At 41.9% G+C, this 128884-nt stretch overlaps 5 protein-coding genes, 2 long non-coding RNA genes and 2 other non-coding genes across 14 annotated transcripts; 5 read left to right on the forward strand and 4 right to left on the reverse strand.

The window, feature by feature from the left end:
• Positions 1-9881: 9881 nt before the first annotated feature.
• On the reverse strand, positions 9882-22494 carry LOC143475626 (uncharacterized). Of its 4 annotated transcripts, XR_013121069.1 has the most exons (8): positions 22281-22494; positions 15021-15262; positions 14698-14868; positions 14347-14436; positions 14112-14250; positions 13863-13934; positions 10733-10778; positions 9882-10615 (listed from the first exon to the last, which is right to left on the reverse strand). It is a non-coding gene; the product is annotated as an uncharacterized LOC143475626 (long non-coding RNA). The 4 variants fall into 4 exon arrangements; XR_013121066.1 differs by lacking the exon at positions 13863-13934; XR_013121068.1 differs by lacking the exons at positions 13863-13934; positions 15021-15262 and having other exon boundaries at positions 14698-14816.
• gal3st4 (galactose-3-O-sulfotransferase 4) lies at positions 20886-33214 on the forward strand. 2 transcript variants are annotated; one of them, XM_076973503.1, is made up of 4 exons: positions 20886-21211; positions 27129-27239; positions 28235-28544; positions 29186-33214. In XM_076973503.1, exons 1-4 carry the CDS (start codon positions 21180-21182, stop codon positions 30164-30166), a joined length of 1434 nt encoding a protein of 477 aa, XP_076829618.1. In that variant the 5' UTR covers positions 20886-21179; the 3' UTR covers positions 30167-33214. The 2 variants fall into 2 exon arrangements, with proteins under 2 accessions (XP_076829618.1, XP_076829619.1); XM_076973504.1 differs by lacking the exon at positions 20886-21211 and adding an exon at positions 25834-26189.
• Positions 33215-34325: 1111 nt separating this feature from the next.
• Positions 34326-43535, forward strand: trappc14 (trafficking protein particle complex subunit 14). Its single transcript, XM_076973502.1, has 10 exons — positions 34326-35091; positions 35937-36032; positions 36826-36955; positions 37317-37403; positions 38178-38298; positions 39184-39331; positions 39498-39732; positions 39808-39944; positions 40169-40368; positions 40529-43535. Exons 1-10 carry the CDS (start codon positions 34606-34608, stop codon positions 40680-40682), a joined length of 1794 nt encoding a protein of 597 aa, XP_076829617.1. The 5' UTR covers positions 34326-34605; the 3' UTR covers positions 40683-43535.
• Positions 42695-86319, reverse strand: LOC143475622 (IgGFc-binding protein-like). The gene is made up of 99 exons (XM_076973501.1): positions 86186-86319; positions 85847-85944; positions 85593-85671; positions 85351-85482; positions 85074-85267; positions 84838-84979; positions 84423-84667; positions 84180-84328; positions 83969-84097; positions 83715-83853; positions 83483-83624; positions 83170-83366; positions 82919-83057; positions 82717-82833; positions 81911-82035; positions 81477-81622; positions 80715-80858; positions 80435-80542; positions 79959-80128; positions 79561-79763; positions 79294-79435; positions 78422-78490; positions 78145-78338; positions 77909-78050; positions 77494-77738; positions 77251-77399; positions 77040-77168; positions 76786-76924; positions 76549-76690; positions 76236-76432; positions 75985-76123; positions 75783-75899; positions 75341-75465; positions 72424-72569; positions 71882-72025; positions 71602-71709; positions 71211-71380; positions 70808-71010; positions 70541-70682; positions 69668-69736; positions 69391-69584; positions 69155-69296; positions 68736-68980; positions 68493-68641; positions 68282-68410; positions 68028-68166; positions 67791-67932; positions 67478-67674; positions 67227-67365; positions 67025-67141; positions 66583-66707; positions 63666-63811; positions 63124-63267; positions 62844-62951; positions 62453-62622; positions 62050-62252; positions 61783-61924; positions 60910-60978; positions 60633-60826; positions 60397-60538; positions 59978-60222; positions 59735-59883; positions 59524-59652; positions 59270-59408; positions 59033-59174; positions 58720-58916; positions 58469-58607; positions 58267-58383; positions 57825-57949; positions 55031-55176; positions 54489-54632; positions 54209-54316; positions 53818-53987; positions 53415-53617; positions 53148-53289; positions 52722-52978; positions 52425-52602; positions 52164-52272; positions 51892-51986; positions 51610-51786; positions 51278-51480; positions 50917-51061; positions 50582-50823; positions 50266-50430; positions 49763-49890; positions 48036-48307; positions 47706-47914; positions 47299-47443; positions 46776-47023; positions 46494-46623; positions 46206-46407; positions 45753-45914; positions 45286-45416; positions 44711-44913; positions 44419-44554; positions 44157-44297; positions 43978-44068; positions 43541-43599; positions 42695-43457 (listed from the first exon to the last, which is right to left on the reverse strand). The coding sequence occupies exons 1-99, from the start codon at positions 86235-86237 to the stop codon at positions 43384-43386; spliced, it is 14994 nt and encodes a 4997-aa protein (XP_076829616.1). The 5' UTR covers positions 86238-86319; the 3' UTR covers positions 42695-43383.
• LOC143475625 (uncharacterized) lies at positions 47732-48688 on the forward strand. Its single transcript, XR_013121065.1, has 2 exons — positions 47732-47926; positions 48016-48688. It is a non-coding gene; the product is annotated as an uncharacterized LOC143475625 (long non-coding RNA).
• Positions 86320-86795: 476 nt separating the features above from the next.
• LOC143475491 (MAM domain-containing protein 2-like) lies at positions 86796-87890 on the reverse strand. The gene is made up of 3 exons (XM_076973341.1): positions 87675-87890; positions 87057-87141; positions 86796-86953 (listed from the first exon to the last, which is right to left on the reverse strand). Exons 1-3 carry the CDS (start codon positions 87822-87824, stop codon positions 86796-86798), a joined length of 393 nt encoding a protein of 130 aa, XP_076829456.1. The 5' UTR covers positions 87825-87890.
• Positions 87891-95669: 7779 nt separating this feature from the next.
• On the forward strand, positions 95670-95751 carry trnas-uga (transfer RNA serine (anticodon UGA)). Its single transcript has one exon. It is a non-coding gene; the product is annotated as a tRNA-Ser (tRNA).
• Positions 95752-109547: 13796 nt separating this feature from the next.
• LOC143475377 (uncharacterized) lies at positions 109548-114666 on the forward strand. 2 transcript variants are annotated; one of them, XM_076973225.1, is made up of 9 exons: positions 109548-109852; positions 110191-110242; positions 110365-110580; positions 110863-111001; positions 111218-111369; positions 112439-112491; positions 113115-113239; positions 113413-113727; positions 114017-114666. In XM_076973225.1, the coding sequence occupies exons 3-9, from the start codon at positions 110366-110368 to the stop codon at positions 114368-114370; spliced, it is 1353 nt and encodes a 450-aa protein (XP_076829340.1). In that variant the 5' UTR covers positions 109548-109852; positions 110191-110242; position 110365; the 3' UTR covers positions 114371-114666. The 2 variants fall into 2 exon arrangements, with proteins under 2 accessions (XP_076829340.1, XP_076829339.1); XM_076973224.1 differs by lacking the exon at positions 110191-110242 and having other exon boundaries at positions 109549-109852.
• Positions 114667-114795: 129 nt separating this feature from the next.
• trnat-agu (transfer RNA threonine (anticodon AGU)) lies at positions 114796-114869 on the reverse strand. Its single transcript has one exon. It is a non-coding gene; the product is annotated as a tRNA-Thr (tRNA).
• Between the last annotated feature and the right edge of the window lie 14015 nt (positions 114870-128884).

Here is a 128884-nt window from a genome sequence, read left to right on the forward strand (position 1 = left end):
GGGGAAAACTCAAACAGTCAGAAAAACAAGGGTCAAATAGCCAGGGTCAAAAGTCAAAGGGAAAATGCCAAAGCCAGAAAGAATATAGCCAGTTCAAAAATTCCACAATCGGAAAGGCAAAACAGGTAAACGAATGCAAAGGGCAACAATCCAAAAAGAACACCAGGATCAGTACAAACAGCAAGCCCTGATCAGTACACAATCAGAGACATAATGGCAGAACTTCATAAAGAGTAGTGCAAACAGAGAGGTATACCTTATATAGGCAGGGAACAGGGGAAACCGGTGAGATGAGTAGTCTGGTGAGGAGGATTGTGCAAATGAATAGTGATTGATCATTCTGAGCTATAAATGGCACTCTAGAAGTTCTAGTAATGTTGGTTGTCATTTGAGATGTGAGAAATGGGCCACATGACAAACACAGCAGAAAGAATATGCTTATTGTATCTAATTGTAACCACATGTAACCACTAGATAAGGATATTTAAACTAGTAGCACGTCATAACATTTGACCGATTTTCCCTTTCAAACACACATATAATTATTGGTGTGTAAATTCATATATCCTATACCATTTGGTAAAGTATAAGACAACTAATATCTATATCTATACTGAAATCTATACAGAAATATGTTTGTTGTTTGAAATGTGAAATGTGCCATATTTGTCAATGTGTTTGTGATTCTTTTCTTTAATCACATATATTTTTGGTTGTAGGGACAATAGAAATATAAACAACAGAAATACTGGGTACAGTAACAACTCGGCTGGTACCCAGCCAGCCTTCCCAAACCATACCCACCAATCACAACACACCGTTAACTGAATCATCACCACCACGTGTCCCTAATTTATCGCCTCTCTCTTTAATACCCACAGGGTCTTGAGTTTAGTATCTATACCGATGGTATCTAGCTTCTCTGCTTATTTGATAAAGCATTTAGAAAGAAAGTTACCCATGTCAAACTATAGTATACAGTTGTACAGCTGAAAACTTTTTATTACATACAACACGTTTTCAAGAAAAAGCTAGGATACAACTGACAGTAGTCATGAAATAGAGACAAATTGGTTATTTTACATTGGGCTTAGAGCTTAGTCTCTTATACCTGGTTTAATCTTCTTTTAATCCCATAAACACTACAAAGGCCATGACCCATGCAACAGTTGTCTCTGTTAACCAAAATCTGTACTCAAATAAAAGTATTGTTACTTTAAAATAAAACTTACTGAAGTAGTAGTATTTTACTTCCATACTGAAGTACAAGTTAGAAAGTATCTAGAAAAAAAATACACCATCAGAAAGCTGAAAGCGCTTGGAGGCAAGCAGCATCTGTGCTACGTCAGCTAACAGATGTCTGTGCTGGCTAGCATCATGCTGAGTGATAGGGTGGAGAAGGAGATCGGGGAGGCCTTTTAGAACAGAAACTGAATAGACCAAACCTTGGCTGCACTAAAACAGAACAAGATGCTCGCTTATGATGCAAAGCTAGCAAAACCAACCGCTGCTAGTGACATGTGAAAACTTCCAGTGGAAAGATAACTGTATCCAAAGTGATTGTTGACTGACTAGGAGAGCTTCTGTCTGCACCAAAGATCAGAGTCACTGATATCGTGACTGGCTTCAGGCAGAGACTCTGAGAACCTTGGCAGCTAAAGATAGTGGGTTAGAACACTCTGGGTTTCCCAACCCTGGTTCTGGCAGAACTTGATGACTGCTGACTGTAATGGGTGTTGGAGCAGCAGGGTTGCCAACTTTTGACGTTCGCTTGGAGTGAGATTTTAACCTGGAGCCGGTGGCGAGTGTATTTTGTTGAGCGGGGGAGGAAAGGGGGCGAACGAAAGTTGTTGAGCGGGGGTGGCGAACGTAAAATGGACACAGATTCAGTGTTATATCGCCGGTGGATGGCGTCAGAGCTAGCGAACTAGTAACGTATTGAATCATATATGTGGATCTGAGGTAAATAAACTGGATATTTTTTTTCGGCGTGAGATATCAGAAGTGTGGCGTGAGAGCGTGTGAAAACGGTCAAATGCGTGTGTCTCACGCTCAATGCGTGAGAGTTGGCAACCCTGGAGCAGTGAAAGCACTAAAATGTGCAGGACCATGATCTTCGACTGACAGTGACACTAGTAATGGTGTTTGTGTAGACACAGGAAGTTAGTCAGCTACAAGTCATTTCCACAAAAACAACAGATCGTTAATAGTCGCTGACTATCCGTAACTGATGCATTTAAGCAAACAATGCAGGCCCCTGGCTTCTTGTTTCAAAATCAAATTCGAAGCTTAATTTAGCCTTGTAGATTCACAATGTAGGCCTTGTGGGTCACAATGACACTAACATAGCTGCCTGTGCCAGTCAAAAATTGCTTTCACATGTGGCCTGGTGTTTTTTTCAAATGTTATTAGCAGTGGTTGCTGTTTCTGCATTGTAGATTAGCATCTAGCTCTGCTCTAGTATCAGCTAGTGTTGCCACCTGTCCCGGTTTTCACGTGCCTGTCCCGGTTTTCCCGGCAAAAAAAAACTAGTTTAGTTCAAACCACGATTCAGACTGTCCACTTTAAACCCCTCCGGTAACATTTTACGTTCGCCAACTCGACAACTTACGTTCGCGCCGCCCCCCCCCCCCACTCGACAACTTACGTTCGCCACCCTGTGTCAGTATGACAGTTTCCTTGTTTTTTGTCAGACCTAGGTGGCAACCCTAAGTATCACCAAAGCGTATTCTCACCTTTCCTGTTTACTTAAACCTCATGCTAAAAGTGCCTCATGTCCTTCCTAAGGTTTGTTTGACAAGAAGCCTCACTGACAATAAAAATACAATCGCAAACAAAATTGTAATTGAATTTCCATTTTGGGAGAGCTGAAATCCCAGCATAAAAATACACAACAGAATTAGCATTTTTTTTTTTTTTGCATTTGAATTTGAATAAGGTCTGGATTATGTTGCCATGGAACACAGAAGTGACATGGACATTGGACGATTTAAAATATACCACTATTATCATTATTCTGATGTTTTATGTTTTCAGGGTGAGGCAAAGCATTGTGCAGGTCTTTTTGCATAAAAATAAACCCAAATCCATGCTTTCTGACAGCATCTTACAGGCAATCATCAAGAACACGAGACCTCTTGCTGTTGTGGAGGTCCAAGGCTTCTGTGAAAATCGCCAGGCTCCTCCCAGTAGATATACCCCAAGGCAGCACACAACATTGGGCCGGGGACTTCCAGGGAGCAGTCTCCAATGGTGAGGTCTCCAGCTTCTTCAACCCTTTTCCACCTCAGGAGAAGCCGTGCTGGGGTGTAGATGGAGACAGTGGACAGTGGAGCTCTGGGGAGAGTCAGTGGTGGGCAGAGGTAGAGTCCTCCTTGTGATCAGAGATGCTTACCAGATCATAGAGGTCCCGTTGGAGGTAAGCAAGCCAATTGTCCCCCTCACTTCTGGAGTCCCTTCCCAGATGTTTCATGATTACAGCAACGATCAAGTTACCCATATGCTTCTTCTGTGCGCAGGTCTGCTCATCAAGTTCAGGGAAGAACCTCCAATTCTCAATACCAGAGGCGATTGCTGACATTAACAGGCATCCTGCTCAGCCGGTGTGTCTGTCACATTTGGAAGCCTGATAGATGTGTGTGGTTGCCGAGGTGCAAGCTTTAATTAGATGTAATATTTAGACAAAGTAAAATGCACCACAAGATTGGGAAGGTTCACAATGACTTAGAAGAATGACATGCACACAAGCACACAAACACAAGAGACGAGTCATGGAAGCTAACACCACAGGGGGAACAGGCAGGGGTGGGCTGGGGTGGCTATGACCCCCACCCCCAGTCCACAAGCACAATGCAAGCAATCACTATTTTTCTTTAACATGTGTCATTCTCTTTGAACCAATCACAAAAATTTATTTTAGCTGTTCAGTGTAAAGCTATTTCTTTACTTATTTCCGATTGGCTCAGTGCAGTGCAGACTGTGTTGGGCAGCTCAATAGATTAGACAGCATCAGAGGTGGGCATTCCTGGTTCAGAAAGGTAAAGTTCTCACCAAGATTTTGTTCAAGCTTCTTGGATTGTGTTGATTCCACTCATTTTAACTGGCTTGCACTAATTAGAAAATCCATCAAGCTGGAGTAAAATCCTGGGAAGGAGTTTAACTTTTTGAACCTGGAATACCCACCTCTGTACAGCATCTAATCTTTTCTGTGAACTTTTACAAGTTTAAACTCACATCTTGAAAAAGAGTAACTGGCTCTAGTGTGTGCTGATCTGGTGAACTTTGGAGGTTGGAAGCTCCGGTCAGAGAGCTGGACTCAGAGAGATTTTGGTTATCCACCTTTTATTTATTGAACATGGAATATTACAAGGATTGAATGAGAGATGGATTATACAGACATGAATTGGGATAGATGCCCGTGACAATATGTGTAGAGCAGGGGTCGCCAACCTGCGGCTCTTTGCCTGGTTTCGTGCGGCTCCCCAGCCGGTCCGCGGGCTCACCTGCACTAACGGGGCGACACACTGCTACATTTTCGTGGTGCGCGGTTTGTTGCAAAAAAGCCTAGCGAGCCGCTAATACTTTTAAAATCGCCGTAGTGGAAAACACGCATTTGACTGTCTTCACAGCTAATAATTTAACACCCCCCCCGCTCAACAACTTACACTCGCCGCCCCCCCCGCTCGACAACTTACACTCGCCACCCCCCCCCCCCCCCCCCGCTCAATAACTTACACTCGCCAATGCATGATGTGGCTCTGGTGTAGAGGGTTGTATGTGTGTGGCTGTAATTACCGAAAAAAAAAAAACAGATGAATTACTTTAATAGTACATTCAATCAATTACTACAAGGCTAAGCAAACAAACACATCCTCGAAATTAGTAGTGACAAACGGAAATTAATCCAATGAATGAAAATGTTACATCTAACAGATCACCGATCATGTGTAGATAAACTGAATGATATAACAGAACACCTGTAAATTACTCAATCACTCATAACAATAACACAGGTCGAAATAATAACGGCTCACATCGACCTAGTACATATATCACACTCGTTGTAGCATGTACTACATTAGTACTAACAATATTGAACTCACTTTTTAATGTATTGACGCACACAACCTTTAGATGAAGATGAGACACACCGCTGCACAAAGTTATCTCTCCTATCCTTTCGGTAAGGACCAACGGACGCTGCGCATGCGCATTCTACAAGCCCGGACTAATGTACAGCAACGCAATGAGAACAAACTACTTATATAAAACAACAAGATAGAACGACAGTCTTTCGTACACATCTGCATGCTAAAATGGGTGATGTTTTGCTTGATATTTCTTACTTTTAATAATTTTGTTGTTTACCAATAGGAACTAGTCGTTAGCTAATGACTGCTAATCTCTGTTTGTTGGTCTCTATTTAACTATAATATATTTTTGCATACTTTTATTTTGTGCATTTTACATTGAAGAACTTGCAAACGTCCCATCTGCTAGATCTTCCATGTCATTTCAGAGCCCAGTTTCTGCTAGCTTTGCTCTTTCGCAGTCACGTGCCGAAGCAGCTCATGGCATGAACATCCCTAGACCTACATAAATATGTCTTTCTTCTATATTACTGATTTAGGATGTTATTAGGCAGCCTGTTTTACAAGGATTGAAGCAACCTTTTTTAAATTTTAAGTTATACGAAAGTATTCACAAAACAGTTATTCTATCAGTGTACTACTGAACATGGCCAGATTTAATTAAAAGGGATTGATGAGAATCTTTCCAATCTCTCATACAGCATACTCATTATGTGTATGCATTTGAAGACACATGTACATTTGTTATTTTTATTACTTTACCTCATATTTATGTTTAAGCTAGAAAAATGTTAGCTCTGCAGTTCTTGTCTTGATGATGCAGCTGACAGTATATTTTTTATATTTATATACACAAGCACAATGCAAGCAAACACTATTTTTCTTTTAACTTGTGCCATTCTCATTGAACCAATCACAAAAATGTATTTTAGCTGTTCAGTGTAAAGCTATTTCTTTACTTATTTCTGATTGGCTTAGTGCAATGCAGACTGTGTTGGGCAGCTCAATAGATTAGACAGCATCAGAGGTGGGCATTCACTCACCAAGATTTTGCTCAGGCTTCTTGGATTGTGTTGATTCCACTCATTTTACTTGGCTTGCACTAATTAGAAAATCCATCAAGCTGGAGTAAAATCCTGGGAAGGAGTTTAACTTTTTGAACCTGGAATACCCTCCTCTGTATGCATCTAATCTTTTCTGTGAACTTTTACAAGTTTAAACTCACATCTGCATGCTAAAATGGGTGATGTTTTGCTTGATATTTCTTACTTTTAATAATTTTGTTGTTTACCAATAGGAACTAATCATTAGCTAATGACTGCTAATCTCTGTTTGTTGGTCTCTAGTTAACTAATATATAATATATGACAGTTTTTTATATTATACTATTTTTACATTTTATTTAAATAAATTATTAAGGCAACCCTCTAATTGTTATAGGAATAGACTTTCAGTTTGACTGTATTAACTCCACTGTTTAATGATGGGTGGATTGCTTTTCTTTTTGATAATAGTCCGCAGATCTTGCTGTATTTCTAGCAGATGCAAAATGGACCAAATTCTCTACTGAGTAATGAAGAGAAAGCCCCGTGCAGACCCACCTCCCCTGTACTTCCCCTATGGTTGTCTGACATGAAGAATTCCAGATATGCTCCAGGCAACTGAGTGTATAAATTGCACCTATGGTTAGAGTGAACAACAGCACATAAACAATGTGACATTAATCCATAGGGGGTGTAAAGAGAGGGTTATGACATGAGATTTTCTTTTTAACTGGGAGATTAGCATATCCTGGCATCCCTCCTCAAATCAAGCCCTGAATATTGTTCTGGCTTTCAAAATATGACTAAAGACATGCCCATGCATTGTTTTTATTGTTGTACCAAATATATACACACATTTTTCTGTGATTTCAGACTTTACCTGAGTATTCCTCAGCACCGTTCCATCTTTGACAATCTTTGACAATACTTCATTGGCATCTCAGTACTGCCTGTGTTACGTCAGAGAAAAGTGTAATAATCACTTCATCTGGCCGTAATGTCCTATGAAGGCTTCCAGGAGAGAATAATAGAACAGTGCTACCTGACTGGTAATCTCCTCTTGCATCAGTAGCAGAGCTTGAACTGCCATTCAAACTGCTAGCTGTCTGGTTTTCTGTCTGAGCAGTGATTGTAAGGATGAATGATGGAACTATTTGAACTCTGACTGTCCCTAAGCTGGCTGGTAGAATGGAGTGTGAAGTAATTACCAAAGTCATCAACCAAGTAATGCAGGGTATAATCCTCAGTGTGTCTCATGGTCTCACAGTGTCATGGGACTGCTCCACAGTGCTGGGTATGCCTGATGAAAGTGCAAGATTCTCACTCCGGTGATCTACACTTTCAAGGCAACTGAACTTATCTGGACAAAAAACAAAAATTAAAACGGGAATGAAAGCACTTTGTCAGTGAATTGGTTGAAGTTTGACAAGGAATTGAATCCATTTTCCATTTAAATATTAATATGTTTTACAGTGGTGGTGATAAAAAAGAGTTTAATGTCTCAAACAGCTGTTAGATTAACTTGTTATGAAGACACTACCTGACGTTTGTGGCATTTTATAACAATAGGTCTGAGATTTGTTTTTAGTGTAAGAATACTTTTTTTCCCTATTTATTTTCCAGATTTTTCAAGTATTTTATTGGTGGTATTCCCCTTTAAGTGGTATTTCCAGTTTAATAAGTGGTATTCCCCTTTTAAATCTTACACTGGCAAATAATGTGATGTTTCAATGTCACCATGTGTTTGCCTTCCACAAAATATGCTGTCAAGGGATGTGTGTCAGCAAGTTCACCAAGCTGTAGCAGTACCATTTTCCCAGTGTGGTCCAACATAAATGCCCTAAAGTGTTCATTATACCAGCCATTTCACAGTGAAACTGAAATGAGTTTCTACAATAACAAGCTGTGTGAAATCTTAACAAAATCATGTAAACCATCAGATGACTCAAAGGGCAAAACCAGCAGCATATTTAGTTCCATGGTGTATCGCTACACTGGTCAACTTCACAGAGGTTTGTGTTGGATAAACTTCTTTGACAAACTGCTGTACTTCCAGGCTGTGTTCTAAGGGAATACATGATTTTTACTGACACATATTTCAGGTTTTAAACCATTTGACCTAAAAAAAAATGTTAGATATGTTATTCATACAGACCAAAAAAATTATGCACACTGCATGATTAATCACATTTGCAATGTCAGCCTGTGAGACTATTTAACTGCATAAGTGTCACGTTGAGGACCCCGGCCCCTCCCTTTTGGGCGTGTGTAAACGTTGTCCACATGCTCTGTCTGTGTTTTCGGAACTCCGTGGTGATAGCTTTGTTGTGTGAATAATGTGTCTCACCTGTGAATCGTCTCGTAATCACATGGGGCTAATGTGGTCTGTCTATTTAATGTGCGCTTGCGCAGTGTCCTGTGCTCGTCGTTGTCTAAAGTCTGCACGTTGTGTGCTTGTTTATGTTTTCTGTGCGCATCATAGCGCTATATTACGTGTGAAAATAAAAGTGACGTCAGTTGAAGAGGGATTCCGTGTCTCGTTCCTCACCACGACCCGCGCGTCACAGAACGACGAGCCGTTGGAGACACCAGGACTATGCCAGGCTACAAGGCAAAGCCCAAGAAGGGCAAAAAGCCAAGCAAGCGACACCACCGCTCTTCCTCCTCTCCCCCGCGCCGCGTAACCTCGCCAACGCCAGAACAATTGGAGAGGGACCCGGTGTGCGCCCTCCAGCTGGCCTCAGCCCGGAGGGTAGAGGAGAGTAACCCCGAGCTGGCGGAGATTTTCCGACAGGGCGCGATGAGAATTTGGAGGGAGCTACACTCCCCTCCATCTCGCGCTCGCTCACCGCCGAGGGTGGACTCCGGTGTTTACGGAGCTGTTGAGTCCACCCCGGAGAACGAGTTTGGGGAGGAGGACTCCGACGAGGAGGAGGAGGCATTGATAGGCCGTCGATAGGCGAAGCCTCCACCGTTGACTACGGTGGGGAAGGGGAGGAGGCCTACCCCCCGTCGCTGGACGACGTGTCCACTATTGACTACGGGGGAGAGGAGGAGGAGTCCGAGGAAGAGGACTACCTCCCTCCGCCTGTAGGTCCTGCTTCCATCGTTGAGGAGGGGGAGGAGGACGACGACGAGGACTACCCGCCGTCGGAGCGCTCCGCATACCCCTCTGACTACGGTGAGGAGGAAGAGGAGCTTGAAGAGGAAGATCGTCCTCTGTCCGTGCACTCAGGCATTTCTGAGTGCACGGACAGCGAACTGTACTCAGGGGAGGATGGTAGTCCGCCCCCCTCGGAGTGTTCTGCGGGGACCGTGAAGGGGAGTTGGAGACCAGAGGCGAGTCCATCCTCCGAACGCTCCGGAGAGGTGAAGATGGAGTGCTCCCGGGGTGGCAGCCCGGAGCAGTTCATGGAGAGAACCCGGAGTGAGGACAAGGAGAGCATGGAGACCGAAGGGGTCTCTCCAAGCGGCCCGTATGGGGAGTACGCCGACCGCGCTGCTCCGGGCGCCTACGCCGACCGCGCTGCTCCGGGCGCCTACGCCGACCGCGCTGCTCCGGGCGCCTACGCCGACCGCGCTGCTCCAGGCGCCTACGCCGACCGCGCTGCACCTGGCAGGTCCGCCGGGCGCGCGGCACCTGGCACGTCCGCCGGGCGCGCGGCACCTGGCACGTCCGCCGGGCGCGCGGCACCTGGCACGTCCGCCGGGCGCGCGGCACCTGGCACGTCCGCCAGGCGTGCTGCACCTGACACGTCCGCCGCAGCCCCGGCAGCCCCCGGTCTTCCTCCACTCCTAGCTCTCCTCTTGGCGCGTAGTCTGGCGCCTGTTACGTGTTTGTGTGTCCCAGTGTTTGTGAGTCTTTCCGTGTGTATTCCTAACCCATTTTTCCCATTCGTTCCTCTATGTGTCAATGTGCCTGTGTGCGTGTTTGTGAACGTCCCGTGTAACGTGTCTAACGTCTTTTCCCCTATGTTCCCAGGGAGGGTGTTCTAGGCGGTCCGTGGCGGACGCTTCCCCGAGGGCAGTCACCTCCCAGACGCAGGACTGAGCGCGTCGGATCCGCCCATCGTCGTGGGTTCGGGGCACTCGGTCCTGTTGGCACCCCGGGACGGGTAGTGCCCTTGGAGGGGGCGTCTGTCACGTTGAGGACCCCGGCCCCTCCCTTTTGGGCGTGTGTAAACGTTGTCCACGTGCTCTGTCTGCGTTTTCGGAACTCCGTGGTGATAGCTTTGTTGTGTGAATAATGTGTCTCACCTGTGAATCGTCTCGTAATCACATGGGGCTAATGTGGTCTGTCTATTTAATGTGCGCTCGCGCAGTGTCCTGTGCTCGTCGTTGTCTAAAGTCTGCACGTTGTGTGCTTGTTTATGTTTTCTGTGCGCATCATAGCGCTATATTACGTGTGAAAATAAAAGTGACGTCAGTTGAAGAGGGATTCCGTGTCTCGTTCCTCACCACGACCCGCGCGTCACAATAAGGCTGCAATTTAAAGAAGAAATAATAATAATAATAAATATTAAATATGTAGATAATATATGGATAAAAAAATATGGACGTAAATATCCTGGAACATTGGAACAAATGAATGACATTCACCTCCTCTGTTTTGTTATTTTTGTTCAAATTCTCACCCTCCGCAGTACTGTAAAACAGATATAGAGCATATTTAACATGGTTAAAAATGCATCATTTAGCTATCATCAAATGTCTCGATCCAAAATATGAAAATGTAAGTTTGGAAGATAGGGAATTTCTTAAGAAAATATGTGAATATGAGTATCTGAAATATATTAGTATCTGAAATCACACAATGGAAAACAGTCTGGGTGCCTCGGGTGCCAAAATATAGCTGCATCCCTATGTAATTCAAACAAGAAAATGCTGTTTTGTTCAGCTGACCAGCATGAACACAGCTAGGAAGCAAAAAAGCTTCTAGATCATGAAACTTTAAATTATTTATTTAAGGCTATTAAATTAAATATGCTTAATGTAGAATGACTGAGAATGAACATTACACCAACGACAGTCCACACAAACATCACACATACTTAAGAGTGGATCGCCACTCTTAAGTTCACTTCGTTATATAATACACATCCCACATTCAGGAACATATTCTTGTAATAGTGTAATTTTGGACAATAATCATTTCTTAAACTACCCCTCTGTAATGGTACTGCATTCAAACAGCGATGTTGACATACCTGGCTGAACCCAACATGGTACTTATATATCTATGAACAGGACAATTCAACAAAGGAGTGGACAAATGAGAACCTGACTTCAATTTGTATGAACTATGGCCAAAATATAATATAATTTTGTTTTGTTTTTTTCCCTGCAGTTTTCCCACTTTCACAGGAATGTCCTGGAGGTGTTTTACTTGCCCATTGGTAAGGCCTACATCCCTCTGTCCCTGCTCACATGCACTCAAACATGCAACACATGGTATGGTCAAACCACGTTTGTGTTCCTAACTGTTCATTAGTCCCTAAACCTGATGGCCCATTCAATTCCTATATTAACTATGGGTGAGTCAAGTGCCACATTTATTCTTTCCTTTGTCTAGGATGCGTGATTGTTTTGAATACATTGCCTCTGTGTTGTATGTGGACAAACTTGGTTTCCTAGAGAGATTTGGTGCATGTCTCTTACGCTACCAACTTCAGAAATTGAAACTTTTGTTAGATTATTGCCACAGAATTTGGTAACCTTTTGGGCTCAGAGCAGTTCATTTACATGGAAGTGTTATTGTTATGGTTTTATTTGTTGACACAGTCTGGTCAGTCACCATCATTTCAAGCTGTTATAAATCTATTGAGGAAGCTTCCTTGACTTGTAACCTTGCTAAATATTTATTTGTCAAGGCACTGTTTGTTTTTTGATAAAGGTGAAGGTCAGTTTTGTCCAGTGGAGGAGAATTTTTTTTTTTTTTTATGTAAAAGTTAAAGTTTTTCTTCAGTAGCTTCACCTTTAACCTCTTTGCTGAGCCTGACCATGTTTTTGTATTCTTTTTTTTATTTTAACAGCTGCTTGTAAGCTTGCTTTAGATGGTATTAAAGCACTCTTATGTGAGAATCCAGTACTTCCTGCTCCTGACAACTCCAAGCCATTTAAATCAGAGGTTGAAGGTTGATGCTACAGTAGTTGCAAGAAGATGACCATGGTACTGAGCATCCAGTTACTTTTTGTATACTGGACCATAGAAATTGACTTATCATCTTTTTAAAATAGTCTGTTTCATATGAAGAACATTTACAAACAAGTGAATAATGGGAAAATAATTAGGGACAGTTAGTATGGTTTCAAAGACTCATTTCAACTCCAATTGACTATACAACAATGCAGGACATTTGTTTCTGTAAAACATTTCTGAAATTATCTTGCATGATTGAGGTGATTTAACTGGATGTGTAAATTATTTATAAGGGTAACAATCATATATGCAATTTATTTATAATAACTCCTTTAAAAGTATATTTTGTTTGTATACTTTGCTTGTCAAAGGACCCAAACACATGTTTTGATGGCAGTTCTAGTCTTTGGTTCACACCATTGTTAGAACCATAAATTTTTCATGATGGGGTGGATAGGAAGTTCCTGGTTAACTATTTATATTGTGTGTTCTAGCATGAGTATTTTAAATGGTAATGATTTACATGATTATGGAAGATGTATTAAATCATGCAAATAATTTTCATTGTCCAAGGTTGGAGAATATTTAAAGAGCAGATTGCAGGTATTTTGGGGTTGGCTGGCAAGGGTTTCAGACTCTAGTAGATCCAGTACAGCACAATGGTTGAGAACCACTTTAGGTTTAGGTTAACTTAGCTTTAACTTTAGTTTGATTTGATCTTTTTTCCCTTTTTTCCACTTTTGCATTTGTGATTTGAGTTTTATTTTGTGTGTGTGTGTGTGTGTGTGTGTGTGTGTGTGTGTGTGTGTGTATGACACTGTGCACCTGCACTGGAGAATAAATCATCATTGTTGCAATGCAGCTTCCTGATTCTTAGTCAGTTTTTCCATTACCACTCAACTATCTTGCAACATCAAGGTTTCAGACCATGTTGGCAGAAGATGGCCCCTGATTCTAAAAATGCTTACCTCACTAGTTCATTATTATGATAACATAAGAGCGTTATGAGTTGTTTCATGAGCCACCCCTATTCCCTGTCTGAAGCCATGAATCAAACATCAAGCAAAAACCAATTTAGGTTATCTACCTGACTGGTGTTTTTAATTATCTAATTACATATTATTTGTATTGCAGATACCTATAGATATTTTAGGTAGCTCACATATCTTGAAACTAGAGGAAGGTAGTGTATTAATATCAGCTGCACCTGTTTTGTGCTCATTAATGTGGTGAAGTATAAAAATAAAGTTGGCTTGCCTTGCCAAGTGGTTGTTACCAGATATGCAAGATAATTCCACCTATTCAGCTAATATAAAACATCTGAATACAATTAAAGTTCTACAGTTTTTCTTGAGTAGAACTTTCAGAATTTATTTATTCATAACACCTAGTCAGTTGCCTTTACATGCAAATAAATTTGTATGTAATTTTTTTTTATATTTGACCCGAACGTAGTCCTGTCCGGACCCAATCTCATTCCTGATTAACTGGATACGGACCAAAATAAAAAACGGGAGCATTTATTTCAGGGCTATTGAAAAAACACTCCGTCACGAGTGTTACGTTTGCCACCCCCGCTCAACAACTTACGTTCGTCACCCCAACAACTTGGCCAGATTACGTTCGCCACCCCCGCCGCACTGGACCTCAGGTCACAGGTATCTGCCAAAATTGGACCGCGGACAAATTTAGTTGAGTACCCCTGGTATTTGATCATTACTGACTCAGGTGATGGAAAAATGGGCCTGAATAGATGTGAATGGTGAAAGAGGCTGGTGAGATTGGGGTCAAGGATCTGGCTAGCCGGCCCAGCTTCCTTCTTCCGGGTTATATACTTACCAATCCATTAAATAAGGAATCATCCTGCAATGATGTCCGGAGTTGAGGAGACTGTATAGGTGGGAATTCCATCAGTGTCACATGGACGTGAAGGATCAGTAGACAGACCAGCTACCACCAAAGGAACCGTGATGAAGTACTTGAGGGAGGACATGTGAAATGCAGAGGATACTCAGTTACCCACAAGTAGGTGGACTCATTGATCTTCTCCCTAATGGTGTAGGAGCCAATGTACCAGGGATGGAGTTGTTTGCATCTGGTTCAGTCCTCTCATCTTTCAATCAATTTCCTGTCTTGTAGATGGCAGTAGCTCCTTGTCATTGATCTGCAGAATTGTTTTTGTTTTGGTTTGTTTTAGTAAATGGGAATAATGAATATAATTATTTCTCAGTCTATTAGAAAACAATCAAAGCCTGGAGAAGGCTTGTTAAAGCTTGTTAAACTTTGTGTACATATTTCATGTACTTTCTACTTTTCATGTACTTTTCCTTAATAAAGAGATTGCAAAAATAACAATGTGGTCATTGTACCACCACAGCTGACAACAAATCTAATGGTGGCCTAAGATTTTTGCACAATACTGTACCTTTCTTTTGAAAGCCATGATGTCATGATTTCTGCAGTTAACAGTACATTTCATCCCAGATCATCTGGCTTTATTGCATCCAAGACTGGATTTCCAGGAGGCTGGAACTTCTGGGAGCTCTGGAGAACAGTGACAGCTGGAATCTTGGAACACACTCAAATGGGTTGAGCTCTGGGAACATCAGCACATAGACTGGTTGTAAAGACACATGAACTTCCATAGCTCTTCATTCATGTACTCCAATTGGCCAATATCCACTAGTTAGGCCTACACTCAACACTGAGCTTGTTGAGTTCCCACCAGATATATGACGTGAACTGTACCCCTCAGTCCGAGGTGATGTCCTCCATCAATCCAAACTGGTGGAAAAACAGCAAGTAGGTGTCTGGATAGGTAGAAAGAGCAGCTTGCCAGCAGGTGGAGTGTGGGCTTTAGCTCCTGGTGCACAATTTCATATGATTCAGGACATTGCACAGAGAACCACCAGTACCAAGATGCGAGTAGTGCCCCTTGCCCCATGCAAGTTTATCCTGGATCGCCTTTCCCTAGAGAAGCGTTGCCCCCCCTGCAGTGAAACATACAGACACCAGCTCAGTGTTCGTGTGGGTTGGCCTGAGCAATGACACGGTCCCATTTAATGGCCCCCAGGAAGCAAGGTGGGGGCGGGGGCAAGATGGGTTCGTGGCTGTTCTTTGATCCAGGTCAATAGGACAAATTGAACCACGAGAAGAAGCTGGACCATCTGGGCTATCATGACTTCAGGCATTTGACTGGAGTCTGGAGGTACTGGAGGTTATTGTGGTCTGTTACGACCACAAACAGATGTTGGGTGCCTCCTAACCAGTGCCTCCATTCCTCAAACTGCAGCATAATTACCAGTAGTTCCTGGTTCTCTACACTCTAATTCCTCTTCACAAGGACAAGTAAGAGAAGTAAGCCACCTGCTTGAATTTGAAACTGGGTCCTGAATGGTGGCACAACAAATACCCTATTCCCATATCCAGTGCATTCACCTCCATGATGAAGGGACTGGAAGGGTCAAGATGTTACTGAACCGGTGCAGCAGTGTATCTGGGAGAAGGGTACGGCTTGAGAAGCCTTGCTATGTACTTGCTGGGGCATGACACTGTTTTAGTTACAATTACCTTCTCCATGACTCTTTGAAGTCACTGAGTTACTGCTTCTCTTTTGTCTTGAAACAGATCTCTTTTACCTGCTTCTTTTTTCCCTTTTAAGACTAAAGCATTACCATCTGAGAATATAAATGTCCCCAGCATTTAGCCTTCATGGCAGCTCTACAGACAGGAAGCCACATTCAACTTCCCACTTTCTGCATCCAAGATGACAAAACAAATAGTTTTTACTTTGTCTTTGTATGCATTTTTGGTTGGGCACCTTTTGTGCTCATGCGTCAAATTTCAGTCATAATGAAGTTCCTCTCGGTTATCATAGATGTCGAATGTGATAAGATTAAAAATAAAACTTACCAAGCAAGCTTTTCTTTAAGCAAACCCTTCCTTGTAACAATCTATACAGCAGAGAATCCTAATGAAAGCTGCATGAGGACTCTTCCAATCCATGGAGAGGAAGAAAGCAATCTATATGTTTAACACAGTGTAAGGTAATGCGGAGAACAAAATCTCAGTTTTGGGAAGTCTTTTAATGCATAACCATGTTTCAGAAAGAACATGTCTGGGTAATAGAAGACATCTAATAGAGGACCACAGTCGCACACGTACACTTCCCTGCATTGCTGCTGCATGGTCTTTTCCACATCTCCTGTTTTTTCCTAGCCCTTTAACCTCTATGCATTAACAGCAGAGTGGTAAATGGAAATTGAAAAATGGAACTGAAAGGCATTTTTATGAATTACGTCTTTTTTTTTTTTGCATTGATGGATCAAAAAAATGTACAATAAATGTCATATATATGTGAAAATCAATGTAAATATCACAGCACACTGGCCACCCAGATTGAGGGACATGCCCTCTCTCTCTCTCTCTCTCTCTCATACACGCACACACACACACACAAAGACATGGCACCTGTACTGCCACACTCAGGTTATTCTATTTTCACATTTTTTTCTTTTTTATGATGTGTAAGGAGGCATTTTTGTGTTGTGTTGATAAAGTTTCCAAAGTAATAACTCACTGTACAGTTCAGTGGATGAAGAGTACATGCCTCCTATAATTAAAATACATACACTATAACATTTCTAGACAGCTGATCAAATACATGTAGAACATTTTAATGAAAAATATAGTTTTCTTTCAAGAAAAATGATAACTGTAGTTGTTCTTTACAAATATTCCAGCTGTTGTGCAGGACAAGGAAATGTTAGAGAATGCCTGAATATGCAAGGATGTGTTAAATGTGACTGCATACAGCAAGGTTTAGGAGGGATGACAAGATACACAAGTGCATTCAGTATAAGAAACTCGTACATGAGTTCACCTGTTCAGCACTAATGTAGAATCACAATTTGTTAAAACATGGCTCTACTTGATCAATCAAGAGACATACACACCCTGCATAAAATCTGAAATTATGTATGCTTTGCGTGGAAATGTATTGCCATTATTATTGAGTACCAATTCTTATACGTATAACAGCAATATACTACTTCTTCTTCTTCTAGTTCTTCTAGTCTTTTAATGAAGAGTGTTCCCTGTTACTGGACAAGGTGGCTCCTCTAAAGACTAGGTCTAGGCCTATCATTAACAAAACTCCATGGATGACTGATGAAGTTCGTTCTTTAAGACAGAAGTGTCGTAGATCTGAGAGACTTTGGAAAGCTACGGGTTTGGAAGTACATCGTCTGTACCTAAAGGAGCTTCGCATCTCTTTTAATGATCTAGTAAAGGATGCTAGGTCCTCCTTTTTTGCGAATCAAATTTTACTCTCCAAAAGAAACCCAAAGATTTTATTTAATACCATAAACAATATTGTAGCTCCTCCTCCTGTAGCGCTGCCATGTCTTTCAGTCAATGACTGTAATAGGTTTCATGTGTTTTTTGTGGAGAAGGTCATGGACATTAGGTCCAGCATTAAGCCAGTGGCAGGTGTTTCCTCTTCTAGCCGCCCACCTTCTCTTACTGTTTTGGATTCCTTTCAGCCTATCAGCTTAGATGATCTGCTGGATGTAATTGTGAGGCTAAAGCCATCAAGTAGCTCCGTGGATGTGATACCCTCTTCATTATTGTTGAAGGTCTTACCTACCGTTGGCCCTGCTATATTGGCCATTGTAAATTCCTCACTGTTAACAGGTTGCTTTCCATCTTATTTTAAACACGCCACTGTTCAGCCTCTTTTAAAGAAATCAAATTTAGACCCGGCTGTGCTTAAGAACTATAGGCCTATATCTAAGCTTCCTTTCTTATCCAAAATTTTAGAGAAGGTGGTGGCAAACCAATTGATTACAGTTTTAGAAAATCACAATTGCTACGACTCTTTACAATCTGGGTTTCGGAAGAGGCATTCTACAGAGACTGCTCTCCTGAGGGTCTCAAATGATCTTTTAATGTCTGCTGATGTTGGTGACTGCTCTGTGTTGGTGCTGCTGGATCTCAGTTCTGCGTTTGATACCATTGATCATGAAATACTGATAAATAGGTTACGTGACTGGGTGGGCATATCTGGAACAGCACTTGATTGGTTTATTTCTTATCTCACTGGGAGAAGTTTCTCAGTTACGATGGGAAATTGCACGTCTGAGGCAACCCCATTAACCTGTGGGGTTCCACAGGGTTCAGTTTTAGGGCCTTTGTTGTTTTCTTTGTATATGTTACCTTTGGGGCAGATTTTAAATAGTTTTAATATTTCCTATCATTTATTTGCTGATGATATTCAGCTTTATTTCTCTTTTAAACCAAGTGAGGTTCATAGTTTGTCTAGGCTATTAGATTGTCTTCAATCAATCAGAGAATGGACCTCAAATAACTTCCTACAGCTAAATGATAACAAGACTGAGGTATTGATCATTGCTCCTGATAGGCTTAGTCAAACGATTAAGCAAAATCTTGGACTTCTTTCCTCTGCTGTCCACACTAGCCTCCGAAATCTGGGAGTTATCTTCGATCAGTCTTTAGCATTTGATTCTCATGTTAAACAGCTGTCAAGATCCTGTTTCTTCCACTTGAGAAATATCAGTAAACTGAGATCTATGGTTTCAACAGCAGATCTAGAGATGCTGATCCATGCGTTTATTTCATCTCGCATAGACTACTGTAATGCCTTGTTTTCATCTCTCAGTGTATCAGCTCGTGGTCGTTTACAGATAATTCAAAACGCTGCAGCGAGGTTACTGACCAAGTCAAGCAGACGGTCTCACATAACACCCATTTTAAAATCCTTACACTGGCTTCCTGTAGAATTCAGGATCCAGTTCAAGATTTTAACTTTAACATACAGAGCACTACACAACACAGCTCCTGTGTATGTCGCTGACCTGCTCCACCCCTACACTTCATCACGATTACTCAGGTCAAACAACCTGAGTTTACTGTCTGTGCCACGCTCATGTCTAAAGACTCGTGGAGACCGAGCATTTAAGGTGGTTGCTCCAAAACTGTGGAACACACTTTCTCCACATTTAAGATCAGCTGACACTGTAGATACTTTTAAAAAACAGCTAAATACTTTCCTTTTTACGCAGGCATTTAGTTAGTGGTGGAGGTTGCAGCCGTTGACCTTGTACACTGTATTTTATTTCTGTTTTATAGTGTGTGTTTTTGTGTCTTTGATTTATTTTATTTTATTTTCCGTTGTAAAGCACTTTGTGGCTTGTGCCTGTGAAAAGTGCTATATAAATGTATTTTACTTACTTTTTTACTTACTTACTTCTGATATAGACTAACACACTAGCTACTTAGCATGTAACTGTATTTTAGCTATTTTAAATAACAACATTGTGGCCTTTCAATTCAGAAGTATTATAATGGCTGGTTACAGTAAGTCTGTTGTTTTGTCAAAGCACAAGGAACATTGAAGGCTATATCCACACCATTTGGATTATTTTTAAGGTTATATTTTACTCCAAAACATAAACATTAAATTGTGACCTTGGTCAGAGGTACTCTGTGAGTATAATAATTGTCTGTATAAAGTTTGATAGCACCATATAATAAAGTACTAGGTCAAATGTATATAAACCAGATTTACTCAGACTAACTAATAAACCATTACATGAAAACTTTTCAGCTTTAGTTCCTGAATGTTTTTTTTGTGCAGGGTAAATACAAAACTTTCAGATATGTAGACATATGTAGAATCTATAGTATATTTTAAAAACTTACTTAGCTTATGCATGTAGGCTTTTCTTAAATAAAACTTTTAAAAGATCACAAATTGCAATGTTTAGTAGATTTTCCCAGACTTGAAGGTGAACAAACCCACATAACCTCCTTTTGGTAATCTTACTCCACACTTTTTTGAAGACTCAAATGGGCCTTGTGATCCCTCGATGCCCCTCAAGTTACAGTGTTTGGAGTTAGCAGGCAGAGGAGAGCTCTGTGATGAATGGGACCGTTTGTTCTACTGAAATATTGTATGAGACTGAAATGGGTTGTGTGTGAGATAACTGAGTACTAACCTAAATGTAACAGCAAGATCCTTCAATCTTTAAAACTGGCTAAATAAGTAATGAATGAAAGTAAAATCAGGGTGAAATGTCTACTTGAATGCAGAGTGCTTAATTGAATAATTAAAACCAATCTGTTTTAATAGATTAAAGATTAAGGTGACCCCAATGCAACATGAGATTGGTGCTGTGATTGGTTTATGGCAAGAGTATTTATGTTAAAATTATGTTATGCATTTTATTGTTTCATATTTTAGAAAAAAAACAGTTTAACACAGTTAACTGTACTGTAAGAAACACATCTACAAATCTTGTACACACACTATGGCAGCTATTAAACTAGCTGCACTGACGGTAGGCCCTTTCATGGTAGGCTGCTGGTAGGCTGGTAAGTTTTCCCCACAGATTACGTATTTGGTCCAAGAATCTATTAGTAGCACGGTTTAGCCTGTTCACTTTGGAGAATTTGATGAAAACTAGGAACTTTAACTGCAAACACAGGCAACGCAAATGCACTTTTAGACGGTTTGAACTAACTTTACTGTATAAGCGTGCACACGCGTGCGTGCGCGCACGCTGTGACAGACGGGGATGCGGTGGGGGATGGGGGTTGGGTCGGCAGAGATTGTCTTAGGTTGCAAGGACGTGATAAACGCCAAGACGGGACCAGGAGAGTGGACTGGAGACTATTGAGAAGAATGAGCAACTTTTCAGTGAAGCGTACCTCATATTTCTTTTTTCATCCCAGAATTCAACTTTGATTTTAAACAGTTGTGCCCCTGCTCATAACGACAGACTATGTGGGGACTGTAGGTAGTTCACCAGGAATGACCGAGTTATGTGGCGTTTCTCCTGTTGACTGCTAGAAGTAATTTCGGATTATTTTCGTGGTAAAACAGTAATGACTACGGTGAGAGGGCAACCACCCCAAAAGTAAGAACCAGTTTAATTGCATTTTTTTTAACTAACCACCAAATAGACATGCTGTAGTTTTTTGTCATTAACAACAACAATAGTTGTAGTTTGTGTGTTTTGTAGGGCGGATAACTTTCATCACCGCAGGCTATTTCAGGAGGCAATCTAATGCTTTGTAGGAAAAAGCAGCTATAAAGTGCTGACTTATTTCAAAGCCGTGGAACTGGCAGTTATCAGCGAACATCTTCCTAACTGGCACTTCGTGGACTTTTTAAAGTCACATTATGCTCTTTTTTCAGGCGGGCAGAGCCTGCAAGGTTTCCACCTCTACCTAACCAACACTCCTTGAAGCGTTTTAACCACAAGTCTCCCACATTTCGTTCCCACTGCTGGCTCTTTTCGGATACCCTAGCTAGCCAGCTAGCTAATTCGCCATCAGCCCCCTAAACCGTCTTCCAGCACTCGGGAATTAAACGGATTCTTCTTTTAGTGAGGATCTATGTTTGGTCTATTTTAGACTTGGGCATGTCACGGTTTCGTAAGCTAACGGTTAACGCTTGACCAGAACACGCACAAAAAGAGACGAAACGGACGACCGTAGCTAGGTTTGTGTCACACATTAATATCAGTTTCTTAAGATTACACGTCAGTGAAATATAAGAGGCAAAGTAAGGCAGTCTGCTTCTGTCTGAAGTTTTATAAAGTAGCATGCCTGTGTCTTAGATATATTTAGCTACAGTTAAAGCTTAATAACTTCGAAATTCAGCCAGCAAGGCTCCTTGCCAAAAGACCCAGCGTACCGCATATATTAAAAAACGGTGCACACAAGATATCCTTTCTCAAACCATTTCCTCATTTGTATTTTCCGAAATAACATTTTAAAAGTTAAATTCCAAAGTAATCCCGATCACATATTATTAATTAGGTGGTTATGGGAAAACAAGGCAACCGATTCATGCGCATTCCAGCAGTCCATGAAAAAATATTCATCCTTGTCTCCTAAACAATGCAGGAGCTTACAATATAAACAATTGTCGTGTTAAAGAAACAAGCTGACTTCAATATATGTGTAATAAAGTGCACTTACTCTCCTGCTAGATGTAATCCTTTCCTCAAAAGCTTTAGTATCCTTTTAAATAATAGAAAGCCTAGCTAACGGACACTGACCCTTGCTTTGTGAAATATTAATGTGTAGAAACTGGGCCAGAAGGGTTGGGTAGGCATTGTGTCCATCCTATCTTCCTGGTTTTTGTGTGGTTTTCAGACTGCCTGGCATTTGGCTTCTCAAGCTGACATTTGGCTTTTCAAGTTTCATGAAATTGTGAAATAAGGCAATGTCTATCTGAAGGTGAAACTAATTTATGTCCAAAATGTTGAAATCATAACATTCATTCCATGAGATTTCTCAAATGTCCCAATAGTCAATGTGTTCTTTGTCCTTAAGTTTGCTAACTTAGTTGCTGCCATAGCCACAACCGGCAGTGCCAACACGCACATTATTCATATGAATATTAATGTTTGATTGGAATTAAAATGGCTTGCCACTGGGCAAAACAAATCCTTAATTCTGATTGTCTAGAGGTGACCAATAGGCCATCTGTTGGTTTTTTCCAACATTACATCTCTTACAAGAGTTAAAATACATTAAATTGCATTACATCTCTTGCAAGAGCTAAAATAACTCCTGCAGTGATGCATGAAGAGAGACATTGTTGATTTACAATAGAGCCTTTCAATTTAAGATCATCTAGTGATCCATTTGGACACAGACATTTTAGCTGGGTTCACAGGGTGTTTCAGGTCTTTCCCACATGAGACACCCTCTCCCAGGCAACCCAGCTGGAAGTGATCAGTTCTCAGCTTGTGTACAAGTAACATGTGCCCACGAAACACTCATTCTGAGACTGTAGGCTTTGCGTAGAGACTTGGCTTCTGAAATAAGATTTAAGACAGTACACAAACATTACTTCTTAGAGTTTTTGTAGGCCCACAATGATAGGGCAGCAGCATATTTACAAACAAATAAAAAATTTTTTCCATAATAACACTAGTAAAATTCTTTCCATCTTATGACTTGATAAAGATCTATAAACATGTAATCTTAAACGCTAACTGGGACTAATTTACAGGGCCATGCTTAGATATGCTGCTTATCATTAAACCAACATTTCCAAGAAAGTGCTTTACTTGTATAATTACTACATCACAAAGTATACACAGTGTGCCTTCACATCTGTTCCTTATCAAAGACTAAATCATACCTCCCTCTCAAGGTATAGAAAAACAGGTATCTTTAGAATCTAGTAAAAATAGTAAAATAATCATTGAATCAAACTAAATCTAGAACGTGATGTGGTGTGCTTAGCTTTTGAAGATTTTTTAATCTGAATGTAGTTACATGATCCATGGAAGCCTACTTTAAAACATGTTTTTGGACCGAAGCATTCCACTAATAACAGTATTTTAAAACGCTGAACATCTAGAAAATAGGAAACTTGATAATTTTCCTTAAACTTGAAAACTGTTTGCTTGTTTGTATGTGTGTTTTCCCTATGCTGTCCAATACCAGATGTTAGGTAAGTGTAAAAATCTTAAGGCATCTGGTGACTAAGTCAAAGCATGTTATGACTAAGAGGTTAATCAGACTGACTGAATGTTGCTGTAGAACAGTTACTTCTGTTTCTGAACACTTGGGGTTCTACTCGTCATCCTTCTTGCACTGTTGATATTAGCTAAAAAATGCTCCAATATCATTAGCATTCATTTGGTTCAACGCTGCTGCCCATCTCCTGTGATCTGTGTTCGATTTATCACCTGACTGCTGCCTGTGTGGAGTCTGGATGTCCTTGTGTATGCGTGGGCTGCTTCTGGGCACTAGCTTTCTCCCACATTCCAAAGGACTGCCTGTTATGCTATTTGGTATCTATAAATTTGCCGTGTGTGCGTGCGTGCGTCCCGTGTTGGACTGCCACCTTGTGTAGAGTTGGTTCCTTTCATACACTTTGCGGTGTTAGGATAGGCGCTGGCCTAAAGTTTTTACTTGTAATAATAAGTTCTGTGTAGTACCTCAAAAGTTTAAAAGGGCAAATTGAGTACACATGCACTTACTGGAATTAAGTCCAGTTTTGGAGTATTGTTTGAATATTTTGACATGATCCACTTGTTGAAGTAAGTTCAAATACAAAACAAACAGTATCCACATATTTTACAGTACTGTGTTCATAGAAGAGTGTAAAGTATCTAGCTTGCACATGTTTACACTATCAGTAGCAATAGCACGCACAAACTGTCCAATGCCTTCAGCAGCCAGTTTAAGAATCTGACATCTGGCATCCCCATGGAGCTGTCAGGGCTGTCTGACATGAAATGTTCGGAATCTTTAAAGGAATTTTTTTAACCCCACAGTCAGAATTTAGGACCATGGAGCACACATGCATATCGTTTACCATGGTACTTGGCAGTAACAGTAACCTGTATAAGCCACATTACATACTGACACCTAGTGATGTCAAAGTTAGTCTATTACGTAGGGCATCGTTTTACACATTGTTGATGTTCGAGATCTAAAATGAACAAAAGCTCACACGCAAAAAGAAAAAAAACCCTTTATAAACCATATATATATATATATATATATATGAGTGAGAGAGTTTGAAAACAGTAAGTGGGAGGCAGTTGCAGCTGCTGACTGACTCCAGGACACATACTTGTGGTATGAAGAAGAGAAGTGGGAATACAGATATGCCCAAATTAAAGATGGGCTACGGCAATATGAGAAGCTGTTTATAAGGAAGCTCATGATCACACATGACCAGCGAGAGAGCATGAAAACAACAAAAAAAAAAAACAGGAAGCCGATGATTAGCTAAGTTTATCATTATAGCTAGAGTAAGAGCTGTATGGATAACCCACATGATTTTGCTAGCAAGCTAGCGTAGCCCCCACCCCCCACAAATGCACCCCAGTTTGGCATCCATGACAGTTGTTTAGTGCCACACATGTACACCTCTGCTAAAGACACCTGAAGTTAGGGACCAGCATTAGAAACAAAGTGTGAGCCAAGTAGACTACGCAGTAAAACAAATTGGACAGACAGTGCATTTAAAGTTCAAATCAATGTCCACAATTACTTTTTTTTTACTACCCATTATATTCATCTTATGCTTGTTTTCAGATCATGTAGCCTATGGGGGGGGGTACACTTTTGTTTACACTTTGGGCATTCATTCTTAAGTCTCATCCCATCATGTCTGTCATATCGACATTCAGTCGCAAAAAAATAGATACTGGTATCAGATAAGCTTTTATGGTCCTCATTAGCTATCATGTTTTTATCGGTGATGGTAAATGGAAAGTCCGCAGTTGACATTGGGATATGCGTATATGCTCATTGGTAACCATTTTTGTTCCTTGCACAGATTGAAAATGTGCTTGACGTGAGAGCATATTTGAAATCCTTTTTCCCTCTTTGAGGACAAATTTCTGTAATGTGCTTGGTAAAAAAAAACCTCTATGCCATAGCATTATTCAATACGCCACATTCTGGAAAAGTTTATTTGCAAGCACTAATGACCTGGTTGAAACGAGCGCGCTGGTGCACTAATGATATGACGCCAGACATTAATTGAAGATCCCGGTGAATTTACCGTAGGCTGTCCGCTCCTACACACCCACACGCTCCCCCGCCCTCCTCCAACACTCCTCAATACAAAGCTGGCCTTTATTTAGCTAATCCTGCTGTTGTCGCCCACAAAGCCCAAACGGTGTATATAAGGCGAGCTGAAGTGGGATGCACGAAACCCTTCGTGGGCCGGACAGATCCGCAGTCCTGTAGTTGGACGTAAATTGTGCCGATGGATCACTCGCGTTGTAACGTCGTCGGGCGGGATTGAAACACCAGCCGGGGTGTCCGAGATGCACCGTGGCTACGTTTCCCAAGCGTCCGACTGTATTGACACCGGCCCGGTTTTATCATGGTTTTTAAGAGATCTGCGAGGTAAGTTTATGTCCCTGTGTGTGCGAAACAGCCCGATATTACACGGTAGCGGCGAATTTGGACCGGGAGACACGAGCGGTGATTCACGACAGCGCTGCCACCTTCCTTTGTCGAAAGACATTTTTACACCAGCTTTCTGCTGGACGGACCCATCTTATCAGAGCAATAGCTATGCGGTGTGACCCAAGTTCATGTTGTGCACTTTGTATTTGTCGTGTCTATGCAGATAGAAGCAATATGTATTTTTTTTGTCCGTCGATTAAACATTGTAATTCAACGTTAGCTTCTACAGGACAGCCATTTAAGCGTTGCTCTCCTAAACCACTCAGTCAGACTGCTAACGAGACCGTTTGTCCCTTAAACAAATGAACATCTGACAAAAAACATTTGGCGTTAGGCGTTTGTCAAAGAAGGACGACTTTGGTAACTGAAGGGAAGACCAACGTGCGCATGTGTTTGGTTTTGGTTTGCCACACAGAGATACCCATCAAGATTTGCTACTCGGTAACCGGGAAATGTTCCCGTACCTATTAGTTAGATAGTGCAGCTTTCCTTTTGTGTTGCTCGTTAATTTGCCCGTTTTTGCCTGCTTCAAAAAACATGCTTCAGTCACTGTTTGTCCTCACTGCTGTTTGACTTTTCTCTCAACCGATACTCTCATTTTACTCGTTTTAACACTTCGCACATTCTTCAACACATCTTCCCATATCTTCCTGATTCCTTTCGTCATACGTTCATTTTAACGCTTTGTTATTATGTTTTCGTGTAACTGGACGGTTTTCCTCCACCGTTAATTACCATGACATTTTCTGTATAAACACTTGTGCCCAGAAAATCCACTTAACAGTTTTTGCGTCCACAATAACTTAACACTTTAGGTGTAAATTAGTAAGTAAATTAGTAAAGTAAATGTAAATGTAAAGTAAATGTTTTTGGCAGGAGGATGCGGTGGTTGGGGTGTTACCGGCTGGGACCAAAGTGGAAAGTACTCCTGGTGTTTGTTGGAATCGCCTTCGCTGGACAACTCCTGGGGGTGCTCTTCAATAAGAGGTTAGACGGTCTCCTAGTCCCATTTGTCAAATTGGATTCTCTGTACGGTTCCGTTTTCACCTGTGTCGATGCTTTCATGTTTATCCTTTCTTGCGGAGTCTTTTTTGTATTTTAAAAAGTTATTTATGCAAGCCATCACATGCCATTTACATGGCGGATAATTTAGAGGCCAGTTTATTACAGTAAATCTTGTATTCAGAGTTTAACATTAGAGCTTTGACATAAGTCAAGTTCTTCAAAACATTCAGGAATTTGCAGAAATGTCAATTTAGATAATTTCAAAACTAAATGACTAAACCCAATGTCTTTTATTTACCTTGTTTATGGAGTTATGTCCTCAGAATTCAGTCCTTGGGTCCTCAAATTATTGCAACTTACACAAATCATCAAATGAATATAATGGGAATGTAAACAATTTATGGCAAGTTTATTCATTCATAGAATCTTACTGTAGCATATTCATAGTATAATTATTTTGTCATAATGTTATTTTATTATTTTCTTAGCATTGTTCTATTCATGTTAGTATAGTATGTCATAGAATGTTTATATTCATTCAGTGTTTTGTTCTTCTCTATTTTAACCACTCTTACATTTTTATCCCATAAGTCCCAACCTTACTTAGGCCTTCACAATTAATTGCAATTGAGATTTTGGCATTTACATTTAGGTAATGGTAAATCACTACAATTAACTCCATTCTTTCTTGTTTCAGACAGCGCCTCTTGCCAAATAAGTTAACTAAGCAATGTAGTTCTCTCCTTACCACTTTCTCTCACTTTCTTTCGACAATAACACTCCTGTCTCCTCTCTCTCAGCAAATTGCTCTTTCTCAATTCTATTCTCTCTCTCTCCTCCGTTGGTGGCCAGTCTGGTGCGCCCCTGCCAGTTCACCCTCCTGTATTCTTGTGACAGGGTCTTTATTTTCTTAGTTGCTAGACACAATCTTTTATCACTGCCATTTGCCTCACCTAGCTCATGTCTTACCCTCGCAGTTGGGTTCAGCCAGAGCGCTCTCGAAGTCTCTTCTCCCTTTCCTTGGAAAATGGCCAAGGGCCTCCCCTGGGTCACTGCCGGCCCCACACCCACATCATGTTCCTGAAGACCCATAAGACGGCCAGCAGCACTGTTCTCAACATGCTCTACCGCTTTGGTGAGGAGCAGGGTCTACGGTTTGCCCTTCCGGTGGGTTACCAGTTTGGCTACCCGCTATCCTTCATAGCTCAGAGGGTGAAAGGATACCGGGGCCCACATGTGGCAGAGTTTGACATCATGGGAAATCATATGCGCTTCTACAAACCGGAGGTATGTGAAGCAGATGCTGTTTTTTTTTTTTTTTTTTTTACTATTATTGGGAAGCTTGCCAATTTTCTTGACTTGTCAGATGATTTGCATAATGGGAGATACCAAAACTTAACTTAATGGGAGGCAAGAGAACCAGAACACCCCCCCCCCCCCCCCCCCCCCCCCCCCCCCAAGCTCTACTTGGCAGCTCCACTCGTTCTGCCTTGGGACGAGCTATGGTGGGTGTTCAAGTCAAAATTCTGTGAAGTTATAGATGTCACTTCCCTTTAATTCAAGACATGACCTAAATAAGCCAGCCTCTGCGGCACTAAAATTACGTCCTCAGAGAATACTCAGAGTATTAAGAGGGCCTTAACTGCCAGTGAATTTATCTTGATAGTTTACATTTTATGACTAGTAAGTCTACTAAAATGAGTTTGTTATTCAAATATACACATTTAACCAAGGTGAGCAGCCTTGTGAGTACTGTTAGAAAACGGTAACAGAACATTTGGACTACTCTGGAAGGATGCACACAATCATAGTACAGCAATGTTGAATTTCATTTCGATTAGACATTCTTAGACAGTAAAAAAAAATCTGGTTGTGAAAATATTCACAAGATATTCTAAGTGATTTCTCTTCTACTCCTTTTTCCACAGGTGGAGAAAGTCATGCCTCCTGATACTTTCTATTTCTCCATTTTACGTGATCCTGTGGCATTAGCTGAGTCTTCATATGCGTATTACAAAAACGTTGCCCCTGCCTTCCGACGTGCAAAGGGACTAGGAGACTTCGCAGACAACCCTCACAAATACTATGAGCCACGGCTGCGCAACAACCACTATGCTCGCAACCTGCAGTGGTTCGATTTTGGCCTGGACCACAACGCCAACTTCTCCTTGGCTTTTGCCAGGCGGGGTGAGGCGATAGTGCGACGGAACTTTAGACTCATCCTCCTGGCAGAGTATTTTGACCAGTCCATGGTGCTGCTTCGCCATGCTCTCTGCTGGCCGCTGGACGCCGTTGTCTCGTTCAGCTTAAACGCGAGGCAACAGGTGCCCAAGGGGAGGTCCAGCTGGGTGGGGAAGGTCGCTCAGCCTGCCCCTCTGGCCCTGACGGACACGCAGAGACGAAAGCTCCGGCAGTGGAATGCCCTGGACTGGCATCTCTACCAAGCCTTCAACCGCACTTTTTGGATGGAGGTGGAGCGCTTTGGGCGGGCACGCATGCAGGCCGAGGTGGACTTGCTCAAGATCAGACGGGAGGTTCTGGCTGGGGTGTGCCTGCGTGATGGCGGACGACCTGTGGAGGCCAGCCGCATCCGTGACAAGGACATCCGTCCCTTCCAAAGTGGCCTGGTCAAGATCCTGGGCTATGAGCTTCAGCCGGGACTGGACAATGCCACGAGGCAAGTCTGCCTGAGCATGATTAGGCCTGAGATCCAGTACAAGGACCTGCTAGATCTCCGGCAATTTCCACATGCCCAGCAGCCTCTGGGGCCGGCCAATGCTGTAGGTGTAGTTGCTATCAAGAAGGACTCTTTACCCTTCGTGACTGGGGAGCATGTGGGGAAGGACTGGGAGGTAAAGGCCCGCAATCAGTCCATACACAGAGTCTACAACAATGGAAAGCTGAGATAGTGAGTAAGCTGGTCGCACACGTTTGCCTGAGTTATGATGGGCTCCAGTGGGCCCCCACAATGCACTGCCCAGAGATCGAGTAAGAGCCTGCACTTCGAGTCTACCACTCTGTTCCTGAGCTCCTTCCTCATCTTGCCCTCGTTTGACATTGTTTATCAAATTGGTTGGATGACGGTTAGGAGAGAACATAGCTTGCTCGAACACAACGGTATAAATGATCCATGAAAACAGCAACATGGTTTGGCGGTGGGACAAATGTATGGGTCAACATGCATTGCAGCTCATTTGTATTACAGTGTCCGATTCCTTAGAGGAGCTGTGATGTAGTACAAAAGTCTTTCATGCCTCCACTTTTTCTTACACAAATGAGTACACTTTATATTTCAGTCTTCACACTTTGTCTCACACCAACACCCTCAAGCACTTTGGCATTTGGTCTTTTGAATTTGATAGCGCTTTGGTACTTGGCATTGAAATACAGTGCAAAGCCACTTGCTGGAGTAAAAGCAGAACCATGGACCCCTCACTGTTCAACATGCATTTTGGACCACAACGAGAAGTAATGCCGTTATTTTCATGCTCGTACATTTCTATAACTCCAGCCGTCAGCCTTCTAGTGAAATGCTGCAGCATCGTCGCATGCTGTTGGGGAATCGTTTCCCGAGAGGCCAAGAATGAGAAAATAACACTTATAAAACTGGGGTTGTGGCATTGGTTGCTGTAACGGGGCTTGTCATGGCATTGTATCGCATGACAATACATCATAAGCTATTGATGACTCTTTGTGGGTCTGTGAGAAGTGACGTCTCCAGTTGATGACACTGTGAAATAATGTACCATCCATTACCTGCATTATCAGCCTATGGAGCCATCGTCTGGAGAAGGCTGTATCACTCATTGATCTACCTCTGGGCACTTATCAGAGGTTGATATATTCTGTTATTTATGTCATTTTGAATTGTGTCCAGAATATTGTGTCAATTTTGCATTTGACAATGGAAGTTTTGTTAACTGCAGTGACCCAGTACCACTTGACATTTTGGATGTCTGTACGTTGAGCCCAGTGCTGAGAAATGAAGTTGGGGTGACCAAAATGTTAGATTTCTTCTTTTTTTTTTTTTAACATTATTGATGGTAAAATGGTTAGTGGCATGGAAAATACTAGAAACGTAGTACATTGCATAATGCATACAGTATGTGGACCTGAGTGTCCTTGTCCAAATCTGAAATCATTTTGTCATTTTGCCTTACTGTAAGAACAGACTGGGGCAGGGCTTCACTATGAAAGCTTGCTGTATTTGTCTGACAAAAGGAAGGAAGAAACTATGTAATACATTTATATTTTCTCAAAATGCAAGGACTCGTCCACGTTAAGAATGAGGTGTAAATGTGTACGAATTTGACTGGAATGCACTGTGCAGCTCTGTCGAGATCAGCATATAAACAGTTTATTGTTTGCAGAGCAGTCATCTAAAAATGTGTTAATTTATTATTTTGATCAATTTAGGCATAATTATTAAAAAACAACATTCCATGCACAATAATTATAGCAAAGGAAGAAATATATATAGCTATTGTATATTTAAAAACTTTGCATGTTTAAAAACAGCACTGGCCAATGTTTAAGAAGCAAGCAGATTAATTTAACCATAGTCTTCACACTACAGCTTCTTGTTTGTTGTGTGTGGTTTTTGTTTTTGTTTTGTTTAATATATACTTTGGCTTGATAGCTTAGCATCTTGCATTTCTTTGATTATGTATTTTATCAACAAATGCTCAACTTGAACATAAGGCAATATTAAAAATGTGATGTGATTGGCTGACAAACATGAGAAGCACCAGATTATGGGTGTAGTATTCTTTTGCAGTGCTGTTATAAAATGACCCACACTTCACATAGTAAAGCAAATGGAGAGAAAATAATTTGTGAAAGAGTGTCAATACCCTAAATTGAAGTGTGTTTCTATACCACTAGCAAAAGCATGATGAAAAAACCTTTTAATCAAATTTGTGGCATCATATTTCATATGAAGACAAGCTTATGCAAAATGGTGGGGCAGGCTCTAGAAAGAAAACTAGCCTTAACACGCGTGCTCTTGATTTGAACCAGAGTTGTGCATGATGGATTCCAAAGCTAATAGGGCTTCTAACCACTTAAATATAGAAATAAGAGTATGCAACCTTAGGTGAGGGGACGAAATCAGAATGATTAGATGCTTTTTTCTCCTAACATATTTATTTTCAGAAGTCAGAATGAAGCCAAAATGTCTGTTCCTAGCAATTTGGAGTTGTCCAGTGCTAGAATGGATAGAAAATGCTCTGTTGACAAATTGGGTGCTTATTGCTAACATATCTGTACATCTGGTGTTTCCATTATGTCGGCCATGTATTGTTTTGCTTATACATCACAATGCATCTCAAGACTGGCTGTCTTGGAGTCATAGGTGGTGCAAAATGGAAAAAATGTTTTACCTGTGGTACTTCAATTAAAGGTACACCAAAGAGTTGCTGACACTTCTTATTTATAAAAAGTTGTATGTGACTGCAGAAATGGAAATCCTGAGTTCGTTGTTCAGATGGAATCAACACTTATTACTGTTGTGAGGAAATTGGACAAAATAGCACCTGAGGTGCAAGACATCAGAGTCATCACATTTGATGCAGCTCACACCAACTGAATTGTCTATGAAATATGAACCATTTAGTAAGAGGTTGCGCGGAGCAAGCTGTCCTATATCACAGACACGGACATTTTGCCTCCACAGCAGAATCCAATGCCTAAGCTACTCGGTGTGAATTCAATTTGCAGTGCAAGACTTTAGAACTCTTAAAGTGATGGACTGTAATAACTTCATACAATTTGCAGTACAGTGAATTCCTTCTACTGTATGCCTTCTCTATAAAAACTGAGCTGTTTGAAATGTAATTCTTGTACAATATTTATTCTATTTTTCTTTGTTACTTGAATATTGGAATATGTTGAAAGCCCTTGTAAATATGTAGGTCTGTGTTGGATCTGGTTAACTAGTTGAATTGAATAAAAAAAATTCAGTAGCAGAATTGGCTACGTTCAGTCTATGTATAAAGCTCTTAAGTTGTTTAGTAGACTGCGGTACGTGCACACATAAGATCTTTAACATTTTTAGGGCTTCAAGTTTTTTAGATTTTCAAAATATTTCCTAGAATTGAGTTTTGGTCAGCCTTATTCATTAAACATCTCTCTATATATATTTATCTACACTATTCTAAGCATACACATGATAACCGTAAACGCAGTTTACTTTTTTCTATAATCAACTACTCTTGCCTAGTGTTCATACGCTCTACAGCAGTGGTTCTCAAACTGTGGTACGCGTACCACTGGTGGTACGCAGAGCACCCCGCGGTGGTACGCCAGATGAGCTCGGAAAATAAAAGATGCTTTGAGTTGTTTTTTTTTTTTTTTTTTACACAACACATTTTTTTAATTAAAACAGAATTATGACAAGTCCTGAAATTCAGAAACTAAAAGGGATGACTCGTATTATTTGCGGAGAAAATGTCGCTAAACAGCTCGATCTGGTGCATCTTTCAAACGACACAGTCACTCGCAGAATTGATGAAATGGCGAACAACGTCAGACAAACATTGACCGAGAGAATTAAAATGAGTAAATGCTTCTCACTGCAGTTAGATGAATCCATAGATGTCGCAGATTTAGCCAACTTGCTCGTTTCCGTGCGATATGAGTATGAGGGCATGTCGCACGAAGACTTTTTGTGCTGTAAACCCCTACCAACACGAACTACAGGAGAACTACATTATAACATATGTGTGTAATGAGCAGGGTTGCCAACTTTCACGCATTGAGCGTGAGACACACGCATTTGACCGTCTTCACACGCCACACATCCGATTTCTCACGCCGACAAAAAAAATCTAGTTTATTTACCTCTGATCCACATCTATGATTCAATGAGTTACTAGTTCGCTCTGGCACCAACCACCGCGATATAATACTTATCTTGTGTCCATTTTACATCCTCCCCCCGTCAACAACTTAAACTCGCCAAACAGCTTTTTCTTTTTTTTTTTTTGGGGGGGGGGGGGGTGGTACGTGGAGGTTTTTCGTTTGACAGTTGGTGGTACTTTGTGTAAAAAGTTTGAGAACCACTGCTCTACAGAATCTACATCTTGGTTCGATTGTTACTTCCTGAGATCGTTAGAATATAGGCTGCTACTGCGTGAGGTGGCGGGCGAGCGATATGCCACAAAATAAGATGCATTTTACATGCATGAATTTTCAATCATTGTAATGTGCGCAGAATTTTTCAAAAGAGGACCTAGGTCGATTCAGGTGATTGGTCGGAGGATACATCTTTATCCTAGCCGAACAGGTTAGCCGGATATATGAGCTAGCTTGGTGCCGATTTGTGCCGATAGGTCAGCGGGCTCCAGCCATGGTATTGATGATGGAGTCGCAGTGCGAGTATTTCATGTATTTCCCCGCCGTTCCCATCTCGGACCTGTCGGACCCGGCTCGGTACCGCACGCTTCCACGTCGCAGTCACCTTTACCTGGGCGAAACCGTCCGCTTTCTGCTCGTTCTACGCTCGCAAAACGCCGCGTCCGGACCCGCGGGTGCCGGGGACGCAGGCGGGACGGAGCATCCAGGCAGCCGCTCGTGGAGGGAGCTGGCCGGGGCTCTGTGCGCCGTCGCAAGCGTGTGCCCCGGCGACGGCAGGCAGCGATGTCCGCCGCTGTACCACGACTACCACAGCAGCGGCGACGAGTGCGTGGACGACACCGACGACGACGACGCGCCGGACGTGGGCTGCGCGGGGAGAGGCGGCACACGGTGCCGGGGCTTCAGGGAGTGCAAGCCGCTCCTCATTCACAACAACCCTGGAAATGGCGTGAGGGAGTTCCGCAAAGCTCCTCTGCAGGTGGGAGACGGATAGCGTAATAAAAATGATATATGTGCCACAACTAGGAAGTGTCGGCGTTTCCTGTATTGAGACTATTGCTATGTTCCAAAGGCTTCTTAAGTACTGGCAAATAAACAGTAAACCGCCGACCTTGGTTTTCATTGTCTACACCCAAGAGACGCATCTTTAACATTTAAATTTGACCAATTTGATCTCGTTCTGTGAATTCTGAAGAGTAACTCAGCCTGGTTAATCGCTTTCTCAAAATATATCATGATATAATATAGCAAACATTGGAATTTGTGAGGGACTGCATAAGGAGAAATGGCATAAACTAAAGATAAAATTTTTTTTAAGGTTATTTATGTGGTTGAGGTTGTATCCATTTTGCTTTCTTGCTCCCGAAGGAACTTTGTAATACACAACAAACATTACCATTTAAATAATAATAAATAACAAACACATTAAACAGTAATTACAATGGTGTGGTAGTGGTGCAGTGGCAGGCTGCTTCGAGTCTATTAAACATAGTTCTTGCACAAAAAGATATGGGTCAACATCTTAAAATAGGAGCATGACTACACACGTGCCACTCTCTGTCCTTTGTGTACTGTTTGCTCGGCAGTAGTCACACCCCTTTGTGCAAACCTTCTTAAATGCCATTCTAAAGACAAGTAAACCTGACCAGCTTACACCATACCCCAAAGATGTATACACTTGCTTCAAAATGTTGCTAACCCCAGCTGAATAAGAGGCACGGTTGTATCAGTAGAGTGTATCTTTAATGCTCGGAACAGTGTGTTGTTTTGATACATGTTGTTATCTTGTGTGTTATGTGCTTCGTCAACCGGCGTGACGTTCAGTCGCCTGTGGATGAGCCGGTAGTTCTGAATGATGAAGTCATCTTCCCCCTGACCGTGTCTTTGGACACGCTCCCTGTGAACACACTGAAAGTGAAGGTAAGAGCCCAATATGGCCGGGGCATCTTAGAGTTTCCTGTCTCTGGGTGCTCTGTGCATGCCCAAACTGAATGTCTGTTTGCACTACAACATATGACCTTCTGAAGAAGATCTGAGTGCATTTGTCCCCGGCACGGACGTAATTTGGGGGGGGGGGGCGGGCGGCATGTCCCCCCACTTTTTCAAAAGCCGGGTTTGGTCCCCCCCCAGTTTTTATGTTTAAAACCAAATATTTAAATAGCGACAAATCCATGTCCCCCCCACTTTTGAAATAAAAATTACGTCCATGGTCCCCGGTGTGGGTCTATAGGCTTTTATTGCCTTCATATTTGGCTGTATTTGCACCTGTGTACACTGGATATATTGGAGAGGTTCTATAAATATCAAGATATAGGTATCTCTAAAATGTCTTGGTCCTTAAATGTGGTGGACCTTCTACATGCCAAGGGAGTAAAAACAGTATATTAAAGAAAATTGTACACTATGGGTAATGTTGCAGTAGTTATGTGTCTTGCATCATAACTAAACGTATTTCACAAAATTACATCATGCTGCAGCTAAACCATTTAAGTAATATAATATTCACTGTACTTTTTGAACAAGACATATGTCCACACTGTGACTACATACAAATTATTTTACCTTTGGGTAAAATAGACCACTTAAGTTCCAAATTCAACCACTTTTTAATTTGTCTATGAATGCTGCTACCTTATAGGAAAAAAAAGTTTCTTTATTTTGATTTTGGCAAGTGTTTGTTTAGCTGTTCACATGTTTACTTTTACTTGTCCAGATCATAGTGACTGTGTGGAAACAGGAAGAGGAGAAGGCCGAGATCCAGGAACACGGCTATCTCCGTATCCTTCAGCAGAAGAGCCCGTGCCAAACCTTTCGTCAGGACCTGAACCCCTTCAAAGCCCAGGGTTGGCCCTCACTTACCACCAATAACATAATCTCATCAGAACTTCTGGTTCTGTGACTCCTCCAGTTACAGCACCATTATAGTCATTTTACATGCTGGCTTTTCCTATTGTTTCTGTTGGGGGGGGTCATCCCGGCTTCTGCTGGGTGTACTTGTTTCTGCTTTCAAATAGCAGAATTTTAACAGATTTAACAAATTGCAGAATTTTATTGTTAACAGTGTGCTCAGCTAAAGGCTTTCGCGAGTTTAGATTTTTGCGTGCCTTAATGAATGGACATTTTACAATGTTAAGGTGGGAAATAAATGTATTTGTGACTCGTGAAGAAAGTAATCACCTGTTTATCTCCTGTTTCCAATTGCAGTCAGCACCACCCTAAATGTCCTCCCTCCACCCACGGTGAAGTGCCAACAGATGACTGTGTCTGGGAGACATCTGACGATCCTGAAAGGTGCTTTTGGAAAACAGTTCACCTGATCATCAACCGTTATTAATGTGTAATAATGTTCAAATACTAATAATTGTCATTTCACAAAATGCCACTCAACAAAATGTTTTGCCAGTTTGGTAAAAGCTACACACATCCAACAAGACACACATTTTCACTGATCTTTGTTTTGTGAAGAAAAAACAGAAACTATCGAGTATATATATGGATACTACGGCATAAATCATATTTCTTCCACAAAGAAAACATCACGGTGGCTTTGCAGTTGTTACAGAGACTCATGACTGTTTGAATGAACTGCATTGAATATAGTTCATGCAGTTCATGACTATCAACCAAAAAAACTTAGCAAGCAGTGTGTTATTTTTTGTTTCAGTGACTGCCATTAAATTGTTCCACTGAGAGTATCATATATAAGGGAGGGGAGAAACCTCCCTTGTGCTATCATAGAAATATTTATCTCCAGGCCTTACTACACCCAGTCTTCTACGAAACATGGAGAATGGAATGATTTAATTCTGAAGGTTTTACACAATACTCCACAATAGCTTTTCCAAAGCTTTTCCAATTCTCCATAGTCTAAAATTACATTTACATATTTGTTCTGTGCAGCCATAAAAAAGAGAGTATGGCTACAAAGGTTTTTCTGCTTAGCATTGTTCTATTGTAGTATGTAAGAGACACCATTGTTCATGAAATTAAGGTTATTGTTATTATTGCTTTATTTAATGCGACGTTCTGTCTCTGTGCAAGCCATATCTTGTTTGTGTTTCTCAGTGTTAAACGGGAGCTCTCAGGAGGAGGTCTGTGTGCGTGACGTCAGAATCCTGCCCAATTTTAATGCCTCGTATTTACCCATGATGCCTGATGGATCGGTGCTGCTGGTTGACAATGTGTGGTATGGTCTCATGAACATTTCCATAGTAAAAGTTGGTCAACTTAACCAATCATATTTAACTCCAGTGTGAACAGATGTTCTGGTGGTAGACCCTAAATTATATGTATGTATGTGCAAGGATTGTGCTCTTCTGGTCTCGGACTGATGATGTCATTTTTGTTGGAACTTCTAGAGCTTCCACATTTTTTGTGTTTCTTCTTTCACTGGATGTTTTCCAACTTCTCATATTCCTTTGAATATTTCCTTCACTTGGGACTGCCATGTCTATCGCTAGTGCTATTTCCTGCATCGTATCAACTATCACAAACTAGTTGGTTTGCTATTTCTTGATTTGTTGCTTATCTGTCTGGATCTGGACATCCAGTAAGATCTTAGATTTGTACTCCACCACTGTTTGTGGTTTGAGAGGGGGTGTCCACTTCACAAGTATAGCAAATACTTTTTTATATGATCCTAGGATCCTAGTGTATACTTTCCTGCTACTACGTTCCGGACTGTCTTGTCTTATCCAGTGTGACACACCTCTGCTTCAGTTGACCTAGAGTTTAGTGTTTTATCTTATGCATGCTTCGGTGCCTCTGTACAGTCCTGTGTCAAAGGCTAATGGGTCCTAGATTACTCTTAAATGTCTTGGTTTATTTATAAAGCAAACAGGCCTTATTGTTCTTAATGACATATTTATGTGTCCTATAGAAAAAGAACTGAGTAAATGTACTCAGAACTATAGAAAAATGTTTGTCTTCCTTATAGAAGAATAATGTGTAATAATAATAATGATGATAATCCTTATGTGTTATATTCTAGTATGTCATATATGTTTATATAATGTTTTCATATTTATGATATGTTTGTGGTTGGTTTGTTTGTATTGTCCCTGTTCTATAGTCATCAGTCAGGTGAGGTGGCCATGGCTTCTTTCTATAGAATGGACAGTGAGTCTAGCCGCCTTCCCAGCATGCTCAGCGCCCTGGAGGAGCAGAACTTCCTTTTTCAGCTGCAGCTAACCGACCAGGCCCAAGATGATTCAAATGAGGTGTGAACGAAGGATATTGATGATGACACAAGCGATTCCGTCATTGATTCCGTTCCTCGCTCTACGACTTCTCAAACAAAATTGTTCTACTAGGAAAACGTTGTGCATTCTTCTAAAGAAATACATCTGTGGTAATGCTAACCATGCTTGCATATGCACGTTCCAGGGCCTGGAAGTGCCACTGGTGGCAGTCCTGCAGTGGTCCACGTCCAAGCTGCCGTTCACCAACTCCATCTACACCCACTATAGCCTGCCCAGCATCAGACTGGACCGTCCCCGTTTCGTCATGACCGCCCGGTGCCCCAGCGCCGTCAGGGCCCGCGAGCACTTCCGAGTGCGCTACACCCTCCTCAACAATCTGCAGGACTTCCTGGCCGTGCGCCTCGTCTGGACGCCCGAGGGTGAGCTCTCGTTTTCGCTTCTTTCTCCTGCTCTTCTCCTCATTGATCTGACATCGATTCTTCTCCCCTCCCTAGGCCGAGGACAGAAGGAGGATCCTGCAGTGAACGCGGTGGTGTGCCATTCTCCTCTGAGTAACCTTGGATACTGTCGCAAAGGCAGCACTCTCTCTGTCTCTGTGGCCTTCCAAATTCTCAAAGCAGGCCTGTTTGAGGTAAGGCCACGCCCACTTGAATACTTACAGATTTCTAAAACTTTGTCTTTGTTGACTTTTAGCACTCCTCTGTTGAATGGACCAGATGCCTTTTGTCACTAGTCACACGCTTTGCTTTAAGCTTAAATTTGAATCTTAGTTCCCACAAACAACACAGGTCTGTCGGGTAAAACTGCAGCATTGTTTCCTCTGAACTCCAGTTTCCCACACCGCCTCTCTTCTAGCTAAGTCAGCACATGAAGCTGAAGCTTCAGTTCACTGCGTCCGTGTCTAATCCGCCCCCGGAGGCCCGGCCCCTGAGCCGCAAGAACAGTCCGTCCAGCCCGGCTGTGAGGGACATCCTGGACCGCCACCAGGCCAGTCTGAGCCTGGGCCGCTCCCAGTCCTTCTCCCATCAGCAGCCCTCCAAGTCCCACCTCACCAGGTATGGAGAAAACAACACACACACACACACACACACACACACACACACACACACACACAAGCATGCAGTATGTGGGAACGCTGGTGTTCTCTGCCTCTTACGTGTATGGATTTGGGCCTGGTCATCTGCCCCCCACCCCCAAACCCAACTCTCCCCACAGGACAGGCAGTGTTATGGAGCGGCGGGCCATCACACCCCCTGTTGGCTCTCCCGTTGGCCGGCCACTCTACCTCCCCCCAGACCGGAACATTCTATCTCTCGACAAGATCGCCAAGCGTGAGTGCAAGGTGCTGGTTCTGGAGTCGCAGGGCTAGACGCAAGGAACACGCACGCGCCACTTACGACCACACACAGGCGCCAGGGCAGATACACCAGACCTACACATCATGGGGAATGATGGGCAGAGGCGTGATGGAACCGTAAATGATTTTGAAATCAAAGCCATAGAGAATGGCTTGCATAAAACTTGAATTGATGTTATTGGCAAGACTCGTCATGGTACACGTGGCACTGACCGTGTCCTTGTAGTTTCAGTAGTGTTTAACGATTCTTTACGTTTTCGTTTTATTCTGCGTCTATTACTTGTTTACATGCTGTGGATTAAGGTCTAGCATCTCATTTCAAATTGTGTTTTCTGTGTTTTGTGTTTCTGACAGACAGATGCAAAACAGTACAAGACAACACATACATAATGACAAAACAAATACATGCATTTCGGTGACATTAGTTACAGGAAGTAATATGGGTCATATTTTTAATTCCTGCTGTATTTTAGCTTATTTCTGCATACAGTCCACTGAGGATGCAATTGTAGGGTGTGAGGAAGCACATGAGGTCATGAGGAATTACATCACCCTGCCTAAAAGTATGTTTAATGATGCGTCAGTGCGTTTACTGACTGTTCTGTATTACATTTGCTGTTCTCTTGAATTTTACACTGAATATTTTTTATTCCTTCAGACTATTTCAGAATGTAAATGTATTTATTTAATTTGGGGGGTTTGCATATCTTCAAATCCGCTTTCATTCCTTTTTGCTTTGGGCCATTCCAATTGATTCTCATTTCAATAATTTTTTTCTTCAAATTCCTTTTTGTTTGGTCCTGACATTTTTGGTTTGGTCCCAGACATAAGCTGCAAGAATGTAATGTATAACGCAGACTGGTGGTGTACAAAGCTCGCATGCAAACTGCTGACACTGGGCAGTTTTGACTTTGTTGTTGACATTTACAGTGATGACTGGCAATTATAGCCAGCATGGTTGCGAAACGTCACTCCTAAAGACCAGAATCATCATTTACGTAACCCTGCCTTTGCATCTAAGATAATCTCCTTGTCCTATGAGCTTTGTGGTGTAGGGTAACAGTGACATTTAGTGCAGGTTGTTATACTGACAATATAACTCCACACTGAGTTTAGAATTTTAATTTATAAAGTGTCTCAGTGTTTTTATGATTGACGGTATCATTCCTTTTTTATCTTATGCTGTCTCCTTTTATAATTATTTACATTTAAATAGGAACGCACTGTTTACTGCCCTCAACCCTGGTTGATCCGATTACTCCACCTTCCTTTGTGGTGGGAATTTGCTGTAGTATTTTGTATTTTGATTCATGACGTGTCTGCTGTTCCATGCTTCGTATTTAGTCAGAGCTAATATGGTACTACTGAAATGAATGAGTGCTGTTTGTTTTGCCAATACAAGTCCACGACTCTACATGATGAAGTTGCTCTAAGATTCAGTATATTTACCTTAACGAAGGGGAAGCTAGGCTCATGTCAACCATCTGCCCCTGTGCATACGTGTTTTTGCACCACTTACTCAACCGAACATTCTTTTTCACGGTAGAACAGTGACTACTAACACCATTCTGTTCTAGTCCTGTAGCTTCATGCTACACTTCACATCATAGTCATTTCAGGGCCGATTTCCCCTAAAGAACGTTGACTGATTTGCATGCAACTAGCAATTCACAGTAAGCTTTACGGGTTGGCCCATTTACGCTGAGTCCAAGTCAAACATGCAACCAACTTGACCTGCCGCACAATCAGACATTGGAAAATTGATGAGAAAACCAGGTCTTTTGAAAAGTAGTGATAAAGTTGAAACATGCTGACACGACTTCGCTGCGTGTGATGTTTTCCTCACTGTTTCAGTGCTTACTCTGTTTGGCTTGCATGTTGCACAGACCAAGTCCACGGGGCTCATTGGATTTTGAGTGAATTTTGAACCTTTTCATTTCAGCATACATGTGGCAGCTTGGGGTAGAAAAGCTATTTGTTTTTTGAGATATTTGAAAGAAAGAATCCACTTCAAGAAACCCAGAGATCGTAGGTTCATCTATTTCAAACTTTGGAACAATGTACCAGAGCAGGAAGCTTCGTTGTAAACATGCTATACAGAAGCATGTTATACGTAAACATGCTATACAGAAGCGCAAATCCATTATATTTTGTACATTTTCTTTTCTTTTTATCGCTGACAACAGATTGAAGAATTTCATAATTAGTTGTTGAACAATTTTTTTAAAGATCATCTAAGCACTTTATTTAAATTGTTTTAATTTATTGTTTTGTTTTCTTGGAAAGAAAATGTCAAGTGATCTGACTTGATCTCATCTGTTAAACATTTAGTATCATTTATATGTTATTGTGGTCTTGAATTAAACCCTGTTATTTAAAGTGTTTAAATTACAAAAGTGTTTGTGAAAGTGTGTGATATTCAAGAAGTCCTGGTTATTGCACTTGAAATAAATGGATTTGGGCATAATGTAATTTTCTTTATATAATTTTCAGATTTCCTTAAATTTTCCAATATTTATCATAACCATTTCATTTATGAAAGGGATGTACAGACATTAGATCATTACATTTTAACAATTACAGTAGTGTATACAAATAAGTTACTACAACCTGATCACAAAACTAAATATACTCACAGGAGTGTTGACAACAGTACATTAAATTCAATAAATAAAAAATAAAATTTTGGTCCTAATCAGAATGCCAGGTTACTTTAGAACTTGGTATATTTAGTCTGCGAGTTGTCTCCAGTCTTCTTACGGTCACGGATGTTTTCATAGAGGCCATCTGTTGAGAAATGTGTGAAATAATAGGAGTATGAAATGATGCGGTTTCACTATCATTAAAGACGTCTGTTTCAAAACACATACGTGTATTTTCCAGTGGCAGGCTGTGGCTGCTAGTCGTGTCCATGCTTTTTCTTCTGTGCCTGAGGAGATACAATTTCACTTTTGTGATTTTACTCCTCACAACACACATTTTCATATAGAGCTGTCTAAAAGTGGCTGGACAGTTTGACCGTTTTTGTTGTTTAGGCTATGTACTATAGCATGCTTGAAATTAAACAATAACCACAAGGTTACTATGCTGACGTTTGACATTTGTTTTAAGGGTGATTATATGTACCTTAGTTATCATTATAAATGAGTCCTCCCATTTATTAGTAACTGCATTGGATAATGTTAGATCATTTCGAATAATTTATATAGTTATTACATTTTCATGACAAATTTTAATTTCCAGAGTAGTAAGGTAATATTTCCTGTGAGAAATACATGTTTGTGTTCATTTTCAGTTGCACGCATACCTGGATGTCTTGCAGACACACACTATCGTAGTAACAATAATGATGATGGCGAGTGGAACCAAAACGGCGATGAGTATAATAGTTGTTTGATCTGTCAAAACAATGAAAGCAGCATGAACCCTAGCCCTTAATGAACGTGAGTATTCTGTTGGGGTTTTAGTTTTACATGTTTTGGTTACCTAAGCCACCATCAGGGGGTATCTTCTCCACATCACAGTTGGTCCCCTCAAACCCCTCGGGACACAAGCAGTAGTAACTAGTTGTCGATGACGCAACGCACGTGCCACCATTCTGACACGGTGAGGATAGACATGGACTCACTGAGAGGGAGACGGAGATCAGGCTTGGGTTACATTAACAGATCCTGTAGTGTTACTTACATCGATTAGGCCATTTGAGTCCTGTGGAAGTTGGACGTTAGTGATTTAAAGGAAGACTCACTCTCATAGCAGTCTCGTTTGGTGTCGTAGACAGTGCACACTTGTGTCTTTGTACAGCTTTTGGGCTGACAAGACGCACCAGTAGGAGTACATTCGCAACTCTGAGCGCAGTTCTCTGACACAAATTTCTCCTTGAGCTGTGTGAATGCATGTGGTGGAGAGGAGGGGAGGGGGTGAGAGAAAGACTAGATAAAATCTGGTCTGAAAACATGGATAAACCAGTCAATACATCATGTCGTCACATCAGAAAGATCCGTGCGTGACGGGGGGGGGGGGGGGGGGGGGGGACTCACGGTGTAGTAGCGGCCCAGGTGGGTGCAGCCGCACTCGTTGAAGGGAACGCACTGGTTGTCGCTCATGGTGAACCCCGAGTGGCACTGGCACCCCTCCACACATGCGCCCTGCTCACACTCGCCGGGCGCGGCCAGGTCCGCGCAGGACGCCGGGCACGCTGTCATGCAGGCGGTGTAGCTGCTGTTGGCCGTACATTGCAGAGCTACGTCCACATGAAACACAGGGGTGATACGTTGGTGAGTTGGATGAGTCAGCTGTTTTGGTGAGCTTAAGTAACATGCAAATTTCTGGTCAGGGCTTGGACACTTGATAATATGCATAGTCAATGGGACTTCCTGGTTAAATATAGGTTAAATAAAATAATTATATGCATATACATACACTATAATAATAAAATAAAAATAAATAATATGCATATACATATACTATTAGTGTGTGTGTCTACTTACATGTACTTAGAATTATGTATTAGTTTAATTTCAGTGTGCTCCGAGTGTGTTTGCTGTCAACACACACAGATTTCATGAGAATTTGAGTGTCACTACTTTGAAATGCGTGTGCACGTGATGCATACCACAATCCAGTTTTTGCCTCCAAGACCCGAGCTTAACTCCTCTTTCCTGACAAGCCAGGGCATAAACGGCATAGCTTGCACACCGTAATGTGGGGTTGCCCTGTTCTGCACAGAGGTCATACACACAGTCCCTGCAACACACAAAAGCACACATTCAGTGTCACAGCTGTGAATCTCACATCCTGCTTCGTGATTTAATGACACCGATAAACGTCCCCTTCCAGACTCATCACTCCTTTTTTTCTTACAGTTAGAGAAGTGAGCAAGCACACGAAGGGAAGTGCGTGTAAGAGTGCAGTATGTGCTGACTTTCACTTCCAGAACGCAACATTTAGTAGATGTTACCTTACACATACCTACACACACACACACACACATGTGCAACTAGCAATACTAGAGTGGACTGCTCTCCTAAGAGAGTGGAGCGGGTGGAGCTCACTAGGGCGGTGCAGTGGGGCGGTACTCACTGCTGGAACGTTTCAGGCGCGAGGACGTCATGGCAGCCAGCAAAAGGTCCATCAGGGTTGCTCAGCGCTCCACACTGGCTCACGCCGTTCAGCTCCTCCAGCTGAGCGTCTGAGCAGTCCTGTGTCTCAAAGCCTGAGTCCAGATCCTCCTCTGCTGCCCTCCTGCGATGGAGTGAGACATAGAGGAGAAAGAGAGAGAGAGAAATGCACAATAGTGAAGAAGACAGGAATTATGGGAATGGATTATGAGATAGGTGTGGGTTTTGGAGAAAAGCTGACCTTTGAGAATGACCTCTAAAAAAATCTAATCAATCTAGTCTAATCAATATAGTGTGTGCCTGAGGTGAGCTATGACCTAGATTGTACAGTATGTTCACAGGTAGTATTTTGACCCAGCTGCTGGCCAGTGAAAATGGCATGACAATTACAGTTTGGGAGTTGGGCCTCACACACCTGTGCAGGTGGGCAAGTCGGGGCAGATCTGAGGCGCGGAGCCCCTCCCCCATCCTGTCGCTCACTCTCCAGCTGTCTCCAAACTCGTTGAGGTTGCGCGCCGTGCTGCCGTCGGGCTTCACGTACTCGTTGCTGGAGCGGCCGTCGTAGTTCCCGCACAGCCCGAGCACGTGCGTCCTGTAGGTGCTTGGCAGGATCACCTCTGTGCGGTGGAGAAACGTCAGCGTTGATGACTTGTGCGTGTGATGCGCGTGACCTTGGCTAACGTGTGCGGCCCCGAGCGCTTACCCCCTTGCATGTTGCCATCAAAGCGCACCGTGAGGCCAAAGTCAGTGGAGAGCTGTAGGTATCGCGAGTTCAGGGTTATCTCAATACCCTGCCTGGGGCTCAGGGGAGGGGACACCCGCTCACCATCAACCTGGGAACACAGTACCCACATGTATGTAGAGCAAAGGCTTTAACCTAGATGTGGAAACAATACTGTGCAGAAGAGTTCATGAAGGGACTATGACGGCATATGCGCCGTTTTATTTTCATGCAGGTTATTCTCCAAATTCTGCTCTCTCTTACCAGCAGAGCCTTCTTCTGGAGCATGCGAATGCTCACACCATACACGTCCACGTAGACCTCATGCAGGAAGGAGATGCGGCCGTTGCCCCCGCTGCGGGCGTTCTTGCCCCTCACGGTGAAGGGTGTGAGAAAGCTGGGCAGGTCGTGGTCCTTGGTTAGCACGTATGTGTACGGGCCCTGGTAGTGGTGGTTGAAGTTGTCAAAGGTGTGGTAGTGTGGGTCTCCAGAAATTGTGCATTTGTCAAATCCTATGAATGAGAAAGCAGGGGGAGACTGCATTTAAGGCAACTTGTTTCAACGGTGGTACGTTTTTGACAAGGGTGCTAGGATGACGTCATGGACCTGTAAATCAAAACTGAGAAATATTTGAACTGCTAAGTCTAACATAAACACAGAAAATCACGATCAATATGACTAGACACAGCAGTGGAGTTTTGTTCTGTCAGGAAAGGATAGCAGAGAGAGAGAGAGAGAGAGAGAGAGAGAGAGAGAGAGAGAGAGAGTGCTAGCTTCTGGGACGTACTCTCAGGTTTGCAGTAGCGCTCTCCATCTTTGTCCAGGGAGCACACCGAGTTGGAGCTACACTGGAAGGCGCTGCAGGAGAGTTCTCCACCCAGGGTGCATGCACACTTCTGATCGCAGTGCTCCGTCACCCAGGAATCTCCAACCTGCAATACACGCCGCCATTACACACGCCCCTCAGGCACTGCCGCAGCACGCCGTCTTAAACACTTACAATTAAACTCCAATTAAGCCTGTGTGAAATGCTTCTACATGGCAGAGGAATACCAGGGTGGAGCAAAAAAGCGAGTTGAGGCAAAACACTGCTGCCTTTTTCGGAGAGAGGCTTGGAGGAGCTCCGATTGGAGGATCTCTGATTGGAGGTTCTCCGATCGGCCAGGCCGCGGGCCTGTCTGTCGCTCCACTTACGTCATGGTATTGCCCTTTGTTGTCGACGCAGCCGCAGTTGGAGAGCAGCACGCACTTTCCGTCACTCAGCACGAAGCCGGCGTCGCACTGGCAGCCCTCCACGCAGCTGTCCGGCGGCAGGGGGCAGAAGATGGGGAAGAGGTCAGCGCAGGTGGGGGGGCAAGGTGGCGTGCAGTCCGAGTAGTGGCTGTTCGGCGGGCACGGGAGAGCTGCGGCGGAAGGTAAAGGAGGGTAAACGGCGTATCTCTTACCCCGAATTTATTTACAGTGAACATATGCACACGTCATCTTTTCCTTATGCATCTGTAAGGGGTTCAAGGAAACACTCACGGCAGAAGGTGCTGTTTCTCCAGCTGAGGGCCACGCCGGCGCTCTGGCAGGCCTGGGCGTAGGCCTCCACGTTGTCGCACAGCGTGGACTGCATGCCGCCATACTCGCACATGTCGTAGATGCAGTTCCTGACGAAGGGCTCCGGAGGGATGAGCGCGTGGCAGGGACGGAAGCTTTCAGAGAGAAGGACGCCGGCGCACTGAGCCCCGATCGCCTCCTCTTCTTCGGACGTGCAGTTGGGGTGGACGTTGGGTCGCGTGTCTGGCTGGCATCTGCACGGAGAGCGAGGGACGGAAGGGTGGAAAGGTGCAAATGACGAAGAGATGAGATCCACGTACAGGGTGGACAAGGTCGTCGTTCTGCGATTCAACCGTGTTCAGTGCTTATCTGTGTTGTGCTTTAACATGTACAGATGTGTACCTCAGACTAAAGCCATTTGACCATGTCATTTATATTCAGTTTTAAATTGATCTGTTTCATACATAAGCAATCAGATTTGTAACATGTAATTGTGCATGCTTGTTTTTCCTCTCCTGTTTGTTTCCTTTCTCTCCTTATAAAAGCTTTTTTTCAAGCTTGTCACCCAGCCAATCAGGTTGCACAATCAATGAGGTGGAGCTTTCCCTTCAATAAAATGCGTGTCGGTGTCTGAATGACGCTGTGCGTCTACTGGTTCAAGTGCACTGCTTATGCGACTTATGAGACGTCTATCGTGGTCAGCTTCTTTTCAAACTTGCTAGTGTTTTACCGACATTTTCCATCACACAATTAAGTAATTGTCTATCCACAACAGATTAGGGCAGTCCCATGTCATTTAAGTCTAAGCATAGTCTTTTATTGTTGTTTTTCTCTCTCTTCTGTTCAGACATTTCAGGCTGGATACTTAAATCACTCAAGACTGCAGATTAGGGTAGATTAAGCTTTATGGTGATCTTTTCTTGGACACCATCCAAGTTCTCTCTGCAAAGTGAGAATATCTCTCCAGGCTCCTTGTCCATCTGGGTACTAGAATGTCTGTATGTATTTGTATGATAAAGTCATTTGCCAGTGCCTGTATCTCATGATGGACAATCAGTCTCTTAGCTACTGGCTTTTGTTACTACCCCGACTCGCTCTGCAGCCTCTTCTGGGACTGTAACAAGACAGGGCTTGTCTGGGAGATGTTACATCATGCTTGTCCAGGATTTGACACATAATGACATTCTAGTCTCTTGTTTTTCACTCTGTTGTATCTGGGGTTCTCCAGTGATGGCAAGAAATGTGAACTATGAGAAATGTGCGAAATTAGGTCACACCTGTGACCATTTTCCTAAGCGCCTCAGACTAAAACTGCACTTTGGACAGCAGGAGGAAATATTCAGCAAGACGCATTCATCCTCTGTACCTGGATTGCATGCTTCCTTTAAATAATTGATCCTGGGGCAATCATTTACTGGCAAACAGTCTCTGAATAATAATTCGGTTCAAACTGGCTGTGTAAGAATGATTCAGTTAGCGGTTGTCATCAGTAAAGAATATGAAGAAATTACAGCATGTATAGAAGTGATTTAGAATCAACAAAAAGTCTGACTGCCATTTCGGATCTGTTGCTATACTTTGAGCATAAAGTTATTAACAGCCTGTTACTCTGTTGCTTGTACTGGTGTGTCTGTGGCTTATAAGATTATTGTACTGTACTTTATTATACTCTCTTGTACACTCTTTGTACTGAGCTGTCAGGTACTCACCCTGGGTCACTGTCACCTTCAGCCTTCCAGCTGTTACCCAGCTCGATGACGTCTTTAGCCGGCAGGCCATTTGGCATCAGGTTGTCGTCGCTGGAATTGCCGTTGTAGTTGCCGCACATGCCACACACCTGCAAACAGCCCGAGAGAGGGAGAGAGAGAGAGAGAGAGAGAGAGAGAGAGAGAGAGAGAGAGAGAGAGAGAGAGAGAGAGAGAGAGAGAGAGAGAAAGAGGGCGATGAATTGTGGCTACAAAAAGCTACTGCTGATTGTCAATGCTTAATTTTTATTCTTACATGATTGTGAAAAAAATAGGCAAGTGTCCAAAATTTTAAAACAAGATTTTTGCAGTCCTGCTTTTTGTCTGAACTTTTGCTTTTCCATCTACTAGATACACTAAAGGTTTATGTTCAATCCATCCTGCATGTACATGTGAGGGTTTCAAAACATATGACCTCTCCAAATACCGCACGGCCGAGATTTCATCATCTCGACATGTTTTCTCACCTTGTTGAAGTAGTTTCCAGGTACTGTAATCTCTATGTGGTGAACGCCATCAAACTGAACAACCAGGCCAAAGTCTGTGGCTAGCACACTGTTGACCCCACTGGTGAACACCTGGGCCTTAGCTACAGTGATGTCCATAGGGGTACGGATCCTTTGGCCTTCCAGCTACAGAGAGAAAAAGATGTTTCAATATATGATCAAGATCTTCCTTATCTACTGTGCAAACACTCATGCAAAACATTTTGATTTTATGGTGATCACTCCATCTTGCTTCTCCTCTCCTCTCCTCTCTTTTCCTCTCTTCTATCAAACTCACCAGGACCCGTTTGCTCTTGCTGAGTGTGACGACGGCTCCGGGCAGGTAGACGGTGACAGATCGCACATAGGAGGCCTCAGGTTGCCCACGCTCTTCGTTCTTGGCCACAATGGTGAAGTTAGTCACCATGGAACCATCGCAAACCTCCACCAACGTATAGGTACACGTGCCCATGTATGTGTGCATGATGCCATCAAAAGTGTAGTAATGAGGATCTCCGGCTATGTGGCAAATACCCACGCCTATACACAAAGACACAGGGCAGGTCTGGACAAACGTTCCTCTTCTTTCTTACATGGGTTTAAAACTTGCACTATGATTTGAGGGGTTCGTACCTGTGTCCACACAAGCCAGTTGGCCCTCGTGAACCTTACATTCTTGTGCAGGGCTGCATCTCCACAGTTCGCACGTCACATTGTTGAATGGAAAACACACGCAGCGCTCAGAGCAGTCATCTTTAGTAAACCAGCTGTTTCCCACCTGAAGAAAACATTTCGAAATCGACAGCTTTGCTAAATGTTGTAAACCGGACCAAACCATAAGAAATTATTAATCATTAGCAGTTGAATGCAGAGGGAAAGTGTAATCATCAGTGCAGTGGCACATGGCCTGGATGACGCAGGTTTGAGGCCTAGCGGGGTTGCTGCCCTCTGTTGCCCCCTGCAGTGCATTACATTCGCGCTCTCTCTCACGTACAGGTCTGTAGTTGCTGTCCTTGTCGATACAGCCACACTGGCTGAAGGGCACACATTTGTCTCCGCTGAGTATCAGTCCATCATCACACACACATCCTTCAACACACGGCTCAGTACACGTGCCAGCTGAACCCGGGTCCTGACAGCTGGGCGGACAGGCTGTGCCACAGTGCTCATAGTGACTGCCAACAGGACATTTCATGGCTGCGGGACAAAGGACAGTGTTGGGGAGATGCAATGAAATGTAAAACCCCCCCTTAACCCCCCCCCCCCCCCCCCCCCCCCCCCCCACCACCCCCCCAATTAAATAAAAAATAAATAAACACCACTTACGACAGAACGTTTTGTTCCTCCATTCGACTGGTACCCCAGCTTGGGCACATAGGTCAGCGTAGCTCTCAATAGCCTGGCAAAGTGCCACAGCAGACCCGCTCGTGCCGCATTGGTCAAACACACAGCTCTCAAAGTACGGGCCGGGCGGCACGACTTTATGGCATGCCTCGAAGATTCCTGTTTGGAAGGACGGCCCTTAGTCAGAGACAAACAGACAGATCCCAGAGTCGCAAATCCAACCGGCACCTGTCACATGTAGAATATGTGTGTACACTGTCTCACCGTTGGGGTCGGTGATCATTCCACAGCTGGTGGGTTTTTTTGCGTCACTTTCAATGTCCTTATCACATTCCACATCGCCACCACCATGGGTACAGCTAAAAAGGAAAAAGAGAGGCACACGCTTGGGCCACATGGCTTCTCTGTCCCATGTCTTCAGCTTTTCTTCTGGCATTACTAGGCATGGACTAACGGTCAGCAATCAACACTGTTGACTTCCTGACCGGTGAGGCACCGCGACGCATTCTGTGATTGGTTGAAAGTAAGGCACTCACTCAGTTCTATTGTCAGGAACCTGCCAGCTCTCTCCTAGCTCATTGGTGTTTTCTGTAGGCTTGCCATCTGACATAATATTATCATCACCTGGGTTGTCGTTGTAATTTCCTGTGAGATCAATGGAGAAAGAGTTTTGGAGCACCTTTGAACAGAAGCAATTGCACTCAGCATAAGATGGACTACTGACCTTAACGTCTATGTGAAATCAATAAATAGCTGACAGATGTTTTATTGTTTTAGAAAAATAGTGTTTAACATACCACACATTCCACACAGTAAGCCTTTGTAGGAGGAGGGAAGGCTGACATCGGCATGGTGATTCCCATCGAAGCGGACGCGCAGACCGAAGTTAGTCTCAAGCACAACAAATTTCCCGCTGAGGAAGATCTTAGCACCATTCGGCAGGGTGATGGGCGCAGTCACCTGGCCTCCATTTAACTGCATGACAGAGGTAACATAGTAGAGCTGCTGTTTGAATGGTTGAAAACGCAGTAATGACCTGCTGAACTGCTACAACTGAACTACCACAAGATCAATTGTCTTCTGAATCCTCTCACCTGGACTTTACGGCCCTTGTCTAGGATGATCTTCATGCCGTAAACAGTGACGGTGACTGATTTTACATAGGAAACTTTCTTGTTGTTGCCCCTGTGTTCATTCTGGGTGTCGACAGTGAAGTATTGTGTACCCATGGTCTCATTACAGGGCTTGGTCAGAGTGTATGAGCAGGCACCCATGAAGTGATGAACCTTGTTATCAAAAGAGGTGTAGTGGGGGTCCCCAGACACAGAGCAGATTCCTGGACCAGTAAGGTCTACAACAAAACCAGAAAAAGTTATTAAGCTAAGTCTTCTTGCGTGTCAGCATATATAATATACAAACATTACCATTTATAACACACCACACATATAGTAACAAACAATGCATATAGGATAACATTAAGCTGGGTGAATGAATGCATGAACTGTAGGTGTTTGTAGTACCATTTGGTTTGCACACAAACTCTCCATCCTGCAGTTGGCAGGTCTCTGTAGGGAGGCAACTGGTGTCGTGGCACTGGATAATTCTTCCACCCAGACACACACATTGCTGCTCACATCCCTCCAGATACCAGCTCTCATTCATCTAAAAAACATGGAAAATACACACAGACTCAGATTGTATTTGAAGGCATAGGATGTATTTGTAAATAATCATTGGTGAAATTAAAACTTTACTGTATGTGTGACATATGTGTGTGAGACACTCACGGGGTGGTAGGAGCCATTAGTGTCCACACAGCCACAGTCTTTGAGAGGCACACACTTGTTGTTGCTCAGCACAAAACCAGGATCACACTCGCAGCCTTCAACACACTTCTCTCCACAGCCAGGGGGTCCGCTCACACCCACACATGTTTCTGGACATGAGCTCACACACATGGAGTAGTGGCTGTTAGGAGGACACACCAGAGCTGTGGAGAACAAAGACAGAGAAAGTCACTTTACCACAAGATGCAGACACAGGTTAATGGGTCAAGCTTGAAATCTATCAAATTTTGTATGTTTTTGCAGTTTTTTCAAACATAAAAAAACGTAGCTGAATATTCCTGAATGTTAGTTAGTAATAGCATGATGTGTCTGTACAAGTTGAAGTTTGCACACTCAGACTCACGGCAGAAGTCTGGTTCCCTCCACTGGTGGACTGGTGCCCCTGCACTGAGACAAGCATCAGTGTAGGCCTGCAGCTGGTCACACAGGGTTTGTTGAAGACCTTGATAGCGACACATATCAAACACGCAGCTCTGGAAGAACGGCAGAGGGTCTACCACCTTTATACAGTCCCTGTGAAAAAAATTGTTGTTAGGACCTTTTAATTTTCAGCATTTAGGAGATGGGCCCAAGACTCTGCTAGTGATAGGAACCTACTCTACCTGCTTTACAAGGTGAGCTAGAGCACCACTGAGGACATGAGGACATGCTATCACAAAGAATTCATTTTGTAGTAGAAGACAGTCTAAAAGACATGAAAATATTTAGCAGGTGTTCCACCAGAAAGTTCTTACCTGAATGGTCCAGTGGTGTCAGTGATTTTTCCACACTTCTCTGGTTTAGACACTTCAGCCTCAAGGCTGGGGTCACATGGTGGGTGAGGACCGACATCAGGCTTGCACCTGAAAACACAACATCAAGGATACTCAGAAAATCAAGTATATATAAACAAACATGAAGAGCATGAAAGAGTTTTTAAATTATGCAACTTGATAGTGCTATGAGTAATAAAAACTATTTGGGGTCATTATTGTCCAATTGTCTTTAAAAGAGGGAAACCCAGAAGACACTAACGCATCATCCTCATCTTCATCTGTTTGCCAGCTGTTGCCAAACTGATCTGAGCTTCCAGCCAGGGATCCATTTGGTTGGGTAAAATCATTGTTGGGGTTTCCATTGTAGTCCCCACACAAACCACACATCTGCTCAAAGTAGGTACTGAGAGAGAGACAAAGATAAACGGAAAGATATTTACACAAATACTTCAAAATTCTTATTGCCAAGATTTAACCCTGCTATGGACTTTAATTTTTTTAATGCATTAATTGTGTTAGTGAGAATGAATCTGGGATGTGTTCAAAATGATTACACATCAAATCATCCAAACCTTTAAGAGATCAAAAAAATTGTAAATTGGTGATGTTGCTTTCTTGCTGACAGTATTTAACTGCTCAAACAACTAAATGGTGCATTTGGCTAAACACAGTGCACATAATTCCAAAAAGCACAATAATATCTATTGTAAAGCAGTTTCCACTGTAATGTACTGGTTTATGTTTGTCTCTATGCAAAATTCAGGGTATTCCAGTATCTACGACACACGTCTGGGGCAGTACCTGGGCACTGTGATCTTAGCATAGTGGTTGCCATCCCAGCGCACCTCCAGACCAAATGGAGTGGTGAGGATGACGTACTGCCCAGCCGAGGATAGAGAGATTAGAGGAGAGGGGGAATGAGGGAGGCCTACTCTCCGTCCGTTCACCTGAAATGTGGGAAAGACAACAAAACATTTAAAACACAGATGAACTTTGATAAGACTGTGATTCATTCACACTATTATGATCACTGGTTGAGAAGAAAGATGACCTTAATATAGCAGTAAATATCAGTGTCAACAAAAAGACTACAAAAAGAAAAAAAATCACATGTTCTATATCCCTCCATGGATCAAAAACTTTATCGTGGTGTTGGGGTTTGCGTGCCTACATGATCCTAGGAGCTAGGTTGTCAGGGGCAATGCCCCTGGTAGAGTCTCCCAAGGCAAATTGGTCCTATGTGATGGGCCAGACAAAGAGTGATCCAAATAACTCTTATGGAATTTAACAATAACAGGACCCAGATACCATTGCCCGGATCAGGGTTACCGGGGCCTCACCCTGGAGCCAGGCCTGAGGGAGGGTCTCCTTGGTGAGCGCCTGGTGGTTGGGTTTCTACCCATGGGGCCCGGCCGGACACTTAACACTGGGTTACTTAAGCTGGCTCTTTGGACATGGAATGTAACCTCTCTAGTTGGGAAGGAGCCTGAGCTGGTATGCGAGGCTGAGAGATACCAACTAGATATAGTTGGGGTCACCTCAACACACAGTTTGGGTTCTGGAACCAATCCTCTCGAGAGAGGCTGGACGTCTTTTCTGGAGTTGCTCAGGGTGAAAGGCGGAGGGCAGAAAAGGGCTTACTTATAGCTCCCCGGCTCACTGCCTGTGTGTTGGGAGTTTTCCCCAGGAGACAAGAGGGTTGCTTCACTGCGCCTTCAGGTTGGAGAAGGGGCTCTGACTGTTGTTTGTGCTTATGCACCAAATGGCAGTTCGGAGTACCCGGCATTCCTGGAGTCCTTGGAGGGGATACTGAAAGGTGCCCTTTCTGGGTATTCCATTGTTCTGCTAAGAGACTTCAATGCACGCGCAGGCAATGACAGTAGAACCTGGAAGGACGTGATTGGGAGGAATGGCCTCTCTGATCTGAATCCGAGTGGTGTTCTGTTATTGGACTTCTGTGTGTGCTCGTCACAATCTGTCCATAACGAACACCATGTTCGAACACAGAGGTGTCCATAAGTGCACGTCACCAGGACACTTTAGGTCTCTGGTCGATGATTGATTTTTTAATCGTGTAAAGAGAGGAGCTGAGCTGTCAACCGATCACCACCTAGTGGTGAGTTGGATCAGATGATGGGCAAAGATGCCGGGGGATGCCCACAAAAGATGTTTGTGGGACTCTGGAGGCAGCAGATGGGTACAGGAGGGCCAAGCTATCGGGGGACTGAGACAGTCCTCAGTCTCCCCAGTAAGGTCTATGCAGGGGTTCTGGAGAAGACAGTTCGTCGATAGTCGAATCTCAGTTACAAGAGGAACAATGTGGGTTCCGTCGTGGTCATGGAACACTGGACCAGCCTTTTACCCTTGCGAGGGTCCAGGAGGGTGCATGGGAGTAGGCTTAGCCAGTCCACATGTGCTTTGTGGATTTGGAGAAAGCATTTGACCGTGTTCCTCTGGGAATCTTCTGGGGGGTGCTCCGGGAATATAGGGTTCGGGACCCACTGCTACGAGCTATCCAGTCCCTGTACGAACGGAGCAAGAGCTTGGTTCACATGGCCGGTAAACAGACTTGTTCCCAGTGGGAGTACCCACAAGGGCTGCCCTTTGTCACCGATTCTATTCATAACTTTTATGGACAGATTTTCTCTGCATAGCCAAGTGGCGGAGGGGGTTCGGTTCGTTGGTCTCAGGATTCCGCATCTCCTTTTTGCGGATGATTTTTGCGGGTCCTGTTGGCATCATCGGGCCGAGAACTACAGCTCTTGCTGGATCAGTTTGCAGCCGAGTGCAAGAAGGCCGAAATGAGAATCAGCACCTCTAAAACTGAGACCATGGTACTCAGTTGTATAAGGGTTGAGTTCCCTCTCTGGGTCAACAGTGAGTCCTTGCCTCAAGTGGAGGAGTTCAAGTATCTCATGTTCTTGTTCATGAGTGAGGGAAGAATGGAACGAGAGATTGACAGGCAGATTGGTGCTGCGGCTGCAGTAGTGAAGAGAGAGCGGAGCCAAAAGGCAAGGCTCTCGAGTTTCTGGTCAATCTACATCCCTATGGTCACGAGCTCTGGGTAGTGACCGAAAGAATTAGATCGCGAATACAAGTGGCTGAAATGAGTTTTCTCCGCAGGGTGTCCAGGCTCTGTCTTAGAGATAAGGTATGGAGCACGGTCATCTGGGAGAGGCTCGGAGTAGAGTCGCTACTTCACCATGTAGAGAGGAGCCAGTTGAGGTGGTTTGTGCATCTGGTCCGGATGCCAATTGGGCGCCTCCCTAGGGAGGTGCTCCGGGTATGTCCAACTGGAAGGAGACCCCGGGGAAGACCCAGGACAAGCTGGAGAGATTATATCTCTTGGCTGTCCTGGGAATGCCTCGGTATCCCCCCAGAGGAGCTAGAAGAGGTGACTGGGGAGAGGGAAAGCTGGGCCTCTTTGCTTAGGCTACTGCCCCCACGACCCGGACCCGGATAAGCGGATGAGAATTAATGGATGGATGGACATAATCTATATTTGTCATTAATAAAAAATTACAGCAGTTAAAGAGAACTAGGAATAAATACAGAGGTGTTGCATGAAAATGTGCTTCCAGGAGTTCATGCTAACCAGAGTGATTCTGCTCTTCATCATTGTCACAGTGACGCCGTTGACGGTCACATACAACTTCCTGAGGTAAGATACACCAGAGACACCTCTCTCCTCATTCTTACCCTCCACAGAGAACCAGGGACCTACCGAAAACATCATGAAAAGTTAGTTGATGGGTGTTGGAGAGTAGTTGCTATGGTTTTGCTAGTTGGTGCTAGGTTTTGAACATTCTGCTATTCGTTTCCTACAGAGAAAAAAAAGTGCCCCTCGGCAATTGGACGTCCAATCAAAAAGCTGAATACAAGCTAGTCTTTCCTGGTTATAGGGAACATGCTAGCGTTAGCTCCCTATATTTATGTCAAAAACTGCACGACAACTAAGTGGTAAAAGTCCGACCTAATCCGGCCTATTATACCCAAAGTGATCTTAATTAACTTCAGAAAACATGAACTCTACTCACCAGTGTTGTTTCTGCAAGTGCGGGCCAGCGTGTAGGTGCAGGTACCCATGAAGGTGTAAAATTTACTATCAAAGGTGTTGTAATGAGGGTCACCAGAGATGATGCAGTCTTGAGAACCTAGAGAGCAACAAAGGACAGATGAACTCAGCCACATCAATATAAGATGTATTTCATTATATCTATAAAGTTTTTATTTACTGACCAACTGGGTAACAGCCGATTTGTCCTCCCTGCACACCACACTGCTGCATGGGGGGACATTCAGCAGCACTGCAGGTGACGAATGGAGGATCACACCTGCACAGCAGCTCACAGTCCTTAGTGTAGAACTCTTCATCAGGCTAATGTGCACAGAGAGAAGGCAGGACATTATAGACAAAAACTTGCTTCATTCATGTACCGAGGCACTAAGAAAATAGTGACTACAAGCCAATAACACTTGGACACAATCACCTTGTAGTACTGTCCATTATAAGTGCAGCCACATGTGTCTCTTTTAACACACTTGCCAGCACTGAGTAAGTATCCAGGGTCACACAGACATCCCTCAGAACAGGGTCCAGTACACTGGCTGGGTGGCGGACGGGTACAGGAGGGCTGGCACGGGGGGACACAGGGGTCATAGTGGCTGTTGGGTGGGCATTTAAGAGCTACGAAAGAAAGTACAGTGTTATTGTGGCAATCGCACTTAACAAAGAATTTAAAATATCAGTCATCATCTTGCATATATGAACTGGCGAGTGTGATTTAATCGCGTGAGACTTACGGCAGAAGGTGCTGTTTCTCCAGGGCCCGATGTTGACTCCACGATCCTGACACTCGTTGACGTAGGCTTCGATAGCCTCACACAATGCAGAGTGAGGTCCGTCCAGCGCACACAGGTCAAACACACAGTTTTTGAAGAAACTCTACACAAACGCATACCGATGACACAAATGTTAGTGTTACATGACTAAAGAAGTCCAATACTCAGCTGCCAATGGCCCAGCCTGGTTGAACTTACATTGGGATTGACTCTTGGGTGACAGACAGCGAATGGGCCTTTGCTGTCCAGTATGATTCCACAGTAGGCGGGACTCTCATAAAGTTCTTGCTCAGCATCTGTGCAGCCAGGATTTGGACCTATCGGGCTCTTATTGCAGCTGAGCAAATGCACACAAGAGTCAGTCTCCTTCCAGACACATGATCCCTTACCAGAGGGAATAAGGAACGATGCATTCCTCAGTATGTGCAATACAATATGTACACATCACTCACTCAGGGTCTGTATTCCAGCTGTTACCAAAGTCAGTTGGATTGGTCACCAATTCACCAGTGGGAGTACGGAAGTCATCTTTAAAGTCGCCATTATAGTCACCACACAGGCCGCACAGCCTGTCCTGATAACTGCACAGACACATGCCATACGTGAGGAAGATGCACTGGATTCACAGTGCTGTGATAATTCCCACTTGTTCACTACACTTACTCTTTGATGACTTTGATGTCCATGTAGTGGTTTCCATCATAGCGAACTGTCACTCCAAAATTCATGCTCACAGTATAGAGTGTCCCAGATTGAAAGACGTCCACTCCAGGAGCAGGGCTTAGTGGAATGTTCACAGTGGTTCCATTCACCTGAGAACATTTGGAAACCAATAGTAAGATTTCCAATTTGCAACATTCGTGCAGACACCACCTTTCTATGTCAGTTTTCTTTCTGCTTACTGACCTGCACAATTCCTCCTTTCAAGATGGACACCTTCACTCCAAGAACATTGACATGGACAGCACTCACATAGCTGATGGTGGGGATGTTGAAACGATTCTCATTGTCAGTATAAACAGCAAAGTAAGGCACATCTGTGCTGTTGCAAGGCTCAGACATCAGGTAGGTGCAGTTGCCCATGAAGTCATAACTGCGCTTGTCAAAGGTGGAGTAGTGGGGATCACCAGAGGCAATACAGGTGGATGAGTCTGTAGATAGAAAACACCAACAGGTCTTACAGGCATGAATGAAAATCGCTAATAAAACGGACATGTGCTTATTCGGTTTTGATCTGTCTGAACTTTAACATTAAGCATGCTATAATATCCTAGAATGTTTAATATAAGTCAGCATCACCATAGGAAGAAACAGTGCCACAACACCTTTAGGATAGCAACCATAGACTCCTCCCACTTGTCGACATTCTTCTGTGGGATCACAGGTGTTGTCTACACAGCTCAAGGTGTAATTGCCGGCACAGCGACACAGCTTGGAGCAGCCATTCCCAAAGATGATCTCTCCAGGCTGAAACGAGACACAAATTACATTTATAAGTCTAAGCATGCAGATTCCTATACTGGATCCAATGTTGTCATGATCAACTGTGTGGTCCATGTACCTCATAGTAGTTATTGTCATCATCCAGACATCCACACTGCTCAATGGGAACACATCGTTTCCCCCGGAACACAAAACCCGGTTTGCAGAAACAGGCACTGATACAAGAGCCAGTGCAGTTGGTGGAGGGCTCCTTACAGCTGGGAATGCAAGCTGGACCACATTCTATATACTCCGAGTCAGGAGGGCACGTAACTATTTTTGGAGAAGAACAGAGAGGTTAGGACAAGTTCGCATGCCTTAATGTACTATATAGAGGAGATTCAGATGCAATTTACCTGGTGGTTTAGTAGGCACAGTAGGTTTTGATGTTGTTGGTGTAGGGGGCTTTGATGTAGTATGCCCATCTGTAGTTTAGGATTATAAAACAGAGAAGACACCATACTTAAGTTGTGAACGGTTTAGTATTTGTTGATTAGGTGATGGTTATCTATCTGGCTGAAGTGTAGGAGATACTATAGTTCAGCTTCAGGAAATTACATCATAATAAATAACTGTACACTCATTTTTCTTGGTGTAGTGTATGTATACATATTAATGTTATTCTAGATATGCCAAAGAAGGCATCTTGAGTCAGCTGGTTGAACTCAAGCTACACTTTTGATGTATTGTGAAAGACTTGTGACTCCACTCAGACTTTTACTTAACCTATCATTTGAATAAATGTTATTTTCTGCTAGCATGTAGCCTAGCCTACGTTTGGCATGAAAAGTAATGTACTAGCTAAACGATAATACTGTACATACATTTGTTTAGAATAAAAAAATATGAGCTAAACATATTTTTGAACAATTTAGCTAGACAATTGCATGCTCCATGGTCCTACCGCCATTTTTTGTTAGCTAGCTAACGTTTCTTTGCATTCCAGCATAAATTTATCATTAGCTAAGTTTCAGGAACTGTCATCTCTTTGGAATTGGCAACACATATTAGCAACGTCATAAATAAAAGAGACAGTGAACCGTGTATAATGTGAGTAAACAAAAACATTCTAAGGGGGACTTCTGTCTTTACTTGGAGTCTTATCCAGAGACTCAACATGATCTCATACCCCAGAGACCAAAGACTTGACTCTGACTATTCTAAAGTGACTAGTGAACATCTCTGATTTGTCATTTTAACAAGCTCATGGACTACGTGAGTTGTTGTACCATTTGGTTTGCACACAAACTCTCCATCCTGCAGTTGGCAGGTCTCTGTAGGGAGGCAACTGGTGTCGTGGCACTGGATGATTCTTCCACCCAGACACACACATTGCTGCTCACATCCCTCCAGATACCAGCTCTCATTCATCTAAAAAACATGGAAAATACACACAGACTCAGATTGTATTTGAAGGGATAGGATGTATTTGTAAATAATCATTGGTGAAATTAAAACTTTACTGTATGTGTGACATATGTGTGTGAGACACTCACGGGGTGGTAGGAGCCATTAGTGTCCACACAGCCACAGTCTTTGAGAGGCACACACTTGTTGTTGCTCAGCACAAAACCAGGATCACACTCGCAGCCTTCAACACACTTCTCTCCACAGCCAGGGGGTCCGCTCACACCCACACATGTTTCTGGACATGAGCTCACACACATGGAGTAGTGGCTGTTAGGAGGACACACCAGAGCTGTGGAGAACAAAGACAGAGAAAGTCACTTTACCACAAGATGCAGACACAGGTTAATGGGTCAAGCTTGAAATCTATCAAATTTTGTATGTTTTTGCAGTTTTTTCAAACATAAAAAAACGTAGCTGAATATTCCTGAATGTTAGTTAGTAATAGCATGATGTGTCTGTACAAGTTGAAGTTTGCACACTCAGACTCACGGCAGAAGTCTGGTTCCCTCCACTGGTGGACTGGTGCCCCTGCACTGAGACAAGCATCAGTGTAGGCCTGCAGCTGGTCACACAGGGTTTGTTGAAGACCTTGATAGCGACACATATCAAACACGCAGCTCTGGAAGAACGGCAGAGGGTCTACCACCTTTATACAGTCCCTGTGAAAAAAATTGTTGTTAGGACCTTTTAATTTTCAGCATTTAGGAGATGGGCCCAAGACTCTGCTAGTGATAGGAACCTACTCTACCTGCTTTACAAGGTGAGCTAGAGCACCACTGAGGACATGAGGACATGCTATCACAAAGAATTCATTTTGTAGTAGAAGACAGTCTAAAAGACATGAAAATATTTAGCAGGTGTTCCACCAGAAAGTTCTTACCTGAATGGTCCAGTGGTGTCAGTGATTTTTCCACACTTCTCTGGTTTAGACACTTCAGCCTCAAGGCTGGGGTCACATGGTGGGTGAGGACCGACATCAGGCTTGCACCTGAAAACACAACATCAAGGATACTCAGAAAATCAAGTATATATAAACAAACATGAAGAGCATGAAAGAGTTTTTAAATTATGCAACTTGATAGTGCTATGAGTAATAAAAACTATTTGGGGTCATTATTGTCCAATTGTCTTTAAAAGAGGGAAACCCAGAAGACACTAACGCATCATCCTCATCTTCATCTGTTTGCCAGCTGTTGCCAAACTGATCTGAGCTTCCAGCCAGGGATCCATTTGGTTGGGTAAAATCATTGTTGGGGTTTCCATTGTAGTCCCCACACAAACCACACATCTGCTCAAAGTAGGTACTGAGAGAGAGACAAAGATAAACGGAAAGATATTTACACAAATACTTCAATATTCTTATTGCCAAGATTTAACCCTGCTATGGACTTTAATTTTTTTAATGCATTAATTGTGTTAGTGAGAATGAATCTGGGATGTGTTCAAAATGATTACACATCAAATCATCCAAACCTTTAAGAGATCAAAAAAATTGTAAATTGGTGATGTTGCTTTCTTGCTGACAGTATTTAACTGCTCAAACAACTAAATGGTGCATTTGGCTAAACACAGTGCACATAATTCCAAAAAGCACAATAATATCTATTGTAAAGCAGTTTCCACTGTAATGTACTGGTTTATGTTTGTCTCTATGCAAAATTCAGGGTATTCCAGTATCTACGACACACGTCTGGGGCAGTACCTGGGCACTGTGATCTTAGCATAGTGGTTGCCATCCCAGCGCACCTCCAGACCAAATGGAGTGGTGAGGATGACGTACTGCCCAGCCGAGGATAGAGAGATTAGAGGAGAGGGGGAATGAGGGAGGCCTACTCTCCGTCCGTTCACCTGAAATGTGGGAAAGACAACAAAACATTTAAAACACAGATGAACTTTGATAAGACTGTGATTCATTCACACTATTATGATCACTGGTTGAGAAGAAAGATGACCTTAATATAGCAGTAAATATCAGTGTCAACAAAAAGACTACAAAAAGAAAAAAAATCACATGTTCTATATCCCTCCATGGATCAAAAACTTTATCGTGGTGTTGGGGTTTGCGTGCCTACATGATCCTAGGAGCTAGGTTGTCTGGGGCAATGCCCCTGGTAGAGTCTCCCAAGGCAAATTGGTCCTATGTGATGGGCCAGACAAAGAGTGATCCAAATAACTCTTATGGAATTTAACAATAACAGGACCCAGATACCATTGCCTGGATCAGGGTTACCGGGGCCTCACCCTGGAGCCAGGCCTGCAGGAGGGTCTCCTTGGTGAGCCCCTGGTGGTTGGGTTTCTACCCATGGGGCCCGGCCGGACACAGCCCGAAGAAGACATGTGGGTTCACTCTCCCATGGGTCCATCACCTGTGGGAGAGGTAGTACTAGGGGTACTTCGGTGCATTGCGGATTGTGCGGTGGTTGAAGGATGGGTCCTGGGTTACTTAAGCTGGCTCTTTGGACATGGAATGTAACCTCTCTAGTTGGGAAGGAGCCTGAGTTGGTATGCGAGGCTGAGAGATACCAACTAGATATAGTTGGGGTCACCTCAACACACAGTTTGGGTTCTGGAACCAATCCTCTCGAGAGAGGCTGGACGTCTTTTCTGGAGTTGCTCAGGGTGAAAGGCGGAGGGCAGAAAAGGGCTTACTTATAGCTCCCCGGCTCACTGCCTGTGTGTTGGGAGTTTTCCCCAGGAGACAAGAGGGTTGCTTCACTGCGCCTTCAGGTTGGAGAAGGGGCTCTGACTGTTGTTTGTGCTTATGCACCAAATGGCAGTTCGGAGTACCCGGCATTCCTGGAGTCCTTGGAGGGGATACTAAAAGGTGCCCTTTCTGGGGATTCCATTGTTCTGCTAAGAGACTTCAATGCACGCGCAGGCAATGACAGTAGAACCTGGAAGGACGTGATTGGGAGGAATGGCCTCTCTGATCTGAATCCGAGTAGTGTTCTGTTATTGGACTTCTGTGTGTGCTCGTCACAGTCTGTCCATAACAAACACCATGTTCGAACACAGAGGTGTCCATAAGTGCACATGTCACCAGGACACCTTAAGTCACAGGTCGATGATTGATTTTGTAATCGTGTAAAGAGAGGAGCTGAGCTGTCAATCGATCACCACCTAGTGGTGAGTTGGATCAGATGATGGGCAAAGATGCCGGGGGATGCCCACAAAAGATGTTTGTGGGACTCTGGAGGCAGCAGATGGGTACAGGAGGGCCAAGCTATCGGGGGACTGAGACAGTCCTCAGTCTCCCCAGTAAGGTCTATGCAGGGGTTCTGGAGAAGACAGTTCGTCGATAGTCGCTAGTCGATAGTCGAATCTCAGTTACAAGAGGAACAATGTGGGTTCCGTCGTGGTCATGGAACACTGGACCAGCCTTTTATCCTTGCGAGGGTCCAGGAGGGTGCATGGGAGTAGGCTTAGCCAGTCCACATGTGCTTTGTGGATTTGGAGAAAGCATTTGACCGTGTTCCTCTGGGAATCTTCTGGGGGGTGCTCCGGGAATATAGGGTTCGGGACCCACTGCTACGAGCTATCCAGTCCCTGTACGAACGGAGCAAGAGCTTGGTTCACATGGCCGGTAAACAGACTTGTTCCCAGTGGGAGTACCCACAAGGGCTGCCCTTTGTCACCGATTCTATTCATAACTTTTATGGACAGAATATCTCTGCATAGCCAAGTGGCGGAGGGGGTTCGGTTCGTTGGCCTCAGGATTCCGCATCTCCTTTTTGCGGATGATTTTTGCGGGTCCTGTTGGCATCATCGGGCCGAGAACTACAGCTCTTGCTGGATCAGTTTGCAGCCGAGTGCAAGAAGGCCGGAATGAGAATCAGCACCTCTAAAACTGAGACCATGGTACTCAGTTGTATAAGGGTTGAGTTCCCTCTCTGGGTCAACAGTGAGTCCTTGCCTCAAGTGGAGGAGTTCAAGTATCTCATGTTCTTGTTCATGAGTGAGGGAAGAATGGAACGAGAGATTGACAGGCAGATTGGTGCTGCGGCTGCAGTAGTGAAGAGAGAGCGGAGCCAAAAGGCAAGGCTCTCGAGTTTCTGGTCAATCTACATCCCTATGGTCACGAGCTCTGGGTAGTGACCGAAAGAATTAGATCGCGAATACAAGTGGCTGAAATGAGTTTTCTCCGCAGGGTGTCCAGGCTCTGTCTTAGAGATAAGGTATGGAGCACGGTCATCTGGGAGAGGCTCGGAGTAGAGTCGCTACTTCACCATGTAGAGAGGAGCCAGTTGAGGTGGTTTGTGCATCTGGTCCGGATGCCAATTGGGCGCCTCCCTAGGGAGGTGCTCCGGGTATGTCCAACTGGAAGGAGACCCCGGGGAAGACCCAGGACAAGCTGGAGAGATTATATCTCTTGGCTGTCCTGGGAATGCCTCGGTATCCCCCCAGAGGAGCTAGAAGAGGTGACTGGGGAGAGGGAAAGCTGGGCCTCTTTGCTTAGGCTACTGCCCCCACGACCCGGACCCGGATAAGCGGATGAGAATTAATGGATGGATGGACATAATCTATATTTGTCATTAATAAAAAATTACAGCAGTTAAAGAGAACTAGGAATAAATACAGAGGTGTTGCATGAAAATGTGCTTCCAGGAGTTCATGCTAACCAGAGTGATTCTGCTCTTCATCATTGTCACAGTGACGCCGTTGACGGTCACATACAACTTCCTGAGGTAAGATACACCAGAGACACCTCTCTCCTCATTCTTACCCTCCACAGAGAACCAGGGACCTACCGAAAACATCATGAAAAGTTAGTTGATGGGTGTTGGAGAGTAGTTGCTATGGTTTTGCTAGTTGGTGCTAGGTTTTGAACATTCTGCTATTCGTTTCCTACAGAGAAAAAAAAGTGCCCCTCGGCAATTGGACGTCCAATCAAAAAGCTGAATACAAGCTAGTCTTTCCTGGTTATAGGGAACATGCTAGCGTTAGCTCCCTATATTTATGTCAAAAACTGCACGACAACTAAGTGGTAAAAGTCCGACCTAATCCGGCCTATTATACCCAAAGTGATCTTAATTAACTTCAGAAAACATGAACTCTACTCACCAGTGTTGTTTCTGCAAGTGCGGGCCAGCGTGTAGGTGCAGGTACCCATGAAGGTGTAAAATTTACTATCAAAGGTGTTGTAATGAGGGTCACCAGAGATGATGCAGTCTTGAGAACCTAGAGAGCAACAAAGGACAGATGAACTCAGCCACATCAATATAAGATGTATTTCATTATATCTATAAAGTTTTTATTTACTGACCAACTGGGTAACAGCCGATTTGTCCTCCCTGCACACCACACTGCTGCATGGGGGGACATTCAGCAGCACTGCAGGTGACGAATGGAGGATCACACCTGCACAGCAGCTCACAGTCCTTAGTGTAGAACTCTTCATCAGGCTAATGTGCACAGAGAGAAGGCAGGACATTATAGACAAAAACTTGCTTCATTCATGTACCGAGGCACTAAGAAAATAGTGACTACAAGCCAATAACACTTGGACACAATCACCTTGTAGTACTGTCCATTATAAGTGCAGCCACATGTGTCTCTTTTAACACACTTGCCAGCACTGAGTAAGTATCCAGGGTCACACAGACATCCCTCAGAACAGGGTCCAGTACACTGGCTGGGTGGCGGACGGGTACAGGAGGGCTGGCACGGGGGGACACAGGGGTCATAGTGGCTGTTGGGTGGGCATTTAAGAGCTACGAAAGAAAGTACAGTGTTATTGTGGCAATCGCACTTAACAAAGAATTTAAAATATCAGTCATCATCTTGCATATATGAACTGGCGAGTGTGATTTAATCGCGTGAGACTTACGGCAGAAGGTGCTGTTTCTCCAGGGCCCGATGTTGACTCCACGATCCTGACACTCGTTGACGTAGGCTTCGATAGCCTCACACAATGCAGAGTGAGGTCCGTCCAGCGCACACAGGTCAAACACACAGTTTTTGAAGAAACTCTACACAAACGCATACAGATGACACAAATGTTAGTGTTACATGACTAAAGAAGTCCAATACTCAGCTGCCAATGGCCCAGCCTGGTTGAACTTACATTGGGATTGACTCTTGGGTGACAGACAGCGAATGGGCCTTTGCTGTCCAGTATGATTCCACAGTAGGCGGGACTCTCATAAAGTTCTTGCTCAGCATCTGTGCAGCCAGGATTTGGACCTATCGGGCTCTTATTGCAGCTGAGCAAATGCACACAAGAGTCAGTCTCCTTCCAGACACATGATCCCTTACCAGAGGGAATAAGGAACGATGCATTCCTCAGTATGTGCAATACAATATGTACACATCACTCACTCAGGGTCTGTATTCCAGCTGTTACCAAAGTCAGTTGGATTGGTCACCAGTTCACCAGTGGGAGTACGGAAGTCATCTTTAAAGTCGCCATTATAGTCACCACACAGGCCGCACAGCCTGTCCTGATAACTGCACAGACACATGCCATACGTGAGGAAGATGCACTGGATTCACAGTGCTGTGATAATTCCCACTTGTTCACTACACTTACTCTTTGATGACTTTGATGTCCATGTAGTGGTTTCCATCATAGCGAACTGTCACTCCAAAATTCATGCTCACAGTATAGAGTGTCCCAGATTGAAAGACGTCCACTCCAGGAGCAGGGCTTAGTGGAATGTTCACAGTGGTTCCATTCACCTGAGAACATTTGGAAACCAATAGTAAGATTTCCAATTTGCAACATTCGTGCAGACACCACCTTTCTATGTCAGTTTTCTTTCTGCTTACTGACCTGCACAATTCCTCCTTTCAAGATGGACACCTTCACTCCAAGAACATTGACATGGACAGCACTCACATAGCTGATGGTGGGGATGTTGAAACGATTCTCATTGTCAGTATAAACAGCAAAGTAAGGCACATCTGTGCTGTTGCAAGGCTCAGACATCAGGTAGGTGCAGTTGCCCATGAAGTCATAACTGCGCTTGTCAAAGGTGGAGTAGTGGGGATCACCAGAGGCAATACAGGTGGATGAGTCTGTAGATAGAAAACACCAACAGGTCTTACAGGCATGAATGAAAATCGCTAATAAAACGGACATGTGCTTATTCGGTTTTGATCTGTCTGAACTTTAACATTAAGCATGCTATAATATCCTAGAATGTTTAATATAAGTCAGCATCACCATAGGAAGAAACAGTGCCACAACACCTTTAGGATAGCAACCATAGACTCCTCCCACTTGTCGACATTCTTCTGTGGGATCACAGGTGTTGTCTACACAGCTCAAGGTGTAATTGCCGGCACAGCGACACAGCTTGGAGCAGCCATTCCCAAAGATGATCTCTCCAGGCTGAAACGAGACACAAATTACATTTATAAGTCTAAGCATGCAGATTCCTATACTGGATCCAATGTTGTCATGATCAACTGTGTGGTCCATGTACCTCATAGTAGTTATTGTCATCATCCAGACATCCACACTGCTCAATGGGAACACATCGTTTCCCCCGGAACACAAAACCCGGTTTGCAGAAACAGGCACTGATACAAGAGCCAGTGCAGTTGGTGGAGGGCTCCTTACAGCTGGGAATGCAAGCTGGACCACATTCTATATACTCCGAGTCAGGAGGGCACGTAACTATTTTTGGAGAAGAACAGAGAGGTTAGGACAAGTTCGCATGCCTTAATGTACTATATAGAGGAGATTCAGATGCAATTTACCTGGTGGTTTAGTAGGCACAGTAGGTTTTGATGTTGTTGGTGTAGGGGGCTTTGATGTAGTATGCCCATCTGTAGTTTAGGATTATAAAACAGAGAAGACACCATACTTAAGTTGTGAACGGTTTAGTATTTGTTGATTAGGTGATGGTTATCTATCTGGCTGAAGTGTAGGAGATACTATAGTTCAGCTTCAGGAAATTACATCATAATAAATAACTGTACACTCATTTTTCTTGGTGTAGTGTATGTATACATATTAATGTTATTCTAGATATGCCAAAGAAGGCATCTTGAGTCAGCTGGTTGAACTCAAGCTGCACTTTTGATGTATTGTGAAAGACTTGTGACTCCACTCAGACTTTTACTTAACCTATCATTTGAATAAATGTTATTTTCTGCTAGCATGTAGCCTAGCCTACGTTTGGCATGAAAAGTAATGTACTAGCTAAACGATAATACTGTACATACATTTGTTTAGAATAAAAAAATATGAGCTAAACATATTTTTGAACAATTTAGCTAGACAATTGCATGCTCCATGGTCCTACCGCCATTTTTTGTTAGCTAGCTAACGTTTCTTTGCATTCCAGCATAAATTTATCATTAGCTAAGTTTCAGGAACTGTCATCTCTTTGGAATTGGCAACACATATTAGCAACGTCATAAATAAAAGAGACAGTGAACCGTGTATAATGTGAGTAAACAAAAACATTCTAAGGGGGACTTCTGTCTTTACTTGGAGTCTTATCCAGAGACTCAACATGATCTCATACCCCAGAGACCAAAGACTTGACTCTGACTATTCTAAAGTGACTAGTGAACATCTCTGATTTGTCATTTTAACAAGCTCATGGACTACGTGAGTTGTTGTACCATTTGGTTTGCACACAAACTCTCCATCCTGCAGTTGGCAGGTCTCTGTAGGGAGGCAACTGGTGTCGTGGCACTGGATGATTCTTCCACCCAGACACACACATTGCTGCTCACATCCCTCCAGATACCAGCTCTCATTCATCTAAAAAACATGGAAAATACACACAGACTCAGATTGTATTTGAAGGGATAGGATGTATTTGTAAATAATCATTGGTGAAATTAAAACTTTACTGTATGTGTGACATATGTGTGTGAGACACTCACGGGGTGGTAGGAGCCATTAGTGTCCACACAGCCACAGTCTTTGAGAGGCACACACTTGTTGTTGCTCAGCACAAAACCAGGATCACACTCGCAGCCTTCAACACACTTCTCTCCACAGCCAGGGGGTCCGCTCACACCCACACATGTTTCTGGACATGAGCTCACACACATGGAGTAGTGGCTGTTAGGAGGACACACCAGAGCTGTGGAGAACAAAGACAGAGAAAGTCACTTTACCACAAGATGCAGACACAGGTTAATGGGTCAAGCTTGAAATCTATCAAATTTTGTATGTTTTTGCAGTTTTTTCAAACATAAAAAAACGTAGCTGAATATTCCTGAATGTTAGTTAGTAATAGCATGATGTGTCTGTACAAGTTGAAGTTTGCACACTCAGACTCACGGCAGAAGTCTGGTTCCCTCCACTGGTGGACTGGTGCCCCTGCACTGAGACAAGCATCAGTGTAGGCCTGCAGCTGGTCACACAGGGTTTGTTGAAGACCTTGATAGCGACACATATCAAACACGCAGCTCTGGAAGAACGGCAGAGGGTCTACCACCTTTATACAGTCCCTGTGAAAAAAATTGTTGTTAGGACCTTTTAATTTTCAGCATTTAGGAGATGGGCCCAAGACTCTGCTAGTGATAGGTACCTACTCTACCTGCTTTACAAGGTGAGCTAGAGCACCACTGAGGACATGAGGACATGCTATCACAAAGAATTCATTTTGTAGTAGAAGACAGTCTAAAAGACATGAAAATATTTAGCAGGTGTTCCACCAGAAAGTTCTTACCTGAATGGTCCAGTGGTGTCAGTGATTTTTCCACACTTCTCTGGTTTAGACACTTCAGCCTCAAGGCTGGGGTCACATGGTGGGTGAGGACCGACATCAGGCTTGCACCTGAAAACACAACATCAAGGATACTCAGAAAATCAAGTATATATAAACAAACATGAAGAGCATGAAAGAGTTTTTAAATTATGCAACTTGATAGTGCTATGAGTAATAAAAACTATTTGGGGTCATTATTGTCCAATTGTCTTTAAAAGAGGGAAACCCAGAAGACACTAACGCATCATCCTCATCTTCATCTGTTTGCCAGCTGTTGCCAAACTGATCTGAGCTTCCAGCCAGGGATCCATTTGGTTGGGTAAAATCATTGTTGGGGTTTCCATTGTAGTCCCCACACAAACCACACATCTGCTCAAAGTAGGTACTGAGAGAGAGACAAAGATAAATGGAAAGATATTTACACAAATACTTCAATATTCTTATTGCCAAGATTTAACCCTGCTATGGACTTTAATTTTTTTAATGCATTAATTGTGTTAGTGAGAATGAATCTGGGATGTGTTCAAAATGATTACACATCAAATCATCCAAACCTTTAAGAGATCAAAAAAATTGTAAATTGGTGATGTTGCTTTCTTGCTGACAGTATTTAACTGCTCAAACAACTAAATGGTGCATTTGGCTAAACACAGTGCACATAATTCCAAAAAGCACAATAATATCTATTGTAAAGCAGTTTCCACTGTAATGTACTGGTTTATGTTTGTCTCTATGCAAAATTCAGGGTATTCCAGTATCTACGACACACGTCTGGGGCAGTACCTGGGCACTGTGATCTTAGCATAGTGGTTGCCATCCCAGCGCACCTCCAGACCAAATGGAGTGGTGAGGATGACGTACTGCCCAGCCGAGGATAGAGAGATTAGAGGAGAGGGGGAATGAGGGAGGCCTACTCTCCGTCCGTTCACCTGAAATGTGGGAAAGACAACAAAACATTTAAAACACAGATGAACTTTGATAAGACTGTGATTCATTCACACTATTATGATCACTGGTTGAGAAGAAAGATGACCTTAATATAGCAGTAAATATCAGTGTCAACAAAAAGACTACAAAAAGAAAAAAAATCACATGTTCTATATCCCTCCATGGATCAAAAACTTTATCGTGGTGTTGGGGTTTGCGTGCCTACATGATCCTAGGAGCTAGGTTGTCTGGGGCAATGCCCCTGGTAGAGTCTCCCAAGGCAAATTGGTCCTATGTGATGGGTCAGACAAAGAGTGATCCAAATAACTCTTATGGAATTTAACAATAACAGGACCCAGATACCATTGCCTGGATCAGGGTTACCGGGGCCTCACCCTGGAGCCAGGCCTGCAGGAGGGTCTCCTTGGTGAGCCCCTGGTGGTTGGGTTTCTACCCATGGGGCCCGGCCGGACACAGCCCGAAGAAGACATGTGGGTTCACTCTCCCATGGGTCCATCACCTGTGGGAGAGGTAGTACTAGGGGTACTTCGGTGCATTGCGGATTGTGCGGTGGTTGAAGGATGGGTCCTGGGTTACTTAAGCTGGCTCTTTGGACATGGAATGTAACCTCTCTAGTTGGGAAGGAGCCTGAGCTGGTATGCGAGGCTGAGAGATACCAACTAGATATAGTTGGGGTCACCTCAACACACAGTTTGGGTTCTGGAACCAATCCTCTCGAGAGAGGCTGGACGTCTTTTCTGGAGTTGCTCAGGGTGAAAGGCGGAGGGCAGAAAAGGGCTTACTTATAGCTCCCCGGCTCACTGCCTGTGTGTTGGGAGTTTTCCCCAGGAGACAAGAGGGTTGCTTCACTGCGCCTTCAGGTTGGAGAAGGGGCTCTGACTGTTGTTTGTGCTTATGCACTAAATGGCAGTTCGGAGTACCCGGCATTCCTGGAGTCCTTGGAGGGGATACTAAAAGGTGCCCTTTCTGGGGATTCCATTGTTCTGCTAAGAGACTTCAATGCACGCGCAGGCAATGACAGTAGAACCTGGAAGGACGTGATTGGGAGGAATGGCCTCTCTGATCTGAATCCGAGTAGTGTTCTGTTATTGGACTTCTGTGTGTGCTCGTCACAGTCTGTCCATAACAAACACCATGTTCGAACACAGAGGTGTCCATAAGTGCACATGTCACCAGGACACCTTAAGTCACAGGTCGATGATTGATTTTGTAATCGTGTAAAGAGAGGAGCTGAGCTGTCAATCGATCACCACCTAGTGGTGAGTTGGATCAGATGATGGGCAAAGATGCCGGGGGATGCCCACAAAAGATGTTTGTGGGACTCTGGAGGCAGCAGATGGGTACAGGAGGGCCAAGCTATCGGGGGACTGAGACAGTCCTCAGTCTCCCCAGTAAGGTCTATGCAGGGGTTCTGGAGAAGACAGTTCGTCGATAGTCGCTAGTCGATAGTCGAATCTCAGTTACAAGAGGAACAATGTGGGTTCCGTCGTGGTCATGGAACACTGGACCAGCCTTTTATCCTTGCGAGGGTCCAGGAGGGTGCATGGGAGTAGGCTTAGCCAGTCCACATGTGCTTTGTGGATTTGGAGAAAGCATTTGACCGTGTTCCTCTGGGAATCTTCTGGGGGGTGCTCCGGGAATATAGGGTTCGGGACCCACTGCTACGAGCTATCCAGTCCCTGTACGAACGGAGCAAGAGCTTGGTTCACATGGCCGGTAAACAGACTTGTTCCCAGTGGGAGTACCCACAAGGGCTGCCCTTTGTCACCGATTCTATTCATAACTTTTATGGACAGAATATCTCTGCATAGCCAAGTGGCGGAGGGGGTTCGGTTCGTTGGCCTCAGGATTCCGCATCTCCTTTTTGCGGATGATTTTTGCGGGTCCTGTTGGCATCATCGGGCCGAGAACTACAGCTCTTGCTGGATCAGTTTGCAGCCGAGTGCAAGAAGGCCGGAATGAGAATCAGCACCTCTAAAACTGAGACCATGGTACTCAGTTGTATAAGGGTTGAGTTCCCTCTCTGGGTCAACAGTGAGTCCTTGCCTCAAGTGGAGGAGTTCAAGTATCTCATGTTCTTGTTCATGAGTGAGGGAAGAATGGAACGAGAGATTGACAGGCAGATTGGTGCTGCGGCTGCAGTAGTGAAGAGAGAGCGGAGCCAAAAGGCAAGGCTCTCGAGTTTCTGGTCAATCTACATCCCTATGGTCACGAGCTCTGGGTAGTGACCGAAAGAATTAGATCGCGAATACAAGTGGCTGAAATGAGTTTTCTCCGCAGGGTGTCCAGGCTCTGTCTTAGAGATAAGGTATGGAGCACGGTCATCTGGGAGAGGCTCGGAGTAGAGTCGCTACTTCACCATGTAGAGAGGAGCCAGTTGAGGTGGTTTGTGCATCTGGTCCGGATGCCAATTGGGCGCCTCCCTAGGGAGGTGCTCCGGGTATGTCCAACTGGAAGGAGACCCCGGGGAAGACCCAGGACAAGCTGGAGAGATTATATCTCTTGGCTGTCCTGGGAATGCCTCGGTATCCCCCCAGAGGAGCTAGAAGAGGTGACTGGGGAGAGGGAAAGCTGGGCCTCTTTGCTTAGGCTACTGCCCCCACGACCCGGACCCGGATAAGCGGATGAGAATTAATGGATGGATGGACATAATCTATATTTGTCATTAATAAAAAATTACAGCAGTTAAAGAGAACTAGGAATAAATACAGAGGTGTTGCATGAAAATGTGCTTCCAGGAGTTCATGCTAACCAGAGTGATTCTGCTCTTCATCATTGTCACAGTGACGCCGTTGACGGTCACATACAACTTCCTGAGGTAAGATACACCAGAGACACCTCTCTCCTCATTCTTACCCTCCACAGAGAACCAGGGACCTACCGAAAACATCATGAAAAGTTAGTTGATGGGTGTTGGAGAGTAGTTGCTATGGTTTTGCTAGTTGGTGCTAGGTTTTGAACATTCTGCTATTCGTTTCCTACAGAGAAAAAAAAGTGCCCCTCGGCAATTGGACGTCCAATCAAAAAGCTGAATACAAGCTAGTCTTTCCTGGTTATAGGGAACATGCTAGCGTTAGCTCCCTATATTTATGTCAAAAACTGCACGACAACTAAGTGGTAAAAGTCCGACCTAATCCGGCCTATTATACCCAAAGTGATCTTAATTAACTTCAGAAAACATGAACTCTACTCACCAGTGTTGTTTCTGCAAGTGCGGGCCAGCGTGTAGGTGCAGGTACCCATGAAGGTGTAAAATTTACTATCAAAGGTGTTGTAATGAGGGTCACCAGAGATGATGCAGTCTTGAGAACCTAGAGAGCAACAAAGGACAGATGAACTCAGCCACATCAATATAAGATGTATTTCATTATATCTATAAAGTTTTTATTTACTGACCAACTGGGTAACAGCCGATTTGTCCTCCCTGCACACCACACTGCTGCATGGGGGGACATTCAGCAGCACTGCAGGTGACGAATGGAGGATCACACCTGCACAGCAGCTCACAGTCCTTAGTGTAGAACTCTTCATCAGGCTAATGTGCACAGAGAGAAGGCAGGACATTATAGACAAAAACTTGCTTCATTCATGTACCGAGGCACTAAGAAAATAGTGACTACAAGCCAATAACACTTGGACACAATCACCTTGTAGTACTGTCCATTATAAGTGCAGCCACATGTGTCTCTTTTAACACACTTGCCAGCACTGAGTAAGTATCCAGGGTCACACAGACATCCCTCAGAACAGGGTCCAGTACACTGGCTGGGTGGCGGACGGGTACAGGAGGGCTGGCACGGGGGGACACAGGGGTCATAGTGGCTGTTGGGTGGGCATTTAAGAGCTACGAAAGAAAGTACAGTGTTATTGTGGCAATCGCACTTAACAAAGAATTTAAAATATCAGTCATCATCTTGCATATATGAACTGGCGAGTGTGATTTAATCGCGTGAGACTTACGGCAGAAGGTGCTGTTTCTCCAGGGCCCGATGTTGACTCCACGATCCTGACACTCGTTGACGTAGGCTTCGATAGCCTCACACAATGCAGAGTGAGGTCCGTCCAGCGCACACAGGTCAAACACACAGTTTTTGAAGAAACTCTACACAAACGCATACAGATGACACAAATGTTAGTGTTACATGACTAAAGAAGTCCAATACTCAGCTGCCAATGGCCCAGCCTGGTTGAACTTACATTGGGATTGACTCTTGGGTGACAGACAGCGAATGGGCCTTTGCTGTCCAGTATGATTCCACAGTAGGCGGGACTCTCATAAAGTTCTTGCTCAGCATCTGTGCAGCCAGGATTTGGACCTATCGGGCTCTTATTGCAGCTGAGCAAATGCACACAAGAGTCAGTCTCCTTCCAGACACATGATCCCTTACCAGAGGGAATAAGGAACGATGCATTCCTCAGTATGTGCAATGCAATATGTACACATCACTCACTCAGGGTCTGTATTCCAGCTGTTACCAAAGTCAGTTGGATTGGTCACCAGTTCACCAGTGGGAGTACGGAAGTCATCTTTAAAGTCGCCATTATAGTCACCACACAGGCCGCACAGCCTGTCCTGATAACTGCACAGACACATGCCATACGTGAGGAAGATGCACTGGATTCACAGTGCTGTGATAATTCCCACTTGTTCACTACACTTACTCTTTGATGACTTTGATGTCCATGTAGTGGTTTCCATCATAGCGAACTGTCACTCCAAAATTCATGCTCACAGTATAGAGTGTCCCAGATTGAAAGACGTCCACTCCAGGAGCAGGGCTTAGTGGAATGTTCACAGTGGTTCCATTCACCTGAGAACATTTGGAAACCAATAGTAAGATTTCCAATTTGCAACATTCGTGCAGACACCACCTTTCTATGTCAGTTTTCTTTCTGCTTACTGACCTGCACAATTCCTCCTTTCAAGATGGACACCTTCACTCCAAGAACATTGACATGGACAGCACTCACATAGCTGATGGTGGGGATGTTGAAACGATTCTCATTGTCAGTATAAACAGCAAAGTAAGGCACATCTGTGCTGTTGCAAGGCTCAGACATCAGGTAGGTGCAGTTGCCCATGAAGTCATAACTGCGCTTGTCAAAGGTGGAGTAGTGGGGATCACCAGAGGCAATACAGGTGGATGAGTCTGTAGATAGAAAACACCAACAGGTCTTACAGGCATGAATGAAAATCGCTAATAAAACGGACATGTGCTTATTCGGTTTTGATCTGTCTGAACTTTAACATTTGGCAATAATATCCTAGAATGTTTAATATAAGTCAGCATCACCATAGGAAGAAACAGTGCCACAACACCTTTAGGATAGCAACCATAGACTCCTCCCACTTGTCGACATTCTTCTGTGGGATCACAGGTGTTGTCTACACAGCTCAAGGTGTAATTGCCGGCACAGCGACACAGCTTGGAGCAGCCATTCCCAAAGATGATCTCTCCAGGCTGAAACGAGACACAAATTACATTTATAAGTCTAAGCATGCAGATTCCTATACTGGATCCAATGTTGTCATGATCAACTGTGTGGTCCATGTACCTCATAGTAGTTATTGTCATCATCCAGACATCCACACTGCTCAATGGGAACACATCGTTTCCCCCGGAACACAAAACCCGGTTTGCAGAAACAGGCACTGATACAAGAGCCAGTGCAGTTGGTGGAGGGCTCCTTACAGCTGGGAATGCAAGCTGGACCACACTCTATATACTCAGAGTCAGGAGGGCACGTAACTATTTGTGGAGAAGAACAGAGAGGTTAGGACAAGTTCGTATGCCTTGTTGTAATATATACAGGAGATTCAGATGCAATTTACCTGGTGGTTTAGTAGGCACAGTAGGTTTTGATGTTGTTGGTGTAGGGGGCTTTGATGTAGTATGTCCATCTGTAGTTTAGGATTACAAGACAGAGATGACACCATACTCAAGTTGTGAACGGTTTAGTATTTGTTGATTAGGTGCTGGTTATCTATCTGGCTGAAGTGTAGGAGATACTATAGTTCCGCTTCAGGAAATGACATCATAATAAATACCTATACACTCATTTTTCTTGATGTAGTTATGTATACATATTTATGTTATTCTAGATATGCCAAAGAATGCATCTTGAGTCAGCTGGTTGAACTCAAGCTGCACTTTTGATTTATTGTGAAAGACTTGTGACTCCACTCAGACTTTTACTTAACCTATCATTTGAATAAATGTTATTTTCTGCTAACATGTAGCCTAGCCAACATTTGGCATAAAAAGTAATGTACTAGCTAAACGATAATACTGTACATACATTTATTTAGAATTTAAAAATATGAGCTAAACATATTTTTGAACAGTTTAGCTAGCCAATTGCAAGCTCTATGGTCCTACTGACATTTTTTGTTAGCTAGCTAACGTTTCTTTGCAGTCCAGCATAAATTTATCATTAGGTAAGTTTCAGGCCCTGTCATCTCTTTGGAATTGGTAACACATATTAGCAACGTCATAAATAAACGAGACAGTAAACCATGTATAATGAGAGTAAACAAAAACATTCTAAGGGGGACTTCTGTCTTTACTTGGAGTCTTATCCAGAGACTCAACATGATCTCATACCCCAGAGACCAAAGACTTGACTCTGACTATTCTAAAGTGACTTGTGAACATCTCTGATTTGTCATTTTAACAAGCTCATGGACTACGTGAGTTGTTGTACCATTTGGTTTGCACACAAACTCTCCATCCTGCAGTTGGCAGGTCTCTGTAGGGAGGCAACTGGTGTCGTGGCACTGGATGATTCTTCCACCCAGACACACACACTGCTGCTCACATCCCTCCAGATACCAGCTCTCATTCATCTAAAAAACATGGAAAATACACACAGACTGAGATTGTATTTAAAGGGATAGGCTGTATTTGTAACCAATCATTGGTGAAATTGCAACTTTGCTGTATGTGTGACAGATGTGTGTGAGACACTCACGGGGTGGTAGGAGCCATTAGTGTCCACACAGCCACAGTCTTTGAGAGGAACACACTTGTTGTTGCTCAGTACAAAGCCAGGATCACACTCGCAGCCTTCAACACACTTCTCTCCACAGCCAGGGGGTCCACTCACACCCACACATGTTTCTGGACATGAGCTCACACACATGGAGTAGTGGCTGTTAGGAGGACACACCAGAGCTGTGGAGAACAAAGACAAAGAAAGTCACTTTACCACAAGAGGCAGACACAGGTTAATGGGTCAAGCTTGAAATCTATCAAATTTTGTTTCTTTTTGGAGTTTTTTCAAACTAAACAAAGATATAGCTGAATATTCCTGAATGTTAGTTAGAAATAGCATGATGTGTCTGTTGAACTTTGCACACTCAGACTCACGGCAGAAGTCTGGTTCCCTCCACTGGTGGACTGGTGCCCCTGCACTGAGACAAGCATCAGTGTAGGCCTGCAGCTGGTCACACAGGGTTTGTTGAAGACCCTGATAGCGACACATATCAAACACACAGCTCTGGAAGAATGGCAGAGGGTCTACCACCTTTATACAGTCCCTGTGAGGGTGAGACAGAGAAAGCAGATGAGAGAGAGAAAATTGTTGTTAGGACATTTTCTTTTTCAGCATTTAGGAGATGCTTATATCCAGAGCAAATTACATATTGATGAAAAGGACAGAATGTGCTCTGGGAAATGGGCCCGACTCTGCTGGTGATAGGAACCTACTCTACCTGCTTTACAAGGTGAGCTAGAGCACCACTGAAGACATGAGGACACGCTATCACAAATAATTCATTTTGTAGTAGAAGGCAGTCTAAAAGACATGAAAATATTCAGCAGGTGCTCTATCAGAAAGTTCTTACCTGAATGGTCCAGTGGTGTCAGTGATTTTTCCACACTTCTCTGGTTTAGACACTTCAGCCTCAAGGCTGGGGTCACATGGTGGGTGAGGACCGACATCAGGCTTGCACCTGAAAACACAACATCAAAGATACTCAGAAAATCAAGTATATATAATCAAACATGAAGAGCATGAAAGACTTTTTAAATTATACAAGTTGATACTGCTAAGATTAATAAAAGCTTTTTGGGGTCTTTATTGTCCAATTGTCTTTAAAAGAGGAAAACCCAGAAGAGACTAACGCATCATCCTCATCTTCATCAGTTTGCCAGCTGTTGCCAAACTGATCTGAACTTCCAGCCAGGGATCCATTTGGTTGGGTAAAATCATTGTTGGGGTTTCCATTGTAGTCCCCACACAAACCACACATCTGCTCAAAGTAGGTACTGAGAGAGAGAGAGAGAGAGAGAGAGAAAGAGAAAGAGAGAGAAATATATATACGATTACTGCAAAACTATCACTGGCTAGATTTAAACCTGATATGGACGTCATTGTTTTTAATGCTTTAATGGTACTAGTTAGAAAATATCTGGGATGTGTTCAAAATGATTACACACCAACTCATGCAAAACAACTGGGATCAATAAACTTGATGATGCTGTTTTCTTGCTGACAGTATTTAACTGCTAAATAAACTAGATGATCAAATCAAATCAAATTTTGTCAATATAACGCTTTTTACAACAGTTGTTGTTACAAAGCAGCTTTACAAGTGTCTGAGTCCAAGCCCCCAGTGAGCAAGCCAAGGGTGACAGTGGCAAGGAAAAACTCCCTAAGTGCATGAGGAAGAAACCTTGAGAGGAACCAAGACTCAGGGGGGGAACCCATCCTCCTCTGGCTGATGCATGATGCATTTGGCTAAACACTGGTTAAAGCACATAATTCCAAAAAGGCACAATAATCTCTCATGTATAGCAATTTCCACTGTAATGCACTGGTTTATGTTGGTCTCTATGCAAAATTCAGGGTATTCCAGTATCTACGGCACACGTCTGGGGCAGTACCTGGGCACTGTGATCTTAGCATAGTGGTTACCATCCCAGCGCACCTCCAGACCAAATGGAGTGGTGAGGATGACGTACTGCCCAGCCGAGGATAGAGAGATTAGAGGAGAGGGGGAATGAGGGAGGCCTACTCTCCGCCCGTTCACCTGAAATGTGGGAAAGACAACAAAACATTTAAAACACAGATGAAATTTGTTAAGACAGTGATTCATTCACACTATTATGAGCAATGGTTGAGAAGAAATATTACCCTAATATAGCAGTAAATATCAGTGACAACAAAATATATATGTAGACATACAAAAGAACTACAAAAAGAAAACATTCACATATTCTATATTTCTCATTATTAAAAAATTGACAGCAGTTGAAGAGAACTAGGAATAAATTCAGAGATGCTGCATTAAAAAAACCTTCTAGTAGTTCATGCTAACCAGTGTGATTCTGCTCTTCATCATTGTCACAGTGATGCCGTTGACAGTCACGTACAACTTCCTGAGGTAAGATACACCAGAGACTCCTCTCTCTTCATTCTTACCCTCCACAGAGAACCAGGGACCTACCAAACACATCATGACAACTGTAATCACTACTGTTTGATTGTAGAAGGGTTCAAAACAAAATGCAACAACATTGTGTATGTTTATATTTTCAATCATTTTTAAATGTACCCAATTCATGCCAAATGAAGCAATATGCAACATATTGCTACAATTTACAAAGCAAGTAAATAAAGAACTAGGTTTTCTAACAGAATTGCAGTGATTGTGTAGCTTAATTAAATTCCAAGTAGTTGCTATGTGGTTGCTATGATATCCCAAGTGGTTGCTAAGGTGTAACCAAGCAGAGGTTTGCTAGGCAATTGGTATTGTATCCTGTCTGGTTGCTATGCTGTTATTAGGTGGTTGCTATGGTTCACAAGTTAGTTGCTGGGTGTTAGAGAGTAGTTGCTACGGTTTTGCTAGGTGGTGGCTATGGCTTTGGTAGGTGGTGCTAGGTTTTGAACATTGTGCTATTCATTTCCTATAGAGAAAAAAATTTGGCCTCTCGGCAATTGGACGTCCAATCAAAAAGCTGAATACAAGCTAGTCTTTCCTGGTCATACAGAACATGCTAGCGCTACCTCCATATATTTATGCCAAAAACTGCAGGACAACTAAGTGGTAAAAATCTAGCCTAATCCGGCCTATTATACCCAAAGTGATCTTAAATAACTGCAGAAAACATGAACTCTACTCACCAGTGTTGTTTCTGCAAGTGCGGGCTAGCGTGTAGGTGCAGGTACCCATGAAGGTGTAAAATTTACTATCAAAGGTGTTGTAATGAGGGTCACCAGAGATGATGCAGTCTTGAGAACCTAGAGAGCAACAAAGGACAGATGAACTCAGCCACATCAATATAAGATGTATTTCATTATATCTATAAAGTTTTTATTTACTGACCAACTGGGTAACAGCCGATTTGTCCTCCCTGCACACCACACTGCTGCATGGGGGGACATTCAGCAGCACTGCAGGTGACGAATGGAGGATCACACCTGCACAGCAGCTCACAGTCCTTAGTGTAGAACTCCTCATCAGGCTAATGTGCACAGAGAGAAGGCAGGACATTATAGACAAACACCTGCTTCATTCATGTACCGAGGCACTAAGGAAATAGTGACTACAAGCCAATAACACTTGGACACAATCACCTTGTAGTACTGTCCATTATAAGTGCAGCCACATGTGTCTCTTTTAACACACTTGCCAGCACTGAGTAAGTATCCAGGGTCACACAGACATCCCTCAGAACAGGGTCCAGTACACTGGCTGGGTGGCGGACGGGTACAGGAGGGCTGGCACGGGGGGACACAGGGGTCATAGTGGCTGTTGGGTGGGCATTTAAGAGCTGCGAAAGAAAGTACAGTGTTATTGTAGCAATCGGACTTAACAAAGAATTTAAAACATCAGTCATCATCTTGCATATATGAAGGGGCAAGTGTGATTTAATTGCGTGAGTCTTACGGCAGAAGGTGCTGTTTCTCCAGGGCCCGATGTTGACTCCACGATCCTGACACTCGTTGACGTAGGCTTCGATAGCCTCACACAATGCAGAGTGAGGACCGCCCAGCGCACACAGGTCAAACACACAGTTTTTGAAGAAACTCTACACAAATGCATATAGATGACACAAATGTTAGTGTTACATCACTAAAGATGTCCAATACTCAGCTCCCAATGGCCCAGTTGAACTCACATTGGGATTGACTCTTGGGTGACAGACAGCGAACGGGCCTTTGCTGTCCAGTATGATTCCACAGTAGGCGGGACTCTCATAAAGTTCTTGCTCAGCATCTGTGCAGCCAGGATTTGGACCTATCGGGCTCTTATTGCAGCTGAGCAAATGCACAAAAGAGTCAGTCTCCTTCCAGACACATGATCCCTTACCAGAGGGAATAAGGAACGATGCATTCCTCAGTATGTGCAATACAATATGTACACGTCACTCACTCAGGGTCTGTATTCCAGCTGTTACCAAAGTCAGTTGGATTGGTCACCAGTTCACCAGTGGGAGTACGGAAGTCATCTTTAAAGTCGCCATTATAGTCACCACACAGGCCGCACAGCCTGTCCTGATAACTGCACAGACACATGCCATACGTGAGGAAGATGCACTGGATTCACAGTGAAGTGATAATTTACACTTGTTCACTACACTTACTCTTTTATGACTTTGATGTCCATGTAGTGGTTTCCATCATAGCGAACTGTCACTCCAAAGTTCATGCTCACAGTATAGAGTGTCCCAGATTGAAAGACGTCCACTCCAGGAGCAGGGCTTAGTGGAATGTTCACAGTGGTTCCATTCAGCTGAGAACATTTGGAAACCAATAGTAAGATTTCCAATTTGCAACATTTGTGCAGAAACCACCTTTCTACGTCAGTTCTCTTTCTGCTTACTGACCTGCACGATTCCTCCTTTCAAGATGGACACCTTCACTCCAAGAACATGGACGTGGACTGCACTCACATAGCTGATGGTGGGGATGTTGAAACGATTCTCATTGTCAGTATAAACAGCAAAGTAAGGCACATCTGTGCTGTTACAAGGCTCAGACATCAGGTAGGTGCAGTTGCCCATGAAGTCATAACTGCGCTTGTCAAAGGTGGAGTAGTGGGGATCACCAGAGGCAATACAGGTGGATGAGTCTGTAGATAGAAAACACCAACAGGTCTTACAGGCCTGAATGAAAATCGCTAATAAAACAGACATGTGCTTATTTGGTTTTGATCTGTCTGAACTTTAACATTTGGCAATAATATCCTAGAATGTTTAATATAAGTCAGCATCCCCATAGGAAGAAACAGTGCCACAACACCTTTAGGATAGCAACCATAGACTCCTCCCACTTGTCGACATTCTTCTGTGGGATCACAGGTGTTGTCTACACAGCTCAAGGTGTAATTGCCGGCACAGCGACACAGCTTGGAGCAGCCATTCCCAAAGATGATCTCTCCAGGCTGAAACGAGACACAAATTACATTGATAAGTCTTAGAATGCAGATTCCTACACTGGATCCAATGTTGTCATGATCAACTGTGTGGTCCATGTACCTCATAGTAGTTATTGTCATCATCCAGACATCCACACTGCTCAATGGGAACACATCGTTTCCCCCGGTACACAAAACCCGGTTTGCAGAAACAGGCACTGATACAAGAGCCAGTGCAGTTGGTGGAGGGCTCTTTACAGCTGGGAATGCAAGCTGGACCACACTCTATATACTCAGAGTCAGGAGGGCACGTAACTATTTGTGGAGAAGAACAGAGAGGTTAGGACAAGGTTATACTGCATGATACATTTTACATTATGACATGGAAAATCTTTTACCTGGTGTAGTTGAAGGAATAGATGGTTTTTGAGTAGTGGGTTGGGGTGTTGTTGGTTTAGATGTAGTTGGCTTTGGAGTTGAAGGTTTTGAAGTTGGAGCTGTTGTCATAGGTTTAGCAGTCGTTGTTATATCTAGATTCAAGAGATAATGATAAATGTATTCAAGAAAAATGGCCAAAAACGAATTGGACAGAAAATGTCCAATAATATTTATCTCAGTATGCTTAAGATGAAATTCTCACCATCACAAGCTGTAATACACACACTGTCTATAGCAAGATCTGTTGCTTTTGTCTCTCCATACACTCCAACGATCACAAACTGCAATACACACACACACACACACACACACACACACACACACCTCATTAGTATAATAGTATAGTGTACTAGGTTGCATAAATTCAGCCTAAATCCTCTGCTAAATCAACTGCTAAATCAGCTTTACAAACATCTTTAATTATCTCAATTTGGTACAACTATAAAAGAATCATACCTGAACATTTCTTGTTGCAGTGTAGCGGACCCTCGCTGGCTTCCAACCCTGTCCTTGATTCCCTCTGAGAGAGAAAAGAAGAGATCCCAGGTCCCCATCTGAGGATACAATTCTGTTTTAGTGAGGTTGTTTTCCATTTGTATGATTAGTAGTGAATTTTTTGATAAATTGTGGTCTAGACCTTATTAGTGGTATGTTTATTTTCTAACATAGCATAACATCACAATAAATATTTAGATAAATATACCGACATACAGATAGGCAGACACACGTGGCACACAGACACAATTTCTGACTACATCCCAGTAAGTCCCTCTGTTGTCTGGAGAACATTCTTACCACGTGTGGAAGCATAGACCTTCATTTCCATGTCTGAGGCAGTGCCATACATATAATAATGGAAGTCCAGCTGAAGGCACTTAGAAGAAGGCACTGTTATTGAGGGACCCCAAAGCTCAGCTGAAGCCCCTGGGACCCTGTACATGGAATCCAATAGCAGGTAATTTCCCACTGTATTGAGAAAAGTACAGGCACAAAACACTGAATTTGATTTCATAAGAAACTTTGGAAACTTGTTTCTTTTGGCATGTTACAGCGGGCATCACAGTGTAAGGTCACAGAATGTTTTGAGAGCTCTGAGAGAGTCAGTGGCTCAATCTATGCTTTTACAAGTCTCAGTTCACCTTGACGTTTTTAGACCAACTAAAATTGGCCTTGGCCACGATATAAATAGGTTCATCTTAGACTGACAACGGCCTTGTGTGCATGTAAACATAGCTATTAAGTTTATATCATTTAAAAATCCAACATATATTAACACAACAACACAACATATATTAAGACAACATATATTAACATAATAAAAATAGGCTTAAGTTTTTTAGTTAAAACTGAAAACAATAATTAACAAAAAAAAAGACATGAAAGACAGAACAGATTAAGAATCAGACTAACAGCCTGGTTTGGAAAAATCATCATCAGGACCAGTGCCAGGTGTCTCAGTGGATCCTGTCCAAAACTCCCAGCCATAGATCGATGAATCTGAGACTACGTTTGACCAGCCACAGTAGTCATCCATTTCATCAAAATCACAACCAACTATACACCCTGTTTAAACAGAAATAAAGATCCGTATTAGTCTTACAATTGTTATAATGTTGTCAATTGTTTCTATGTAGATATCAGTGTATATGAAAAATGAATAAAGTACCAGGGCAGATTCCATCAGTGATGATGATATTGTCCAGGGATGTATCACATGATGAAGTGATTCCACGCATTGCTTCAAACACAATCTGTGAGACATAAAAATGATTTAAAAGGAATATATTACAATGAGACAAATATTCATTATACTGTATATTCAAAACGTTAAGCTTTTAATTACAAGCACAACACGAAAATATCTACATGTATGCAAAATCAATACAAAAGCCATAACAATGATAGAGGCTATACATAAGTACGCATCTCTTACTTCTGGCTGAAGCATGGTCCACAAGACATCTATACCCAAATTATTTTTAACAGAAAAAAATTAGCTTTTTCAAACAGAAAAAATGGTTTTAAAAGAACTTATCGTTATGGAGACTTTATCATCTAATGAGAACTCATGGACTGTATTGTCTTCTGGACAATTGTCTTCTGGTCATTTTTTGTCTTAATCTGAATGGCCCTATGCCTATGCACTACATTTAATTTTCTTTCCCTACCATATTCATGTCTATGCATAGAGGCTAGGAGGGTTAAACACACACACACACACACACACACACACAAAGCATCACACTGGGTCCACAGGACTTTGGTTGAAACCACCTGTACTCACCTCAACTGCCTCTCCAGCTGGTTTGGACACAGTAACAGCTGCTTCCAGCCATGCTGAACTCTGTATCCCGGTCTTCTGCCACAGCTGCTCCTCTAAGCCCGGCCGTTTGGCCAGAACTGTCAACGTATTGGCATCATCCGAGCCATACATGAAGTAATTAAACTGCACACAGATCTGTGGTGCTGAGGTAGCGGGGATCACAGGACTGAACAACCGTGTTTTCCCCATATAAGCGACATTGTCACCCTCCTGGTAGATGTAATAGCCAGCTGAGAATGGAACCAGAAATTGATTTAACAAATATTGTTTATGGTAGATTTACATGATTATTATGTTGACTAAATATTGTTGTCATATTTAGTAATACAGAGCATATATAATAATGTAATAATAGAGCATTTTGGTAATGGACAGAAACATGAAGGAACCTTTACGTCCATCCTCAGAACTCAGCCCTGTGGAAACACGGACTTACTGCCATCAGGATAGTCCCCACTGGGTCCAGTACCAGGTGTTGGTGTAGGACCCTGATGACGAATCCAATCATTGTTGTCCGTAGCGTCTTGCCGAAAGTTACAGAAGGGGTCTGTGTTGTTATTAAAGTCGCAGAATGCTAACACAGCTGTGATAAAAAGAGGGGGGGGGGTTTAGGTTGTTGGTTAAATGTCTGATTTTTTTCTTATAATCTATCCTTCCTTTGAGGGAAGAGAAGGATCATGCTTTAAATATGATTTATAAATAATTTCAAAGATCAGCATGGACACTGTATAACTACATATAATATTCTCATATTATAATGATGACTATATATAAGATGAGGATGCCTTTACTGGTGCATTTTTTAACCCTGGAACAATGCCACATAGGTCTGGTTAATGCATTTTTAATTAACATAGATCAGGAATATGTTTTACAGAACCTACTTTACTCCACCCTTTTACAGCTCTGAGTGAACATTTTAACAGGAAGATTGGGTGTGAATGCCGTTGTGTGGTGATAAATATGTTATGAGTATGTATAAGAACTTTGGAGCCATACTTTGCAAAAGAGTAAAGTTCATTCTATGTAAAGGACAGATTATGAGGCAAGAGACTCAAGCACATTAAAAGTGAATTTTACATTAAGTAAATTTAATTTAATTTAATTAAGTACAGGTTAAATGTGAACAAAAGGCACCATTCATAAGTATTCATGAGATATGATATATAAGAATTATGACATCTTTTTGAACATCATGCATCATGTTCTTACCAGCATCATGTTCAATGGCATCATATCTATGGAAAGAAAATTGTGAATAACAGCAATTGTAAAGTTCATAATTAATTAATATTTTATGTTATGCAATTTGATCAATGAAAAAATAAGCCAAGAAATAGTGGTCACCAACAGACAATGATTTTATCATACGGCTGTTTTATGTATATGCTGAGCATTGGTTATATATGCAATATATTCCACCTTTAGCAAGGATACAATAAAATAATTTGTTATTCAACTGAATACAAAAATATTACACACACACACACACACACACACACACACACACACACACACACACACATATATATATATATATATATATATATATATATATATATATATATATATATATATATATATATATATATATATATATATATATATTCCATTATAATAATATAACATAATAATATATAGTATATATGTAAAAAGATTACATCATTAAATGATTAAATGCATTTCCAACACTCACCTATTATTACTGTTTCCCACAGTATATCCATGACTTATCCATGTTAAGATAACTATTAGTTTAAGATGACCCATAGCTAACTGCTGCAGTTAGCTTCAGACAGATAGTTCATGGAGAAAAGTGTATTTATATAGTCTAATATTCAGGGAGGGAGGGTGTGTAGAAGACTTGGTCTGTATCATGCCATTGTCATGATCTTATTGCAAAAGGCATGTGGGTAAATAAGTAACTGCCTGTGATAGAGCCAGGGTGTGTGTCACATGTCTTGTTGGAGCCTTCATCAGTTTGAAACGGAAGGGTGTGTTTAATAACACAACAATTCAGACTAACATTTTAGATGCTAGTGAGTTTTTTACTCTTAAACCATAAATAATTTCTGTATTTTGCTTATTACATCTCACTATTGAATTGGTGATTGTACCAAATAAAAATTAAATAAAAGATATATTCTAGGAGTCAGTGATCTGTAATCTGATTAAAAATAGATTATGGCTATTCTGAAAAATCTTCCGTGTGATATGTATGCAATACAAAGGGGGAAAATGCTAAAAATATTTTTTGACCTATGTCATTTTCTTTTTTGGAAGCTTTTTCCCCAATTCACGGTTTGCAAAGTAAATGCATTAATTTCTTCTCTGTTCAGTTTCTCCAACAGTGTTTTTTATCAGTTTGATGACTTATAAATAAACATTCCATGAAGTCCAGCCCTTTTTATTATTTCTGTAATGTGGCCATAATCCCACAGAATCACTGCACTGTCTGTGGTGTCCCACCCTCTGATAACGTGTTTATGAGTTCTATAAAAAAATTATTTGAGGTGCTGCCCATTGCCTATGGTGGAACTTGTTTTTATGACAATGTAAGATATGTAACTCATATACTCAGTGATTGAGAGCCCACACCACTTAATCCTGCTACATTAACTTTGGGAGATTCAGAAAACATTCTGCGTCAAACATTTTCTAATGGAGAGCAGCTCGGTTTTGTATTACACATTTTTTCATAGGATAAGACTTTTTAATATTTAAAAAATACTGAATATGTCTAATCCTTATTCAATCCCTAATAATTACTCTCACGTAGGTTTCTGTTGGGCCTGAAGAAAATAAGAACATTATCTACTAAAAGGGTAAGTGTCTCAGTAACGAGTACAACTTGTACAAAGTTCATCTACACTCACTGGCCACTTTATTAGGTACACCTTGCTAGTACCATGTTGGACCCCCTTTTCCCCCTCAGAACTGTCTTAATCCTTCATGGCATAGATTCAACAAGGTACTGGAAACATTCCTCAAAGAGCTCCATATTGACATCATAGCATCACACAGTTGCTGCAGATTTGTTGGCTGCATAACCATGATGCAAATTTCCTATTCAACCACATCCCAAAGGTGCTCTATTGGATTGAGATCTGGTGACTGTGGAGGCCATTCAAGTACAGTGAACTCATTGTTGTGTTCAAGAAACCAGTCTGAGATGATCTGTGCTTTATGACATGGCACGTTATCCTGCTGGAAGTAGCTATCAGAAGATGGGTACACTGTGGTCATAAAGGGATGGACATGGTTAACAATAATACTCAGGTAGGCTGTGGCATTGACATGAAGCTCAATTGGTACTAATGGACCCAAAGTGGGCCAGGAACCCAACACCACTGCACCACCACCATCAGCCTGAACCATTGATACAACCTACCATCTGAATGTCGCAGCAGAAATCGAGACTCATCAGACCAGGCAACGTTTTTACAATCTTCTATTGTACAATTTTGGTGAGCCTGTGTGAACTGTAGCCTCAGTTTCCTGTTCTTAGTTGACAGGATTCGGACCCGGTGTGGTCTTTTGTTGCTGTAGGCCATCCGCCTCAAGGTTCAACGTGTTGTGCTCTTTCTTCATGCATGCCTTGTTTGTAACGACTGGTTATTTGAGTTACTATTGCCATTCTATCAGCTCGAACCAGTCTGGCCATTCTCTTCTGACCTCTGGTATCAACAAGGCATTTGTGCCCACAGAACTGCTGCTCACTGGATATGTTCTCTTTTTCGGACCATTCTCTGTAAACCCTAAAGATGGTTGTGCGTGAAAATCCCAGTAGATCAGCATTTTCTGAAATACTCAGACCAGCTTGTCTGGCACCAACAACCATGCCACATTCAAAGTCACTTAAATCACCTTTCTGCCCCATTCTGATGCTCGGATTGAACTGCAGCAGATTGTCTTGGCCATGTTTACATGCCTAAATACATTGAGTTGCTACCATGTGACTGGCTGATTCAACATTTGCGTTGATGAGCAGTTGGACAGGTGTACCTAATAAAGTGGCCAGTGAGTGTATATTATAGTAGATTAGGAAAGTTATGCTGTAGGAATCTCCAGTTATCGACTAACCCATCAAGTAGACACACCCCAAAAATCAATGTTACTGTAAGTGCAGATTTCCAGTTTTTTTTATGAGGGCTATTGCATAATATGGTGAAAGTATCATTCACATAATATGACAGTGCCAGAAGCATTCTACTTATTGCTAGTATTATTAAGTGTTCCAGTGCACAAAACTGTTAAACTGAATGAGACAGTTTTCTGTATTATTCCTAAGATAAGTGAATAGCACTCAAGTTCACTGTAAATGCACAATTGTATGCTTCCATTCCACCAATCATTCTAATTTCTTAACAGGTATGTTTCTATTTTACAGGACCAATTCTCAACAATACATATATATATAGTGTACTGCATTGGGCAAAAAAAAGTTCTTGGACATGCATCATCCCTTAATTTGTTTACAAAAGCAGTTCCTAATCTTCAAATATCAAGTATCTTCTCAAGGCTGTTTGTTTACTTATGCCCAGTCTTGTTATATCATTTTAGGGAATGAATCAGAGAATACAAATTAATCAGCAATTTATTTTGCTTATGTATTAGAAGCTTGCTTAGATGTTGCTAAATTGTGTTATTTACCCTGAAATAGAACTCATCACGTATCCTAGAGATACAGGAGCACTAGCATATAGGTTGTTCCAGTTCTTAAAGTAAACTCTCAAAAGCATGTTTGGTCTTCCTCTTCATCCCTCAAAAAAAATCAGGAAGAATGTAAGAATCTGGGAATGAGAAAAAGTACAGACTCAGAGAGTAATACAACAGGGATGTAATTCTGCAATGCTAAAAACAAACTATGGTGAAATAAATATAAACAAAATCAACAAAGTAGCCAACCAGCCAGCTAACATTTATCCCATCCAGCTGTCAATAGGTTATCTGATGGCTTTATGTCCTCAGGCTACTCATGTAGTACCCAAAAAAAGCTATGAGAACAAAACCAGCAACAAAATCCTGGATCTCCCTTTTGTATGTAGCCTAGATGAACATGAAAAGGTGCAGAGCCGAGACAACACATCACAGAAAAAAACAGAAGAATTTAGGCACAAATCAATAATAATAACTACACTCAGACATGTAGGCTAACACTTGTCCTTAACTGCCTCCCCCACAACAATGAGAAATCACTGCAAAAAAAGTAACAAATAAACAAAACAAAATTAATTATTAAATAAATGTTAGTCTATATCATAATATTGGGAAATATAACCAGAAATGTAAATTACGGTCATATTGGATTTTGAAGTCTCTACAGAGGTCTCAAAACAGGTCTCTTGAAAAAATTCACAGTGCAACATTCACTTTATTCAATGCACTTAAATATTCGTTCATATTTAGAATATTTATTTACCCCTTACTTTCGTTATAGATATGTTCTAAATAAATGTTTTAAATACTCGAACTACGACGCAAACAATTAATTCTAGACTGAATTCATACTGAATACTGAACTAAACATCAGTTACATTTAAATTCTTAATCTATTTTGAATTCTTTTCGTTGTCTCATGCTTTTATTTGTCTTTTCTAAGTGAAAGCAATCCGAAGTACCTTCAGTACGATAAATGCAATACAATATGATAAATTCAAGCCCCAAATCGTTAAAAGCGTCGATTGTAAAACTCCAGCAAGATGCATTTTCACTGCAAAATTTTGCTCATGTGCCTCGTTTACTGGCATTTAAAGGGGCCCCACTGACATTGAGAGTGTACAGTCAGGGACAAGAATCTGCTGCTACGCCCCTGAGTGTATATAACATTTCTGAATCAGGAAATGTAAATATATTTTACTTTTTACCTATGGAATAATCCATGGCGTGTTCCAGTGGGAGATTTATGTCAGAACATTGTTTTTCAGTCGGTTCAAAACAACAAAAATGTAATGGTCATTGTTTGCTGATTAATGCTTATTAATGTTCGGAGCATCATATTTGTCAAAATGTTGAGGATGGATATTTGCTGACTCACTGTCTTGATATAGATTTGAGTAATGGCCAGTTGAGTAATGGATAATCTCAGATGCCTACATCATCCAATTGCACACCCGGAGAGCCAACCGCAGTTTTAGACCTGCAGTTCTAGACCTGCAGTTCTAGACGTGCCGTAGTTTTAGATGTATGTAACGTAATATCCAGATAGTGTTTTAGTATGTCGCGGGAGCAGATGGAAGAATGATATTTATAAGCAATAATAATATATGATAGATATATGATAATGTCTGAAGGTCATTTTTGGGTTATCGTAATGTTTATGTCATGAAGGATGAATCTGGCAAGCGTTAGTGTGTCTTGGTTCGTTAGTTCTGGCTACCTTTATGGCTACTTAGTAGCTACTTTGATTAAATTTGAAACAACTTAAAGGAAGGAAATTAGCACTTACTACGCTACTATTAATATTAAAAGTAGTAAGCAAGCTAAAGTAGCATTTCCCCATCATTATTAACCCCTAAGAACCCAGACTATGTTCTGAATATTGATACAATTGAGCATATTAATATATGATAGACATATATTTAGTCTGCTAAATGCCATAAATGTAAATGTAAATATGATCGGTCTGAAGGTCATTTTTGTGTTATCGTAATGTTTATGTCATGAAGGATGAATCTGGCTAGCGTTAGTGTGTCTTAGTTCGTTAGTTCTGGCTACCTTTATAAGAGAAATGCTAGTCCTGCGAACGTAAATTGTTGCCGGGGGGACGTAAAATGGACACAAATTAAGTATTATATTGCGATCGATCAGTGTTTGCGCCAGAGCGAACTGGTAACTCATTGAATCATAGATATGGATCAGAGGTAAATAAACTAGATTTTTTTTCCGGCGTGAGAAATCGGATGTGTGGCGTGTGAGCGAAAAACCCCAAGTATCACATAATATTTGCTAGTTGCATGCCAATGAAGGTATACGAGTAAAATAAATCACTCCTAACATTCTGGAAACGTATGCTTACTCACTGAAAGCATCCTGACATTATGCAATTTTTGCTGATTTTTAATACAAAATAGCCTATGCCAGTAATCCAGTAGTTTAATTAAAAATAAAATATCTTCAGGAGACAAGCTGTGTGTGTAAATGACAAAATTAATCCAAACTCCCTAAAAGAACAGGGAAAATGAGGCGTACTACTTCTATTTAAATACAAAATGTGGTGTACATTATCGTTTAAAACTTGTCAAATGTTAGAGATTTGGCTAAAACAATTCAGAATCAATGGGCATATTTAACAAATAAACTCTTTATACAATGGATTATTACAATATACAAGCCCCTGAGCCTACGGCATGCATTGGAACTGCTGGTCTAGAACTGCAGTTGGCTGTCGTTAGCTACATTCCGAGCCGCTAGGTGGCGCATGTCTAAAACTACAGCACGTCTAGAACTGCAGGTCTAAAACTGCAGGTCTAGAACTGCAGTTGGCTCTCCGGCTGTGCAATTGGATGCATCTCCAGGGATCTCGCGCTGGAGTTAAACAACAGCGGCCTCTATGGGTAACTGGTATTTTTCTTTCAATCTTGTCAGGCGGGATCAAAACATGTAACGTATTCATTTAACAGCTAAACACTAAAGATTTTCATATTTTCATTATGAATAGACAAGTTAAATTTTAACTTGTCTATTCATAATGAAAATCTTTAGTGTTTAGTTTGCGAGCATGTCTTGTGCACGTCTCGCAATTGTTATTGTTCTGCCTTACACTGATGTTAGATAGCTTGATTAATTCAATGGTCATCCGTGCTTAAATATCTAGATACCCAACTAAGCTAGCTTGTTTATTTCAGATTAATGCGACATATTACTAGTTATTTAGCACTAGTTAGTTAACTACTATACTATACTACTATGCTAAGAATCTTTAGAACGCATTTGTTACCGGAACGTGTCCGTCAGGCTGCGATGGCCGAGTGGTTAAGGCGTTGGACTTGAAATCCAATGGGGTCTCCCCGCGCAGGTTCGAACCCTGCTCGCAGCGTGCCGCCATGTTTTTGAATGTCGACGTTTCAAGTGTTTAGTCGCGGAAGGGTAGAACTGTATTCTAAGGTTCTATTGGAACGCTACTGCGCGGGCTACAGATAACCAGAACTACTATGCTACTGAAGGGAAATGTACTACATCAAGAAATATGTATAGAATACCACAAACTCAACAGTACAAACCTAACCGGTGGAATAATTGGATTATGTAATCTTATTTAGTCAGTACCACAAAAACACAAGACTCAAGTTCTTGATTTATTCAGCCTCTTATTAACAGACATAATGTTGCAGGGCTTCAAAATCTTTGTTATTGTGACAAAATCACAATAAAGATTGAAGCAGTCTTATTCATTCTTTATACATCTATAGCTATTTAACTGTTACATTTGACAAAGCAAACAAAGTTATGACCTGCAATTACGGCTACGATATAATTAATATATATACGATATAATGAATATATATCGTATATATATATATATATATATATATATATTTTTTTTTTTTCGGGTATATATATATATATATATCTATATATATATATATATATATATATATATATATATATATATCCGAAAAAAAAATGTAAATGTATATATATAAATATAAAGTTATAAAATATAAATAAATATAAAGTTTTTATATTTATTTATATTTTTATATTATATAAATATTATATTTATATATAATAAATATATAAAAATATAAAGTTGTTGGGGGGGGGGGGGGGGGTGACGATTATTGAGCTGGGGGGGGGGGGGGGGGGTGACGATTGTTGAGCGGGCGAGGGGGCGCCGTGTAAAATAAATGGGTCTTATTATTTACATTGAGGGGTTGCGGACATGCCCCCTTTCGATTTCTTCAGCAATATTAAAAGTAAGTACTGCTGAATTACTCATTTTATCTTGACGGTAATTGTTAGATAACACTGTAACTACCTTAAAATTACCCAAAATTTGTATCTTAAACTTACCGTGTGTAATCGTGTAATGTGTTAGCGATTAATGTTTAAGTGGACCACGTTTTCACCAGTCCTTTAGAACAGGTGTTACATCAGATTCTGTGACCGTCGAATTTGTGACCACAGGGGGCGCTATTTCACAGTTTCTGTTCAGAGGCACTTTACGCTTTACGAATGCTCCGTAAACTACGATGATGCGCTTTCTTTTCTCGTTTTGTTGGTGTCCGCCAACCAAAAGATAACAGATGTTTGTATTTACATTTTATCGTCTCTTAATTACATAAATGTACTTTAAACAAGAACGTTTCATTACCAGGGGCGGACTATATATATATATATATCTGTATGTGTATAACCTCACAGTCTGTCAGGAACTCCCGGGCCACTTTTTCTCCCCAGTCCGCCCCTGCCTCCATGTGTAACGTCCCTGTGGCAAACTCATTTTACATGCCGACAGGATGTGCTTCAATGTACCACTTCCTGCACATAGCTTACAAGTTGGATCCTCACGTAACCACTGCCCAAGGTATTGTGGAGTTGGAAGCACATCATAAGTTGCTCCCACAAGAAACTTTATACGGCTTGCATCCAATGCCCATAAGTCTCTCCCATTTAATCCACTGTCCCTGCTTACTCTGTCCTGCAGCTTTTTCCCGTCTTACTTCCTCCTCCTGTTCTCGAATAAAATCAGTCACCATTCGCCTTCTCTCAGGAGATGTGGCCTTGCTGATTGCCCTCCAAGTATCACCTGACCTTAGTCCTGCCCTCCCATTTTGCACCTGCCCTACAACATCTCTATGCTCCAATGCCCTCTTTGCTGCCTGAGTTGCCTCTTGGGAATTCCACTTTCTTCCTGGTGCCGCTGCTTTTATCAGTGCATCTTTCGACCCTATTAACAACATTTCTCTGCCTACCTTGGCACATTTAAACTCCTCAACTAAGCTTGTTAGTGGCAGTTCTAGCACTCCTCTCCCAAACCATGCCACACTTGTCACTGTGATGGGGCCGGGTCGGAGGCGCGCATCCCGGCCAGCAGCCGATCCCAGCACACACCCCCGAGCACGCAACCACTCCCACCATCAAATTCTCCTGAGTACTGATGCACCTGTACACAATTATGTTGCTCTTTTTAAGCCCGCAGGTCGTCCGGTCCAGTGCTGCACATTGCCTTTAGGAGCCTTACTGGACCTTCCAAGCACTGTTTCTCAAGCTGCTGTCGTCCTTGTTTGCTGAGAGTGACCTAGTTTGTACTGTTTGTTTTCATTGTTGCATTATGGAGAATAAACCCCCGTTCATTCCACCTGCGTCTCCGGCTGCCTCTGTCCCAACGCCTTCGGCGTCACAACACTACTAAGACCATGTGGAAGCCCCAAGCCATTTTCCTACAGCCTTATTAACAATCCTTTCTAGCCTCTCAACTTCAGTCATCGGAATATCATATACTGTCAGTGACCACCTTAGACGAGGCAACAATCCAAACTGCAAACACCATAACTTTAATTTACCTGGCAAAAAGGACTTATCGATACTATTAATAGCCTCACCCATTTCCTTCCTTAACTCTACAACTTGCTCTTTGTCGTTCAGTGCTGCGGTGTACCACCTACCTAGACTCTTATCTGATTTCTCCAGAATAGATGGTATTACTTCTCCCTCCATCACATACTTTTCTTGTGTCAACTTCCCTTTCACAATTGAAACACTCCTAGACTTACTGGTTTTAACCTTCATCCTAGCCAGCCTAAGATTATCACTTAACTTCTCCAATAGCCATCGAGTACATGGAACAGTTGTTAATGTAGTCATGTCATCCATGTATGCCCTAATCGGTGGGAGCCGGGTGCCATTATGCAACCTCTCCCCACCTACAACCCACTTAGAAGCCCTAATAATCACTTCCATTGCCATTGTAAATGCTAATGGTGAGATTGTACACCCTGCCATAATACCTACTGCCAGATGTTGCCAAGATGTAGCAAACTCCTCTGTGCTGAAACAAAACTGAATGTCTCCAAAATATGCTTTAACTAGCCTCGTAATTTCATCTGGAACCTGAAATAATTCTAATGTCTTCCACAACTGAGCATGTGGCACCGAACCAAAAGCATTAGCCAGATCTAAGAATACCACCTGTAATCCCTGCTTTTTGCACTGATGTATCAATTAACTTATTCTTTTTCAGAAACGCTGCCAGCCTACATGCAACTACACTAAAGAATATTTTACCCTCCACATTAAGCAAGCTTATGGGACGAAACTGCTCTATGGCTACAGAATCCTTCTCTTTCGGAATAAGAACACCACCTGCCCTTCGCCAATCCTTTGGGATAATCCCCTTCTTCCACACTATAATCATCAACCTCCATAACAACTTCAAAACATCTGGCGCACTTTTATATAATCTATATGGAAATCCATTAGGCCCTGGAACTGAACCTGCTTTTGCGCACCACACTACATCCTGTACTTCACTCCACTTAAGGGGATTAACATCCATCTTCCACTGTAGATCACCTACTGGCAGAATATCTGCTGGCAATTTCAACTCACTATAGTCCTTTCCTCCCTTGAGTACACTTTCTGAAAATGCCCCTCAAGGTAGGAAAGATCCTACCTTTAGGCTCCCTGACTTCTCCTGACTAAACAACGTTTTAACAAATCTAAACGGATCCTTAAAGAATGCCTCTCTAGCGCGCTCTTTCTTCTTCCTTCTTTTCCTCATAGCTTCTGCTCTCCGCAATTTCGCCTCACTTACTTTTCAACTCGTCCTGCAGTAACTCAATGCCCTCTCTTTCCTGCTCATTACCCCGCTTCCACTGTTTCCTCAACAACCTTGACTCCTTGACAAGTTTTCCTATTTCTACCTGCCTCCTGGATTTACAAACATCCTTACTCATTCCTTTCTTCTGCACAACATCAGATCTTGCCACACCATAATCATAGATAACTTTACCTAGCCTGTTCAAATTACTTTCCGCTCTTCTCTTCAACCCTTCCAACATCCCTTTCAAATCATCATTAACACTCCTTCACAACATTTTATCACCTGCCCCAGGCCATTTAACCTTCGATATGTGCCCTAACCCTTTCTCTCTTCCCTTTTGCTTTCCACTAACCCCTGGCCCATCACCGCTATCCTCCTCCTGCGCTTGAGTTGGCCTCCATAGTAACAAGGGTGTTGATATCCTGCGGAATGTGGTATATAACCTGCCGCTGGACTTCAGCCAACTGACTCGAACAATTCTGTGAAAGGTATTGTTCAATGCGGGCCCCCTGCACTCCTTCACTCAAAATAAATGTGGATAAACTGTAAAGGATAACTATAAAATCATCTGGGACTAAAATATAAGCAAACTGAAACTCTGTAACCTGCAAATTAAAGACGAAACAGCTGAAGTAAGAGTGTGTTTAAATAAGAGAGAAGAAAGGAACTATCTGCTTGGTCATTGAATTCCTGTGGATACTCCGTGTAGATGGGTCATCCCTTTCAAGTGGGGAAGCTGCATATGATAAAGCGACTTGACAGATATAATACTGAATCATGTCATGCCTTATACACAAATAAAGGCCCCTTGAATTGGACTTTGCAAGAGCTGGAAACCAATGAAGGGAAATGAAAACTGGTGTAATATGGTCTATTTTCACTCTACGAAGGCTGGAAGTTCATGTAGAATAAACATTTTTAATCAGCTCAATGGTAGTATACTCTTAAACTAGCAGCTGTAGGGGTTTTAGTTATGAGATTTAACTAACCCACCTGCTTGCCTACAACCAAGGACGGAAATAGGTGCAGAAGAAGGACTGACGTGCATAAAACTTAAATATCTGACTCCAAATTATAGTTGGTAAGAATCTAAAAGAACTCACTTCACAAATACATCAGTGCAGGTTATAGAATATACCTAACCAACTTTATGAAGTACCTTGCTATAAACAATAGCCTGCTTTGTCAGAGGTTTATCATAAACATGCGTAGCAGATGGGATACTTTAGAGGGAATTGGTATTAGTATTGATTTACCTGTTAACTGATACTAATAATGAGCTCATCTGGCCCAGTATAGCTATAATCAAGGAAGACCGTGGCTACACAATTAACCAGATTTATTCAATATCCAACAAAATATAAAACAAAAACATAACCATACTAGATTAAACTACCAACCCCTCGTCTTTTGACAGAAATACTTTTCGCTCCCAAAGCACTGGCAAATGGCAGGTGTGAATAGCCCTTCTTGCCTCCAGTGTTATGTAAATTTATGTAAAAATATCTTTACCTATTGGCAGTTTTTCAAAAACTACTTTAATAAAAAGTTTAAAAAATCAGTGACATTTTGAATAATCAATATGCCACTTATATGCCACTATAATTCAAATATTATGTTTGTGTCAATTTCACATTATTTCAACTTTTCACAAATCAAATCTCAAACTTATGGTCCGGTAGATGAGGAGACTTCTTGCAAGAGAGCTTGAACAGTCTCATGTGGCAGCCAAGGTGTGAAAGGATAGATGTGTAAGCAGCAATCACCCACACCTGACACACGCCTCATTTACATAACACTGGAGGCAAGAAGGGCTATTCACACCTGCCAACACCTGCCATTTGGCAGTGCTTTGGGAGTAAAAGGTATATCTGCCAAATGTCAGTGGTTTGGTGATCCTAGTGGTAAAGAAACTTGTTGCTCTGTACAATGAAATAGTAATAAAGCAAGTAATAAAAGATTAAATAAGCATGCAACAATATGATAACAAAAGTATTCATAAATAGAAATGTAAACTATACAGAAATATAACCGATGCTAATAAGTCTATGTACATACAGTCATTGTGCAGTAGTGTGCTACATTGCTTGGTGTCAGACTGGTATGAAAACCCAATAGACTCAGCACACTTATAAATTGTCTGAACACACCTGGCACTGCCACAACATCTCCTTTCTGCATTTGCCACATGTGAACCTATTACAAGAAACACAACGATTAGTGGCACGGTTACTCTTGCAGCAACACTTAACCTGGCACAAAGCCCTTTTCCCTGTGTCAGGTGTGGGTGGTTGCTCCTGGACGTTTTCCTTACACACCTCCTTGGCTTCCATATGAGACTGTGCAAGCTCTGTTGCAAGCTTCGCCAAAAAGTCCGACCGTCTCTCTTTTACCCCAGTGCATGCCTGAAAAAGCACATGTGCATTCAGTGCTGAAATGTCAATCATGTTATAAAACACAGCGACTGGCCAACGCCGTGTTCCTGAACGTACAGTGTACTTTTCGCAACATCTGGTCCATGTCATCCACACCACACTTTAGGCTGTTGTAGTCGGTGAGTGTGTTAGGCTTTTGTTTTCGGGTGTCCCCAGTCTCCACCGTACTGTGCATGCTACTGAGGATGCAGACAGTCTTTCTCCATTTGGGCGCGTAAACAGTCAGTGTGGCACCAGAGGTTGAAAACACCTGTGTACTAAATTCCTCACGGTCCAAAGTCTTTCTGGCGGAGTCTGGAAGCTCACGACGAATCTTGTTTACTGCACCAAGGAGGGTGGTCTTCCGGCCCAGCAATCGTTTTGCTAGTGACAGTGAGGTGAAAAAATTGTCTGTGGTAACAGTTCTTCCTTTGTCTATAAATGGTTCCATAAGCTTTATCACCACATTTTCCGATAGTCTTTCCCCCGTGGGACGACTGGAGTCTTTGCCAAGATATGGGACGATGTTGCATACATACTTGGATTTCAGGTCACATGCCACCCAGAACTTTATCCCAAACTTGTCAGGTTTTGTTGCTATGTACTGAAGAAAACTGCAACGGGTCTTAGTTGGAAAAAGTTGCGTATCTATGGTGATATGCCTTCCTGGGTTGTAAGAAGTGATGCAATTGGCAACGAAAGACCCCCAAACATTAGAGACTGCAGCAAACGGGTCATTTGCAGCTCGTTCACTGCGTGTGTCCTTGTCGTCAAAGCGTAGGTGCCGCATGATGTCCTGGAAGCGGTTTCGCGCCATAATCTTGCTGATGGAGGGCACTCCCAGTGCTGCAGACCATGCGTCATGCACCGCTGGCAGGCGGACAATCCCTCGCAGGATGATGATTGCAATGAACGCCATTAGTTCAGGGAGGTCCATTAACCAGTTTTCATGCTTTGTCTGGCATGCATGCAGGACAGTGCACTCCTGTATGGTCTGAAGCATTTCCATAGATATGAAACAGAGGAAACTTTGTAAGCGACTAGACACTATTCTTCTGACAAAAGCAGTTGGCTCTCCATTCGTGGGATTGCATTCAGTTGGGCTGTGATGCCTTCCGTGATGTCTACCGATCTCTACTTCACGCCACACTGTGCCGTCTTTTGCCGTCTCTGTCAGCCGCTCGTGTGTCTCCATGCGACCTCTCTTTTCTGGAGGTGATGAAGTCTCCTCATCTACAGGACCAAATGTTTGAGATTTGATTAGTGAGAGGTTGAAATAATGTGAAATTGACACAAATTTGAATTATAATTCCAAAACATCTCAATTATGCCTCCTTTGTACTAATGTAGGATTGTTTTCACACTGCAAAAACTGGCATATTGATTAGTCAAAATAGCTCTGATTGTAAGTATTTTAAGTTTTTGTCTTTTGAAAAACTGCCAATAGGTAAATATATGTGTACATAAATGTATACAAAAAAAAAAACCCTGAGCTACTTGAAATAGAATAATGAGTTGAATAATAATCGAGCAATTTTAACTTATCAAGATGGTACTTTTTGCAGTGTGTCTCTTTCAAAAACACAACAGCCATAACCAACAAACAAAAATAGGAAATTTAGGAAATCTTACCAGAAGAGATTTCAGAATCACTACTCTGATCAAGAGTTATTTCTTCTCCATCGGAGTCACAGGGATTGACATGGTTGAGGATCTTGTCCAACGCCTGCTGTGTACTGTAAATCTTTGCCATCTTTGCTTCTCAGTCAACAGAGTAAATGAAATGATGAAATGATGTGGTGACAGGGATTTTATTCCATTCACACTACCACCCATCACACCCATCTCTAGTCTGCCTCCTTTGTACTAATTTTGGATTGTTTTGCAAAACATTGCAAAATGGGACATGATGATTGGTCAAAATAGCTCAGATTTTTCTGAAAGGGTTTTTTTCATTTCAGTCAATGGATCAACATAGTTCACACTATCACACATCCCCCTGTTTAGCATTACCTAGTAGTGGCTGCATGTACATAACAAAGGATGGCCAAATGGGATGCAAATTACCCCAGCACTGTCATTTGGCACTATGAAATGCTAATAGAACAGGTGTTGTGCTGAATTCCGACTCCCCGGCAGAATCCTACTCCCCTCGCGTGCACGCGCATATAGACGCTTTAGATGATAATCGCAATTTCCATTGTTTTTATGCACAAATAAGGACTAATTTTTAATGATCTACCACAGGAAACGATGCAGCATTATCTATATCCAAATAAATACATTGATTAAATATTAATTAATTTAAAATAATTAATACTGATTAAATTTAAAGTGTTAAATATTTTAAATAAAATGTAATGTACAAGATTGTTACCGTAACACTCAGGAAGATTGAATGCCTTTCAAACTAGAATTACGAGAACAGTAACACACTTGATATACTGAAGTTCACCTCTGACTACGTGACCTCGCCGTATTCCTTTGTTCCACGTCGTTACTGACAACCGTGCATCTTATATATTTTAATGACAACCTGACTTTTCATTTTTAATAAGATAAAATATAAAAAAGACAAATATTACCTAAAATATCTTATTATGTAGCTAGGACAAACCTAGAGTGCTCAGTGAACTAAGTTATAATCACAGTACTCAAACCCACCCCAATTAACAGGGGAGTATAATTTTGGCAATACCAACAGAACACCTGCCAAAACCATACTCCCCTCATACTCCTCTTACTAACCCCACTCATGTTGAACAGAGACGTGATTTACATGGTATGACCTATACATCCAGATAAGTCACCAAAACAACAGAGATGTCAGTCAGACACAGCAAACCTGAGATCATGAGGGGAGTATGGTTTTGCATCGTTTCCTGTGGTAGATCATTAAAAATGTGTCCTTATCTGTGCATAGAAACAACAGAAATTGCGATTATCATCTGAAGCGTCTATATGCGCGTGCACGCGAGGGGAGTAGGATTCTGCTGGGGAGTCGGAATTCGGCACAACCCCTGTTCTAAAGGACTGGTGAAAACGTGCTCCACTTAAACATTAATCACTAACACATTACACGATTACATACGATTAAACATGATAAGTTTAAGATACACATTTTGGGTAATTTTAAGGTAGTTACAGTGTTAACTAACAATTACCGTCAAGATAAAAAGAATAAAGTCATTCAGTAGTACTTACTTTTAATATTGCTGAAGAAATCGATTTTCTCGACTGCTAAATTGCAATACGGTTCTGTACCTCAGAATAAACTAGAATAAAGGAGGGTCTGGCTGCAGAGCTCCAGTGTGAGGCTCGCAGCAATCTGGGACTTACTTTATGTGTGGGGACGGAAATGACGTTCACACTACGTATGCGTGTATACGGAAGCACAGGTGTGTGTTTCTCCTCGTGAGAAGAGGTCGCTTGGATATGGGATTATGTATGTTGTACTCGAAACGAATGACATATCTTGTGTATGTTTAATAAAGAAGTGTTTTGCTAACTATGTGCTACTACTGCAGTATATGAATAGCATGTTCCGTTAGTAAATTGCAAAATCGCGTCTAACGATGGCTGTCAATATGAATTTTATATATATATATATTCATTACATCGTAGCCGTAATTGCAGGTCACTTTGCTTGCTTTGTCGAATTTAACAGTTAAATAGCTATAGATGTATAAAGAATGCATAAGACTGCCTCAATCTTTACTGTGATTTTGTCACAATAACGAAGATTTTGAAGCCCTGCAACATTATTTCAGTTAATAAGAGGCTGAATAAATCAAGAACTTGAGTTTTGTGTTTTTGTGGTACTGACTAAATAAGATTACATAATTCAAGTATTCCACCAGTTAGGTTTGTACTGTTGAGTTTGTGGTATTCTATACATATTATGCTTTCATTTACTCAAAAAAAGCCATGCATCTATATATGAGTAATTGTCAGCAACTGTCAGGACCCAAAAAGGAAAAAAAGGATATATTTATTTAAACAACACAAACTGAACTATTTACATGAAATCTTCAGTGCTATTAACCCAACAATATGGTAAATTGTACTGTCCATTGAGCTCAATCTTGTCAGGGCCTCTTGAGATTCATCTTCTCCCAAGAGCAGGAAATCAGGAGTTTGCACAACATCTTGGAAGAGCTCATGACTACACCTGAGCCAAGAAATGGCCTCCTGCATGTCTGTCACGTATGACCGTGTCCCCCTCCGTTAGCTGTCACTCCGAACCCCTTGTGTCTGTGTTCCGTACCTGTTTACCCCGCCCCACTCATTTGTCTCTGTGATCACCTCGTTAGTTCCCACGCCCCTTGTCATTAGTCACCTGCCCCTTGTTTAATGTCATTGTATTTAAGCCCCTGAGTCTCCCTTGTCCTTTGTCTGGTATTTTGATTGATTTGGATGTTTGACTGTTTGCTCATCGTATACCTGGCCGTAGTGTGTTCTTGTTTTTGATTCTTTTCTGTACTCGTGTTCCCCTGTCGTTGTTATGCCCGTGTTTGCGTGTTATACGGACTGCCCTCCTGTTATTGACCCTGCCTGGCTAAGCGACGACGATGATGGTAACTCCTTTAATAAATCTCGCTCTTCTCAGCGATTGTGTCCGTCTCCTCGCTCCGTGGCGCGAGCCACGTTACAATGTCCTTAATGACCTTCTCATACAAGCAGAAAAAACAGGCATGAGTAAATATTTTAGCAGCCATCACTAGCAAAATTAATGCATAAAAAACACACGTCTTAAAATCTACTAGTACACAAGTATTATGCAATTATGTATTCTGTTGTATTATCTGATTGTACCTTATTCTGAGGTGGTTCCTCATGTTGAGACACCCCAGCAGGATCCTGTTTGTTGAGACCCTCTTCCTTACACCAGCAGACTCCTAATACAAATAACAGACCCCATGTTAACATTGCCCTTACAAAGTTATTCTTTCCTGTACGGACACCCTAAGTACTCACCTGGAGACTTTTGTTGTCATGGTGCTTTAGCCTAAAAACGGTCTCCAACTCATCTTTGAGGAGGGCTTTGGATTACCCTGCCCAGTGTGCAAAGCGTTTTCCATGTCTAAAAAAAAAAACAATAAAAAATATATAATCATAAGACTGTTGTTATATTTACTGTAACTATGAACTATTATTATGACTATAACTATTATTATAAATATTACATGATGATAATAACTGTGTATACCCATCGAGTGCGTAATTCTCCATGAGGAGCACACACCACCATTTCCGGAGCACTGGCACATCACTCTAAATGAAAAAGTTAAACTAGTGTGTTAACTTAATATTGCAATTAAATTAAAATAAAAAACAAGGTTTAGTTGAAATAGGTTGAAACTACTTACAACTGAGAAGTCAAAGGGTGCATCCTGAACAATGTACAAGGCGTACTGTACAAAGAAACACCATGTATTATTTTTATATAAAACTGCTTAATTTTTGTAACTTAGGTTAATGTAGAAAATTATGTTGCTCTCTGTATATTTGATAGCGTTTATGTATGTACTATTATAAATATATATTTTAACATTTATTATCTGCTTAGTTTCATATATACAACATTAAACACGTATAACATAAAACTTGACCAGTACATACATGTTCAGGGTTACATACAGGCATATTGCAAGTAGTTCAAACACAGGCAATAGAGAAAAATGATGGCAGGGAAATAAGGTTTTCCACCACTAAATTTACACTTGTATACTTGGATATAATTTGTGCTGTACATAACAAATAAAAATAACAAGTGTATAATTTCATTAAGTAATTGCTCTCATATTCTTTCACATAGTCAAATATAATAAAGAATACATCTTTATAAATCTTGTATATCTGACCAAATCTTCACAGTGTGAGGGCAGTTCTAGAACAGATCTGAAGTGTTTCTCATCTAGGGGAAATTATAAAATACATTACTCCTACTGCACAGCTACTTTTCCTTTTCATAGACACATTGCTGCTATTATAAAAGACAGTCTTGTATGAGGTGACCAGTAGTTGATCATGTCATTTGATGCCTGTAAGGTTATTCATTTTGTTATATCTTTAACTCATTTCCAGATTTTTTTTGTTAAGATCTGCAGAAATGATAAAGATGAGTAAACCTGATTTATACTGGGCAGGTGTTGTGCATCTGTATGCCCAAGGAAGACATAGGTTCTCCACAGGCCAGAGGCCAGGAGCTAGAAGATAGATGGCTGTGATGCAGCACATCAAAAACATTTGACACCACTGACCATCAATCAGACTGTCCAGAAATCTGACATTTTGGAAAAAATAATTAAATGCAAATGTGGATATCATGAGGTAAGTAATAACATTGCATAGTTTCATTATTATTGTTTGTGGTGGTTGCCATAAATAATTTGGCTTTGGCTTTCTTATTGGCTCATTTAAAAGAACTACACTGGAAATCTCTTCCCATTGGTTTGGTGCTTCAGTGTTTAACAGTGTAATTACAGAATTAATCAGCTGTGTGGTGTCGTCAGGCATAAGGGAAATGTAAGCGCATGCCCATTTTTGTTTCAGACTAATGAGCAGGTTGGGTCAGCAACGGGTCAGCTGAGTGCATCTAATGCTAAAGGCCAGCTGCCAGGATCTGCCGCCCAGGCCAGACCAGGAAGTGAGCAGATAGAGTGAGAGATGGAGCGTCCTTCATCTGCTGCATACATCAGTTCACCCCCACATCTGCTTAAGATCAGTGAGTGTCACTAACATGCTCTGTGAGGAACTTGCAGCACGTCTTCTGATTCAGTGGCTGCTCTGGGCTCCCGGTGTTTTAACACTGGGCCCCAGGGAACAATATTTCGTCACCTTGTACTTGTACAATGTGTTTGACAATAAAGTTCACTCTGACTCTGTGTAAAAAGCAACTGGCCAGTGAGTACACCCAGCACTTATCTTATTATCATGTGCAAGAGCAATGTGATCAGTGTGGTGCTATTACCCGGGGGATAGTCGGACTGACGCTTCATATTGAGGCTGTCCGTGTTCGCAAAATTACTTCAGACTCTGGAAGTTCAGCCGGGGAACCAACCTGCCACTCCTTCTCTAACATCATCACAAATGGCAGACCTCCACAATGCTTCATCTTCACCTTCACCACAGCATATATCACAGACATCCCATACCATTCAGACTGCAAAAGTCAGTCAAAGAGCTAGGTCACTGGTAATACTCAGCTTCACTGAAAATGGTACTGTCACGCATCTGGACAGACTGTAAAAGAGAGGAAAAGTTCATTGTAAAATTGAAAAATATGATGAACAGCTTCAAATTTTTATATAATATTTTTTTAAAAGTATATATATATATATATACTTTTATATAATACTTAATTAATAAGTAATATAATTCCAAATCATTAAAATAAAATGTTGGTAGGATGTATGCAGATAGAATCTAACTTTTATTTTAAACGTTAAAATGTTTTAGATTTTTTTTGTTTTTGTTTCCACTCAGATTGTGTTCATTTGCAATCAATTTTCACATTTAAAATACTTGTTTGCATAGGCTACCTATAGGCAATCACTGCGATGGGACGTTCTTGTACTTTCTCATAGACACCTATCGATGCCGCTGTTTGACTACTTTTTGTGCAATAGAGGTAAGCACAAACTACTCTTCCTTTGTTTGCGCTTGTATATATTGACATAAAAAGTCAAACGCACGAGCGTAGATAAGGATAATTTAACCTTGAATTATTCGTGAACTCAATTACTCGACGAAATGTTAGGCTCTTCATAACCCTAGCCTAAAACTCTCCGCCAAAGGGTTAATTAGACTTTGCTTTTGAGACTTTGCGTGTTTGGACGGACGTCAAAGGTCTTAAAATATAAATGGGCGGGTGAGCGAGTTCTTTTCCCTCTGCGCCGTTGTCAGCCACAGGGTTCATGTTGGACTGTAGCTGTTGAACAGTGAATCGGATTACAGTAAGTAGGCAAACTCCTGCGAGGAACTGCAGGCTACGAATACCATTTCCGCGTATTAGCATTTGATTTATCACTATTCAAATGTTGCTAAAGCTATTGTTTTCCATTAGGTTTATCAGGATTTAACGACCCAATTAATTCAGTCAGGGTTAATTACTTCTCTGATCATGTTGGATTGCTCAACACATCGACTAAGCTAATGTAGCTCTCCTACACCGAGCCTTTTTTTTAAAGCACTACTGTATCTCTACAACTAAGTGCTCGAGAGTACATTAAGGGTAAACAGCTTCATAATAAGGTTTGGTGTTATTTATTGTTGGTTCGTATTGGCTATGCAGGAATATAACACAGAGACAGTAACATCCCTTACCAACAACTAAGTTTATAATGGTAATTTTGACTGCCCTCCTCTTCAACACACGCACGCACGCACGTTTCTGCATTTTTAAAAATATCTTGCAAGTCTGTGCGCGCCGTTATCAGCAGGCATTTAATTTTCATGCTCTTGTCAGGATGTCTCGGTTGGGAAAGCTGCGCGTAGCTGTTATAGGGGCTGGTGCGGCGGGACTGTGTGCCGCACGCCATCTCCTCTCCCGGCAGGACATTTTCGCCCCGCCAGTGGTGTACGAACTGACCAAGCATATAGGGGGAACATGGGTTTATGAAGAACGGGTGGGATCCTTCGACAACGGCCTGCCAATCCATAGCAGCATGTACCGGGATCTAAGGTGAATGTCTATAAAAGTTATAGCATTCAAAGTGTATTTTTTTTGTATGCTGATTTAAATGTTGTGTTAGAACCACAAGGTTTAATTTCAACTTCATGGGGGGACACTGCTCACACCACCCAATTATAAAAATAAAAAACTCCCTATGGTGTAACTAACAGAAGCAATGAACTAATTTCTCAGTGAACCTGTAAAATTGGCAATTTACATTAGCCTACTGCATTATAGCCAATGTCTCCAGAGAAACAGATCTTCTTACCATTCATTTCTCCCATGTTGCAGGACCAATATTCCCAAAGAGGTGATGTCATTCCCAGATTTCCCCTTTGCAAAGCATCTCCCCTCATTTGTCCATCACACAGAGGTGCGGAAATACCTGGAGCAGTACTGTGACCATTTCGGTCTTCGGGACCACATTCAGGTATGGTTCATATATAAATATATAGATATGTGTGCATATGCCCTATTATCCATCTATTCATTGATTTATAATAATTACCTGAGCAGCATTATATAAAAAAAGTTCATAACTGTGCATTTTATAGATTTTGTAAGATCACCAAAGTATAATCCTGCTCTTAGAAAACCCATGCACCTTAGAAAATATGTGTACCGCACCTCTCGTAACCCCATTTAGTTTGACACCATGGTGGATGCAGTGAGCCCAATTAAAGTTGAGAAGGGATGGAAAGGTTTGGGTTGGGACATCACCACGAGTGATATCAGTGATGGTCTAGACCGCCGCAAATCCACCAAGGACACCTTTGATGCTGTTTTGGTGTGTAATGGGTAAGTACGTTAAGTTGAGGACTGTAAAATGCTGGAAAATTCAGTACACAAACACAAAATTCTGTAAACAAAGCTGCATTAGAGTATAATAGGTGATTTGCTGTGTGAAATGTTTCAACATGTGATTCTGTCTCAGCACTAAAATACCTGATATGGGAACCTAAGGCTTGTGAAGACAGCATTCTCAGTTTGTTGATAGAAGGTGAATGGGGCAAAGGTTAACTGATCACTTTCAAAGAAGTAGCACACTCCTGAATTCTTGTGTTGGTTCAGAATGCTTTAAAAAAAATTTTTTTAATTATTATGCATTTCACAACAATTAGCCAATTAATAGCCATCTTTCTTGCACATTATTGAAATTTGAGAGCTCTATGCAGGCAACAAAATGCGTAGCGTACGGTCCCGTACCACCAGACTGGGAAACAGCTTCTTTCCACAAGCCATCAGACTCATCAACACACTGATGAGAACTACATAAACACTCCAAAGTTACTCATAATCATTCCATTTCTTTCATCATGCACCTTGCACTTTACCCTTGCACCTTACATATTACATCCAACTACTTGACCACTGACTGTCCTTTCTGCTGCTATGTGTATGTATGTATACCTACCTATTGTCTAGTATTTTAGCCCTTTTACTGCATACTGTGTGTGTGTGTGTGTGTGTGTGTGTGTCTAGCCTTTGTTTTTTTACTGCACACTGTGTGTGTGTGTGTGTGTATGTGTGTGTGTGTGTATTACTATGTTAATATTCTGTAACAGTATGTTAATTTGCACTGCTTGTGTGTGTATGTGTGTGTGTAAGTGAGTTAGTGAGTGATTATCAATATATGTTTGCTAAACTGCACATTGGAACTGGCCAAACGCAATTTCAAACTTCTGTGTTAACCTTGTTACATAGATTTTTGACAATAAAGTTCTCTTGACTTGACTTGAAATATTTCTTGATTAACAATGAGTTTGATATTCACATTATTGTGTTATTTTCTAGTATAAAGTGAATGGGCTGGACCTTTCATGATATATGACATCCAGTGTATCTCTTTTTTTATTTTTAATTCTAGACATTTCTTTGACTCATACATCCCTAACATACCAGGACTGGAGAAGTTCAAAGGTATGTGTGTATCTGCCGCACACTGCAGTGTTATATAATATGAGCATATAAGGTTTATACACTTTCTTATCTTTTTCCAGTGACAGGTGCTATTGGTCATTATTTATCAGCATTAACAGTTATATTTTACATCAGGCCTTGCATTGTGCTGTTGGTTTTGGTGGCATATGACTTGAATCAGATCTGTCATGATTAGAACTTTGAGCCATAAGGTGTTTCTCTCAAAGGTACAGGGTAATGACCCTGATCATGTGATCATGTCATTCTAAATACAGAATCCACAGTGTTATCAAACCCCATTTCAAGTGTGATTTGAGGCAAGAGACTAAAATCAGCCATGTCTGACTTTTTTGAGGAAAACATGTCATGTCTTTGCATAGCGCGCACTGAAGTATGATTTACACCATTCTTTGACATATCCAGTTTTTTTTTCTCAATATAGGACCTATTTTGTAAAAAGAAACCTCTATACCTAGAAACTATGCAGACACTGTATGCATCAATGTCTTTGGGCATAGGCATACTTTTACATGTAGAATTTTGGGAAGGAGGTGGCAAAAAGCAATTTTTCCAGACACCAAGACTGTGTGTATGTGTGTGTATTTGTGTGTGTGTGCATGTAGGTATACTGATGCACAGTCATGAGTATCGCAATGCAGAACCCTTTGCCGGAAAGTCAGTGGTGCTTCTGGGAGCTGGACTTTCTGGACTGGACCTTGCGTTGGAACTGTCTAATGTCAACGCTGAGGTCTTTCACCATAGTTTTTCACCTGAACATCCATTCTATGTTACCTTAACAGTGCATCAACATGTGGCTAATGTTGATTTTCACATGCGCTGTTCTTCCATTTCTTCTATTGTTAAAAGAGGGACCCGTCGATGAGCATAAATGAGCGTAATGAGCGTTTGCTCTTCCAACAGGTGATCCTGAGCCATGGTCAGCAGCGCCTGACCGGCACCCTACCCCCAGGAGTAGAGCAGGCGTTTCCAGTGTCCAGAGTCCTGGAAGATGGCACGCTGGAGTTCCAGGATGGGAGGCAGGCAGCGCCAGATGTGTTTTTGTTTTGTACGGGCTACAACTTCACCTTCCCATTCCTGGATGAGCAGGTGGGCGTGCAGGTGAAAGACCACTTGGTCTTCCCACTCTACAAGTTTCTGGTGCCTCCTGCCTACCCATCGCTCTTCATAGTGGGCATCTGCCGAGCGATATGCCCCTTCCCACACTTCCATGTTCAGGTGAGTCACGTGGTAAAATTGGGTACTTTTTTGAGTGAGCAGGCATTAAAAAACCTTCATCTTTTTTATTAACTATCGGCACAGTGTTTCTCTTTGAAGACTTTTAGAAGGAAAGGAGTTACAATATTTATGAAGCACTATTTAATGCAATTCAGATTTGTGGGCAAAGATATGAAATTGTGATTATTAATGCTGCAGTAACCACCATGATAGCAGATGCTTATTCATTTTTTTGCCTTTTTTCCTCTCCCTTCCTGTCTTCCCTTGCTGGTTTTGTCTCCCCTCCCAGTCTAAGTTCATCATCTCTGTGCTCGATGGCACCTTCCCCCTGCCCTCCCGTGAGCAAATGGAAAAGGATTTCGAGCTGGACATCGCGGCCCGCCGTGCCCGTGGAATCGCCACACGACACATCCTGAAACTGGATTCTGAACAGTGGGCCTACAATGAAGAGCTGGCCAGGCTGGGGGGGTTCCAGCCCCTCCCCCCTTACTGGAGCAACCTGTATGAGTCCAACAAGGTGTTCCGTGCCCGGCAGATGCTCAGCTACAAGACGTATAACTATACTGTCCTCAATGAGAAGGACTGGATGGTGCAGAATCTGCAAGGTCAACAGTTGCAGAAACCCCAACTTAAACAGATGTGATGAGGGTAGCTTTTCTTATGGAAAACTAATTCAGTGAGCTACATTTTGCATTCATTTCCAAGTTTAAAAGTTTCTTATCATTTAGTATACTGAGGAAAAACATCTATATTACTCATTTATTATAGATAACTTATATTATATATAGATAGCTTCATGCCTAAGTGACCTTTATTAATGTGACTTTTTCTCCTACTTAACAAAAATAATGGTGCTCATTTAATGTATGCTGCTTATTATTCTCTGAACTACTTGTTTCCTTCTGTGAACAATAAAACTGTGGTTTTCTTTCTCTTAGAATGCCTCGTGATTGGTTGAACAATTCACACTGATGTTTGTGCATGTATTTTTTATAAATTCATTGTAACAGTACAATGCTATAGTGGAATTATTTCGTGCAATTAGTCTATTTTGTTGTTGTTCCGAAAAGGCACCGCTGGGATTCGAACCCAGGATCTCCTGTTTACTAGACAGGCGCTTTAACCAACTAAGCCACGGCGCCTGCCTTTAACACCTAAGACGATGACGTCATGAGTATGGCCCACGTCCCAGGCTTACATAATAAGTGGGTCAAAATCAGGTCAAATGTCGCTAGTCGACATTTCAGTGCGGACTGGAGAGTTGTTACTTGTTCTGCATAAAATGCATAGTCAGCCAAAAAGTAATCTTATTCGCTCATTGATACAGGATGATAAATTGCCTAGCGTTATACATATTGATACTAAATTACAGAGCAAGACAGAATATCCTGAAAATGTAAGTCTAATAACAGAAAGCTACACAGCTAGGCCAAAAATAAGTATGTTTATTTTTACTTACTCCCCTGCATGTTTAATTACAACCCAACATAATTCGTATTTGCCGATTTATAAGTCCACAAAATGTAGATTGATGAATTCATAAAATAGCCTAGTCACCCACATGGTGGCACCCTATCTTAACTGAAAACGGTGATGCCAGATCACGCGAGAGAAACAAGAAACCAGTCCAAAAGAAAAAAAAGAAGTTGCGTAACGAGCTAGGGTTAGGGTTAGGCTGAATTATGTTGTCAATGAAGTCAAAACAAAGATAGCTATCAGTTTGCTTTTATATGCACAGGAACTCTATAAAAGTCACCTGTGAGGGGGGGAGGGGGGTAGTGAGTTGTTGTGGACAGATTTTGCAATAGGACAAAACTAAGGAAGAATCTGATCAGCAACTTCATTATAAACACCAAACCACAGGAAAAATGTGAAAACCTAAACATGTACTTTAGGTTTTAAAAAAAGCAAGTCCAAACTTAGTTAATAAGACTTGGCAACAGTGTAAGGTAAGTGTAAGGTCTACATATCACTAATAAACTCAACGGCTAGCTAGATGTCCAGTCAACAAACAACATATCAGATAGGATATTCTAAGGAACAGTGGAGAGTCTTCAATAATATGTGTAAGTGAACGTTAAAGAGAACTCTGCTTGGGAACAGGAAACCAACTCAGAAAAGGCCACCAGACACTGATGATTCTAGAGTCCGTTGGGGCCATTAGGGAATACAGACATCATACTGTCATCTCATACTGTCTCAAACGGTCATTGCCACTACCGAATGACCGTTGTGTATGAAAGGTGCTATATAAATAAACCTGCCTTGCCTTGCCTTACTGTGGGCAGTACCCCCCCCCCATCCCCCCCCCCCCACCCCACATTATCTACACTGACGTAGGGTCCCTAACAGTCAAGCAGCGGCAGGGAACGACAAAATGACTTTGCTAGAATGTCAAAGTCAGCTAACAAACGTAGAGAGGAAGTTCTGACACACCAACTGTTGGTATTCGGAAATCGAGCCTGAGACCCCATGATTTTGAAACACAACCATGGGTGTGCAGCCCTCCAAAGCTTCTTTCATAATTTCTGTTATCCCCAGAATTACAGAGTGAACATCCTGAATTTTGAGATATTGTTTGAGTTCTGCACCAAAGATGCTTAAGTCATGACCTCCTATCTATCAATCCTGACCTGTTTCACTTGCCATTAAAACAAAAGACTGTTAAGTGAGCAATGATTGTCACTTAATATATGGATATGTGGATAATCTATGATAGATTTGATGTTTATACAGTAGCATTTTAGTGCAGACTGAATTCATGTTCCTGTAGATTACATACTGCCCCGGGGGGAAATGCTTCAGAACATTTCCAGCAATAACAGATTAGTCATGTGATAATCTGCCACTCTCTTTGTGGTAACTGGTGTCTTCACCTTAATGGAATGTTTTGTTTCTTGGAAAACAGATTGTTCTGCACAACATTTTTAGTACACAACAGTTCGTATATTCTGGAAAAACCCAATGTTTACAGTTTTCTTAACATCTGTAGAGCATATTTTTCTGGCAGTTACAGAATTTTCTTCACAACTTTCAACATAATGTTAGTATAGCAATATTTGCCTGTGCATTTTATGTGTGTGTGCATGAATGAATTCCTGATTATAGCAGTGTTACATTTTCTATATTCACAATTCTACCAAAATATTATTGACTTTTACATAGTAAAGCACATATCTTGAAGGCAAAAAGCAATTTGTAATACTACTGCAATCTAAATAATGTATATGTAATTTTACAGGGAACCATATATTAATTACAAAAAAACAAAAAACTCTGGACCCCACAGGATTTAAAAATATTTCTAGAGTGGATGTGAATTTTTCTTTCCTAGGAGGTTTACCACAGCAATGCAAACCTACCACTTAATTAACATTAATAAGATTTTTTAGATGTGTAAACCTATGATGATTGGTTGTGATGAATTACCTATGAATTGTCACAGTCATGACAATAAACACAGTCATGACAATAACACACACACACACACACACACACACACACACACACACACACACACACACACACACACACACACACACCCACGCACGCACACACACACACACACACACACACACACACACACACACACACACACACACACACACACACACACACACACACACACACACACACATGTATCTAAAACCCACAGAAATTAATTAAAGACCTGGCTCATGATTCTAATTCTTGTCCACATATGTCAGAAGCCTGCTAAAGTATCGCATACTCCAACACATCTGTTATTCGTAGGGTTGCTGTACTGCCTAGTGTGTTGTTTTGTTTGTTATTTTCATATTGCTTTTGGTAGGATGGGTAGGATTGTAATCCTTCCTTGTGTTCCATGAAATCTTCTAATCACTTTGCCTCCTGAATTTAATGTGGAGATACTTCAGGAGATATAATGCTGTCCAATGAACAATACCAAAACAGGAATTGGTATATACATATATAGGCAATTCGTAAAGCAATGTTATTGCATTATTATTGTTATTAAAGTGTTTTACACTCACAGCCTCAAAGATAATGCTTCAGATCCAATCAGGAGAAATAAAAAGTTTACCAACTGGATGTTCTTCAACAACACAAAAAAGCTGAAACAACCCGTTCCTAAAGCCTGTTCATTTCAGAGCGGAAGACATTTCCTCAGCTCATTCCAGCAGCCATGAACACCACTTTGAAATGTATTCTCGGGTCATGACGAAACCTGGAAATTTAAGGATTGCTATGCAGGAAGACTAAAACATTCACCAACAAAAACAGATAATAGCCTAATGTCTATAATAGTTCTTGTCTTTACTTTTTATCCTGGAATAGATAAGTGTTGCAAAACTCCCATTTTGAAAAACTATGGGTATGATATTGTACTCTCCTCCCATTTAGATTCTGTGAAATTGAGCCTCCCCAGCAATTTGGGCCAAATTACTCAGGAACAGAAATATGGCATAAATTTCCATTGTGGTGCATTCTGGGATGTTACAGTGTTATCTTTCAGTGTGGCATTTCAGGAAATGTCCTAATCTACACATAAGCACACTTTCAGAATTCTAACCAAGCAAGATGGAATGACTCAGTCATGCCATTAATATTAGTAATTATATTCAAAATTTTCCATGATTTGTGTTTTATCCACCCACTCAGGAAGTCTGTTTTAATATCAGCGTATACTGTATATTTAACATTATGATTTTAATAATCTTTGGAATTTATCATTTTTTTATTCGTTTGTTTGTTTTTTTGCACCTTTGCCCATATTACAGAATTATTTTGCCCTTATTATGGAATGTGTCATTATCAAGAAAAAGGCATCTGCTTTGCCATGTAGAAAATCTGAATAACTTTGCAGATGTTGTCCTGTAAAACAGCATGGCTTCCGTTGAAACTGAATTCATGGCATTCCCATCATGTTTTATTTTTCCAATGAAGTTACAGTATTATTTAGTGTATTTAGACCTACATGAACTGCTGTGGCAGAGAAAAAAACAATGCTTTTCACCATCCTTTTTAAGTTGTTATGTTGTACTAAGGATTCTACTAATTTTTAGAAACAAAAAACAACAACATAATGAATGTCATGTCAGCATCTGTTAGCTTATTTCAAAGAATACAGAGCCACAAAGAACCTGAAGAGTGGAGTGAAACTTAACAGTAGTTTCTACACCCCAAGTCTTTTATTCAGGCAGCCACAGTGGTGAACAAGAAAAAGGAAAACATAAGAAACTCTTAAGAAAAACAAAAAACACTATAGTTGTATATGAGTTCTGTGGGAGTTCTGTATGAGTTTGACAATCCCAGTGGTAGATGTAAGCTTCTTCTGTACTGTGAACTTACATTACACAATTGTGAGCAAGGCAAACTGAAAAACCACATGGTCAGTGGAATATTTGAGCTGTGGTGATGATGCATCAGTGGTTATAGAAGGTTTCCCTTTTTACTTTTAGTGGAGAAACTACTGGAAAAAGGACACAAGGGTAATGATGAGGCAAACTTGCCTCATGTACAAGAATGCACAAGGGAGAGTGAAAGGGTCCTGTGTGTGTGTGGGGGGGATGTGTATCCAAGAAAGAGAAAGAAACAACCAATGCTTGTGTAATGTGCATGACATGTGCGAATAGTATTATAGAGATACATATTTTCCTAGTTCCATGTATACCTTCACTGTGGAGTTTGGAGCTGATACACTGTGGTTTCTTTGTGGTTATAGTATGTCTTTCACAGCAAGGCATGAGGTGTCTGAAGGAACACCCCTCAATCAAACAAACACATATACACACACACACACACACACACACACACACACACACACACACACACACACACATACACACACACACACACACACACACACACACACACACACACACACACACACACAAATGAATTCTTTATTTGGATTACCGTATAAAATGTTTAGAGTCACTATGCAATTCAAATGTCTGCCCACAAATATTTTAACATTGAGCTAAATATATAGCATGATAACCCTGTATTGTTTAGTTGTAAGGGGTTCAGTGACCCAGTAAAAATCAAGTTGAGCCATGTTTCGCATGCTTTGTGTGTCTAGTCTAGTCCAGGCTAGATAAGGAAGATAGACCCAAGACCAACCAGGGGAGAATCACTGCGGCTTACTGTCGCTCATGGACAGTGACTCCATTTCATTCAAAATGCTATGTGTCTGTGAGTGAATTAGATCATGCACTTGGGTATTGCATTTCAGAACAAGAGCACTGTTCTGAGATCAGCTTTTGCATTATTGTAATAAATGCAAGTGGACAGGATGACCCTCGATCCTAAAAACCTAACAATATTCATGACCTAATGGAAAGTCAAAGGATTTCCTTTCTAGACAGATGATGATTTCCTTAAGGGTTTCAGACCATAACAGGGGATGTTCTCACTGTTGATAACAAGACACACAGACACAAACACCTTTATGTGAATGACTCACCATTGCCAGCATGTCAGGAAAATTCTGAGTCACAGATACACATAGACACCAATACACACACATTCCAACTTTAAAAGACAAGATATTTGATTAACCTGACTTTTTACCTCATTTAGCTGTAACAATTCTAGCAAGAATGCTGTAATGAAATGCCACCATTACAATTTCATATGGAAAACTGTTTGCTCAGGTATTTTGTATGTGGTTGTCAGGGTGTGTACCGTTGCTCTCTCACTCAGATGCATGTCTGGTCAACACAGAGTGGTGTATCTTATGTAACTGTCTGACTGTTGCCATGGAACAGAGAAAAGCGCAGTGCGTAATGTAAATGGACAGTGAAACAGATCTGGTGGTTTGACTCTGTACTCCAGCACACTCAATCTGAAATGAGGTTAAATGGCAGTATGTTCAACCCATGTGCCATGCTTGCACGGATGTAATTTTGGGGGGGGGCGGGCTTTCAAAAAGCCGGCCTTGGTCCCCCCCAGTTTTTACGGTTAAAACCAAATATTTAAATAGCGATGAATCCATGTCCCCCCCACTTTTTATTACAAAATTACGTCCATGCATGCTAGCCAGTGCTGGGGGCTTAATAAGGCTTATTCTTTACCTACTGATCCATGCCATCTGTTTGACCTGCCGTCCTTGCCCCTGTGTCTGTTGTGCGGTCCCTGTCTCCCTTTCAAATCCTTCCCTCTTTCCGTCAATGTGCAAAATCAACCTTAGGCTTCCAACATATAATCACTTTAATCATGTGATTATCTGAAGTTGAGTCAGGGCAGAGGAAGAGGATCCAAACGCGAGAAACACAGACGGCGAGCAACAAACATCGAGCGAGATACGAATATACATACAGTGATAAGCACTGCAGTACTAGCGCATGCACAGGACATAGTCAGGACAGTGACTAACGTGGAGCATGTGGACACAAAGGTTTAAATACAAGCATTAACAACACTAACTTGACTAATGAGCTAACAAGGGTGGGCATGGCAACAAAAAAAGACCAAACAATAGCACACCAACCTCTGGAATGGTGACTCCCAGGGCCGAGGTGGGCCAGGAGCCTCCACACAAGGATGAATGAATGTTCAATTTATATAGCACCTTTCAAGATACCCAAGGTCGCTTTACAATTTTAACACAGGTACAAGTCTTACATGGCCAACTGGCGAGAAGTGGCGACCAATTGCACACTGCATTGAAAAGAGCAGCTGCAGGAGACGGCATCATATTCATTTACATTTACATTTACATGTATAGCATTTAGCAGACGCTCTTATCCAGAGCGACTTACAAAAGTGCTACGTAGTTGCTTGGAATCTCCAAGGTAGTATAGATAGTCCTGAACACAAGGTACTCTACGCTGGAAAAACCACTAGACGAAAGTCATATGATACCTAACAAATATGCCAAGTCATTATTATACCTGAATATACACATCACCTGAGGAAAAAGACAGTAAGCAATTCCTGTAACCCAATTATGCACAATACCTGAGAAAAAGACAGTAAGCAATAGCTATAACAAACATCTGAGGAAAGAGACGATAAAGCACCGAAGACAAAAGCATAATTATGTAAAGTGCACTTGAAAGAGGTGGGTCTTCAGTCGTTGTCTGAAGACAGCAAGCAGGGGCGGTGACACGGGGGGGCGAAAGGGGGCGTCGCCCCCTCAGGCGAAATGTCCCGCCCCCTTAATAATAAGACCCAATTATTTAGGGTTCAGGGTTTATTTACCTCTGATTTATATTTATGATTCAATGAGTTACTAGTTCGCTGTGGGGCCAACCACTGACGATCGATCGATCCCCCCCGTCAAGAATTTATGTTCGCCCCCCCCGGGTCAACAACTTACGTTCGCCACCCCAAAATTTTCTGACGCCCCCCCCACTGTATATGTCCTGGTGCCGGCCCTGCAGCAAGTGACTCCGATGTTTGGACACACAAGGGAAGTTCATTTCACCACCTTGGAGCCAGGACAGGGCAAAGTCTGGATGCTTGTCTCCCATGTGTCCTGGATGCTGGAGGGTCACGACGAGTCATACTTGAGGCGCGGAGGGCTCTAGGTATGCTTCTGGGCTTTACCATGGCCATCAAGTAAGGAGGAGCTGGACCACTCTTTGCCTTGTAGGCCAGCACCAGGGTTTTATATTTGATGCGGGCAGCTACCGGAAGCCAGTGGAGGGAGGACAGCAAGGGAGTGACATGGCTGAACTTGGGAAGGTTGAAGACCAGCCGAGCTGCAACGTTCTGGATCAGTTGCAGGGGTTTGATGGCATATTCATGAAAAGATTCAATATTTTACATCTTTATGATTATAATCCATATAATTAATTTTACATCAGGGATACTAGGAATGTCCTATGATCTAACGCAAAATGGCAATGTAGGATGCTAGGAAATACCCTTAAGGGAAAACACCCAAGTCTTAAAAAGTTACTTAAAAGCTGACTGGGAAAAGACACTACAGATAAGCCAGACTAGGACCTAATCAACAAGATACAAACACAAATGGTAGAACAGTACATACAACAGATGCAATGAATTAGGGACAAAACAGCACAGTTTGACAAACAAACCACATTGGCAAGGACACAAACAACAACAATAACCACGAACAAAGCACAAACCAGAATCATGTTCATAATCAAAGACTGACCTACAAACAATGACTGAAAACAAAAGGCATGTATACTTAAACTAACATGATCGAGTAAACCAGGACCACCTGAAAACAATAACCTAACTAAAGCTAAACCTAAAGCTAAACCACACTAATAAACTAAACTAATAAGGCAGAGATATAAACAATAAGGCATGGAAAACTGAATTAATAAGAAAAGCACATGGGATACAAAACAAAGATATCATTGACAGGTGAGAGCAGAAATAGCTGTATTACCAGGCATGACAGGTTTACATTCTGAACTGCAATAATCAATTTCAATCAAACATTTACCATTTTACCATTAGAGTAGGATATGGAAGTCATCATAGCAACTTAAACATAAAACTAGAAAGATTCATGTAAATTACAGGAGTCCCAGCCACCTATCTGAACATACCAGCAAAGTAAATTTACTTTATTTATTATTACCAGTCAATAATTATATTGTTGACTAAAGCGAGCATTGAAACAAGGCACACACAGAACTCAGTTAACTCACACCACAGACACAAGCCCTTAGTCATCACAACCACAAAACAGTTGGTTGTTAGACTAATTTCTATCCACCCCTTTGATGGGATATTCAGGGATAATACTGCCTTATGTACCTCCAGTAAAGCTATTTATTGCCAAAGGCTAAGATTTTGTCTGTGTCCTTGGGATAGAATTAAGTAGTCAGTCGCATACATAATCTTAAAATAAATTGTAATTCTATGTAATTCTGTATTAAAACAACAACTGTTACATTTACATAATGCACTTATGTGACCAGTGTGGCACAGTTTCTAACCGTATGAAGTTATATAATTTTTTTGTTTAAATGTTTAAGTAAAAGTTCTGGCTACTGGTAACAGGTATGATCTTGTGCCTTCACTTTACCACATACTCTTGCTGTTTTGGCCATAGATAACCATGGTTTAGTTTTACCAGAAGTTTTGTATCTTTGAAACAAGAAATAATTCTAGATATATAACTACATATACATTTTTTAAAATTTCATTTACTTTTTTGGATACTGATTGACATGATGCAGTTTGCACCCCACAGGAGTGACATGCCCATTCACTCACACATAAACACACACTCACCACATCACACCTGCAATAGTCCCAATCACTCACTTATTATTTATTGTATGTACCTGTCCCACATTTGCCCTCCTTTCTCTCTATTATTTAAGTCCACAGGAAGTTGCCATAGGCACTGTGTGTTGCCACTCATCTTCCGTCTGACGCTGTCGCCTGTACTTGACCTCAAGCACCTTTCTTTTCCCCATTTAACCTACGCATGGGGCTATTTTTGCTGCTTTGTCAACTTTTTGTTTTTGAATTTGCAATTGAGTAAAGCTGTGATGGAGAAAAAGTTTCTCAAGACTCTCACTTGTGTCTTGCTTCCTTCTTGCCACCAACATCACACTGCTCTATAAGTGTGCTGTGACCAAGTTATCTTTTGTTCTTTTGTGTGTGTGGTAACAGACAATTCAAACAGTCGCAAAAATTCAGCTTAAGTTACAATTACACAGTCATATGTTTTTATGTTTCAGACTAAACATACTTACTAAAATCTTTTGGCATGTTATGACTTCACACTATTACAAAACCTTGAAGAAGGCTGTGCTCTGTGTGAAATACAAGTATTTAACATTTGTTTTTAAATACATTTCTTGTTGAGGCTGGGATCTCAGAGTAACATTCCACATCTTGTCAGAGTATTACAGTACTATCTTAAAGTATACATTCAGAGAAATTCAGATGTAAATGGGGTCAATGGATATTTACATCTATTTACGTCTATATTACGTACGTGTATATAACGTCTTCATCTTGTACACTAACTCAAAATTTTTCTTTAAGATACTACTGTATTTAAAAATAGCTCTTTGTATGATATTCCTGGTATGGGTCTATCTTTTTGTAGAAAAAAAGCAAAGAACAGCCTGGCCTTGTTAGAATTCCTGAACTGTGAAACATGTGTGAAAACACTACATTCATGGTAGTCACCAGACAGTTTACATTTGAAAATTACTCCACACCTGCTATAGACATATACCTCATGACATGTGTTTCTATAGACATATGTGTCTTGATGGTATAATATAATACTATATGTGTTAGAATGGATTGTGTTCAGTCTTTATAACTTTCTAAGTTATGCTAGGAGTTTTACATTTGTTTTGACACTTCAGAGGGCTGAAACAAAGCATATGGTTTTCCCCTGGCACGCTTTCTCCCAATTGGTCACTTCCTGTGCCTGTGCAGTTTGGCAACAACTTCATGCGTCACATGTGATTAGGCATTGAAAAATGGCAAAATCATTGTTCTACAATCACATGTAGATTACTGAACGCAGTCCTGAGTGCTGAGAGCACTTCTGAAATATAGGGTTTGGAATGTTTTAAAAGTAAAAAAAAAAGTAAAAGTGTCTGTAGCATCAGCATGAAATGAAACAAAATAAATTGACACTAGCTTTCTTCGTTGTACTGAGTAACTACAACCATGTAACTAAAGTGTGTGTCTAGTGATCGAGTGACAATATAAGTTATCTCTCTTGAGGTTGTGTGAGCAGTAGATCTAATGAACAAAAAGATAAACTACTGCTTTGCTTTGAACGTACGTAAACATTTTAGTTACTTCTTTATGCTATGTGTTTTGCAGCACTTGTTTAGCTATACATTCCAAAATGACACACCCTCACTTCAGGATTAGTGCATGTGATGGAGACTGTCACTCTCCAAAGGGGATGATGAGTTGATGGACACCTGGATGTTCTGGATGCTGTGGCTATTATGTGGGTCCAAATTTGGAAATGCTGACTGACAACTTTTATACCTGCTGTTGGGGTCGGAGGTTATGCAGAGGGCATGCTTTCCTTTGAGTAAAGGAAGGAATCCCCGAACTCTCACTCATACCATCAAACACACGCACACACCACTTCTGCTTTCCATCTATACTTTTGCCTTAATGTGCTCAGTCACTTCTCATTTTACTCATCCTCTCCTGATTAAGATAAAGGTTTCTAGTATCCCACGTAATGGGAAGAAAAATATACCGATTGCTGCAGTTTTACTCTCATATTAAAATCTCATATACATCTTGTAGTTGTATTTCTTAGTGACTCTACATATAGAGAGGGCCTCTCTTCTGCATTCTTCTCCTCTCCCTTTTTCCCCAGGGTCCTTTCCTCTTTCACCCCCGCTCATCCTGCTCCCACATCTGGTACCTTTTACCCACTGTGCTTCTATTTTAAGATGATTATTCAATAGTTACAGAAGTCCTTAACAACAACAACAACAAATGTTGTTGTTTGTCTTCCTTGACAACAAAATAAATAATTGTATTATATAAATAATTATTTCTCATTTCTATTCAAACGTTAGACAGCTTATTTTCATGTGATAGAGGACGTTCTGGTGGGTTTGCATCTAAATGCTAATATGCTCAAATAACGCATAACTGAATGCATAACCGAATGCACATCTCCCTCGAAATGCAGGTCAGCGGTCAGGCTTGGCCTTATCATTATTTTCCGCTAGTTTCTTTATATTTGTCTAAGAGTTGACTTTTGCAGTACATTCATTGCCAGACAAAGCCTCTCGGCCCATGGCTGTCTTTTGGGACACAAACATTGTTTGCTTATGATACCACAGACTGTGATTTCATTGGCCCATGTTAGGACTGGTGTAGCGAGTTATGTAAGGTTTCTTCAGTAAAATGTACATATCCCATTCAACAAGTTACATAATACTTCATCTTGCATTCATGAAATGCAGTATTTTTATATCACGTTTATATCAACATTCATGAAGTGTTTCTGTTTTACATGATAGTAATACGGGAGGAAGTAATGCATAATTATTTCTATATTTACTGAAGATGCTCACATATTATCTGGATTATATGATATCTTAAATGAAGTTTATGAGTCAGCTCCCGGTTAAATGTAGATACTGAAATATCACATGAATGGGGCATTAAAAAAACATATTACAGTAATTCAAAACATGAACAGCTCTATGAACATTCATGCATGTAACATTTATATATGATAAATCTGTTATGTACGCATCCTTCACATAAAGTGTTACCATTTCTTCCACTCATAGCCAGGAGTTGTGGACCTGCTTCTTTGGGGGTAACATGGCTTAGTTTCCAGTAACGGACTGTATTCAGTATTAAGGCAGTGTTGTTTTAGAGATACAAATCAGCATATGTGTAATGATGCGAGGACGCAGAGACGAGTTGCATACCACACATGGTTTATTTATACGAATAATGGCTACTAAAGTAGCAGACATGTAACATGACGTGGACTCACAAAGGCGAGCACGAGACAAGACTAACGCACACAATATATACCTAACACACAACGAGCACCTTGCGTAGCACATTGGACTAACGAGATGGGTGAACACATACACAAACTGCCACACCCACAGGATGTACATATATAGACACAGACTACATCTTGCCCGAAGGGAGCGGCCCGGGTCTGTAACCTGACAATATGTTTGTAATTATTTTCACCCCCAGTGGTTTGAACAGAAAAAAACACTGTAAAATAGTTTGAGTCCCCTGTTTGCCTTACAGTCAATGTGAAAGTTATACTCTGTTTTAAAGCACTTTTGTTCTCTGATCCCAAATGTGGTTTGCGTTAACGCAGTTTCCAATGTGCTTTTGGTTAGTTGGCCGTGGTTACAATGAGTACCCTTCCAGCCAAAGTGAGTTGACATATTCCTGTGAATTAGGTGGGTGTTACCACTGGGTTGCTGCTGTGTGGTTCCAAATTTACATTCATTCCCTCATGTGTAATGTAATTTAGAGGGTAGAGGTGGGAAGTAATGATTTATACAAAACTAAAAGTAGCTAAATGATAACAGGAATGGGAAATAAATTATAAACTGATGTAGCTTACACATTTATGTGTAAAAAATGTTGGCAAAATTTTGTCATAAGTTTGATTCGGTGGTGTGAGCAGGCCCTCTTCCCCCTCCCAAGCTGAAATGAAAACCTATGTCACTGAACAGAATAGAAAGAAATAATCAGAGAAAAAACGTTTTAATTTTAATATATGATATTAGATCATACTTCTAGAATGTTCCAAATGTTATCGTCTGCATTCTGTCTCTTTACGATCTTGATACACGTGTCAAGATTTTGTAACAGATGATTTCAATGAGTGTGAGACATGTGTCAAGCATCTGAATGTCACGGTGAGGCGGCCCCCTACCGGCCGCCTCTGTCCACAGCGGCTGTGTTGTTGTTGTTGTTTTGTGACGTCGTGTACGCCCCTCAGGTGGGCGGAGCCCGTGATCCGTTCCCACCTGATGGTCGTTTGTCTGTCTATATATGTCTTGTCTTTGTACCAGTTGACCGCTGGTCATTATATCCTTAATTCGGATCTATTGCACGGGTTTTAGGTTTGCACACTTTATATTAAACCACCCTTTTTCCCTGAGACTTGGCGTGATCGCTTCCTTTTTGTTGCTCACACCTGCCCGTCACACTGAACTTCATCTGAATACATTCAGTTTCATTTCTCATCATCTGCACATGTCCAGGTACAGACTTGCATACTGAATCACTGCCATATCATCTTGGCACACAAGGGTTGGTAAAATGTGCTATATACAAGATTTTGTTTTGCATTTTATATTATCACTTGAGTTATTCTCTTCTGTCTGTCACAGGACAGAAGCTCAGATGGAGTCATCTGTGGCACCCAGTGTGTGCAGGCCCCTACGTGAGCATTTGCCATGGAATGCTAGCTCTTCAGAACCAAATATGGCAGTGTGATGTGTCACTTTAGTTAGCAGGCTAGCCAGTAAGAATAGCTGATGTTCTTACACTAAATGGCTTTTGGTGGTATTTCCTCTGAATATGAGCTTAGTTTATGAGGAGACACAAAGGAATTGGACCATGCTAAGAGCTGGCTTAGTCACAAAGGCATCTTAAAACTCTTTATTAGTTTACATCTTATTAAGGGTATGTGGCATGTGTGTTCTCACAGTAGTACGTAATTATGGGAGGGGATGAATGATTA

Source organism: Brachyhypopomus gauderio, chromosome 14 (genome assembly GCF_052324685.1).
Source record: "Brachyhypopomus gauderio isolate BG-103 chromosome 14, BGAUD_0.2, whole genome shotgun sequence".
In the NCBI taxonomy this organism is placed as follows: domain Eukaryota; kingdom Metazoa; phylum Chordata; class Actinopteri; order Gymnotiformes; family Hypopomidae; genus Brachyhypopomus; species Brachyhypopomus gauderio.

Bases quoted from the DNA above. Each gene is read 5' to 3' on its own strand.
- gal3st4 (XM_076973503.1), top strand. From the start codon at position 21,180: ATGACTACGGTGAGAGGGCAACCACCCCAAAA. The intron at 21,212-27,128 runs GTAAGAACCAGT...TGTTTTTGGCAG, and splicing joins AGAGGGCAACCACCCCAAAA to GAGGATGCGGTGGTTGGGGT. The intron at 27,240-28,234 runs GTTAGACGGTCT...TTACCCTCGCAG, and splicing joins GGGGTGCTCTTCAATAAGAG to TTGGGTTCAGCCAGAGCGCT.
- LOC143475622 (XM_076973501.1), bottom strand. From the start codon at position 86,237: ATGTATGGCACTGCCTCAGACATGGAAATGAAGGTCTATGCTTCCACA. The intron at 63,812-66,582 runs GTTAGCATGAAC...CCCACATTTCAG, and splicing joins TGAAGAGCAGAATCACTCTG to GTGAACGGACGGAGAGTAGG. The intron at 50,431-50,581 runs GTGAGTTTGATA...TTCTCTCTGTAG, and splicing joins GCAAGAGCAAACGGGTCCTG to CTGGAAGGCCAAAGGATCCG.
- trappc14 (XM_076973502.1), top strand. From the start codon at position 34,606: ATGGTATTGATGATGGAGTCGCAGTGCGAGTATTTCATGTATTTCCCC. The intron at 36,033-36,825 runs GTAAGAGCCCAA...TTACTTGTCCAG, and splicing joins TGAACACACTGAAAGTGAAG to ATCATAGTGACTGTGTGGAA. The intron at 37,404-38,177 runs GTGCTTTTGGAA...TGTGTTTCTCAG, and splicing joins ACATCTGACGATCCTGAAAG to TGTTAAACGGGAGCTCTCAG.
- LOC143475377 (XM_076973225.1), top strand. From the start codon at position 110,366: ATGTCTCGGTTGGGAAAGCTGCGCGTAGCTGTTATAGGGGCTGGTGCG. The intron at 111,370-112,438 runs GTAAGTACGTTA...TTTTAATTCTAG, and splicing joins GCTGTTTTGGTGTGTAATGG to ACATTTCTTTGACTCATACA. The intron at 113,728-114,016 runs GTGAGTCACGTG...CTCCCCTCCCAG, and splicing joins TCCCACACTTCCATGTTCAG to TCTAAGTTCATCATCTCTGT.
- LOC143475491 (XM_076973341.1), bottom strand. From the start codon at position 87,824: ATGTATGGCTCGGATGATGCCAATACGTTGACAGTTCTGGCCAAACGG. The intron at 87,142-87,674 runs GTGAGTACAGGT...TATGTCTCACAG, and splicing joins CAGCTGGAGAGGCAGTTGAG to ATTGTGTTTGAAGCAATGCG. The intron at 86,954-87,056 runs GTACTTTATTCA...CTGTTTAAACAG, and splicing joins CACTGATGGAATCTGCCCTG to GGTGTATAGTTGGTTGTGAT.